The 101,943-nt window shown below is 38.5% G+C and overlaps 1 protein-coding gene across 4 annotated transcripts; it reads left to right on the forward strand.

Annotated features, from left to right (window-relative positions):
• The first annotated feature begins 7,976 nt into the window (after window positions 1-7,976).
• On the forward strand, window positions 7,977-96,760 carry SLC9A4 (solute carrier family 9 member A4). 4 transcript variants are annotated; one of them, XR_006657019.3, is made up of 13 exons: window positions 7,980-8,767; window positions 13,547-14,010; window positions 39,850-40,109; window positions 41,354-41,571; window positions 44,199-44,401; window positions 45,023-45,109; window positions 55,579-55,649; window positions 58,889-59,050; window positions 64,376-64,472; window positions 68,430-68,561; window positions 69,294-69,381; window positions 75,153-75,948; window positions 77,946-96,760. XR_006657019.3 is itself a non-coding variant. In XM_053924294.2 (12 exons), exons 1-12 carry the CDS (start codon window positions 8,425-8,427, stop codon window positions 75,234-75,236), a joined length of 2,244 nt encoding a protein of 747 aa, XP_053780269.1. In that variant the 5' UTR covers window positions 7,977-8,424; the 3' UTR covers window positions 75,237-75,382. The 4 variants fall into 4 exon arrangements, 3 of the variants coding, with proteins under 3 accessions (XP_053780269.1, XP_045060696.1, XP_024427652.1); XM_053924294.2 differs by lacking the exon at window positions 77,946-96,760 and having other exon boundaries at window positions 7,977-8,767; window positions 68,430-68,596; window positions 75,153-75,382; XM_045204761.3 differs by lacking the exon at window positions 77,946-96,760 and having other exon boundaries at window positions 7,978-8,767; window positions 68,430-68,566; window positions 75,153-75,382.
• Window positions 96,761-101,943: the final 5,183 nt, after the last annotated feature.

The raw sequence follows: 101,943 nt of genomic DNA on the forward strand, positions 1-101,943 counted from the left end.
AATAGGAATTTTGTTGATGGAAGAAAGAAAAGAAGAATTTCAGAGAGAGGAAATGAATAACAAGCCTATTAAGCATTCCTAGAACAAGTGATGGTAGTGAAAGGGGGACAGGGATGTCAGTCCCTGGGAGGGACAGGAAAGAATATGGAAGTTACAGTTGCTAGCCCAATCACATAGGTCTGGACTTGACTAGCCTTATGACTCATTTTCAGAGTGTGGTGACTGGTGATAATGTGGGTAAGTAGGATAAGATTATATATTTCATTTTAATTAGGTAATTATCTTACTTCAGCCACCCAATTCATTAATGTAGGATGTATTATGGACAAGAATTTTCTTAGGCATTAGACTGACTACAAAGGGATTCTACGTATATAAAGTTTATAATATTTTTGAAATAAAATGAATCTAACACTCCTCTAGTGTCTGCTATGTACTAAGCATTTTCCCTTCTGTTATATATATGTGCCACTCAATCTTCTAAAATTTTTTTTATATAGACATCATCCTCATCATCATAATATTCATCATCTTGATAGATAAGACAGCTGAGGCTTGGAGGTGTTTAAGACATGCCCAAGATCACACAACTTGAAGTTTATCCCCTATACAAAACTCTTATTTCCCTATGGAAGTTATCACATTAGACTTGTAAGATCATAACAACCATGATCTGGTTTGGAGATTTGTCCCATTCCAAAGCTCACATTCATGTCCACCATACCATTGTGGTACCTATCTTCTCCTTCCTGTATTAGGCAGTCTCCCAGAGTTAATTACACTCTCCAGTAAGCTCCTGTTTCTCTCTGAGAAGCAGCAGACTTTGGGAGCAAGAATGGGATTCGGCTTTTCTGTCCTGAAAGACAGGGTCAAATCTCTTGATTTCACTCCAGCTTGGGATGCAGACTTTCAATTTAAGGGCATGATATGCCAGAACTCAATTCAAGGCCATCCAGCTTAATTGCTAGCTATGGGCTTGGAAAGCAAACCATGTTTCTGGACAGTACTGACCAATTTTCTCTCACTGTTTTCTTCTTTCTAAATAAAGAATAGGAATTTGAGTCTGTACAAATTAACAAGAGTTCAGGGGCAAGCAACAGATACTTGATTCCCAGAAGTGCTACGCGAATGCTGATAGTCAATTATTGCCACACACTGTGAGAAGGAGGGAAATTTGTGCTGATAATTTTGTTTAAAACTGTTCTGAGAGAGTTGATTTTCTAATTCATCATGTGCAGGCACAGAAGAGCCAGCTTTGCTCTTGTTTCTACTGGAGCTTTTCTAAGGCAAAAATTGCCTTTGGGAAACTGAAGATAAAAAGGGAAGAAAACCAAACCCCCAAACTCTTTCTTCCAGCTGTGCACAGCTAAAGCCCTGGATGATGGGAGATCCCCCTGCTGGGTGTACCCCCTTCAATTAGTCTCATGAGGGTGGACTGGGTACAGTCACTGGAATTATAAGGGACACACTCAGGAGAGAATGCCAGTCCTTCTTCCCATCACTGGACTCTATGAGTAGTTGGGTTTCCAAGAGCAGATGACAAGGATCACAGGATTTTGAGGATCTGGCACCAAAAAGGGTCAGAACAAACCAGGCTTCTAACGCCAATATAATTTTCTGGATAATTAGATCAAAAGCTTCAGGTTATTCAGTAGTTTACTACTGACCTAAAATTCCAGAGTAACTCCTTTAATTATCTGCTATGCAAGCAAAAATTGGGTTTTATTTTTCCTTAACATTGCAAATCTCTTTTTCTGTATACAACTATAGGCAGGTAAGTGTCCAGTATCTTTTGGTACCATGATGCCTCATCAATTGATCTTTCTCAAGGAATTAACTTAACTAATAACTATAATTTGGATTTTATTACAATGTAAGAACATCAGGAAGAATTTGTTTCAATTAAACTATGAGGATCTAACCCCTCATATCAACTCCTTCTTATCAATTGCTCTGTCTGCATCTTCTTGGTTCTAGTCAGGGAAACCTGCACAACCCAAAATACATTTTTGAAACATCATATTCTCTTTCTGGAACATCTTTTCTTTCCTATTATGCCCAGAACATATGACAGAAAAGTTTTCATGTTTGTTGAATGAATGAAGAAAAGCCCTCATGCTCATCATTCTAACTTCTCCCCCATTTCTTAAACAAATTCTTACTTAGGGTTTATGTGCCAGAAACTGTTCTAAGTGCTTTATACATATAAAGTCATTTAATGTTCAAAAATACTTTTGTGTTTATTTTCCTTACATTATAAGTAAATAAATCAAAGCATAGAAAGCTAAGTACCTTTCCCAAGGTCACAGAGCCAGTAAATAGTAGAGCTGGATTTGAACCCAGGCCTGCTGCCTCTAGAACCTGTGTTCTTAACCTCTTGATTGTATTGTCTCATCAAAAAGCTTTCTCAAGATACAGCTTTTCCAACAGGACTTATTAGCTTGTCTTCCTTATTTTTGACATTTAGGAGGAAAAGGGTTTCCTGTGAGACTTTGAAGAAGGAATTTAATGTACTTATTGAGGAAATCAGATTGTGTAAAAACTGAGGCTGGTGGTAAAACTTTTCATTTCAACACCTGTAAATCCAGGGCAGTCACTTTGCGCCAGGCACTGTGCTGTTCATGGCAAACTCGAAAATGGTCATGACAGCCCCTGCTTTGATATCTGCTGGGAGGAGAGAGTTTAACTTAAGTCCAAGGAGAAATCCTCTTCCAAGTGGAAGAAAATGAAATGTTTCTTTCCTGAGTTCCGAAGAACCAGGACACATTACTCAGACCAAGGGCAGTGGTAGATAGAATTGAGCTACTCCAATCAAAAGGAGCTGCATTTACAATTATTCAGGTTTGAAAAGAGGATGTAAGGATTCTCCCAGGAAATGTAAGTGGTTTTGAACAAGTGGAGCTGTAAATATAGTAAGTGGTTAGAACCTGCAGGCCACTTGAATTGTGCTGACGAATGGATCAAAAAGAGGGTCCATTTTTTGTTTTTTGCTTTTTTTCTAGAACTGGTTTGTGTGCCACCACATCTCTTGGCTCCAGGATTCACGGCTTCATCTGCATGGGCTTTGACCACATGCTCTGTCTGATATAACCTTGCTTCTCCCACATCAGATGGGTCTTCTTAGGTAGATGTCCAAGAGTCAGCTTATGAATATCTGTTGTTGGAACATGGCTTCTCCCCCAGGAGGTGGACAATGGTCCTAAGAAGCTAGAATGCTCAGGACTTCTCCATGTGCACTGAGGTCATTTTTCACGCAAGGCCTATAGCTCATTTTCCAATTCTGGGCCTGTGGGCTATAGTGTACTAGGGGGATTCCAATTTAAACCATCATTTCCCCCTACATCTCTAGCTCTGGCTTTCAAACAATTATTTAACGATGAATTGTAATTTCTCTATTGTCTTCTGCTGTAGCATTATCAATGGCTCTTGCAGGCTGCTGGACCTCAGAAGGCTGTGGCTGTTCTTTCTGCTTCCAGGCCAATATGAAGCTCTGCAGTGCAAGGTGTGAGATCTGGCTTCCCAGGAAGTATCTTGTTAATATATCTGAAAGTATAAGGGAGTCAGTATCCTATAAGGCAAAAGTGGGTGGACCAATAAGAGATTGGAGATGGGAAGAACCCTTTCTCTTTCTTCTCATCAACCTTCTAAAGCATGGTGATTCAACGTGGCTTTCTGGAAGATATCCTATGTGACCAAACAACCAATTATATTTTCTTGTGAAGATATGATTGAGTCATAACCAATTTGTTCCCTGTCTTGCCTCAGTTCTTAGTTTTTTTTTAATTAATTAATTTATTTTCAGACAGAAGGAAAGGGAGGGATAAAGAGAGGGAGAGAAACATCAATGTGTGGTTGCTTCTTGAGTGCCCCCTACTGGGGATCTAGCCCACAGCCCAGGCATGTGCTCTGACTGGAAATTGAATCAGCGACCTTTTCGTTCCAAGGCCAATGCTCAATCCACTGAGCCACACCAGCTGGGGCTCATGTCTTAGTTTTTAAACAGCTTTATTAAGATATGATACCATATGATTCGCCCATTTAAATACTATACAATTCACCCATTTAAAGTGCAAAATTCAGTGGTTTTTCCTATGCTCACAGAATCATGCAATCACAACCATGAATTTAGAATATTCATCAACCCAAAGAAAACCTCATAATCATAGTCATTCTCTACCTCCTCCCCTCACTTTCCTCATCCTCCAGATCTAGACAGCTTATCTACTTTCTCTTGCTACAGATTTGTTATTCTGAACATGTAATATAGAGTTTTATAATATGTGGTTTTTGTAATTTCTTTCACTGAGAATAACTCACCATGTTTTTTTCAAGTTCAACCACATTGTGGCACATGTCAACACTTCCTTTAATGTATGGATATTTCATGTTCTATTTGTTCAATGAAAAAGTGATGGGCATTTGGATTGTTTTTACTTTTGGGGCTGTTAGGAATGCTTCTGCTAAAAATATTCATGTACAAGTTTCCAAGTGAATATATGTTTTCGTTTCTGTTGGGTGTGTATATATCTAGGAGTGGAATTGCTGGTTTGTGTGTAATTCTTTGTTTAATATATGGAGGATCAGCCAAACTGTTCCATTTTAGATTTCCACTAACATTTTAGAATCCCACCATATTCTTGCTATTATTTTAAGTATATTTGATTATGCTATTGCAGTTGTCCCATTTTTTCTCCCCTTTATGCCTTCCACCCTTCACCCCCTCCCTCCAGCATGCTCCCCTTAGTTCACGTCCATGGGTCATTCATAGAAGTTCTTTGGCTTCTCCATTTCCTGTACTATTCTTAACCTTCCCCTGTCTATTTTGTGCCTACCAATTATGCTTCTTATTCCCTGTACCTTTTTTTCCCCGTTTGCCTCCCAACTCTTCCCACTGATAATCCTCCATGTGATTTCCACTTCTGTGATTCTGTTCCTGTTCTAGCTATTTGCTTAGTTTGTTTTTGTCTTTGTTTTTGTTTTAGGTTCAGTTGTTGCTAGTTGCAAGTTTGTTATCATTTCACTGTTCATAGTTTTGATATTTTTCTTTTTCTTAGATAAGTCCCTTTAACATTTCATATAATAAGGGCTTGGTGATGATGAACTGCTTTAACTTGACCTTATCTGGGAAGCACTTTATCTGCCCTTCCTTTCTAAATGATGGCTTTGCTGGATACAGTAATCTAAGTTGTAAATCCTTGTTTTTTCATGAATTTAAATACTTCTTTCCAACCCCTTCTTGCCTGTAAGTTTTCTTTTGAGAAATCAGCTGATAGTCTTATGGAAACTCCTTTGTAGGTAATTGTCTCCTTTTCTCTTGCTGCTTTTAGGATTCTGTCCTTATCTTTAATCTTAGGTAATTTAATTATGAAGTATCTGGGTGTGTTTCTCCTTGGATCTGACTTCTGTGGGACTCTCTGAGCTTGCTGGACTTGCATGTCTAGTTCCTTCACCAGACTGGAGAAGTTTTCCTTCATAATTTTTTCAAATAAGTATTCAATTTCTTGGTCTCCCTTTTCTCCTTCTGGCACCCCTATGATTTGGATATTGGAACATTTAAAGTTGTCCCAGAGGTTCCTGAGCCTCTCCTCATTTTTTAAAAATTCTTGTTTCTTCATTCTGTTCTGGTTGAATGTTTATTTCTTCCTTCTGCTCCAAACCATTGATTTTAGTCCTGGCTTCCTACCCATTGCTGTTGGTTTCCTGTATATTAGTCTTTATTTCACCTGTATAGCCATCACTTCTTCCTCTATTTTGTGACCATACTCAATCATTTCTACTAGCATCCTGATTACCAGTGTTTTGAACTCTGCATCTGAGATGTTGGTTATTTCCTCATCACTTAGTTCTTTTCCTGGAGTTTTGATCTGTTCTTTCATTTGGGCCATATTGCTTTGTCTCAGTAGACCTGTTACATTGTAAGGGGAAGAGCTTTAGGTATTCACCAGGGGTGGTGTAGGCAACCCACTTTGCTGGGTTGTGGCACTGTATGTGGGGGAGGTGTCAGAAAGAGAACATTGCTGCTTGGTGGGCTTTTGCCCCCCTTTTCAGTCACTTGCCCCTGCTCACCACAAAGTGGACTGTGCCTTTTCAGGGGCTGATTCCCAGATGGGTGGGTTTATGTATGTTCTAGGATCCCATGGGCCTCTCCAACAGATTCTCCTGTGAGACTGGGAGTTTCTCCCGCCGCTGCAACCCTACCAGTTTTTATAGACAGAAGTTTTGAGGTTTTAGTTTCTCTTACTGGAACACTGGGTTGCACAGTCTGCCTCGCTCCCCAGTTGTTCCTCCCAGCCTTTCCACATGAGAATGTGTGATATCCTGATCTTCCAGCCACTGTCTTGTTGCACATACTGGCTTCCCCATTTTCCTCTTTCTGCCCCTCCTCCAGTCTGAATGAATGTTTCTTTAACTCCTTGGTTATCAGACTTCCATACAGCTTGATTTTCTGGCACTTTTGGTTGTTTTTTGTTTTTAAATTAGTTGTTTTCCTTCTTTTGGTTGTGTGAGGATTCAAAGCATATATACCTGCACCTCCATCTTGACTGGAAGCCTTGAATTATATTCCACCATTATTGATAAGATTTCTTATTACCTATATTTTTTTCATTTGTTTTGTTTGCTGCTTTAGCATTCTTGTGAGTGTGATGTGATATCTCACTGCAGTTTTGATTTGCATCTCTCTAATGATGAATGATGGGCTTTTTGTGTATTTTTTTGAGAAATGTCTTTTTAGATGTTTTTGCCCATTTTTAATTGGGCTATTTATCTTTTGATTATTGAGTAGTAAGAGTTCTTTATATTCCAAGATATAAGTCCCTATCATATATGTGATTTACAAATATTTTTTTTCCGTTCTGTGGGTTTTTTCTTTTTTTTTTACTTCCTTTATAATATAGTTTGGATAAAAAAGTTTTTAATTTTAATAAAGTCCAACTCATTGATTTTTTCCTTTTATTGGTTGTGGTTTTGGTGCATATGAGAGGAGGCTTTGCCTAATCCATAGTGCTTTAATTTTATTATCTTGCTAAGAAATTGCAGCTAGATGCTAGCCCTCCTTAACTCTTCTTGCCTCAAATCTCTAATGGTCTTTGTCAAATCTGTTGAAGGGAAATTATTTACACTGACTAATATCAACTGAGAAAAATTTACAAATCATCCTCCAGTTTGACATAAAGTGATGCTGAGAGAGTGAATGTGAATAATAATTCTCATTTTCTGTTGGGCACTATTTGTCATTGCAATAGAGTTTTTATTTCTCATATAGAATAAGAAATGTGATTAAAATAATAAAAACTAATATTTATTAAGTGCCAAATAGTATATATATTTTATTGATACTCTTAGTCACTTGATGAGGTAGCTATTATCTTCCCCCTTTACATGTAAGGCCACTTTGAAAAGTAAGTAATTGGCCAAGGTCACCTGGCTAGATGTAGAACTAGGAGTAGAACCATAGAATCCATCTCAATATGCTTTCATAAACTCTCTTGTACTGCTTCTTTGGAACAAATAGTCCTTAATAACAAAATCCTTTAAACAGAAAATTTTGGATGTGCCATGGAGCTTTTGAAAACTGGGTTTTTACATGTATTTATGGAGCTTGTTCTGCTTATTATTATTTTTTAATACTGTGTAAAGTTTACAAATAACTGGAACTTCATTCTGTCTTTGAATTGTTGCTCAAGGAGTCCAGTAATGTGCTATAACTCCTCCTTCTCCTCTTCCTCCACCTTCCTCATTAATAGAGACTATGTGACACAGTGTACCAGGAAATTCCTGGTATACACCTGTGGTCTGCCATATATTGTTTGCTTTTCTTTACTCTCAAAAGTGCCCTGGTTTAGATGATGATACATAGTGGTTTGTTGTTGAACGTGCCAAGTTGTCCTATTGTGGCTGCCCACTAGGTGTCAGCAGTGTAACCCCTACCCCCGCAACACCAGAGAACCCTCCAGGAAAGTCAAATCAGAGCAAATAATTAAGTGTAGTTCAAGAGTTACACGCAGCCTTGGCCATTCAGAACCAGTGAGAGAGCAGGGGGAGGAGCGAAGGAGCAGGTGCAAAACAAGTAGCACTTTCCTGGGATCTGGTAGAGAGGGGAGGATTCTCTTCCTGGCTGAAAGGACTCCAGTGATACCTGAAATGAGCACCGTGGTGGTGTTGTAATTTTCACTCACAAGACCAAACCAGTGTGCAGCGAAGTGAGGAGACAGCTTTGAATGAAGAGATATTTTTCTCCTTCATAAATTGCTCTTCAAATCACGATCAGGTAAAGGCCCCACAGGTAGCTCCCTGGACTTTAACAAATCTACCGAACAACTGCATTTGAGCCAGAAGCCGAGTTGCCTGAACATGAATCTTTTAAAGAATATTTGAAAACATCTACACTCACAACTCAATGACAGACTCTTACTGGGATGACCCATGGACTGTATGTATATTACTTTTGAGCAAGTGGAGGTTGCTGCTCTTCTGAAACCTACTTACTTCAGAGGTATGGCACACAGGGCAGAAGCAGCCCACAGCATGGGTTTTCAGGTGTTTGTGCCTTTTTGCCATTGGAATTGGTTGCTGTTGCTAGTGGTCCTCAAGAGTTCTGAAGCAACTTCTGTTTTAAACAAATCCACAAATTCTACTGATATTCAGTTTGCTGCTGCCAGCACAGAGCTAGATGTGAAGATAAGTATTTTTACACTGGATTATGAATATGTGCAAATTCCTTATGAGGTCACCCTCTGGATACTTCTAGCATCCCTTGCAAAAATAGGTAAGTCTTCAAACACTGGCTTATGCAAGTTGTTTTCCATCTGAGATATTGTATGTAAAAATGCCTTGTACATTGGGGAGCTAAGTGGATTGTAACTGTTAACTGCTATTACATGAAAAATTATGTTCCCTTGACACAAAGGAAAAGTCTTACAGCTTTTTATACATTCATTTAATGCTTCAGAATTGTGTTTTGAAATTTAAAAGCACACTTTTGGGTCCTGTTTTTTTTTTATTTCTTCTTATTTCAGGATGACAACCATGTGCCATTATTTGACATGTAAAAATCTCAAGATTCTATGCTTTAAAAAATCCTGTAGAGTAAAGCATGTAGACCTCAGAATGATGGCCACTTGGAATTTCAGGAACCACATAATGATTCTTCTGGAAATATTCTTCCTTTATTCTTGGCCACACAGCCAGGGGCTTCATCAATGGCTCCCATTGTTAATTCTTTAAAAGTGGCATGTGCTTCTTGCAAATTGAGAGAAAGCAAGGAACAAGACAATCACAGGAGACTCTATATCCCTCAGTGATGGGATATGGGTCACAGGAGATGATATGTGTCAGTAAGATATTGATTTACAACTGAGCCAAGTGAATCCAGTGGGGCATCTATGCTTTTCTTTGTGAAATAAAGTAAAGTCAGGTTAATGGATTAAATTCTAATCAAGGTTCTTTGTGCCAAAAACCGATGTGATGGTTTACACTCTGTGACTATCTAATTCCTAAGTCCACCCCCTTGTCTCCTTAAAACCAGCTTATTTGAAAGTGAAAAATTGATATAATTATCTCAATTATCATGTATAACATATTATTTGCCTCAGTTATGAAATTTGATAGTTGAGTAAATAAATTGCATTAATACAATCCATGGTACTCATTTCTACTTTACCTCTAGTATGAGTGTGAAATGTGGACTGAGCCACAAGACCTGGCAGTTAATTCCTTGGCATCAGTACTGGGGGCTCTGCCTATTCATCTGACTCCCCATGGGTGTTGGGGTACTAACTCCTTCATAACTGCTATTCATTTTGACCTAGTAAGGTATAAAGATTAAATGGAAATTGTTAGCTTGAAGAACTCTTGTGTGATTTGTCAAATGATTAAATTATATGAAGGACCTCATATTATTTCTAACAAGTGATCAAGTAAAAATGGCTTTCTAAAGCGATAATATTCTGAGTTCAGAGCTAAGGGTCTAACCCTTTTCAGGCAACCACATGGACACTGAGAACATTGAAGGTGATTTTATGTGGATCTTTTGTTTTCCTTTGTAAACAACGCTAGAGATTCTCTCTGCCCTGACTGCCCTTTCCTCTTCACAGTAATTGATGCAGTTGTTCTGGGGGTCAGGGACTGGATCTACCACTCCCTAACTAGTCACTTTGTTTTTCTAAGTCTTAGTTTTTTCATCAGTGAAATTATCTTTAAGAGCTCTGTTTGGTGAAAATATGGATTTTCTAATTGAAAAGAGGCTTATGTTCTATGTCAAGAAACATCTCAATGCAGAAAAGATACATTTTATCTTGGTTTTGTATTAGCATAAAACATAGATTGTTCTTTAAAGGCATCATATGTGCCCAGACTCACTATGTCTAGAAGTTTAGCATGTTGTAGTGGTTTAAATGTTCTTGATTTTCATGTTGATCTAACTCAACATACTTTAGAAAAAGAAAATAAGTAGATTATCAGATGGATCATGTGCATTCAAGTACAATTTCATTTTTGGTAGTCTTTAGAAATTAAGATTATTTTTACATTGTACATGAAAATAAGGCCATGTTTATTGAATGCCAGGTGCTGGCATTCAATAAACATGGTGCCAGGTACTGTGCTTGTAGTTTTACATATGGTGGCTCATTCGCCTGGGGGTGGAGGGAAGACATAAAAACTTTAAGACAAGAAATGTATATAGATTTTTTTAGATTCTCTATTATGAAACTTGAGTCCAAATGTAATTAATAATCATTATTATTACTCATTCTTATATTTAGCCATTCTATCAAGCCACATTTACTGAGCACCCATACAATATGTGGAAATGACCATGGTCCCTGGCCTCAAGAGACTTAGTTTCATAGGAAAGACAGGTGAATGTAGCACTGCCTAGTAGGCTGTCTCACAGAAAAACATCACAACTCCCTCCAATAATTTTTAAAACACCCAATTATGCATGTTGCAAAAGAATAATATTTGGGAACAAAAATAATACAAAGTCACATCAGGCTTTTTTGTTTATCTTTTATTTTGGTTCCATTACTTGTACCTTTATAAAAAGATGTTCCTGAATCATTAGACAGAATGAAAAGGAAGGCTGTCTTTGACTTATAGGTAGGACTTGGCTATTTGTGGCCATTTAAGTTTCAGGCACTGGAACTATAATGTCTCAAAGTGACTGGACTCTATCGTCCATTATAAAAGGGGAGAATAGTTGTGAAACATGAAGCATAGGTATCATTGTCCTTTACTGTACTTTATTTGTAAGTAGGCATGAGGTCTCTATCTCTATTGCTGTGTTAAAGTTGCACTTTAAGCTAAGGTGCACCTTAGCTTAAGACATGTACATGTTGGATTCATTTCAGGAAACTAGATTCTGGGGAGCAGGACCAAAATGGGGAGACACAGGGCCTGATAAAATTACATTATATTATCTTCCACTTCTTTTACATTTTAAAAAGTTCAATGTGGTTAAAATAAGCAGTACAAGATGAATATGAAAAAGGGGGAGGAGGAAGGAAGAAGAGGAGAAAGTTCTTATTCAGATATAGAGAGTGCAGGACTCTAGAAGGAGGCTTAAACTGATTTTGAAGCCAGTGGGCTAGGTGTGTGGTCTGCAGTAATGTCTCTTGATACTAATAATATGCCATTGTATTAACCTGCCTTCTATAGTGCATGGAGAAATTCAAAGCTGTGGTAGGGAAACCCATATGTTCTATGGACGGCTGAACCTAGAAAATTCCTAAGGAGACATTCAATGGCTCTCCATGGTCTATGGGAGAAAACCTACACTTCTTGCATTTGAATCCACGGCCCTTATTGTTTGGCTTAAAAATCATCTTGTAACACCCCTCCCAATACTCTTCCAATTCAAAATTCGCTCCAGCCAGGTGGATCTCCTCAATGAATATCAAACATATCCACATGGACCATTCCTGTCTCTATTTTTCTCTGGAGTTCTCCCCACCTAAAATGTCTCTCATTCTGTCGTCCAACCACATAACTTGTAATAATTCTCCAATAACCTGTTCCACTTCTACTTCCCATGTAAAATCTCCTGTGATGAATATTTAACCTGTTTATTCATTCATTTATACACATAAATTCTTTCAGCAAATAGACTGGCTGTTATGCTTTGGGAGATATAAAGATATCTATCATTCTGCTTGAGCTGGAGAAATTTAAGACTTAGGGGACAAATTCACACACAAAAAATGGTAGAGAAAGATCATTATCTGTACACAGGTACAGATAAAATGTTATAATAATTCAGAGGAAGACATATTATGTCTTTTTGGGAAAGATCAGGAAAATCTTAACTTCAAAGATTGAGCAGGACCAAAAGAGTTTGAACAAAAGAACAGTTCAGACATCAGTAATAGCATATGAAGATAAGAAAAGGGGTCTTCAGGGTGGAAAAGTGTGTGGTTGGCTGTAATGTAGGATTCATAAAGATAGGGCAGGAGGGGAATATTGACTTAGAGAGAGCTCCAGGGAGACCTGTTGTATTCTGACTGCTTTTCATATCTGCTGGTATATTCAATATGCATCTTATTGTATACTTATACATTGTATTATTTTTGTTTTCTTATTTGTTAATATCATGTTTCTAAAATTTGATCAACAGTTGGAATTGTAGAAAACATGTTTAGTCCTCCACCTCATAGTACTTCCCAGCAGGTTGATTAGCAGGGATGCTTAAGAAATACTCTAGGTTTAAAATCCATGAGAAGCACTGTGTACTTTCACAGTCAAAGGCGGGAAATTAGACCATCAGATATATGTGGTATAAGAAAGTCATCTGGCAGCAAGATGTGGTGTGAACTGGGGAGGGGGGATTGAGGGTGAGATTGAAGATCAAGAAGACAATATAGTAATTAGGTGAAGAAATGGGGGACCTAAGTAAAGGCAGTACCTGTAGAATTGGTGAGACGGGGATGGACTTTAGGGGCAGCTAGTGAGAGACATTCTTGATGAAATGGGGAGCTGATTGTCTAAAGGGACAAAGGTGATAAAAGGGGGATCATGAGAATGTGACTTGATTTCTCTCTTAAGTGATTGTCTGGATAGCAATGTGATTGATTAACTAAAGGAAACAAAATAAAAGACTTTTTATTTTTGTTTATTTGTTTGGTGGAGATGGAAGTAAGGTAAGATAACTTTGGAACAAGCTGAGGTTTAGACAATGATGAAAGACTCTGTATGAGCTTTAAATGTGAGTTTTGCATGAAAGCAGACAGTCCCACCCTCTTCTCTCAAGTGCCTCAAATCTTGTAAAATGGGGACAGCAGGAAGGAGGAAGGGGGCAAGGACTGCTGGCTGGGACCACTGATTCTGGGGCCTGTGCTGACATGTTAAGTACTTGTTCTTGGGTAAGGCCCCTACAACACTTCCAGTTCTTGCTACACATGGGAGCTGAGGCTCAGAGAGGACAGCCAGCTTGCCCAAGGTTCCATCTGCTTGACTTTAAAAGAACACTTGTGCACCCCTCTCCTGGTATCTTAGTGGCCAGAAGGGTATTATTAGCAGACAGCTAAATGTGGTTTTCTTCCCTATTCAGGCTTCCACCTTTACCACAGACTGCCAGGCCTCATGCCAGAAAGCTGCCTCCTTATCATTGTTGGGGCTCTGGTGGGCGTCATCATTTTTGGCACCAACCACAAATCACCTCCAGTCATGGATTCGAGCATCTACTTCTTGTATCTCCTTCCACCCATCGTCCTGGAAGGTGGTTACTTCCTGCCCACCCGGCCCTTCTTTGAGAACATCGGCTCCATCCTCTGGTGGGCAGGCCTGGGCGCCCTGATCAATGCCTTTGGCATTGGCCTCTCCCTCTACCTCATCTGCCAGATCAAGGCTTTCGACCTCAGTGACATCAACCTGCTTCAGAACCTGCTGTTTGGCAGCCTTATCTCTGCCGTGGACCCGGTGGCTGTGCTGGCTGTGTTTGAGGAGGCGCGAGTGAATGAGGCACTATACATGATGATCTTCGGGGAGGCCCTTCTAAATGACGGCATTAGTGTGGTGAGATGTCAATGATACATCCCCAGGGAGCTTTGGGGCCTGATTAAGCTGGAGACAGTAGTCTGTTTTCAGGGTTAATGGAGAAGGCTCAGCAAGACTGAGCCACAGCAGGACAGAGATTGGCTTCAGTCAATGCAGTATGGCCCAAGTGCAGGTGATTTTCCTTAAGATGATTGCTCACCAACACAGCTTGTAATTCAATACCCAACTAGCTTCTTTAAAGTGTGAAAAAGGAGAGAGAGCAAATCATTCCATAGTTATATTCAGTTTTTCACTTAGCAAACAGAAACTGTCTCTAAAAGCTCTTGTGGGTTTGCACACTGAGACAAGCAATGGCTTATGTGTTTATTATCTCTCCTTCTTCACAGGACCTCATTCCCTTTGTATACTTATTAATTTAAAAAAATATTTTGTTTATTTATTTTTAGAGAAAGGGGGAGGAAAGGAGAAAGACAGGGAGAGACACATCAATGGGTGGTTGCCTCTTGCATGCCCCCTACTGGGGACCTGGCCCACATGTGACCCAGGCATGTGCCCTGACTGGGAATCGAACCTGAGACCCTTTGCTTTTCAGGCCCATGCTCAATCCACTCAGCTACACCAGCGAGGGCTTATTAATTTTTTAACATGATGCATTAGATGATGACGTTTAATAAAAGAGAGGGTTAGGGAGAGAGATGACAGAGGATTTGTAAAAATGTGTTAGCTATGTATCGGTTTTGATTGCATGACTCATACAGAAAATGTGAAAGAGGACTTTTTGCTTAGAAGTACTCCTGGAGAGAAGCTGAAAAGCGCTTAAAGGCTAACTCACATAGCATTAGGGCCCAGAAGATGTCTGTGGATGGGGGTGCTAGAACATTCTAGACTAGCTATCCCATTGCTCAGGTTCATTACATTACTACAAACCTTCACCAGTTAGTTTGAATTTTTCTATATATATTTTGATATACTTTTCTTATTTTAAAATTTATATCACATTACGTAAGTAAAACTAGAATGCATTTTCAGTGTAAAAGACTTAAATTGTGCAAAATTACACAACAAAAGACCACAAAAGCCTCCACCTGTCCCCTCTATTCTCACCCTCTATGAAAGAGATAACATAATATATATGTAGATATGTTATCATACATAAATTGGGTGAGATTATATTACATATATTACTTAGAAGTAACGAGTCTTGGAATTCTCTCTAAGCCTTTTCAACTGTTGCATAGTATTCTATAGTTTGTTTAACTATAATTTATTTAACCATTTCCCTGTAGATAAATATTCAGGCAGTTGCCAACTTTTTCCTTTTCCTTTTTTTTTAATTTTTATTGTTATTCAATTACAGTTGTATGCCTTTTCTCCCCAACTTTTTCCTTTTAAAAACAATGTCACAATGTATATTCTTGTTTCTACAGTTTCTAGGAAATGAAATTTCTTGGTTTAAAATTAGGCACATTTAAAATTGGAAAGATGCTGATGTTTTAATCGCTACTTTTTCATCCAATTCATGAGGGAGGAATCTCTACTCTAGGATTAGGGAATGACATGTGATACTGGACAGTTGAGATTAATAACAATTTGTCAGTCAAAGCCTGGGGGAAGAGGATACCACACACCACATGGGGGTGCACTCAGGAACAGATTGAATAATTAGGGGTGTGAAAAGCAGGCTGCCTAGTATTGAGAGGATGGGGTACCTCCTGGTTCGAACCGGATGATGAGATTGGTTTGTTTGAATAAGCCCACAGGCTAGCAGCAGGCTGAAACCCACTACACAGGGATGACCAAGAACTGTGCCTGGTCCCCTTGATAAGGAGGTTGTTTGGCTAAGGGACCTTATCCATGGGGTTAGATTGGGGAGAGGACTTGCAGTTAGCCCACTCAAGACCCTCCTCATTTTACCAAATATCAAGTCAGAACATAATATTGAACCTTAATTTAAGGTTTTACACCATGGCTGCAAATATTTTCTAGGAAGTCTCTGTGGGCTTACATTTCCACAGGTAGTATATTGAGTGCATATTTCTTGGTATTGCTTCAATAAAGGATGTTGTTTTCCAATTTAATGAGCAAAAAAGGATTACTCATGTTTGTTTTAATTTGCATGGTGATATCAAACATCTTTTCAATGATCATGAATCATTGTTTCTCATGCTGTAAATTGAAACTTTGTATCCTTTTAGGATTACCAGGCTTAAAAATATACAGGACACCCAGTTAAATTTGAATTTCATCTAAACTACATATACTTTTTTATAAGTATGTCCCAGTTATTTCAGGCAAATACTGAGTCTTGTAAATTTTTCTTATGATTGACTTATTTTTATTTTTAATTGGTTTGTAGGAACTCATTCAATTATCCACATTTTAAACTTCTAAATATTGGATAAAAATCAAGTATTTTCTCCCATTATGTCATTTATATATTTTTAGATTATGGTATCTGTTATTCTATACAAGTTTGAAATTTTTATAAAGTCAAACCTCACTAAAGAACTCTTTTATTGCCTCTAGTTTTCTTACTTTGCTTTTGGAGAGTGTTCCTAACCAAAAGATATGCAACCATTATGTTTTATATTTTTCTCCTTTTACAATTAATAATATAACTCACTGGGCACATAATATTCTTCTGTGAGGACTTTATGCAAAAATAAATAGTGTAGAGGGAATAAAAGCTCTTGAAAAATAATCCAATATTCCTGGGGTATATTCACCAAGTGAAGGAAGCTGGTATGTGCACTGAGAAGTCAATTTATTTTTGCATTAGAAGAATCTTTAGCTCACGGACAAGGTGCTAGAATCATCAGGCCTGCACATACTTTCCCTCCTGGTGAAGGTCATCAAAAGCCAAGTTGTCAGAAAGTTGCCAGGGGAGCATGGACTCCAGATTACCAGAGGATTCATATATTTAATTTTTCAGAGTGTGTCCGTTGAGCCCTGTGCCTCAACAGGGCCCCAGTGGGCTTGAGGACTCCTCAGATGTTCAAACCCATATGAGACCTACTGACCCAGACTCTCTAGGAGGTAAATTTGAAGATCTGTTTCTAACAAGCACCTCAGATGATAGCTGGTCTTTGAGAACTACTGTTTTTGTTTTGTTTTGCATTTAGGCTTAGAGAAGTTAATGCATCTTGATCTAAAATGAAGATACATCTACAACACGGGCTGTACATCTCTCCTCAGACTGCACTAGATTAATCTCTGAGGTCCCTTTCCCCCTGCTCATTGTTTCCTTAGATATTTTCAAATTTTTGACCTTGTTACAATGGAGTAACTGTTCTTGGCTAGGAATCTATTTTGTCTCATACAATGGGTTCTCTGAGCTATGATGTATTCAATTCATAGTTAATCTCCTAGATATAATCTTATTTCACTTATATTTGAGTTCTCTGGGAGGACCTGTTTACTGAAATCCCCACAACTGGCAATGCCACCGAGAGTGATCATCTGTGATAATAAGCCATGTCTTGGCTGCTCATTCTTTCTTTCATAAATTATTAGAGAAGTCTAGAAATGACTTTCCTAATACTAACTCTTTACTTTTCACAGGACACACTATTTCTTTTTATTTTAATTAAATCTGCACCTGAGGATACGTTTACTGATTTGAGAGAGAGAGAGAGAGATTGATTGTTTGCCTCCCATATGTGCCCCAACTGGGGATCGAATCTGCAACCTATGTTTGTGCCCTGACGAGGGATTAAACCTGCAGCCTCTTGGTGTACAGGATGATACTCCGACCAATTGAGTGCCCTGGCCAGGGTGACACACTATTTCTTCATTGAGAACCCTATGATATGAAAATCTTTGCAGAGAAATAGTCTTTATTAATTACCAATGAAAATATTTGACTCTGCTGCCTCTTTGGTGCTGCCCTGAACTTGAGAATCTAACCTCACCCTGGGTTTTTACCTAGGTGGTTTTACATGTAAAACCAATTGCAGCTTGGCTGTTTTGTTTGTTTGCTTGTTTTGTTTTGTTTTGTTTTTTGCTAGCAACATTTGTCTGACTTTCCCAAAGTTTAATTGCTTCCACTTGGACAATTTTTTAAATGATAATTTCAAAATAAAATTATAATTATCAAGTGACCAAAGTATCTGCTGAGGGCACTGCTCTGACCTCCAGTGGGAGGAGCTCCTGTTGTGTTGGCTCCAGCAGGGTTGCTCACACGTCACTCTTGAGTCACTCTGTGGTTACCCGTAGCACAGTGAGCATTAAGTGTGCTGGGGGACTTCTGCATTCCTACGTGAAACCAGAGAAGCTCCAGGGCCAGATTTAGAAAGTAGTTTGAAAGCCACTGGTATTTAATGCAGTCCAGTTGTATTTTGAGCTAAAGGTCTTGAACTCACCCTTTCATTGAAGAAGGAACCTTCTCAAGGGCAGCAGTCATAAGCATGCTCTTTCAGCAGAAAGTCTGAGTCATCTAAAAAGTGACATGTGATTCGTGGGTTACATGTGATGACTCCACAGATGGTTATCAACTAAACAGTTGCCTTCTTACTGAGGAGAAGGAACTCCTCCAGTACTGTCACAGTATTAATATATCTGATTCTCCAGGTTTCTTGTCCTATTTCCTTCTCTTTCTTGCTTAATAATTTAAGTCATGACTCTTATCACCAGAACATACTCTTAATGGTGGGCAAAAGGAGTAGAGAAAAAACCCAAATAGCTTTAAAATGATTACTAGTATCTCTAGGTGAATCTCATGACCAAAATCACAGTAGGAAGAAAGGTGCCACTACTATTTCCTGGCCTTCTGTAGGGTCATCTTTACATTTATTTTATGAAATCCTTACATTTCACTACAAGGAATGTAAACTGAAATGAGGACATACTTCCTAGCTGATGACAGACTGAACATGGGTACTCTGGTCTGTCTTGTTCCAATCTCTTTCCTTTTTGAATTTCAACTTATGGAGCTGGCAAGGCTGGCAAAGAACCCACGTTGCTGGTAGGGAGACTGGGCTTATTTCCAGTTAGTAGTGAAGTCAGTGTTCTTTCTATAAATCAAAACTGACTGGCTGAGAAAAATTCTGATTGTCTCTGTGCCTCACTTCTGTAAAATCAAAATAATGATATTGTCACAGGAGGGCACAGGTAACCCAGGTTCTTGGTGATAGTGGACAAAGAATTGAACTGAACACCCAGAGAGTTTATAGCAGAAAGAGAGAGAGCAGATTTATTAAGTGATAGTACACTCCACAGAACATGGGAGTGGGCCAACTCTGAGCAGAGATTGACCTCAGGGGCTGGAGGGATTCTATTCTTATAGGGCATATCCCTCCTGGCTAGTTTTGGTGGGCTTTTATTGTGCATGTACAAGTAGTAGTATTGTTACAGAGCAGAAGGCGGGGGTGGTTCACGATAAATTATTACAGAAAGGATTCCCCCTTTCTGTCTCTGGACGTTCCTTCCCCCACGCCCACCTGCTAGGTTCGCAATGCCCGCCGCCAGAGGAAAGACGTCTCTCAATGCCAGAGACTGGTGAAAAGGAAAGGAATTGTTTATTTAAAAGTTACACAAACTTAGAATAATGACCTAATGTCTTCAATAAGATACTAAAGTCCTCTAGAATACCCACAGATGCACAGTCCTTCCCTCTCCCTGTGCCCAGTCCGGGGTACCATGTCTCAGGAAAAGAAGTAGAAGTCCGTGATTCAGGCTCCCGGCATCATCAGCTGTGTGGCTGTTGCAATCTCCAGTTAATCCAAAGCCATGTGGCACCTTCTCATTGCCCAGCAGCAAGAGTCCTTCCTCCCCTTTCTCTATGGCTGCAAAGTCTCTCCTGCTGCCTAAGCCGCGTGGCAAGAAGAAGCACTCCAAAACCTCGTGGTCCTCTTTACTCTCCTTCAGAACCGCGTGGTCCTTTTCCCCATTTACTTTGGAGCCGCGTGGTCTCCTCCTTCTCCCCCAAAACCTTGTGGCCCTCCTCTACTACTATGGAGCCGCGTGGTCTCTTCTCTACTTCAGAGCCGCATGGTCTCTTCTCACTCTATGGCTGCCGGGCCTAGGTTTAAATCCCAGCGCCCAGCTTCCTTTGCAGCCCCATTTCCAACTCCTCCTACAGTCAGCTACACCTGCCAGCATCCCTGTATTCTTCCAGCTTTACTGGGCTGCCATAGTAAGTCTGGGCAGGTGTGGCCCCATGGCGTGGAGCCAATCATCTCCAAGCTCTCACGCAGGCCCTGTAACCAGGAGGAGTTGCTTCCCAGTCCCACCTTGGGTGGAAGTCACTCCCATCTCCCTGGCTCAAGGCAGGGCCACAGCTATTCAACATATCCATGAAACCAGTTAAAGGTTATAGATATGTTAAATGACCGTGCCTGGGGTTAGCTGCAAAGCTCTTGCTACCCAAAACAGCCTCTGAATGGCCCTGTTCCATGTGTCCCATCCCCCCTGGCTCAGGCCTGTAGGGGTGAGGACATCCTATATACATTTTTCTAATATTTCCTGGACACCCCGAGTCCTGCACCCCATTACAAATCCCTTCTTGGGGCCCTCCTCTTGGCTGCACCCTGCTTCAGTATTACTTTAAAGCTACTGTGCATGTGGTCTCCCATGATTTTCCTTGATTTGTCACCAGGGAAGGGAGCCCCACAATTTATTATAGTGCTATTATAATGAAGCAGGGGTCATGTAACATCTTCTGTGCAGGTGCATTCATGATTCACCATGATTCTGCACTTTTCCCAGAAAGCAAGAACAGCCAGTGTTAGAACAGGTTCTCTGTTGTGTATCCATGACCTTTATCTTATCCCTGGGGCACCTCTGGAGTGTCCTCCTTCCTAACTATCTCCTGCTTCAATATTACTTAGCCTATAGTGTCCCTGGAAAATTCATATTAAGCTCTTAGTATAGTGATACAGTGGGTGCCCAGAATGTAATGAATATTCCATGTAAGCTGGCTATTACCTTTATATCACATCAGCTCATGGATATGGCATGGTGGTTGGCTTTCTCTTAATAGACATTTGCTATTAAATATGGAACTATGTCTTTTATTGTGGACAAGTTGTTTTAATATCCCTTCTTGGTTTTCCTGGATCACTTTCCTGACTAAACAACAAGGCAATGCCAGCAAGCTTTCTATGACTCTCATCCCTCCTCACTCCCTCTCCTCCCACTCATCTGAGAGGTCCAGGAGACCAGGATGGGCCATGGCTGAGATTTGAACCCTGGCATCCTGGCTCCAGGGACTCTGCTTCTAGCTGCTACCCCATGTTGTCACCTCTCCCTCTCCCCTCCCCAACTTCTTTTTCTCTGGTTTTCTCCCCTCCCAGATATTCTAATTTGGCATCTTGCTGCTGCAGCAGCCTATTCTTTAGGAATGGAGTGAATGAGAGAGTTATGGAGGGGTGCAAACTAAAATTTTGGAGTATAGACCTTGGGCCAATCAGATGGGTGTTTTTTATGTACTTTTCCTATTTGAGCCTCCTAATGACCTAATGTGCTTGGGATTTTTGTCCTAATTTTGTGAAGAGATAGTAAGTGTTGGGGGTCTTTAATGCAGCCCCCCCCCCGCCCCGGTTCTGCCACGGATGAAGAAAAAGACTACCAAGACATGATCTGCTTGGGGAGGAAAGGTGGCCAATCTCTCAAGGGAGAAGGGCCTTGATCCTTTCTCTCTATGGGCTTTTATTAGGTTCATTGGGATAGGAATGCAGATAAAGCTCATCAATCATTGTCAGCCAGTAAGGGTTAAACAATACAGGATTTACAGAGAACTTCCAGGGCTTAGTCTGAGCTACAGCCAATCAGCTAGAGGGCCATAAAACTTTAGGCACCAGGCTCATCTCAAGTCTGGACCCTTATCTTTTAAGCTGAGGGTACAGATTAAGTAGGTTTCACAGGAATGTAAGTATTTTCTTTAGGCCTGATTCCCCAGGGAATCCGCCCTTTCCCAGCACAGGACTGCACCGCCCTCTATTATTGCTTCAGGCTCAAGTCAAACAGGGAAGTAAAGCAGCCAAGAGATTAGGAGACTTGTTGCAGACAGAATGAGGACTCAGGCTATTTCAAAGCCCAGGGGCGAGGGTCCATCACCCCCTTTTGCCACAGCCCCCCGAGTCCTTCCCTGACAGCTTATCCCTGGTGACCAGAGACTGTCTTAGGTTGATCCTCCCTTGAGGATTCTTACCCGTCATTGGCTAACTGGCCAAGCTCAGGGCCAAGCAGGGTGAAGTGGGCAGAGGTGGCACTTCTGCCAGGGAGACAAGCTTTGTCTCCTTAGTGGCTTATGGTCCCAACTCTGACTCAGCCTTAACCATGGGGGATTACAGCCTCTGAAACCAGGCAGGGCGGTTCCCAACAAGTAAGTAATGGTTAAGAGCAGAGACCCTCTGGACCCAGGCATCAGAGTTCATATTTCTGTACTGACCCATTTTGGTCCTTGGGACCCTCAGGTGCATTATCAACTCTCCACAAGTTTAAGTTTCCTCACTCTTGTTTTTATTAAAAAGACACAGACTGTTAGAAAAGATACTTATTTATAGAATATAATTTTTTCCATGCAGCTCAATATCCTAAGATATACACAAGAGCTGTCTTCCCACTGCTTTTCCCAGCCAGCAATTGATAGCAACAGTTTCCTAGCAGACTTCACCTTTCATGTGATTCACCTTTCTATGATGTATTCTTCTTGCTGGCATTAGATCCTAAGTTTCCCAATCCCTTATGCTATAATTTTTTTTGCCCTCTTCTCATCTTTCCATCCCTTTATCAGCCTAATTTTGCTACCTAGTTGCCTGTTAAGCCTCATGATTTCTCTCTTAGCAGCTCCTGCCATCACCATAGGGCCTAGTGTATAGCACTGGGCATTGCAAGAGGTGCTAAGTAATCACTATAGTGTGGCAAAGAATGCTACATAAAGAGTGAACAGGAGAACCAAGATGGTGGCATAGGTAGACACACTGAGCCTCCTCCCACAACCAGAACTGACAGAAAATCAAACGGCAAGGAAGTCCGACATCAAGGAGATAAAAAATAAACATTCATCCATACCGGTGGGAGGGGCGGAGATGGGCAGCTGGGGTGGAGAGGACTCATGTTGTCGGGTCGGGTGAGAGTGGTGGAGTGTGGGACAAACGGGACAGGCAGTCTGACCACTAGCAGACCCTGTGGCCCTACATTCGCACACAGATAAACCGAGAGAGCCGGACTCAGAGTGGTGGAGAATGGGGCAGGCAGAAAGGCGGGTAGCACCCTGTGGCCCCACATTCATGTATGGATAAACCGGGACGAACGGCAGGGAAGCAGACCCCGTAACCCAGGGCTCCAGGGTGGCGAAATAAAGCCTCAAACCTCTGAGTGAAAACACCGGTGGGGGTTGGGGCGGCAGCAGGAGAGACTCCCAGCCTCACAGGAGAGGTCGTTGGAGAGACCCACAGGGGCCTAGAGCGTGCACAGGCCCACCCACTCGGGAACCAGCACCAGAGGGGCCCAATTTGATTGTGGGTAGCAGAGGGAGTGACTGAAATCCAACAGAGAGTGGAGCTGGCGCCATTACTCCCTCTCGGCCCCTCCCCCACTTACAGCATCACAGCCCAGTGACCAGCATTACCCTGTCCCGGGGAACACCTAAAGCCCCACCCCTTTATGTAACAGGTGCACCAAGACAAAAAAAAAATGGCCCAAATGATAGAATACTTCAAAGCGACAGAAAAAATACAACTAAGTGAGGAAGAGATAGCCAACCTATTGGATGCACAGTTCAAAACAATGGTAATCAAGAAGCTCACAGAATTGGTTGAATTTGGTCAAAAACTAGATGAAAAAATGAAGGCTATGCTAAGAGAGACAAAGGAAAATGTACAGGGAACCAGTAGTGATGCGAAGGAAACTGGGACTCAAATCAATGGTGTGGACCAGAAGGAAGAAAGAAACATCCAACCAGAAAAGAATGAAGCAACAAGAATTCAAAAAAACGAGGAGAGGCTTAGGAACCTCCAGGACATCTTGAAACGTTCCAACATCTGAATTATAGGGGTGCCAGAAGGAGAAGAGGAAGAACAAAAAATTGAAAACTTATTTGAACAAATAATGAAGGAGAACTTCCCTAATCTGGCAAAGGAAATAGACTTCCAGGAAGTCCAGGAAGCTCAGAGAGTCCCAAAGAAGCTGGACCCAAGAAGGAACACACCAAGGCACATCATAATTCCATTACCTAAGATTACACAGAAGGAGAGAATCTTAGAAGCAGCAAGAGAAAAGGACACAGTTACCCACAAAGGACTTCCCATAAGCCTGACAGCTGATTTCTCAAAAGGATCCTTGCAAGAGGGACTTCTATGGCATAGCATCTGAGGAAGGATTAGCCTCATGTGGTTCCATTATTTTCAACATAAGATCTCCCATTCAAGAACAAAAGTAGACAGACCCTGAAAAAGCCTGTTTATAGACTGGGGACTATGTAGGTCCTTGCCTTTCATGACTTGGAATACTTCTTTCCAGCCCCTTCTTGCCTGTAAGGTCTCTTTGGAGAAATCAGCTGACAGTCTTATGGGAACCCCTTTGTAGGTAACTGTGTCCTTTTCTCTTGCTGCTTCTAAGATTCTCTCCTTCCGTGTAATCTTAGGTAATGGAATTATGATGTGCCTTGGTGTGTTCCTCCTTGGGTCCAGCTTCTTTGGGACTCTCTGAGCTTCCTGGACTTCCTGGAAGTCTATTTCTTTTGCCAGATTGGGGAAGTTCTCCTTCATTATTTGTTGAAATAAGTTTTCAATTTTTGGTTCTTCTTCTTCTCCTTCTGGCACCCCTATAATTCAGATGTTGGAATGTTTCAAGATGTCCTGGAGGTTCCTAAGCCTCTCCTCGTTTTTTTAAATTCTTGTTTCTTCATTCTTTTCTGGTTGGATGTTTCTTTCTTCCTTCTGGTCCACACCATTGATTTGAGTCCCAGTTTCCTTCCCATCACTACTGGTTCCCTGTACATTTTCCTTTGTATCTCTTAGCATAGCCTTCATTTTTTCATCTAATTTGTAACCAAATTCAACCAATTCTGTGAGCTTCCTGATTACCAGTATTTTGAACTGTACATTTGATAGGTTGGCTATCTCTTCGTTGCTTAGGTGTATTTTTTCTGGAGCTTTGATCTGTTCTTTCATTTGGGCCTTTTTTTTTTTTTTTTTTTTTTGTCTTAGCATGCCTGTTACATAAAGGGGTGGAGCCTTAGGTGTTCACCAGGGTGGGGTAATGCTGGTTGCTGCGCTGTGATGCTGTATGTGGGGGAGGGGCCAAGAGGGAGCAATGGCACCTGCTCCACTCTCTGCCAGATTTCAGTCACTCCCTCTGCTACCCACAATCAAATTGGACCCCTCTGGTGCTGATTTCCAAGTGCATGGGCTTTTGCACACTCTAGGCCCTTGTGGGTCTCCCCAAGAAACTCTCCTGTGAGTTTGGGAATTTCTCCTGCTGCCGCCTCAACCCCCATGGGTGTTTTCAATCATAGGTTTCAATCATAGGTTCCAGCATAGGTATTTCCCTGTGCTGGAGCCCTGGATTGCGAGGTCTGCTTCGCTCCCCCACTGTTCCTCCCAATTTATCTATACACGAATGTAGGGCCTGCTAGCTGAAGCTTGGCCTGCCCCACTCCACAACCCACCACCTCGCTCGGTCCACCAGCTGCTGCCTTGCCATGAGTCCTCTCTGACCTGGGTGCCTTTCTCTGCCCCTCCTACTGGTCTGGATGGATGTTTCTTCTTTATCTCCTTAGTTGTTGGACTTCCACACAGTTCGATTTTCTGTCAGTTCTGGTTGTTTTTTGTTGTTAAATTGTTGTCCTTCTTTTGGTTGTGTGAGGAGACACAGTGTGTCTACCTATGCCTCCATATTGGCCAGAAGCCCAGCTACTGTATGTCTTTTGATTGGAGCATTTAATCCATTTACATTTAAGGTTATTATTGATCAGTACCTATTCATTGCCATTTTTCCCCTTTGTACCTGTGTTCCTCTCTCTCTCTTCATCCTGTTAAACAGTCCCCTTAGCATCTTTTGCAATGCTGGTTTGGTGGAGCTGTATTCTTTTAGCTTTTTTTTTTTTTTCTAATCTGGGAAACTCCTAATTTTGCCTTCCATTTTAAATGAGAGACTTGCTGGGTAAGGTAGTTTTGGTTGTAGGCATTTGCTTTTCATTACTTGGAATACATTTTTCCATTGTCTTCTGACTGTAGTGTTTCTTTTGAAAGATAAGCCGATAGCTTCTCAGAGGTCTCTTATAAGTTACCATCTGTTTTTCCATTGATGCCTTTAATATTCTCTCTTTGTCTTTAAATCTTGCCATTTTAATTATAATTTGTCTTAAAGTGGGCCTCTTTGGGTTCATCTTGATTGGGACCCGCTGTGCTTCTGGGACTCATGTGACTTTTTCCCTTATCAAATTATGGAAATTTTATGTTATTACTTTTTCAAACAGGTTTTCTACTCTTTCTCCTCTGCTATCCCTACGATATGAATATTATTGTGTTTCATGTTGTTCTGCAGTTCCCTTATACCCTTTTCATTCTTTATTAGTCTTTTTTCATTTTATTGCTCTGTCTGGGATTTTCTTTTTTCTTGTCCTCCAGCTCACTGATTCAATCCTCTGCTTCATCTAGCTGCTTTTAATTCCTTCTAGTGTGTTCTTCATTTCAGATATTGTATTCATTTCCTCCTGGCTCTTATTGATAGTTTCTATGTCCTTTTCATGTGATGTAGTTCCCAGTAAATACCTTGTAGCTTCCATAGAGTTTCTTCAGCATCCTTGAGCATCCTTACAACCATTATTTTGAACTCAATGTCTGATAGATTGCTTACCTCAAATTCATTTAGCCCTTTTTCAGGGGATTCCTCCTTTCTTTTAGATTGGGTGTTGTTTCTGTGTCTCCCCATTTTAGGTGACTCTTCTTGTTTGTTTCTCTATATTAGATTGATCTGCTTGGACTCCCTGTCTTCATGGTGTGACCTTCTGTGGTAGGAGACCTGTGGACTCAGTGGTGCAGTCTCCTTGATCTTCTGAGCTGGATGCTTTTGGAATGCCCATTATGATGTTTATGTGGTCTCTCTTGTTGTAACAGGATTTTGGTTGTTGTTAGGCCATTCTTTGGTTTCTTCCCTCCAGCTGACTGTCTGAGAGTCACACCACCTACCATATCTTTTATGCTGTTGTACAGGTGTTGCCAGAACAAAACAAAACAACCCAGGAGACAAAACCCACACTTGCAGTAATAACCCCCACCCACAACCATACTGTCAACAGTGAATGAGGAAATATTAATAAATGTATAAGGAGATTAAGACTATTATAACAAAGGAAAAAGAAATATGAAATGATTAAAAGAAAAATGATTTTGAGAATGTAGAGGGAGGAGAAATAATAAGAGCAGAGAATAGAAACAAGGTAAAGAAGGGAAGAAAATAAAATTTACATAATTTTTAAGAAGGGGAATAAGGTAATATGGAGTAAGAAATGTGAAGAGTATAATATGAGTTTAAAAATATTTTTTAAATATTTATTCATTTTTAGAGAGGTGAAGGGAGGGAGAGAAACATCAATGCATGGTTGCCTCATGAGCACCTCCAAATGGGGACCTGGCTCACAACCCAGGCATGTGCCCTGCCTGGGAATTGAACTGGCTACACTTTTGTTCACAGTCCTGCACTCAGTCCACTAAGCCACACCAGGCAATGCTAAAATTTTTTTTTTGAACAATAGTGAAACAATTAAGGACCAAATTGGAGAAAAAGATCCACCATGGCAATATCAACAACAAATGAACAAAGATTGATACTGGAGGAATAGGGATAAGAAGGAAAAAATAAAGGGAAAAAGAGCTTACGAGATGTCTAGAGGAAATAAAAGTGGTTTTGAGAGATAGAAGGAAAAGGAATGCTAAGAGTCAGGAATGAAAACCAGGAAAAGACAAGGAAAAAAGAAAATTTAAATCACAAAATAAAAAAGGAAAAGGGCAGGAGGAAGGCAAAATGGAGTAGGAGAAGGAAATGATAAAATTTGAGATTTGAAATACAAAAATATTGAAGATCTAGGAATAACATAGAGGAAATGCAACAACCACCACCATATCAACAACCAACGAGTGAAGATTGATAAAGGTGAAGAGAGAAGAAGGGTTTTTTAAGAATGGGTAAAAGAATGTGAGATGACTAATGACAAGAAAAATGGCTTTAAGAAAGTGGAGGAGGGAGAAATAGTAAGAGTGCAGAATAGAAACAATAGCCAGAGAAAAAAAATAAAATTTAAAACAAAAGTATGAAGAGGAAGGAAGAAGGTAAAATGAAGTAAGAGAAGGGAGAAGAAAATATGAGATTTGAAATAAACTAAAGTAAAAAAGCTAGTGAAATAATAGGCACAAACTTGATGAAAAGAAATGAACAATAAAAAGCTATGCAGGAGAGAAAACACGAATAATGAAGAAGGCCGTGTGGAATTCATCTCTGTAGAATCCAGTGTTTACCACTGTATTCTTTTTCTGAATTCACCCCTGGTAATGTCAGATGGTGTCCGAGTCTGGCCCTAGGCAGCCTTTTTGAGACTACAGGTGATCCACAGTCTGTGGTTGTCTGTTTCTGACAAACACAAAAACACAAGTGTGTTTCTGACAAACACATTTGGCTGGTCCCCACTGTTCTTACCTGCTATCTTTCCATCAGCCCAGGGCCCAGAAATGCTTCATTTAATGATCGGAGTAGATTGCAAGTACCTTCTCCATTTTTCTCCAGAGGCGGCCTCTGGTGAGATTGAGAGGGTGGGGACCCTGGGTCAGACCCCAGGGGGGTGCTGTTTAGTTGTCAGGGAAGATGGTGGGAGTGTTTCCCTGTCCCCTCACCACACCACTTGGTCTGTCCCAAAGTTTTTCCTATAATCTACGGTTTCTGCTCTTTTGCAGGAGACTCCAGCCTGAACTCTCCACTCTGCACTGTCCTTGCTTGCCAACCATGATGGGTCAGGTCCTACATTCCCTTCAGTCTGACTCTATTCCTCTGAGTTCTTTGTTGGCGGGGACCATAGGCTTGAGTCTTGCCTCAGCTCCTCTTTTAAAAGAGTTTCTGTGTGGCCCCCTCACTACATCTGGGGGCCTGTTCTCTGAAAGTTCCCTCTCAGCAAAAGGAACAAAGTCTGTCTTGGTCAGGGAACCTGCCAGAACCTCTGACAGTTTTACATGAAGTTTCTCTCTGGATCTCTCCCAGATGGCCCTGGGGAGAGTCCTGCAGTGGTACTATATAACACAGGGCACTGGCGAGGTGCTCTTGCGGCTCCCTGCAGTAATTCTCAGCCTTGGGCAGGCTTGCTCCCGCCACACTATTTCTACAGCCAGCACCTCTCTGGCCATCTCTCTCTGCCTCTGGAGCTCCCAGCTGCTGAGCCCAACCACAGCCTCTTCAGCCAGATTCTGTCCCGCTGGCGGTTCCCATGGAGCCCAGAGTCACGGAGGTGACAGCCTCTTTCCCAGTCAAGTACTGCAGTCCCTGGATCTTGGCTCTTGGTGGCAGCAGCGTGCGCATCCCTGCAGGGGTGGAGGGCACAGACAGGTTTAGGTGCCGAAGTGTGGGCACTCTTGCCCAGGAGGATATTTTAAATTCCTCAGAATGGCTCCTGCCCAAAATCTATGCAGTCATAAATACTGGGTTGGGCAGTGGCAGCAACAGCTGCTTCACTAGAAGAGTCTGGGCCGCCTGCTTATGAGTGCCCAGCAAGTAGACGGGCTCTTACCCACTCACATGCCCTGCATACTCGTCCGCATGCACACTCACTCACACTTGCTCTCACTCACTCTCAGCTGTTTTTTTTTTTTTTTTTTTTAATTGATTACCCTGTGGTTTAGCTGCAAGACCAGTCCAGGTCTGGGAGGAAGTGTACAGAGCTTCCAGCTCCTCTGCAGCCATCTTGGATCCAGTAGAAAATATTTTCAACAAATGATAATGAAAATACAGCATATCAAAATTTGTAGAATGTTGTTAAAGATTTACTTGGAGGAAACTTTATAGTTTTAAATGCTTATTAAAAAGTTGAAAGGTTTAGAATAAATAACATAAGGTATTACCTGAAAAAATAAGAAAAAGTACAACAAAGTCATTCCTAAATACTAGGAAGACAATTGTAAAAAGAATAGTAAATGATACTAATATAATAAGTTATAAGTTATAAAAGTAAGATACAGTATCTGTATCTTAAGAAAGAATTAGTTATTTTCTGTAAAACCTTTAAAAAATAGAAGAGGAACAAGGGCTCTGGTCATAAATTCATTTGAAGTGACCAGGTGGGGGATTGGGGACTATGCAGTGCCCAGGCACCAGCTGGGTGTTCTACAATTCAACTCAGTTCTGACACTATTTACCAGGAAATAGCATCAGATTCCACAATTTAAAGGCTCAGTCCCACAAGAATGCCACTTACCCACTTTAGATGCCAATTGCATGTCTAGGTTGTCACCTGTGCTTTTGATCCACCTGCTATAGACAAGAGGTTCTAATAGCCTTCTGCTTGGGTATCATTGATATGCTAGAGAAGCTCACATAACTTGGAGAAACATTTTATTTACTAGATCACCAGTTTATTATAAAGGATATAACTCAGGAACAGACAGATGGAAGAGATGTATAGGAAAGGCATGGGGAAAGGTCACAAAGCATCCATGTCCTCTCTGAACATGCCACTTTCCCCCAATCTCCACATGTTCACCAACGTGGAACCTCTTAGAACTTGGAGATTCTGAGGTTTTATGAAGGCTTCATTAAATAGGCTGTATTGATTAAACCATTGGCCACTGGTGATTGAATCAAACTCTAGCCCTTATTCTCTCACAGGAAATTAGGAGGTGGGGCTGAAATTTCCAATCTTCTATTCCTGGTTGATTCCCCTGGAAACCAGTTCCTATTCTTAGATACTTTCCAAAAGTTATGTTATTAACATAAACCTAGTTGTGGTGGAAAGAGGCTTGTTATAAATAATAAGACATACATTTTGCCTTTCTGGCTTTGAAGAGATTTCAGGAACTGAGGACAATAGACCAACTGTTCTTTTAAAAAAATGTTCCCATTGCTCTTATAGCTCAGGAATATCAAAGGGCCTTGGGAGTTGTGAACCAGGAACCCTGTGCAAAGGCCAAACATATGAGGAATACATTTTGGCCATCTGAATAACCAAGTGTATATGTGTGTGTGGAATACATTTTGGCCACCAGAATAACCAAGTGTGTATACACACACACACACACTGTAATATATAATATATATACACAATAGAGTATATATACAATATATAATATATATATATATATATTATATTAGAGTATATATACAATATATAAGGTATTATATATTGTATATATTTTGGTCACATGAATGACCACACACACACACATATATATATACATACTGTAATATATATTATTGTGTATATATAATATATAATATATTATGTATATAATATATACAATATAGTATATACATACAGTATATAATACAGTAATATGTATGTTACAGTATCACAAGGAGTGATAACTTTTCAATGCATATTATGAGGCCAGCTTTACCCTGATAAGAAAATCAGACAAAGATAATGCAAAGAAAGAAAACTATAGACCAATGTCCATCATAAATATAGACCAAAAGTACTTAAACAATATATTATCAAGTCAAAATCAACAATATATAACAAAGATAATAAATCATTACCACACAGGATACATCTTAGGAACACAAGTTTCTTTAACATTGAAAAAAATATATCGATGTAATCCACAATGTAAATATAATAATTGATTTTATCCATAGATGCAGAAAACCATTTGACACAATTTAACACCCATTTATGATAACAACTTCCAGCAACATAGGAAGAGTAAATAACTTCTTCAATCTGATAAAAGATATTTATGAAAAATTTATAGCAAACCTTGGAGAAGGCAAAAGACAGGAAAAGCACAAACATTGAAAGATAAAAGGTAATACACTGGATTTTAAAAATAGAAAAAGTTTTGCTCTTCAACATACACTATTTTAAAAAATATTTTGTTTATTATTAGAAAGAGGGGAAGGGAAAGAGAAAGAGAGGGGAGAAACATAGATGTTCAAGAGAAACATCTATCAGTTGCCTCTTGCATGCCCTCAATCAGGGACCTGGCCCACAATCCAGGCATGTGTCCTGACTGGGAATTGAACTGGCAACCTTTTGGTCTGTGGGACAATGCCCAACTCACTGAGCTACACCAGCCAGGACCAAAATACACTATTAAGTAAGTAAACTAACAACAAACAAAGCCAGCCAAAATGGGAGAACGTACTCACAGTGTGTATATCTTACAAAATATGTACATCCAAGATATAAAAAAATTATAACTCAATAATAAAAACATAAACAACTCAAAAATGGATAAAAGATTTGAACATAAAAGATGGTATACAAGTGATCAATAATCAAATGAAAATATGCTCAACATCTTTAGTAATCAGGGAAATTTAATCTTAGCAGATTAAAATTACAATGAAATATCCCTACACACTCTTTAGAGTGGCTAGAATGAAAAAGAATGACAACATAAAGTGTTGCTAAGGGTAAGGTACAATGGAAAGTCTTATGCATTTCTGGTGGGAATGGAAAATGATCCAACAACTTCGGAAAAAAATCTGGCAGTTAGTATGGACTGACTGTTTGTGTCCCCCAAAATTTATGTATTGATACCTAATCCCCAACCTGATAGTATTTGGAAGTGGGGCCTTTGGAAGGTGATTAGATCACGTGAGTGGAGCCATCATAGATGGATTAGTGCTCTTATAAGAGAGACCACAGAGATCTCCCTTGCTCATTCTGCCATGTGAGGACACAGTGAGGAGACAGCTGTCTAAGAAGCAGGAAATGGGCTTTTAACAGTACACTGAATCTATGGGTGACTTGATCATGGACTCATCAACTTTTAAAACTGTGAGAATAAATTTCTGTTGTTTATAGCCCACCTAGTTAATGACATTCTGCTATAGTCATCTGAATGTACTAAGAGAGCCGTTTCTTAAAATTTTAGCTTGTATCTGTCATATTACTTAGCAATTCTACTCAAAGGTATATATCAAAGAGAAATGAAAACATGAGTCAACATAAAAGACTTATGAATGTTTATAGCAGCAATATTTCAATAGCAGAAACTGGATGGTGGAGGGAAGCAGAGAACAAATGTCCTTCAACATGTAAATGGCTAGAACCAAGATGGTGGCATAGGTAGACACACTGCGCCTCCTCCCACAACCAGAACTGACAGAAAATCGAGTGGCAAGGAAGTCCGACACCAAGGAAATAAAAAATAAATATTCATCCAGACCGGTAGGAGGGGTGGAGACGGGCACTGGGGCAGAGAGGACTCCCGTGGCCATGGCAGGACCGAGACTGGCGGAGTGTGGGACAAATGGGGCAGGCAGTCCGACCACTAGAAGACCCTGAGGCCCCACATTCGAGCACAGATAAACTGAGAGGGCCGGACTCAGAGTGGCTGAGAATGGGGCAGGCAGAGCAACGGGGAACACCCTGCGGCCCCACATTCTTGCACAGATAAACTGGACAAACGGCGGGGAGCAAAGGAGACCATGCAACCCAGGGCTCCAGCTCGGGGAAATAAAGCCTCAAACCTCTGATTGAAAATGCCCGTGGGGGTTGGGGCGGCAGCAGGAGAGACTCCCAGCCTCACAGGAGAGGTCGTTGGAGAGAAGTCCTAGACACAGCAATCAGACAAGAAAAAGAAACAAAAGGCATCCAAATTGGAAAGGAGGAAATGAAACTGTCACTGTTTGCAGATGACATGATAATGTACATGAAAAATCCTATAGACTCCACCAAAAAACTACTCTACCTAATAAATGAATTTGGCAAAACAGGTGGATACAAAGCCAATATTCAGAAATCAAAAGCATTCCTGTACACCAACAACGAAACTGCAGAAACAGAAATCAGGAAAAAAATCCCATTTGATATAGCAACAACAAAAATAAAGTACCTAGGAATAAACCTAACCAAGGAGGTAAAAGACCTGTACTCAGAAAACTACACAACACTGAAGAAAGAAATTAAGGAAGACACAAACAAATGGAAGCATGTACCATGCTCATGGATTGGAAGAATTAACATCATCAAAATGGCCATACTACCCAAAGCGATTTATAGATTCAATGCAATCCCTATTAGAGTACCCATGACATATTTCACAGATATAGAACAAACATTTCAGAAATTTATATGGAACCATAAACGACCCCGAATAGCTGCAGCAATTTTGAGAAAGAAGAACAAAGCAGGAGGAGTCACAATACCTGGTATCAAACTGTATTACAAGGCCACTGTAATCAAAACAGCCTGGTACTGGTGTAAAAACAGGCACATAGACCAGTGGAACAGAACAGAGAGCCCAGAAATAAACTCAAGTCTTTACAGTCAATTAATATTTGACAAAGGAGGCAGGAGCATAAAATGGAGCAAAAACAGCCTCTTCAACAGATGGTGTTGGGAGATCTGGACAGCTACATGCAAAAAAATGAAACCCGATCACCAACTTACACCATACAGAAAAATAAACTCAAGATGGATAAAAGACTTAAATATAAGTCATAACACCATAAAAGTCCTAGAGGAAAACATTGGCAGGAAAATCTCAGACATTCCATGCAACAAAATCCTCACAGACATGTCCCCTAAAGCAAGGGACATAAAGGAAAGAATAAACAAATGGGACCTCATCAAAATAAAAAGCTTCTGCATGGCTAAAGAAAACAGCGCCAAATTACAAAGAGAACCAACAGTATGGGAAAACATATTTGCTAATGATACCTCAGACAAGGGTCTGATCTCCAAAATATATAAAGAACTCACACGCCTCCACTCCAGGAAGACAAACAACCCAATTAAAAAATGGGAAAAGGACTTGAACAGACACTTCTCCAAGGAAGACATACAGAGGGCCTAGAGAGACATATGAAAAGATGCTCAGCATCACTAGCCATCAGAGAGATGCAAATTAAAACCACAATGAGGTACCACCTCACAGTGGTCAGAGTGGCCAACATAAACAAATCAACAAACAAATGTTGGAGAGGATGCGAAGAAAAGGGAACCCTAGTACATTATTGGTGGGAATGCAGGCTGGTGAGGTCACTGTGGAAAACAGTATGGAATTTCCTCAGAAAACTAAAAATGGAACTGCCCTTTGACCCAGCAATTCTGCTGCTTGGATTATACCCTAAGAACCCTGAAACACCAATCCAAAAGAACCTGTGCACCCCAATGTTCATAGCAGCACAATTTACAATAGCCAAGTACTGGAAGCAACCTAAGTGCCCATCAGCAAACGAGTGGATCCCAAAACTCTGGTATATTTACACAATGGAATTCTATGCAGCAGAGAGAAAGAAGGAGCTTATACCCTTTACAACAGCATGGATGGAACTGGAGAGCATTATGCTAAGTGAAATAAGCCAGGAAGTGAGGGACAAATACCATATGATCTCACCTTTAACTGGAACATAAGCAATAGAAGAAAAAAGCAAACAAAATATAACCAGAGACATTGAAGTTAAGAACAATCTAACAATAGTCAGGGGGGAGTGGGGTGGGGACAGTGGGAAGAGGGGATTACAGGAACAAAGGACATGATAATAAAGGACACATGGACAAAATCAAGGGGGAGGGTGGAGGTGGGGCAGGGAGGTGCGTTCAGCTGGGGTGGGATGGAGTGATGGGGAGAAAGGGCATACAGCTGTAAGTGAATAACAATGAAAATTTAAAAAAAACATGTAAATGTATAAACAGTGTGCTATAGCTACATAATGGAATATTGCTCAATGATAAAAAGCATGAATCACTAATATCTGTCACAATATGGGTAAGTCCCCAAAACATTATACTCAGTTAAAGAAGCCAGACTCAAAAAAGCACATACTTTATTATTCAATTATATAAAATACAGATTAATCTCTAGTAACAATAATAAATCAGTGGTTTTCTGAGGTCAGGGTTTGAGAAAGGAATAGAACTTTTCAGGGTTCATAAAATTGTTCTAGATGTTGACTGTGATGGTGATTTTAAAGGTGGGTACAATGGTCAGTACTTCATTCATTTTAGATGCAGCTTATCATATGTAAATTATTCCTCAATAAAGTTGATCAAGAAAAAATATCATCACATTTAAATCAGCTCAGCTAAGTCCTGGTTGGTGGGCTGGTATCCTTAATCATTATACTTCTTGTTGAAAAGGCTTTGCAAACTTCTACAGTCCTATCTGTTAAAGCCATTATTATCACCTTGGGAGACTTGATGTACTTAAAGTTAACACAAAAGGACAGTTTCCTGAACGATGTCCCTTTGAACTGTGCTTTGTTTACAATACCATTTCTGACACCAAATGTATGGGTGTTTTCCCCTATAACGACCAACTCTCCAACTCTCCATAAACCAATTTGGTGTCCTCCAATTCAATTCAATTCTGATAATAACTACCTAAAAGTAGCACAGACATCACAAATTAAGATTTCAGTCACACAAGACTGCCTCCACTTCAGACACAAATCATACATCCTTGCCACCCATACTTCTAACTGACAGTCTATAAAATCAGGGGTTCCCACAGCACCCTCCTCTGGTCGATAATTTTCTAGAATAGCTAACAGAACTCAGAAATACAGTTCACTTCTTATTACTGGTTTTTATAAAGGATTCAACTCAGGAACAGCCTGAGATGCACAGGGCAAGGTAAGGCACAAGCTTCTGTGCCCTCTCCAGTCACACCATCCTCCCAGAGCTAACCTGGAAGTTTCCTGAAATCAGTCTTTTAGGGTTTTTATAGAAAATTTATTACATAGGCAAATTGATTAAATTATTGACCATTGGTTATTGAACACAATCTTCATTTCTTCTCCCTGGAAGTCAGGGGAGGAGCAGGGTGAAGATGGGATTAAAAGTTACAACTTTCTAATCACGTAATTGGTTCCTCTGGCAATCAGTCCCCATCCTGAAGCTGTCTTGGGCCAGCCAGTCACCTCATTAGCATAAACACAGGTATGGTTTAAAAGCATTCATTATGAATAACAAAAGATGCTCCTTTCATCCCATCACTAAAGAAATTACAAGGTTTTTAAGGTGCTGGAAGGGTGCTGGGAGGGTGACTGGAGAGGGCATGGAAGCTCTGTGCCCCTTCCCCCCACACCTTGCCCTGTGCTTCTCAGGCTGTTTCTGACTTGAATCCTTTATAAGAAGCCAGTAGTATGAAGTGAACTGTTCTTCTGTCTGTGTCAGAAAACAAAGACAAAAAATATAGACAGGGTGTGGCAAAAGTAGGTTTACAGTTGTACTTCCTTTACTCTACCCTGTATATATATTTACACACACACACACAGATATATTATATCATAATATCACACCTCCACGTTAAATGAAGATGGTAAATCTAAGTTGGTTTTATATTAGTGCTGTGGACTTGTTTGAGATGTAGGAAAATACACGCACATTATTGTGATTTAAAATAAGACAAAGAGAATCTTTTACAACTATAATGACATCCACAGCCTGGTAATTTGAAAGACAAGAATTGTTTTCTATGTAGTCAATACGAATTGTGCCTATAAATGTGGTCTTTTTAATTAGATATACTGCTTGAGCTTCTTAAACTGCTATGGCATCTTCCAGCCAGGGCACCTTGGCGCCTAGCATCAGTACTGTCCTGAATGACTCCCAGGCCCTTGGAACAGACTGGATAACTACTTATAATCTGGAGAGCTGTGCAAAGAGATTTTGTTTGTGAAAACAACATGAAAATCTCTGAGTCTCAATGGAATTCCCTGAGTTTTCTCTGAGTTTGGCAGTCCCACCTGAATGCATTCAGACCTGCCTTTTCACACTCTTGAAGAAGTATCTGGCTCCTCATCTTGGCTTACTCATTGGAATGTGAGCATGACTGCAAAGATGCAACCCCATGGCTTCTGAGACCCATGAATGGGTTGCCATGAATGATGTCAGGCCAAAGGTGAAATTGGACTTAAAAAGCTCATTGACTTGGGATACAACCACTAAATTTCTTTTGGATTCATTTTGAATCCAGAAATCACAATTTTCTATTATGCAGCCAAGATTTTTTTTAAAACATGGCTTCATTTTACTTAAATAAGAGACTAGTGTTATACCAGTTTTGTAAAAGATGGTTGATAAATAAACAGAAAAGTTATTGACCCAATTTCTTTGAGTTTTAGCTTCTGTTCATCTGATTTTTTTCATTTCTCTTAACATGGAAAACAATTATTCTCAAAGGTCTTCATTTTCTGCAGAGATCTCACTGCAGCTCTTTAATGTGTCTCATTACCTACTACTTTACAGAAGTTCAGTTTAAGTTCTGAGCTTGCCAAGTGACATGAATTAGTAATAAGCAGATCACTGCAACTTCATAGAAATGTTGAAATAAGTAGAGAAGTAGTAGGAACATTAGGAATGTGCATCACATGGGCTAGAGTTTTGTTTTTGGGGGAGGGGGTGGTCAATGAGATGATGTATATGGAAAGTACAGCAAGCAGGGTCCAATCAGGAAAGAGAAACCACAAGTAGATTAAACAGTGATTCCTTTTTCCTGATTGGACCCCACCAGCATATGTAGAATCTAATAAACAAAATAGAAACAGATTCACAGATACAGAGAACAGACTGACAGCTGTGAGAAGTGACAGGGGTTAGGAAGCTGGGTTAAAAAGGTGAAGGGATAAGAAAAGAAAAACCAACAACTCTCAAAGACACAGACAACAGTATGGTGATTACCAGAGGGAAAGGAAGAGGGTGGTGGTGGACAGAGGTAGAAGAGGGTAAAGAGGGGATAAATGGTGATAGAAAGAGACTTGACTTTGGGTGGTGAACACACAATATAATATACAAATGATGTATTATAGAACTGGTACACTTGAAAACTATATAATTTTATTAACCAATGTCACCCAATAAATTCAATGAAAATTTTAAAACATATTAACTATAATAAAGACATAGCTATAAGATATAAAGAGCTCTCTATGGTAACCTAGGGCTGAGGGATGGCCTGCAAAAAGGACAAACAGAATGGGTTTAGATCTTACTGGGGAAGGTGTGGATGACCACTCTACAGGAGCTGGTTTGGAGTTACTGGACAAACAACAGACCACCCTCCATCCGGCAAGCAGGGAGCAGTCAGTGGGGCACCAGAGAGGCAGTGGGATCCTGGTCTCAGGAGTGGGCAAAGGGGGGCAGTTTGCAAAGTGGGGACTTACAGAGGGAGGGCTGTTCAGGTAGACCCCTGGACTATAGGCATGTTGCACATGGGCCATGCTGGGTTTCCCTTCCCCCACCCCCCCCATGTATCACCAGGCTAAAGAGGGACAGTTGCAGAGAGACAACGTTAGGGCCTATGGCCCTGGCAAGATTCACAGGAAGTCCTCACTCCCACATGACTGACTCCTCCCAGGCCATGCCGAAGTTTTAGGGAGCCTCTTTCTCCTACAATGTCTTTCTGCTGAGAGAGCTTAGCATGGAGCTCACATTAAAGGAGATATACTTATAGGAATTTCTTTATTATAGAGTCCATATTGAACAGTGAATTTGGGGCTGAGAGGAAATAAGTTGATAATGACAGAGTTTAGCAAGAGATGAGCACACAGTAGGTGTTCAGTGATTGAAAGCTGTGAATAGGATACTTATTTGGAAAAACAATAAATTTAAATTAGTTGGAAAATTAGGCAGCTGTGTTAATATTAATTATAATGTAATTTATTGTATATTATCTAAGTAGATACAAAGTTAAGAATCTGTGTATAAAATATTTCTCATTTCTAATTTATGTTTCTGTTTTTTTGTTTTTTTTTGTCCAGGTCTTATACAATATATTAATTGCCTTCACAAAGATGCATAAGTTTGAAAACATAGAGACTGTTGACATTTTGGCTGGATGTGCCCGATTCATTATTGTGGGGATAGGGGGAGTATTTTTCGGCATTATTTTTGGATTCATTTCTGCATTTATCACACGTTTCACTCAGAATATCTCTGCAATTGAACCGCTCATCGTCTTCATGTTCAGCTATTTGTCTTATTTAGCTGCTGAGACCCTCTACCTCTCCGGCATTCTGGCGTGAGTACAAACCAAGGACCAACTCCAGTAGCAATAAAAGAGAATTTAGGATCACATCTTATGGACCGGCATCTGGAAAAATCTTGACTACTGATGCTAATTCTCAAAAGTTTTGCAGGATTCAGGTTTCTTTAAACATTTGTAAAATCTGATTCAGGTCCTTTGCCTAACAAATGCTCTTTCCACCATTTGTGTTTGTTCTCTTTTCCTGATTTGCCTGTGGAGAGCATAGTAATTATAAGATCATTTTAGAATGACCAGAAAAGCTGTTGTGGAAAAAATCTAGGGGAAGTTCAAGGTTAAAGTCTCATGTCAATAATTTTTTCTTTCTTTGAAAAATTCATTATTCTGAAGTTTAGGAGAAGCATGCCATGAAGGCCTGCCTCTGCTGTTTCCTTCAGACCCCATTGCAGCCCAGCACCCTGCAGGTAGAATGAAACTAGATAGACGGGATAAGACTAGAAATCCAGGTTTCTTTTTTTCTTAATTAAAATAGTTTTAAGTGTTTATTCTTGTATAGATCTTGAAATGAGGTTTCTCACTTGGCTTATTATATCAGGTTATGTTATTTTCTCTGACATTATTCTCACACTCAGCTACTCAGGTAGAAATAGTTAATTTTATTGTACAGTGGTAACTATTTTAATTAATTATAATAGTGTAAAATCTAGACACATTATTTTTTCCACCTTAAAAATGATCAAAGCTACTAAGAAAAGGCAAAGTTCTTTCTCTACCCACCTACTTCCTAAGTGGGTCTAGATCAGAAATATTTTAAATGAAAAATTGCTTACTAAATTATTGTAAGAAATATTGCTCAGGCAAGGAAAATGAGGGACCTTGCTGAATTACTCCCAGGTACTACAATGGATTTATTTTTGTTTAAAAGGCAGAGTGATGTAGAGAGTAAGAGGAAGATCAACAAAACTCTTGATGAGGGAGGGCAAGATAGAAACAGCTGAGCTACCAATTTGTGCATGAACTGCCTGTTGTTTTGCTGTGGGAAAGCTTTAGTACCCTCCTTCCCCATCATACTCAACTTCCCCACCACACTCACTCACCTTGCACAAACCCCTTGGGGAGGGAGAAGAGGAAGAAAGAAAATCTGTAGGAAAGCTGCAGCCAGAGAGTGGGTGGAAATGTTCTCTCTGGATAAAAATGTACCTGTGGCATCACCAGTAGGGCGGCTTTTGTGGGAGTGGCAAAATCATACGCTTCTCTCTGAGACTCAGCTTCTTTTGCAGAATCACGGCCTGTGCAGTGACAATGAAAAAGTATGTAGAGGAAAACGTGTCCCAGAAATCCTACACGACTATCAAGTATTTCATGAAGATGCTGAGCAGTGTCAGTGAGACCCTGATCTTCATCTTCATGGGCGTATCCACTGTTGGGAAGAACCATGAGTGGAACTGGGCCTTTGTCTGCTTCACCCTGGCCTTTTGCCAGATCTGGAGAGCCATCAGTAAGGACAGCAGGGCCCCCAAGAGTTCCTGCCTGTGGCTTTTTAAATTTTGTCTTACTCCCTCCTGCTGTGTACAAGCATAAGCAGTGAGGTTATAATAGCTGGTTTTACTGGTTAGGGGAGTATGGGCACCTTCTAGTGAAGAGGAATGTTCTCTTGAATCTTTCAGTCAGTTCAAAATCATTAGTGGCCAGTCAGGTTCTAATCCTGAGAAAGTGTTATTTTTTAATTGAAGAGAGAACTTTCACATCTACACATTTAAAGATGACTGATTTTCTCCCTTGCTCTTCACTTCTGGTGCTAGCTTGTACCCTTTTGCACCTGAAATCAGATATAGGTTATAAACTTTGGGCATTACACTTTTGTTACAGGAAAAGTGAGATATCACAAACTGTACTCTATATAAGGCAAGTACTTTAGAAAACATTTTCTTGAATAATATAGGTGGTTTCAGTTGAAGGTTGAATGTTATGTATAGAAATCAAGGACCAGCAAGTGAGTCTTTATTTTTAAGAAGTGCTTAGCATTAATTAGTAAAGCCGACTTTGTAATGTAACTGGTATCACCCCTATAAAATATGCCTAATTTAAAAACTGAGATGTCTTGACTAAGGCATTATGATTTATCTTATTTTATGTTTCTAGAGCTAGAAGAAAACATTAAGTACTGAACTACAATATATGTTGCCTTTTTACTAGAAACAGTTAATTTTTAATTGATTTGACTAATATTTGAGGCATTTTAAATTACTTTGATCAATATTGGCAAGGCAGTTACTGAAGGAGAACTTAGGAAAAATGGCAGAGAACTTACTGAGAATATCAATTTCAAATTAATTTAGGATGGGTTTTAGGATCTAGGAAAGAATAAGAAGAAATATTAAAATATTCATAAAACTTACTCTGAATATGACTGTTGGGTCTCCAGGGGGGAAAAAGATTTCAGAAACTGTGATAGAAATTTATAATCTCACATCAAATCCTGGCACTATTACTAACTAGCTAATCAACCTTGGATAGATATTTAACTACTCAAAATATTTGTTCTCAACCACAAAATGGTGGGTGTGGACAAATTTCTAAGATCCTTTTCAGTTCTAACACTGTAGGAATCCAGAGTTAGTAAAGTTAATGTCAGAGCTTCAGCCCAGCCAACAAGAATAGATACCATCTAGGAAAGGATTAATATTGTGGCTCCTTCCACATCGTTGAGCTTTGGTGACCCTCAGCCTACCTTCATCATCTTCTAGCTGAGGGACCTAAGGGAACAGTTACCAAAAGCATGGCTGACTGGACCACATCACAGTGAGAGATAGAGCCCAGTGTCAGAATCCAGTTCTCCCAGTTCCAGCCTGTTATCATTCTAGCCTGACTCATTATAGCTAATAGTGATTCACACTCATAAAGGCATGTAACATATAAGGGCCTGCTTTATAATTATTTGTAGTTATGAAATTAATGCCAACCTTATGTCGACCTTCTGATGGAAATACTATCATTACCTCTATTAAACAGATGAGGACTTAAGGTACATGACAAAATTTTTTTAAAGGATTTTATTTATTTATTTTTAGAAAGAGGGAAAGGGAGGGAAAAAGAGAAGGAGAGAAACATCAACCTGTGGTTGTCTCTCACATGTCCCATGCTGGGGACCTGGCCAGCAATCTAGGCCTGTGACCTGACTCGGAATCGAACCAGTGACCCTTTGGTTCACAGGCCGTCACTCAATCCACTGAGCCACACCAACCAGGCATGACAAAATTTAAAGCCTTTCCCAAGGTCAGGTCACATGACTAGTAAGTATATAGAGGACCCAGGACAAACAACACAAAATGAAAAAATTTAAATGTAACTGTGTTTTGTGCTGTCAATATGCCTATAATCGAAGGCTGCTTTCTGTGAAGTCTGTGTGATTAGAAGTCATATGGTGCTGCTGAAAGATTTGTTATTCTGCAGTGAAAACTTTTGTTTGGCCAGTGTTTTAGTGAAGGGACATTTCCCACTAGGAATCATTGCAGTATGGTAGTAGGTCATGTGTGCCAGTTGGGGATGGAAAAGTAGTGTAGTAGAGTGTATCTTTGTCTTTTAAAGAAGCTCTCTCACCCTTTACCCTCCACTTACTGACAGCAAGCAGGACTCCTCTTGAATTCTTGCCAACATCCTTTGTTGTTTGCATTGCTCTCAAGAAGAACCAGATCAACCACACCATATTTGTTCATGCTGCAGAGACCACAGTCCCCAAGGGGGCCCCTTTTATGTTGAAAATTACACACCTTCTTTGGTCACTGAATGAGAACATGAGTGATAAAAATGTTTTTACTCTTCAGGCAATATTGTTGTTTTACCATGTTTTAAAAGGCAGAACAAAAATTATGAGTTAGATTAGAAAATATATGCCATTTCTCATATCAAAAAGTATCAAGATTTTATTACTTTAAATACACACACACACAGGGAACTCTAGAAAGCTACCAATCTGAAGCACTACTGTCTGGGATGGGAGATCATGGGTGTGATGGAATTCGAGTGCCAACTTTTCAAGGCACATGTGCACAACCTGAGTTCACTAGCATTGTATCTCTACTCATTCATGACCCTGTCCTCTAATACATATCTCCCCTTTTCTAGGCGTGTTTGCTCTCTTCTATGTCAGTAACCAGTTTCGGACTTTCCCCTTCTCCATCAAGGACCAGTGTGTAGTTTTCTACAGTGGTGTTCGAGGAGCTGGAAGTTTTTCACTTGCATTTTTGCTTCCTCTGTCTCTTTTTCCTAGGAAGAAAATGTTTATCACAGCTACTCTAGTAGTTATATATTTTACTGTATTTATTCAGGTTGGTAGATTTCTTTCATATTTGGAAGAAGTAGATTAGTTAAAAATTATGTATTAAATTACTATAATAACAAAAAGTCCACTTTATTTGATTTCCAGATATGATTTTCTATTTTTGTATCCTCTATTTATTATTTTGAAGAATTAGATAATATACTCAAACTAAATTCTCAAATATTTCTAAATCATGTTTGTGGTCATCCTTTAAACTCTAAAATATGTTGGCTTTTAGTCAGTAAAGTATATTAATCAAAATATTCCTGGGTAACAGGTGAATTAAAGCTACTCTACTGTGTATTGATAAAAATGAGATTCCAATTAGTACTGAGTAGCACAAATTTTTATTTTAGCTTGAGCTACCTTTTAGCAAGCTGATGAGGGGTTATTTTAAGGGATGAAATGAAACTCTGGTTTAAAATTTAGACAAAATGCCTATTTTTATTGCAGAATTTAAAAGAATTAAAAAGAACTAAAGTAAACATTGAAGCATTTATCTAGTAAAAGCTAGTACAAAACAAAGACATAAAAATTGGAAGTTCTAATAATTTTGTTAATAGACTTGTTCTCTATAATGACAATCTTAACTACAACAAAGTCCTTTATTTTGTTATTTATAATCTAGGGAATCACAATTGGCCCTCTGGTCAGGTACCTGGATGTTAAAAAGACCAATAAAAAAGAATCCATAAATGAAGAGCTTCACATTCGTGTAAGTTATCTGTTTTTCATAATTAATAAATTAATAAAAAGTTTCCCATTTACCACCTATGTGACTCCTTTATGAGGCTATATCCCTAGACATAGCCTCTTTCCAGCTCCACCAAGAATGACTGTACTAGTTCCCTATTGCTGCTGTAGGAAGTTACTACAAACTTGGTGGTTTAAAAAAATGTCAAGTTATTACCTTAGATTTCTGGAAGTCGGAACTTCAAAATGTCTCTCTGGACTAAAATCAAGATGTTGTGGGGCTGGCTGTATTACTTTCTGGAGGTTTTAAGAAGGAATCTATTTCTTTGCCTCTTCCAGCTTCTGGAAACTTCTGGCATTCCTTGGCTTCCTGACACCTTCCATCCACATAGCTAACAGTGGCCAGACAGTTCTTTCTTGTGCTGCATCACTTTGATACTGATTCTCTTCTGCCTTCCTCTTCCATTTTAAAGACCTGTATGATTATATTGGGCCCATGTGGATAATTTAAGATAAGTATCTGAAAGTCAGCTGATTGGCAACCCTAAGTCCATTGGCTATTTTAATTCATCTTTGCAAATAAATTAACATGTTTACAGGTTCTGGAGTTTAGGGCATGAACATCTTTGTAGACCATTATTCTACCTCTACCACAGTCTGCCCTCTGCCCCTCAAAGATACATGTCTGTTCCACATTCAAAATACATTAACTCTATCCCAACATCCCAAAAGTGTCAACTCATTATAGTATCAACTCAAAGACAAAAAATCTCATCTAAATCATGTCTGTTCACAAGGCCCAAATATTACCATCTCAGTGATCTAAGTCAGGCATGGATGAGGCCCTGAGATAATCCATTCTGAGGCAAAACTCCTCTCCAGTTCTGAACATGTGACACTCAAGAAACAAGTTATCAGTTCCCCAAATGTACTGGTAGGCAGTCATGAGATAACCCATTTTTAAGAGGGAGGGGGAAATGGAAGGAAAAAAGAAGTCATCTATCCCAAGCAAATTTCTCAGTTCACCTGGGAGAACTATTTGGTTTCAAGGCCTAAGAACAATCTTCTGTGGTTCTTTGCACTACCTTCTTTGTAATAAACTCCCCGCGCTGAGTCATACTTCCTTTTTCACAAAAGGTGGCATGTTTGAAGTTCATTAGTGTGATCAGCTTTTTTCTTGCTTGTACAATTTTGGGGATCTAAAAGCCTTATGTTATATGCCTTCTCTCTCTTCCTTTTGGTCTAAGCTGGCAGTATTTATCAGAAGGAAAGCAGAGTCAGTAGGAGATATATATTAAGAGCTTTGTTGCGAGAAATTGGCTTACCTGTTGAGGGACCTGGCTAGGCAAGTCCACAATCTAGAGACTAAGTCATTAAAAAGGTGGACTGAGAGTCTTAGGCATGAGCTACAGCCACTGTGCACAAGTGGAGACATCAGCTCCATTCTTTAAACCTTTCAACTGATCAAATCAGGCACACCCAAATTATCTAGAATAGTCTCCCTTACTTAAAGTAACTGATTATGAACTTTAATCATTTCTAAAAAATGCCTTCACTGCAATAGCTAGATTACTATGAATAATAACTGGAAACTAACCTAGATAATTTGATACATCAAGAAAGTATGACTGTAACTAACATTGAGAGTTTTTTTACTAGGCTCTAAAATCGGAGTTCAAATGTAACATGGGATCCTCTGCTCTTTCTGAACTTTTAATTAGAAAGGGGTAAAAGCTTCTGCTACTTCTACAGACGAGATCTAGCAGCAGTTTTCAGTGAAAATATGCAAGTCTGACAAAGATGAGAATGAAGTTGAGCATGGTTTCTACCTGTTTGTTTTATTTAAGTTCAATACATTCAATACAATACTGAGGGAAGTCATTCTCTATGGCTCCAGGGAATAGAATGAGAACTAATGTATAGAAGATATAGGGAGACAGACTTCAGCTTAGTTAATGAAGAACATTCTGACTTGTTTTTTCTATAGCACATCCAGAGCCGAAATGGATGTGGGCAAGTAATGATTGGGAACACTTGGCATAAGTATAGAAGATTGAAGATTTGAGGGGATGTTTGACTCATAATTTTTAGGTTTCTTCATCCCTGGGAATTCATGATTCTAAAGCTGGAGAAACTGCTGAAAGTCATTCAAAGTCAGCACTGAATTTCATGGCCAAAGTTACTTGAGAAAATTGATGCAGATCCCCACTGGCTTTTCCAAGTTGGGGCTGGGCTACAATTCCCACGCTTGGAATGGTTCCCCATAGAAAATAAAGTAATTACCATATTTTTTTGGACTATAAGATGCACCCCCCAAATTTGGGAGGAAAATTGGGGTGCGTCTTATAGTCTGAATGTAGCTTACCTGGTGGTGGGGGTGGGGGGTGGCAGTGGAGCTGAGTCACAGGAGGCATGAGCAGGACTACACTTTTTGCTTAAAATTTTTTTTTCCTATTTTCCTCCTCTAAAACCTAGGTGTGTCTTATGGTTTAGTGCCTCATATAGTCTGAAAAATATGGTAAACTCCAGGACACCCAAAACAAAATTTTTCTTTTTCTTTTATCTCACTTTTTTCATCTTTTTTTTTCATTTTTTTATTGTTGTTCGAATAGAGTTGTCTCCATTTTCCCACTACCACTTTACCCTGCCAAATCAACCCTCAATCTTCCCCTCTTTGGCTTTGTCCATGGGTCCTTTATACATGTTCCTTGATGACCCTTTCCCTTCTTTCCCCTTTATCTCACTCCTCTCTCACCTCTAGTTACTGTCAATTTGTTCTTTATTTCAATGTTTCTGGTTACTTTTTGCTTGCTTGGTTGTTTTGTTGATTAGGTTCCACTTATAGGTCAGATCATATGGTATTTGTCTTTCACTGCCTGACTTACTTCACTTAGCATAATGCTCTCCAGTTCCATCCATGCTGTTGTGAAGGATAGGAGCTCCTTCTTTCTCTCTGCTGTGTAGTATTCCATTGTGTAAATGTACCACAGCTTTTTGATACACTCATTTACTGATGGGTATCTAGATTGTTTCCAGCACCTGGGTATTGTAAATTGTGCTGCTATGAACATTGGGGTGTGTGGGTTCTTTTGAATTAGTGTTTCAGGATTCTTAGGGTAGAATCCCAGCAGTGGAATTGCTGGGTCAAAAGGTACTTCCATTTTTAGTACTTTGAGGAAATTCCATACTGTTCTCCCCAGTGGCTGTACCACACTGCATTCCCACCAACAATGTAATAGGGTTCCCTTTCCTCCACAACCTCTCCAGGATTTATTGTTTGTTGATCCATTTACAATGGCCATTCTGACCACTGTGAAGTGGTATCTCACTGTGGTTTTACTTTGCATGTCTCTAACGGCTAGTGATGTTACAAATAGTTTCATATGTCTATGGGTCCTCTGTATGTTCTTCTTGGAGAAGTGTCTGTTCAGGTCCTTTGCCCATTTTTAATTGGTTTGTTTGTCTTCCTGGAGTGGAATTGTGTGATTTCTTTATATATTTTGGAAATCAAATCCTTGTCTGAGGTATTGGCAAATATATTTTCCTCTATGGTTGGCTCCCTATTCATTTTGCTGATGTTTTCTTTAGCCATGAAGAAGCTTTGTATTTTGATGAGGTTCCATTTATTTATTCTTTCCTTTACGTCCCTTACTCTAGGGGACATATCGGTGAAAAAATTGCTGTATGGAATATCTAAGATTTTCCTGCCTATGTTCTCCTCTAGGGTTTTTATGGTATCATGAGTTGTGTTTAAGTCTTTACTCCATCTTAAGTTTATTTTTGTGTATGGTGTAAGTTGGTGGTTGAGATTCATTGTTTGCATGTAGCTGTCCATATCTTCTGACACCATTTGTTGAAGAGGCTATTATTACTCCATTTTATGCTTCTGCCCACTTTGTCATATATTAATTGGCCATAGAGACGTGAGTTTATTTCTGGGCTCTGTATTCTGTTCCATTGATCTATGTGTCTGTTCTTATGCCAGTACCAGACTGTTTTGATTACCATGGCCTTGTAATGTAGTTTGAAGTCAGGTATGGTGATCCTTCCTACTTTGTTCTTCTTTCTCAAAATTGCAGCAGCTATTCAGGGTCATTTATGGTTTGATGTAAATTTTCAAAATGTTTTTTTCTACCTGTGAAATATATCATTGGTATTTTGATAGGGATTGCATTGAACCTATAAATTGCTTTGGGTAGTATGGACATTTGATGATATTAAGTTTTCTCATCCATGAACATGGTATATGCTTCCATTTATTTGCATCTTCCCTAATTTCTTTCTTCAGAGTTGTGTAGTATTCTGAGTACAGGTCTTTTACCTCCTTGGTTAGGTTTATTCTAGGTACCTTTTGTGTTGCTATAGCATATGGGATTTTTTTCCTGATTTCTTTTTCTGATATTTCGTTGTTGGTGTACAAAAATGCCTTCGATTTCTCAATACCGAGTTTCTATCTGACTGCTTTGCCAAATTCACTTATTAGGTCAAGTAGTTTTTGGGTGGAGTCTTTAGGGTTTTCTATGTACACTATCATGTCATCTGCCAACAATGACAGTTTTACTTCCTCCTTTCCAATTTAGATGCCTTTTATTTCTTTTTCTTTTCTGATTGCTGTGGCTAGGACTTCCAATACTATGTTGAATAGAAGTGGAGAGAGAGGACATCCTTGTCTTGTTCCTGATCTTAAGGGGAAAGCTTTTAGTTTTTACCCATTGAGTATGATGTTGGTTGTAGGTTTCTGAATTATGGCCATTATTATGTTGAGGTATGCTCCTTCAACTCCACTTTGCTGAGTGTTTTTATCATAAATGAGTGCTATACCTTATGAAATGCTTTTTCTTCATCTATTGATATGATCATGTGATTTTTGCCTGTTCTTTTGTTTATGTGATGTATTACATTTATTGATTTGCAAATATTATACATCTTTGCATCCCTGGGATGAATTTCATATGATCTTGGTGTATGATCTTTTTGATGTATTGCTGGATGCAGTTTGCCAATATTTTTTTGAGGATTTTAGCATCTACATTCAGCAGCGATACTGAACTGTAGTTCTCTCTTTTTTGTGTGTCCTTCTCTGGTTTGGGGATTAGAATGATACTGGACACATAAAAAGAGTGTGGTAGTTTTCCTTCTTAGAGTTTTTGGAATAGTCTGAGAAGGATGGGGTTAGCTCCACCTTAAATATTCTGTATATCTTTCTGTGAAATTGTTCAGTTCAGGGCTTTTGTGTGATGGGAATTTTTTCATTACTTCTTCAATTTCACCAACTGTTATTAGTCTATTTAGGCTTTTTCTATATTTCTAGAAATTTGTCCATTTCACCTAGGATTTCAAATTTCTTGGCATATAGTTGTTCATAGTAATTTGTTACAATCCTTTTTATTTCTGTTGTTTAGTTCTAATTTCTCCTCTTTCATTTCTGATTTTATTTATTTGGGTCATCTTTTTTTCTTGATTAGTCTGTTTGAAGATCTATAATTTTTGTTTATCTTTACAAAAACCAGCTCCTGGATTTATTAATCCTTTGAATTGTTCTTTTAGTCTCTATGTCATTTAATTCCATACTGATCTTGATTATTTCCTTCCTTCTACTCACTCTGGGTTTTGTTGTTGTTCCTCCAGTTCTTGTAGATGTAGGGTTACGCTGTTTATTTGAAATGTTTCTATCTTTTTTAAGTGTGCGTGTATTGCTATGAACTTCCCTCTCCAGACTGCCTTCACTGTGTCCCATAAGTTTTGGATTGTTGTGTGTTCATTTTCATTTATTTTCAGAAACATTTTAATTTCTTCTTTGATCTCATTTTTAACCCATTCATTGTTAAACGGCATGTTATTCAATCTCATGAATTTGAGTGTTTTTTTTAGTTTTTTTTTCCTTGAGGTTGGTTTCTAGTTCCAATCTTTTGTGGTTGGAGAAAATGCTTGATATGATTTCAATTTTCTTGAACTTGTTAAAGCTTGTTTTGTGTCCTCTCATGTAGTCTATCTTTGAATACATTCCATGTGCATTTGAAAAGAATGTATATTTTGCTTCTTTGGGATGAAAGGTTCTTTCTCTATATATCCATTAATTCCATTTGATTTAATGTGTCATTCAGTTCCACAATATCCTTGCTGATATTTTCTTTGGAAAATGTATCCATTGTTGACAGTGGTGTGTTAAAGTCCCTAAATATAAGTGTGTTGCTGTCTATACCTTTCATAAAGTGCTACAAGATTTTCCTAATATTTTTGGTTGCATTTATGTTTACAATATTTATGTCTTCTTGATGGGTTCTTCCCTTGAGTATTATAAAGTGTCCTTCTATTTTGTTGCATATAAGTATTGCTACTGGACTTCAGGCCAAGGTGGAGGCATAGGTAGACACACTGTGCCTCCTCTCAACCAAAAGAAGGACAACAAATTTAAAACAACCAGAACTGACAGAAAATTGAACAGTATGGAAGTCCAACAACCAAGGAGGTAAAGAATAATTATTCATCTAGACTGGTAGGAGGGGTAGAGACTGGCAGCTGGGTGGAGTGGACTCACATTAAGGTGGCAGCTTGTGGACTGGGCAGTCCCACATTTGCATACAGATAAATTGGGAGGAACAACTGAGGAGTGAGATATACCAAGCAACCCAGGGTTCCAGTGTGGAGAAATAAAGCCTCAAAACCTTTGACCGAAAAAATCTGTGGGTGTTGTGGCAGCAAGAGAAACTCCCAGCCTCACAGGAGAGCCCATTGGAGAGGCCCACAGGTACTAGAACATACACAAATCCACCCACACAGATATCAGCACCAGAAGGGCCCAATTTGATTGTGGGTAGCAGGAGAAGTGACTGAAAACTGGCAGAGAACAGAGCAAGCCACATTGTTCCCTTGTGGATCCTTCCCCAACATATAGCATCTCAACACAGAGGTGTGGGTTGCCCCGCCCTGGTGAACAACTAAGCCTCTGCCCCTTACTATGTAACAGGCACTCTGAGACAAAAAAAATGGCCCAAATGAAAAAACAGATCAAAGATCCAGAAAAAATACAACTAAGCAATGAAGAGATAGCCAACCTATCAGATGCACAGTTCAAAACACTGATAATCAGGATGCTCACAGAATTGGTTGAATATTGTCACAAATTAGAGGATAAAATGAAGGCTATGCTAAGTGAAATAAAGGAAAATGTACAGGGAATCAACAGTGACAGGAAGGAAACTGGGACTCAAAACAATGGTGTGGACCAGAAGGAAGAAAGATACATTCAACTAGAATAGAATGAAGAAACAAGAATTCGGAAAAATGAGGAGAGGGTTAGGAACCTCTAGGATATCTTTAAATGTTCCAACATCTGAATCATGAGGGTGCCAGAAGGAGAAGAGGAAGAGCGAGAAATTAAAATTTTATTTGAACAAATAATGAAGGAGAACTCCCCCAATCTGGCAACGGAAATATACTTCCAGAAAGTCCAGGAAGCTCAAAGAATCCCAAAGAAGTTGGACCCAAGGAGGAACACACCAAGGCACATCATAATTACATTAGCTAAGATTAAAGATAAGGAGAGAATCTTAAAAGCAGCAAGAGAAAAGGAGACAGTTACCTACAAAGGAGTACCCATAAGGCTGTCAGCTGATTTCTCAAAAGAAACCTTGCAGGCAAGAAGGGGCTAGAAAGAAGTATTCCAAGTCATGAAAGGCAAGGACCTACATCCAAGGTTGCTCTGTCCAGCAAAGCTATCATTTAGAAAGGAAGGGCAGATAAAGTGCTTCCCAGATAAGTTCAAGTTAAAGGAGTTCATCATCATCCAGCCCTTATTATATGAAATGTTAAAGGGACTTATCTAAGAAAAAGAAGATTATCAAAAATATGAACAGTAAAATGATAACAAACTCCCAGCTATTAACAACTGAACCTAAAAACAAAAACAAAAATGAAAGCAAACTAAGCAAACAACTAGAACACTAACAGAATCAGATAAATGGAGATCACATGGAGGGTTATCATTGGGTGAGTGAGAGGGGAAGACAGGGGGGAAAGATACAGAGAATAAGTAGTATAAATGGTAGGTAGAAAATAGACAGAGAGTGGTTAAGAATAGTATAAGAAATGTAGAAGTCAAAGAACTTATATGAATGACCCATGGACATGAAGTAAAGTCGGGGAATGCAGGTGGGAGGTGGTGTGCAGGTTGAAAGGGAATAAAGGGGTGGAAATGGGACAACTATAATAACATAATCAAAATATGTTTAAAAATGTATTGTTACCCAAGCTTTTTTTTCCCCTGTCTGTTTGCTTGGCATATTTTTCTTCCAACCCTTCACTTTTAGTCTGTAGATGTCTTTTGTTCTGAGGTGGGTCTCTTGTATGTAGCGTATGTTGGGTCATGTTTTCATATCCATTCAACTACACTATGTCTTTTCATTGGAGCATTTAATCCATTTATATTAAGAGCGTTATTGATATATACTTATTTACTGCCATTTTACTCACTTTGTACCTGTGTTCCTCTCTCTCACTGTTTTTCTTCCTCTTAAAGTAGTCCCTTTAGCATATCTTGCAATGCTGGTTTGGTGGAGTTGTATTCTTTTAGCCTTCTTTTGTCTGGGAATCTCCTTATTTCACCTTCCATTTTAATTGAGAGCCTTACTGGGTAGAGTAGTCTTGTTTGCAGGCCTTTGTTTTTCATTACTTATAATATTTCTTGCCATTCCCTTCTGGCTTGTAATGTTTCTGTTGAGAGGTCAGCTGTTAGCCTTATTGGGGCTCCCTTGTATGTAACTTCCTGTTTCTCCCTTGCTGCCTTTAAGATCCTCTCTTTGTCTTTGAATTTTGCCATTTTAATTATGATATGTCTTGGAGTGGGCCTTTTTGGGTCACTTGTAATTGGGACCCACTGTGCTTCCTTGTCTTGTGCAGCTTTTTCTCTCATCAAATTCGGGCAGTTTTCCGTCATTAATTTTTCAAAGAGGTTTTCTCTTCCTTGCTCCTCTTCTTCTTCTGGTATCCCTGTTATATGGATATTATTCTGTTTCACATTGTCCTGCATTTCCCTGAACCTCTCCTCATTCTTTTTGATTATTTTTTCCTTTTCTTGCTCTTTTTGGAAATTTTTTTCTACCTTGTCCTCCAGCTCACTGATTGAATCTTCTGCTACATCTAGCCTTCTTTTGATTCCTTCTACTGTGTTGTTCAATTCAGAAATTGTATTCTTCATTTCTTCTTGGCTCATGTTGATTGTTTCTATGTCCTTTTTTATACTGTTATAGTTTTCAGTAAGTTACTCCCAGTTTCCCTGTTGTTTTTGGTAATTTTCAGGGAGCTTATTGAGCTTCCTTATAACCATTTTTTTTGAACTCAGTATCTGATAGTTGACTTGCCTGTATTTCATTTAGCATTATTTCTGAGGATTCCTCCTTTCCTTTCAATTGAGAGTTGTTTCTTTGTCTTCCCAGTATTTGTGAGACTCTTCTTGTTTTGTTTCTGCTTCTTAAATTGATCTGTTTTGACTTTCTGACTTTGTGGTGTGAAATTCTATGGTGGGAAGCCTGTCAGAGTCAGTGGTGCAGTCCCCTTGATCACCGGAACTAGATACTCTTGGGATGCTTTTTATGCCACCATACCAAAATTGTTCAAAGTCATTTGTAAATATTCAATATATGAGGACAGGGAGTAAGTGCTTTAAAAAAAGTAATGTTTAACCTAACTAAAAAAATTTGTCTCTATAACCTCTGCTCATTATTTTCAGAAATAAAAAATTATATATCTAAGACAATAAAAATTGGTTATTTACTTCTTTCTTATTTTTTAAAAAAAGTTATAATTATTGGTAAAATGCATACCAGTTACTTCAGAAATTTAGTATTTTATATATTTTTCAAAAAATTGAGGAGCTAGTATAAACTTTAGTATCATAAATTTAAATTGTATGAATACTAATTCATAAATTTTGATGGGATTGTGCCTTTTTCTAAGCTCTTATAAAAAATTTGGATAAGTCAAATATACTACATTTGGCCTGGATCATGAAAAAATGTCAAAAAAATTAGGCATATAGCTAAATTTTGTTGTTATATGTTATTATAATAGAACATCTATAGATTATATTTTTAGAAACTGTATGAATTGGATACTGGCATTTTCTCTTTTTTTGCAATGAAATTAATAGTAAGTTAGTTAATAGGCTTTATATCCACGTGATTTCAGTAATGAGATATTTCCTAGATAGTTCTAGAAATATAATATTCAAAGGAAATGGCAGGTACCCTGTATTCATTGAAAGTTATGAGCCTTATTAAGGAACTTTTTTATACAGTCATTGAATCATGAAATGAAGTGAAATTACTATGAAAATAATTATAACTTTTTAGTTATATGAACAGAGTGTTAGAAAAGGGGATATGCTCCAGGGAATAATGGACTCCTTTGTTTTCCAAAGTGTATCAGATTTCCTTGTATGTCTTTTATCATTAATGTTTCACCAGCAATCATTTTCTTGTGTTTGCTTGCTAGCTGCTGGATCACCTGAAGGCTGGAATTGAAGATGTGTGTGGGCAATGGAGCCACTACCAAGTGAGAGACAAGTAAGGAAACTGAGGGTTCCACTATTCAGGAAGGATATTTATGGCATGGGGAACCTCAAAATGTTACATTGGAAGCTGCACATAAAACTAGAAAAAATCTAGAGAAAGATGACTGGGAAGATAAAGGGTCTGGGAGCCATTCCATACAAGAAGCAAGTGGAAAACTTCTGGCCAGGATGGAGGCATAGGTGGATACACTTTGCCTCTTCACACAGCCTAAAAAGGACAAGAAATTTAAAAATAAAAAATAACCAGAACTGCCAGAAAATCGAACTGTATGGAAGTCCAACAACAAAGAGTTAAACAAGAAACATTCACCCATACTGGTAGAAATGGGCAGCTGGGGTTGAGAGGACCTGTAGCAAGGTAGCAGCTAGAGGACTAGGAGAGGCAGCAGCTGGTGGAGCAGGTGTTCAAACACTTGCATGTGGATAAACCATTAGGAACTACTGGGAAGTGAAACAGACCTTGACCAGGGTTTCAGTATGGGGAAATAAAGTCTCAAAACCTCTGACTGAAAAAACCTGTGGGGGTTGTGGCAGTGAGAGCCACTCCCAGCTTCACAGGAGAGATCATTGGAGAGACCCATAGGGTCTTAGACTAATACAAAAAGCCACCCACCTTGTGGATAGCAGAGGAAGTGACTGAAAGCCTACCAAGAGCAGAGCAAGTGGCATTGTTCCCTCTTGGACCCCTCCCCCACATATAGTGCCACAACGCAGCTACATGGGTTGCCCTGCCCTGGTGAATACCTAAGGCTTCACCCCTTATTACATAGTAGATGCACCAAGACAAAAAAAAATGTGGCCAAAATGAAAGAACACATCAAAGCTCCAGAAAAAAAAATACAACTAAATGACAAAGAGATAGCCAACCTATCAGGTGCACAGTTCAAAACACTGGTAATCAGGATGCTCACAGAATTGGTTGAGTATGGTTACAAAATAGAGGAAGAAGTGAAGGCCATGCAAAGTGAAATAAAGGAAAATGCACAGGGAACCAACAGCGATGAGAAGGAAACTAGGACTCAACTCAATGGTTTGGACCAAAAGGAAGAAATAAGTATTCAGTTGGAACAGAATGAAGAAACAGAATTCAAAAAAATGAGGAGAGGCTTAGGAACCTCTGGGACAACTTTAAACGTTCCAACATCCAAATCATAAGGGTGCCAGAAAGAGAAGAGAAAGAGCAAGAAATTGAAAATTTATCTGAAAAAATAATGAAAGAAAACTTCCCTAATCTGGCAAAATAAATAGGCTTCCAGGAAGTCCAGGGCACTTAGAGAGTCCCCAAAACTTTGGACCCAGGGAAGTACACACCAAGGCACATTATAATTACATTATCCAAGATCAAAGATAAGGTGAGAATCTTAAAAGCAGCAAGAGAAAATGAGGCAGTTACCTACAACAGAGTTCCCATAAGACTATCAGCAGATTTCTCAAAAGAAACCTTGCAGGCAAGAAGGGGCTGGAAAGAAGTATTTGAAGTCATGAAAGGCAAGGACCTGTATCCAAGACTACTCTATCCAGGAAAGATTATTCTATTCTTTCATTTGGAATAGAAGCACAGATAAAGTGCTTCCCAGATAAGGTCAAGTTAAAGGAGTTTATCATCACCAATCCCTTATTATATGAAATGTTAAAGGGACTTATCTAAGAAGAGAATAAGATCAAAAGTATGAACAATAAAATGACAACAAACTCACAACTATCAAGAATTGAACCTAAAAAAATACAGAAACAAAAATGAACTAAGCAAACAATTAGAACAGGAACAGATTTGCAGAGATGGAGATCAGTGGAGGGTTATCAAGATGGAGAAGGAAGAAGGAGAATGGGGGAAATGGTACAGGAAATAAGAAGCATAAATGGTAGGTACAAAACAGACAGGGGGAGGTTAAGAAAAGTATGGGAAATGGAAAAGCCAAAAAACTTATATGCATGACCCATGGGCATGAAGTAAGGTGGGGGAATGCTGGTGGGAGGGGAGGTACAGGGCAATGGGTAATAAAAGGGGAAAAATGGAACAACTGTAATAGAATAATCAATAAAATATATATTTAAAAAATTACTGAATCATGCACTTTAATAAAGCTTTAAACATAAAAATAATAGAAGGCAGTGGAAAATAAGAATGACTCTCAGATTTCCAGGTAAGGAGTCTAGGGAGATTATAATATCGTGGTTATATTTCTACACAGTAGACAAATGTTTAGAGTTAAACAATAGATTATGTTTCATAATCTAATATAAGATTGAGGTGGAGATTAAGGTTGTGGTTTTCAGGGAGCGTTTGGTAACCAAAGCCATGGGAATGGGTGAAGTCACTGGCTGAGGAGAAGATTCTGAGAAGCCTCCATTTCTATTGAGCATGTAAGGAAGAGGAAGGGTGGAGGAGACTCAGAGGAAGTCCTTAGGAAAGCTAAAGGGGGAAGCCTGTATCCATCAGAACATGGTGAGCATGGAGAAAATAACCCAATGGTATATCAGGGGAAGCCGCATGGCAAGAAGGGCAAGGGGAATGGCAACAAGTAAATTAGGCAAACAAATTACTTCTTGAATATAAAATGATTGGAAGTGTTGAAAATTTCTACCCAAACAAATGGCCAACTTCTAAGGCATCAACATATCCACACAGCTCAGTCTAATGGGTCAGTGAGAGGTTCACTACAATAATCAGAGGCCATCTGCATCTAGCCTATTCAGATTCTCCATCATTTAGACTCTTGCAAGGATTCTTGCAACCACCCCTTAATTGGCAAAACAGAAAATTATCTGCAGCATAGAGAGGGGAAATACTGTAACCACAGGGCCATTTAAACTTCCTGGTTTTGTTTTGATAAGCCAGTATCACTGTAAGTGTATCTGCCACTGTTAGGAGCTATTAGAATGAAACCCCTGTTCAAAAGCCTCAACCCCCTCATTTCTTCTCTTACAATTGGAAATGATCTAGGCTGGGCCTTCCCTGCTCCCTACTTATGACATTTTTTGTCCTGATTGCAGCTTGTCTTTTCCTTTTGTGTAATTGATTTTCATTATATTCAGGCCAATAAGCCATTCTTTCTTTATTTAAAAAATATTAATTCCATGATTTAAAAAAATGTTCAACAGCTATGAATTCCAGACACTGTCCTGGTGTTTCTCAGACTAAAGTTAAGTAGTAATTTGTTTTAAGAAAAGGACATAGTTACATATCACATAGAGATTAAACATTTCCCAAATATTGGTTTTCATTTTTAGGTTTAAGAAGTTTGATCATAGATATTTACGGAAAATCCTAATCCGAAAGAACCTGCCAAAATCAAGCATTGTTTCTTTGTACAAGAAGCTGGAAATAAAACAAGCTCTTGAGATGGTAGAGACTGGTATCCTAAGTTCTGCAGCCTTTTCCATACCCCAACAGTAAGTTATATCTGCTCTTTGATCTAGATGATTTTTCATTAAAACATTTTTTGATTATAGTTTACTTTTGTCACTATTCTGTATTACAGCATAGTGGTTAGACAATCACATAATTTACATAGTGATCCCCCAATATTTCAAGTACCCACCTAGATCCATGCATAGATATTACAATATTATTGACTATATTCCCTTTGCTGTACTCTACATCCCTGTAACTATTCTATAATTTGTGCTTCTTAATCCCTTCACTTTTTTCACCCAGCACTCCAACATCCCTACATCCCTCCCCTCTGGCAACCATTGATTTAGATGTTCAACATCAGGACTCCAAAGGGCACTAACTCATTAATTCTTACTTAAAGATAATACTGGGTGTGAAGAAACACAAGTATGAGCTAGAAATATTGAAAAAAAGGGATGATCTTGCACTGGCTGGTGTGGCTCAGTGGATTGAGTGTTGGTCTGTGAACCAAAGGGTCACAGGTTTGATTCCCAGTTGGGGCACATGCCTGGGTTGCAGACCAGGTCCTCTGTGGGGGACTCATGGGAGGCAACAACACATTGATGTTGCTCTTCTGGTCTTTCTCCCTCCCTTCCCCCTCTCTCTAAAAATAAATAAATAAAGTCTGTCATTACAAGATGATTCCCTTTGAAGCATGGCACTTCTATTGGAGCACTGGAAACCAATTATCTTAAGATGCGGGTAGATATTTTCTAAGCTGCTTTAACTTTCTGACATTTAACAAGAGTACTCTCAATATCACATGAATTAATTTACACCTGCCCCCACCCACGGATGCCCAGTTCTCTCCCAAGAAATGATTTATGAATTGAGAAAATTAATCAGAGCATATATTTAGGATAAGGAACTCCAGACCTTCCATCCTGTTCTGTTCAGCTGGTAAGAACACTTGATCATGAGCTTTAATAATGTCCTCATGTTTGAAAACCTAGTTGAGAGAAGAGCTAAAAATACATAGCAATAAAATTGTCACTAATGCTCGAGTATGTGTTTCTTCTCATCCCTTACTTACTAATAAATCAGAAACACCATTGCCTCTCTTCCACAGCCTAGAAAAAATCTAAGGTAGTGGTGTCCCTGAGTGCATCCCAGTGTTAATAAAAAGCAGTCTGCCTTATTTTTTAGTGAAACTGTTTTGGTGTTTGATTTGTTTACTTTGGTGCTGCCCATGAAATGACTATAAGGAAACTTGTTAACAAATTTTTATTGGCAGTGCCATGCTAAGCCATATTAGAGCCTGAAGCAGAAGGAAAAATCAGTAATATTGAACTTGTCTTAATTTAAAATGTTAATATTTTATTCATCATGGATTTTTTGCATTGACCTTTATTTTCTAAAATATTGCATTCAAATCCTACTTAACTTTGGTGTAGGGGCAGGGTTCAGGGAGGGGTAAGAACCATATACAGTTTTTTTTTGATGTCCTCTTACCAGAGGCAAGTACTACACTAGCCTCACCATAGGCCCAATATTTTTCCTTGGGCACCTACTGTGTGAAAGGACACACAGTCCCTGTCTTCATGGAGCTGGGTCATGACATTAATACAAAAGGTTATATTAATTAAAAAAGGTCATAAACATATAATTCTAAAGTTGAGGTAGCTGTGAGAGTATAAGAGGTGAAACTCACCTGTTCCCCAGACATTTGACCTGCTCACTGAAGGTTGAATGGGAGTTAACTCAATGCAGGGCAGGAGGGCTGGACAGTTAGACTATTTGAAATTTCCTCAATTGGTTTGCTTACTAGTTATGTGAACACTTGGACTAGGAATGTGTGATCACTTACCTCTAGTAAGAATCAGTCTATTCTGTGCTAAAACCTAATTTGAATTCTGTTGAGTCAATTATACTTTTAGACAGTTTTAAGACATTGATTCAAGATTAGTAAGAGAGCCTTATAGGTGAGAGACAAGTATTTTCCTACCTATAGTCCAAACTGGGGTGGAGAGGAGAATTTTTAAACACATTAATTCAAATTTAGTAGTTAAATTGTATTTATTTGATCTCATCAGAAACATGTAGAACATTAAGCAAAAAGGAATTCCTCTCCTAAGACCAAAGCAGCTAATTTCTTAATAAACAAACCTTCATACAATAATAGGAAAAAGAAGTGAGTATTCAGCTCCCTTTTTATTATTCTGTATGAAATGAAAATAAAAAAATGCACATATTTTTTTTTTTCTTTAGAAGTTTAGCAATAGTTCTACAAGAGATTTAGGTTTGCAAACTCTGTGACCTTTAGGAGAACCTTTCCACCAAAAGTTGTCTATAGTACAACTTAGATGGTGCTGACTCCATGGAATTTTATTACTTTTGCATGCATCGTTTCATTTGAACCTCAAAACAACTCTATGGAATAGGTAGAATATGCATTTGAATTATTATTTTAAATATGAGGCATCTCATTTTACCAGCGAGTAGTAAGCTTTTAGAAAATAAGAGGATAGAGGCTTAGATTGATTAAAACTGTGGAAGCTTTAAAAATTTTTTGGTTAACATTAAAAAGATATTGAAATATTTATAAATTTATAGGCATAGCAAACTAAAACATACAGCTTTAAAATATTATATTTAAAAACTCCCAAATAATGTCAACCTGTCATTTATAAAAAGCATACATTTATTGTACTTTAAGAAATTTTTATTTGATCACATATTGACAGGTGTAAGTTTACCTTCATGCATTTTTATACTAAAGACTCTGGAATGAAGACTGATGTCATTTTCATTCCATAATGGAATATGGTGTTATGGGAAGTCAGACCTTCTTCTCTGCCTCTGTTCACTCATTCTAAATTTTGGTCATCTTTGTGACTTTCCTAAAAAGTCATCCTGATAAACTTAATAGGAGAAAAAAGACACTAGGCCACCACAGTCACAGAAGAGTGGTTGGGCACTATTGTTTACTCAGTGGGCAGGTCCTTCAGTCATCTTATGTATTTCCTATGGATTTCATGAATAAAGCTATTCAAAGAGGATGGATTTTTCTAAATGAATCAGGGTATAGTATTTGATGTTTTGTAAATTAATATTATGGCATGAACATAACATCTACCAGATTTTATACCTATATTATTTGGAATTGAAGCTTCTTTTTACACTATCATAGCATCTCTTTCTAAAAAAAAAAAAGTTAAGAGAAATGTGAACCTTTTATTCAAATACACTTAGGTTCAGATTTTCCTGTTTGATTTTAAGAGCCATGAAATTACCATAGGACTTTTATTTATAGTGACAGACATTTCTTTTATGGATAATGAATGAAGATTCAAGTGGCAAAGATATTTCAGTTTATAATTTTACTTTTTTAAATAACAAATTATTAATATTCCATTTTTCTAAGGATTGTATCCTTCTTGTGCTCATGATATAATTATTTCCAGGATAGTTCTGCTAATCAAGTGGTAGGTAGAAAGCTCCAGGTGTCATGTTGTCACATTAATAATTCAATTTATGATTTTATAGCTGTAGCTTCTCAGTGTGGCTAGTGAAAGATGATGCCTTTGGGATACCGGTATTACACACCCAGCCAGCAGCCTGAATGGACTTCCCAAAGTGGTCAATTATAAATCAAAGAGTGTGCCAAATTAGGTCTACTGCTATCTGAAGTTTAACTTTAACATTGCCTTTACCAATGGGTTTTCCTACTTTTGTTAGGCATACAGAAAATGAAACTGTTTCATTAGCTATTGTTTCTACTTAGCAATAGATTACTTCCACCATCGTAAGGGAATGTGTTAAAATTGTTGGAATGTGTGGGTGCATCTAAATCAGAAGAATACATTTTATTTGAAAAACATTTAAACAGTTAAGTTGAAAAGCCCTTATAATAATGTTCAGTTCACCAAGGGTGGGAATAATGTCAATAGTGTTGACATTCGTAGCTCAAAGATATGGAAACTCTGGTTTCAAAGATTATGTAGAAAGAGTATTAGTGCACAGATAGAATTGTTAAATAAATCTGGCATACTGTGATATCTAACACTCAGGTCCTTAAAAATCCTTTACCAGTTGTACATACAAAATGTCCTTGCTATTTATGATTACATTGCTATTAATGCTTAGGGGAAATATTTTAAAAGTGACCTGTACGGAAACTAATAAGGACTTATCTCTTTGATCAATTTTCCTAAACCCTTTGCAAGCAGATACAAGCACAGCAGTGCCCTTATGCACTCAGAAGATCTACAGCTAGAGAAGAAAAAAAAAAATCAAAACTCTGTAAGGGTTTATATCGAAATGTTAAGGGAGATAGTATTAAAATGGTTTAATTTTCTTTAGTTCTCTTTTTTTAGTTCTTATATTCTACAGTGAATATATATTACTCACAAAATAGTAATAGAAATTACCTCCACTAAATTGAAATGAATGAAATCAAATATATTTGTCAATGTAAATTCTGCACATAGCAATGTCATGGCTTTGAAATCCTCAGAAGACAATTGTATATTGACTGATAATCTGGGCATGACTTGGTTTTTGAACCCTTTTGTGGGGGTTGTGGGGGGGCTCATGGTGAAGGACAATGTGGGGAGCTGGTCCATGCGGAGGCAGTGAGCAGTCAACTGTTTCTAGAATCTCCCAGAGCTCTCAGTGTCTCAGAACTGAGCTGGGTATTTCATGATAAAACTGTTGTAATTCTCCTTGTAAAATATGATACTAGTTTCTTAGAATGGTCTTTAACTTTCTAGAAGATAAAACCCCTAAAGGAACAATCCCAAGGTAGATGTACTCATAAAGGTACTCGTAAAGTTTTAATACACTTAGCTTAATGCCACTCAAAATGTGGTTTGTGGATATATCATTGTCCATGAGCTGTTTGTCACTTGTCTACCATAATTACAAAGCTAATTAGGAATCAGCCTTAAAAAAAAAAAAGAATCACTTTTGACTAAGCAATCTTATTTCCGTTGAATCTAATAGTAAAACATTTGGTTTGCATTTTATGGTAGTTTTTAAAATTTTATTTTCTAATAATTGACTTTTATTATATTTTACAAACATGTAAGTTTATAGCAAATATGGAGGGGAAAGAAACTGATTTGTTACCATCTTAAGCCCCTTTCTAAAAATGAGTTATAATATTTCCATACAAAAGCTAAAGGCAAAGAAACTATATTTTAAAAATATAAGTCAAGACTCATGTGCTGCTATTTCACAGGAGCTTACCAAAACAATAGGAAAGATTATGTAAAAACAGGGGCCTGGAACTTAGAACTCCCACAATTACTCTGATATTTTTTAGGCACTTTTGCCAAGATGGAAAATTAATGCTTGCCTTCCTCCAATGATGTTTGTAGGACCCGAAGGATACAAGGAGTCAAAAAGCTTTCCCAGGAAGATGTGGAGGCCATGAGGGACATTCTGACACGCAACATGTACCAAGTTCGACAGAGGGTGTGTATAAGTGATCTTACTTGTCCCTGTGGCCTGTCCTGGGAACCAACCCCTCAAGAATCAGGTCTTGGTCACATTGTCCTCTCTAAAGCAGATTTTGTGCTGAACCATTTCTCTCTGCTTAGTTTGGAGAACAGAAAGTTCATTGTTATGTTTCTGGTCCAAATTGGCACCTGTCGTATAAAAAGAAATACAAATCTAGTTGCTGTCCCCAGGGGTCAGGCTGGTCCTTGCCCTGCAAAAAAAAAGGATGGCTTCTAGTCACAGATAGTTGTTTCAACCTGTTGACTGTAATAGAGCTCAGAAAATTGAGATGGTTTCTACTAGAACACTGAAACTGCAATGGTGAAAGCCTTTTTAAAAAAGGAGATGTATTAGGTATATTATTTCTCAGTTTTGGAGAATGATATGGAGTCTATACTAGCATTTGGGAACTGGTCCAAAGTGCAGAGTAGGAACGTTTCTTGAATCAGTGGGTGAGTGCTTCTGAAACTTTGATTTAGTCTGATGATATATAAACTTGTGAACTCTTATTAGGAGTTGTTTTTTCTTTTAAGTTTGAGGAGTCGATCAAACTTCTCAGTTCTTCAGTATGATTATAAATGAATTCTTTATGAGGGCTTTAGTTTTTGTGACTATGTCATAAATTAAAGTCTTGATGGGACCAAAAAAATCATCTAATTGAAGCTCCTCATTTTCAAGTAGAAAATGCTGAGGCTAGGGGAGTTGGTTATCTGATTTGTTCAAGGTCACAGAAAAGAAGAACCCAGGTCTTCCAGCTGCCTACCTAGTGCTCTTTTTATGACTCCATATTTACAGGATGCAGTGAAAATAAATATTTCAGCTTCCTGTTTTGGAAAGGTCAATGATTAAGGGGAATGTGTCATGGAAAGTCTCTGCACCTGCTGAAGGAATATAGGTCAGCAACAATCATAGCATGCTTTCAGTAAATGCAACAGCTTTCAAATCATTCCAAGTGAAACTGTTTCAGTAAGACTATCATGTTCTGCCTTAGCTAAATAGTTAGGAACTTCCTGGTTTAAACAATGAGGGCTAGCTGAATGAGGGCCAGAGCCCAAAAGGTGCCTGGTCCTTAGCCTTTTCCCTATGTTGATGAAAGTTGAATTTAAGGAAAGGTCCAGAAATGGAGATAGAGATCCTGGGTCTCCAATCCAGTCTAAAATGAGGTTAACTGCTCATTCTCTCTTTTTTGTCTTTTATGCAGTTTCCCAGATAGCCACCTGTCTTCTTCTACACATGAGCCTATTCAGTCTGTCCTCTAGGCTACTCCCTTGTAAGCTATGTGGTAGACCCTTGCCTATGGTCCCCAAATGAGCAAATAGGTTACGGAAAGTCACATGGGGAGAACATAAATAATAAACAGAGGATAGTTCCAAGCCTCTGGGATGGCTTTTGCCTATACTTTTGTTACTTTGAGAGAGTGAAAATTACCAGTTCTCTCCCTTCCTGTCTTTTCTTTCTCTATCTTCTGCATAGGTCATGTGGCTCCTTATCTCCACCACGGTCTTCTTGCTCTATTGAAGGAAAAACAGCTCTCAAAATGCCACCCAAGACAGTTATTTGACTGCTTTGTCTCTAGTGGACCATCTACAATTTTGAGGATTGTCACAAAAGGTGACATCTATAGTCAACTAGACTGGGTCACTAGGTCTTAACTGCAGTCGGGACATTGCTCACAGTCCACATCTTGGAAGAGGCCATCTTGGGAGCGAGGAGTCACTTCAAAGCAAGGTTACAATGAGTGCAGTGTTTGACTCTGGAGAATCTTAACGCGTAATTGGTCTGAAACTGAGCTGGTTCTGCTGGGTATGTTCTACCTGAGAGGGTTCTGGCACCACCCCTTAGCACATCTAGTACAAGATCTTCACTGGTGGGGAAGTTGAAGAACTCACCTCTGAAGATTCTCAATAGGACAACCACATCAGAAGTGCTTTGGAATGCAATAGGGATGGAGATTGAGAAAAACCCTAAATTTACAAGGGAAGAAACTGGCCTCAGTCTTGATCCTAAGGATAAGTCAAGAGACTGATGGGCAATCCCTGGGGTTACCCTAATGATCAGGTCACCTTCAGAATTTTATATGTTCAAAGGAGAAAAGCAATTTGTTTAACTTTAGTTCCATTTAGCAAAGATTTAATCACATCTAGAATGTACATCTTTATCCCAAAGAGCTCAAGTTTTAGTAGGAAATATAGGTTTTAAACAGTCACGAACTCCTTCATTAAAAGGCAGAAAGGGAGGAAGGACAGGGAAAAAACTTAAATATACATTATATGCATAGGACCTACTATGCTCCATGAATATAGGCAAATTAGACAAGCACATGGGTGAAGTGATATAAGGCAAAATAGAAAAAAATATGTCCAATTTTTTTCTTAAAGTAAAACCTTCCCTCAAATCAGGATGTAGGGAATTTCTACTAGCAACATATGTATACATGCACATATATATACACATATGTATATGTGCATAAACACACACACTGCTTCAGTTTTGCATGAATTTAACATTGGTGAAAAATTATAAAAGTTTTTCTCAGTATTCTAGATGTTTATTTTAAAAATATTTTAAGGAAAGTATTATATGTATCCTTTAATATATCAATGTACAAAGTACTTAGGTTGAGGTCCATCATTACTGATGGTAGATAAAAATCCATATTTCAAAATGTCTTCAAAATTAAATTTTTCTGGACAAGTTCTTGTCAGATTGGTTAATTTGGCAAGAGTGTCCGGTAAAGATCTCTCAACAGCTGAAGGATAAGTTTTGTTTTGCTAATTCACCTTTGTTTCCTTGACCCCCAACCTATGCCTTCTTTATGGAACTACTTTTAGACAGTTGCCCTTTTACGAGGATTAGTTAACTGTTATTGAGCTAATAGATAACAAAGGCCACAAATGTACTTAATTCGATGTGTATACACTACAACACACAAAAATAACTGACTGATTGAGTGCCTTTTGCCTATACTCCGTAACTCCTGCAAACCCCAATATCTTATCACTTACCTGAGCACATAATAGCATGTGCTTTTTTGTATAACTGCCCCAGTAGAGTATGAGCCTTTTGAAGACCATACTTTTAACTCATCCATTTTTAAAAATTTCATGTTTCCCATGGCATCTGGCACATAAAGTGTTTGCTTTTTTGCTGTTGAATTGAATATCCTTGTTAAAGCCTCCATTAACTGAGAATGATAGTGCCTGCAGTCCTGATTCTATTACCCAAGAGATCTACTGGCCCATGGGAAACAGGATATTCACTGGTAAACCCTGGGTAAAAAGAAGAGAGAGAAGTTCCAATTAAGCACTTTGTAAATATCTGAGAACTAATGCTGGTCTGTTGTTGAGCACAGGTTTTCACTGGTCTTGGTAAAAACAAGGAAGAAATTTTTCATTAAGCTAAGTTGACTCAATTTGGAGGACTATTCTTTATCTGAGATGATGTATTTGGTTGACTTTTTAAATGTGTCTTTAGTAGGCAAAACTTAAAAATAGCAACCTTGTGGGAATGCCCAAGGTAGTTCTGACATTGTCCTGATTCACTGAATTCAGTAACCACTGACTTAGTATAAAAACACAACCCAGGGAAAAACGTGTTTATATTGGGCAGCCCAAATCTGTGGGTATTTGCGTGGGGGGGGTGCTACAAGGACAATAGAGGGAGAGTAAGATGTATAATAGAGGGAGAGTACTACTGTGTGAGCATAGAGGCACCAGCTCCAACCACAGACATGTCCTGATAGTGGTGGCCTCAGTCACAGTCCCTTCTCTTTGGGGCCACAGCTTGCGCCCCTTTAATTAAGGAAAATGCTCAGATGACTTCCATGAGGTCTTCTTGCTTTAGTGGTCATAACTCATGATATTTTGATGGCCTCTGAAGTTGGCAGCTATCCTGGAGATGTCCTTTCATATTTGACGTTTCGTCTTTCAACAGACACTGTCCTATAACAAATACAACCTCAGACCTGAAACAATCAAGAACCAGGCTAAAGAGATCCTGTTCCGCCACCAGAACACCTTCCAGGAGAGCAGGAGGAAAGGCCACAGCCTGCCATGGGGAAAGCCGGTGAGGTGGGGACTGTGGACACACCTGAGAACCGGGTCAGTCTCTGTATAGGGCCTCCTCAGGTGACTACCACTGACATTAAACACGCAAAAAAGCAAAAACAAAAATCACTGCCTGTTGACAGAGAAATACAAAAGGAATGGAGTGCAGGACACCATATCTGGGTATCTCTCTTGACATCCAGGGCCTTAGGAAATCCATGGGATCTGTCCTCCAGCATGGGTCAGTGACTATATTGGACTCTCTGGACTGTGAGTCTAGACCAGACACCAAGGTGGCTAGGTACTGAACATGCAAGGGGACCTCCTTGGACCAGGGCCCTTGGCTCTAGAAAGCTTATATTTCTCCCAGGGAGGAAGTTGTTTTTGCCAAAATGCTTGGGCCATATTTCCCTATCACTTGTATAGCTCATGCATCGGAGCTATTCTTAGACCACAGCAAACTAATCTTACTGGTTAGAGGTTAGATGTGGAGTAGTTCCTCTTCTCTATCCTAATCTCAGTAAGATGGTGGGGGTAACTCAGGTTTATAATGGTCTATTTTATTTGAGAAGGAAAGAAAATACATATTAAAGGCTGAGGCATTTTGGTTTTCTTTTTAAACAAAAGTAACTGAAAGTCAGTCATCCAAATAAGATGACACAGTATAGATCTGAGTCCTTTACTTTTCTTGCCACGTGAAACTCCAAATTGCAGTAGCTAACTGTGTTTTATTTTTACTTGTTCCTTACAGGCTTGTGCCAAAAACATCCGCTACCTGTCTTTTCCCTATAGCAATCATCAGCCCGAAAGAACAGAAAGGAGGGCTGCTGATTTCAGAGGTAACTGGCTTGGTTGATCTTTTTTTTGTCTGTAAAGGGCCACACGATATATATTCTAGGGCTTGGGGGCCAAAATATAAAAACAAGAATGTTATATAGGTACTTCTATGACTAAAAGAAAAAACTTTTTTATTGATTTAATTTACATATTTATTGATGGAAACTGAAATTTAAATTTCATTATCATTTCACTTATGAAATATTCTTCTTTCATTTTTTTCAGCCATTCAAAAATATAACAACAATTCTGTTTACAGGCCATACAGAGGCAGCAGGCCAAATATGGCCCAAGGGTCATACTTTGTTGAGCACTGTCTTAGAGAAACAAAAAAAATGGGCACTTTTGTCACACAACTCACCCATGTTTAAAAATTACCAGAGTTCTTCCAAGTTGTTTAAATTGTACTAAAATAATTTCATCATATTTACTGATGAAATGTTTTCCTTTTATTATCTCTTTCTGTGTAGATATATGTATATATGTTATCAACTTAAATTTTCCTAAAATTTCAAGACTTTCAATTGGAAATTCAAATAAACACATTGGATTTTAGAATTAAATCTTTGAAAAGTGAATATTATTATTTCTTAAAATTAACTTTTATTTAAAAATATGCTTGATATAAAGCAAAATCAACCAGTATAGACAAGCATAAAAGGAAAACTAGAAGTATTTGACACCCTAAAATCTATATATAATCACTATAGAATACTTTGGTAGGAATTCTTCTATAATTTTCTCTATAGCATCCTAATCCCTACTCTACCCATACTAGATACAAAAAAGAATTATAAACACACCAGCATCATATTATACATTAAATCATAGTATAATCATTATTTTGTAACTTTTAAAAATTGTTTAGTTTGCTGAACCATATGTTGTGGACATATTTCCATGTCAATAGATATGAAACTTTTGATCATTTTAATGACTTAAGAATCAATTCTATAAATGCCCTATTGCTTATTTAGCTAAATCCTTATTGACAAATATTTCAGGTATTTCCAATTTTCAATGATATATAATAAGTGACTTGGATCACTTGTGATTGATTTGTGCACAAATAAGCAATTATTTCCTTAGCACATTTTCCTGGAAATAAAATTTTTAGGTAAAAAGAATCACATATATTTAAACTTACCCTTAAACCACAATCTGTGAGAAAGGTCATTTCTGAACACTTTTACTATAACTGGGCTATTTTCAAACTTCTGAGTAATCTATAGGATAAAATTTAAATTTCACATAAGTATTTTTAGTCCGGTTGAACATCTTTTCATAATTTTAGAGACAACTGTATTTCTTTTGGAGAAGTTTCTGTTTTTGCCTTGGCCATTTTTTTGATTTGGTTTTTTGTTTTCTTAAATTGAATTTGAAAAACATTATATAATAAGGACATCATCTATTGTCTTATATATGTTGCTAATGATATTTCCTCAAGTTTCACATTTATCTTTTAGCTTTTAGACATACTTGCCATTCAGATTCTGATTAATGAAATCTGCTTGATCTTCCACAGAAAAATTAGAAAATGGTTTGGCTAATATTTTTCATCTGGAACTTTAGTGATTTGACTTTCTCATATGAATCTCAAATCATCTGAGATTTATCTTTGTGTAGATTAATATAGAGATTGTCTTTAAATGGGATTGTTTTTAAATCTCTTTAATATAGAGATTATTTTTCCTGTCTCAACACTATTCTTTCCTCTTAGATGACATGCCATGTTTGTTGTACTAAAGTCATTTACTCTGAGAGAGTTTTGGACTCAATTCTGTCTCATTGGTCTAGTTGTCTATTCTCAGCTCAGTCTTGTGACTAGTATTATGTTATGTTTTAAATGAGCTATTTCACAAACAAAAGCAAACTAACAAAAGAACACCAGTTACAGAGTGGACAGCAGATTAATTTTAAAAAATCTTCCTGGTATGAATCATCTGGAACTGTGTATTGTTAGAGTGAATAGAAAACATGAAAGTCTCACAATCATTTCTTGTGAAATGAACATCAGTATCACATTCTATGATAACAGAAAATAACTCTCCTGAGCATTAAAGTATAAATCTTAAATAGAACATTATAGAAAATGCAGCAGAACATTAGAGGAATACTATGCCTTACAAAGTGGAACTTATTCCAGAGGTGAGGTTGTTTAACATTTGGAAATGTGCTTACATTATTCACCAGATTATCAGTTCAAAAGATCCTATCCTTTCAATAGATTCCCTAAAAGGCTTCTCACTCATACATTCAGTAAAAATCATAAAATCCCAGGAAAAAATATCTAAAAGTTACATGAAGAAAACATAAAACTCTGCTTTTCTATGTTGTCATTTCCTCTCTGTAAAAGAGAGAATACTGGTATGTTCCACACACAAAAGTGTTGACCTGGCATGAAGCCAATCATTGCACAAAAAGCTCTTAGAACAATGCCTGGAACCAAGTAAATGTGCAATAAATATTAGCCATTATCACTACTACTGAAGGATATCAAAGAAAACTTGACATAGGTAGATAGAGATGTTTCTGGAAAGGAAGACAACACATCAGAAATGTTAGTTCTACATATATTGATCTAGAAGTGCAATGAAATCTTCATCCCAATGATTTTTTTTTTTATTTCAAATGTACTCAACTGGTTTTAAATTTAATTAAGGGAGTAAAAGTAGTGGTAAACCTAGAACTCTGAAAAGGAAAGTAATGAAGTATTGTTTTAAAGAATTATCATAATCATGAGGAAAATCAGTTAGACCTCAAAGTATATCTGGGCACAATTACTTAAATCCTTGAAGCCCATCTGTACCAGAACAAGTTCAGGGAATGGCCAGAGGAGCTCTAGGGAGAACAAAGAGGGAGATGTCCAGCCAACAGGCAATCCCTTGTTAACCAGCTTATGACTTGGAAAGCACTTTCCTTCCTCTCTCTCTCTTTGCCCTCCAGTGGTAGAACATCCTTTACTCTACATGCCTGGGAGCTCCCTACTGGTTTGGGGGTCTCCACACACTCTTCCAATTCTTCTTTGCCCTTGGGGTTCACTTGATGTTACAAGTACAGAGGTCCTGCCTAGATACCCCTCCTATGCCCTGAAACTGCTTAAAACCCATGTGAGTTGGGGAAGATGAAGAGTTCTGTAGCTGGAGAGTGGTGATGTTGCAGAACAATGTGAAGTACTTAGTGCTGCAGAACTGTACACTTAAATATGGTTAAAATAAAAAAACATGGTTAAGATGGTAAATTTTATGTTATGTGTACTTTACCACAACTGAAACAAAATGAAATCTTGAGGAGGGTGTTGGGGGTGGGGTGGCATCGGAGGTCTGGGTCTGTATTAGGTAGTCCACTTTCATCCTGTGTATTAGTCCCTGCCTTGTCCCGAGCAGATGCACTTTCCCTGTTTCTCCTTCACTCTGCCCTAGGGTGCATGTCCAGGAGTTAAGGATCTTAGTTAGGTGGCAGATACAAGAACTGATCTCTCTCTGGAACTGTGCTGCCTGGGTGCTGACCTGGATTTTGCCAGCAAGACAAAGAACAGTCCTCACTCTTCCTCTTTCCTACTTCTGCTTTCCAGCCAGCCACTTTCTTCAACTGTGGACAGATCTAAAGACTTCAGTTTCAAGTACTGGCCCAAATCTCTTTCTAGTGCATGGAACCCACTTTCAACAACCAGGAAGTGGTCAGGACTCTGTCTGCTGATGGAAGCATATGCTCAGAAGGAGTGGTTGGAAACTAGGAGGGGGAAAGGCGGAGTGGGAGGAAGGATCCGCTCCTGAGGGAAGGCACATCCAGGCCATTGTTTTCTCAGATAATGCTTAGGTACTGTACCAAAATATCAAGAGGAATGCAGGCTCCAGGCCAGACTGTAGGGCACAAATTAAAAGGAAATCATGAAAAATAGACAAATAATACACTAATGTTTCCTTTATTCAAAGCATTGATTCATACCTTCTACCCACTTTAACTTACAGGCTACCTTCTCAGGATTATTTGGTCACATTTTGGAAAAACCTTAAGGGTATTTTAAGATTTTCTGATGCCCCACATCCTAAACACATTCTGTCAAGTATAAACTTGTGTGCATATTAGTTCTAGCTCTGGGGATTTTGTTTTGTGTTTTTTGTTTTGCTTTTTTAGGAAGGGGAAGAAAATGGGCGAAAGACCCTGCTTTCAGATTTAAATGAAAGGTCTTAAAATACCTAAATTCTCAGGAGAATATTTAAAGGGAAAATAAATTTATAAGTTTAAAATTTTGAGGAAATGAGAATTAAAGAGGTTGTGAAAAATATTCCTTTGAGGATATATGCACAGTGAAGGAAAAGGCAAAGTCCTGAGAATGGCTTAGGTATTTGGAAGATCACCCAAGAGGGACAATGGCTTTTCTGCTCTCATGATTCAGCTCTCCTGACCCACACATGACATATGTAAAGGAGACTGTGACAGCCTGGCTGAGAGTGAATGAGCTGCTGGACAGGCTCTGCTCAAACTTCAGCCCTATCTTCATTGTACAAAACTGAAAGTCACTTACATCTTGAAACCTTCACCTATGAAATGAGCACCATAACTTTTCTCATCATAAAGGGTTATAATGAGGACTAAATGGCATAATAGATGTGAAATGATTAGCACAGCAACAGACCCATAGTGAGTTTCCAATAAATTGACTTTATCCTCATCATCATTGCCATTGTGTACCAGCCACACTCTGTTCATCTAATCTCTTTTGAAATGACAACATCTAGTCATAGTTGTGCCACATATAGCTCTGTATTGCAGGGGCCCCCAACCCCTTGGTCATGAACCTGTATCAGTCCCTGGCTTGTTAAGAACTAGGCTGCACAGCAGGAGGTGAGCAGTGGGCTAGCAAGCAGTGTTGCCTGAGCTCCACCTCTTTCTTGTTCCCCTAACCCTCAGTCGAAGGAAAAATTGTTTTCCACTAAACCAAGCCCTGGTGCCAAAAATGTTGGGGACCACAGCTCTACTGTGCCCACAGTTTATCCCTGTTTCTCTAAAATTGGCTAGTTCAAGGTTAAAAGGGGAGAAACTCAGATTTAATGCTTTCTGGTAACCATTGATTTAAAAACAAACCTACATAAAAATAGCCATTTTCATATAGAGTAGCATATAAACTTCATTTTAGCATTGGTCTTTGACAACACAAAGCATCTTTGTGCCTTAGCACCAATTGTTCTGACTTTGTAAAAAACATTCCCTATTTACCTGGAGGAGACAAGCTTGATATATGCATTTTCATACATTACTATTTATTTGGAACACTGTGCATATAGCTTCTACAGTTGATCCTTGAACAATGCAGGTTTGTACTGCATGGGTCCAGTTATATGTGGATTTTTAATAAATTCTAGTACAGTGCTATAGACATATTTTCCTTATGTTCTTCATGACATTTTCTTTTCTGTAGCTTAATTTATTATGAGACTATAGTTCTAGAAATACATCTAAAATACAAATATGTGTTAATCAACTGTTTACGTTATCTCTAAAGCTTCCAGTCAACAAAGTTATATACATGGATTTTCAAACACACAAGAGAATTAGTTCTCCTAACCCCATGTTGTTCAAGGGCCAACTGCATTCCACTCCCTTTCTGGGGTAGCAAACTTGAAGAGACAATTGTACTGATAAGAAAATTGAGTTTTTGAGCTGGGCCTTCAGAAGGGATTCTGTTTTACTCTGGGCTCTGACCATCTGGTTGTTGTCTTCTCTCAAATATTAGGTCTTGTTCTGACCTCTTCTTGTCATAATTTCCTAGATAATAAAAGCAGTGATTCAGAACTCTCTTTCAACATGTTCACTGCACACTCTCAAGCAAGGTTGCTTCAAGAGAGACAACTAACAAAAGAAGTACTCCCAACAAAAAGTTCAAACGGAGGAGAGAAGTCATCCAACTTTCGTTATCAAAGAAGTAGAGGCCCAGAAGAGCATGTTGGCAGAAGCAGAAGGGCGGCTTTAAGACCCAAACCACTGTTTCACGCAGTAGATGAGGAGTATGAATCTGGAGAGGAGAGTGGAGAAGAGGCCTCAGCAACTGGGTCCAGATGGTCATCGGAGCACAGACACAGAAGGGAACACCACAGATCCCACAGTCCTTTGCTCCGAAGAAAATAGTATTGTGCACAAGATGGTTTCAGTGCTTTTTAAGAGTCCATCTTCCTATTGTTGTGAAAGAAGGATTTTTAGAATTCTGAAGAAAACTATTGAGTTTAGCTTTTTTTTTTTTTTTGAAGCTATTAGACATGCATCTATAAGAAGCAAAGGGAGTTTTTGAAAGACTAGGAGCACTAACTTTCAGGTTGTGCCATATTCGTAGCTGGTGCACTTTGTAGATAATTCCCTATGAATGACAGATATTCATCACCCCAGAAATTATTCACTATTTCTATGTGTGTGTGATTCATTTACTTTATTGAGGTACAATGTGATTGGTAATTTATCTTAACAATATGCATGCACAACTTATAATCAAGGTAGTCCTAAGAGGAGTCTAGAAATATCCCAATCCCACCCCATGAGGTTACAGACGAGGACATCTTGACCAAGGTCAAGTGGTGAGTTCACAAGCTGATTAACCTCCCTCCCAAGAGAATGCATTTGATTTTGATTTTGATATGCACTATTCAATAACTATATGTTTGGGAAGAGGTAAAATTTGTTATAACATTGCTACATTTAATCAGTAGCAACAATAGATGTATGTGATACAGACTAAAGAATTAATCTGCAAACAATGGGCTTGTCTATTTTGTAATTGGAATATTTATTTTAAAAACAAATATTAGAAACAAAATAGCCATAAAAAGGCTTTAAATAACAATGACATAAATACGAAGTATTTATGGGCATTTATAGGCTGTGATATTTTTCTCCTAAGGATTGAAACTATTTTTGAATTTAATTTTCCATCTTCATTGTCCCCAAGCTTGACCTTGAACCTCACACTCCAGCTCATCATCTTTGTTAGATGACTTTATCTTTCCCTTCTCTTCCTCTTCTCTTTCTTCTGACCACCTATAGATTTAACATTTATTAAATACTGTTTATTGTGCTAAATGGCTGATCTATAATAATCAACTAACCATAATGTCCTTTATTGTTGCTATTTTTGAAATCTTTAATCATCCCCAACTGATTGAATAGTATACATCTTCAAAGGTCATGATCCAATACAACCAGCTCCTAGACCTGCCTTGATCTTCTTAATTAAAAGTGATCAAGTGATCCTCCTCCTTCTTGTGCCCCCACACCACTTTGGATGTATTATGGGACTCATCTGGGAATTGCACTTACATGTGTGTGTGTGTCCACTTCTATGGTCCAAGAATGGGAAGGATAGTTTATTCATTTTTAATTTTATCCATTTATCAGTTGTGACTTTTATCTCCCACATTTACTTCCTATTTGCTTCAGCTTTTGTTATTGTTATAGTGCCTTGTACATGGTAGATTGTCTATAAATGCAGTGATGATGACATTTTAGAGCTGAAAATACATTAGAGAAGATGTCAGGCATTCCCATTTTCTAGGTGATGAAAATGAAGTCTTGAGAAACTACCTGATGCCAGTTCAGGGTCTGATTCCCCTTGAAGGACATGGACTTGTCCTCTAGTATAACCCATGGGTGCCAGTGACTGCTGAAAAATGTATGACTTTCCATAGATTTATAATTTTAGTGACATTCACTCAGGTTCCTGCTGCAGTGGTAGAAATGTAAGAAATGTAAATGCAGTGGTTGAAATATAAGACTGCTTCTAAGTTGTCTAAATATTTGGATTTTAATAAAACTGTATACTACCAAGTAATAGTAATCAGTGCAAAGGGATGGAAGCACATATAAAACCTAGGGATCTTTGGTTATTTTATTTATTTTTTTCATTTAAACAAACTGGCAATCAAAGACGCAGAACAAGCCTATATACCCTGAAAGAGTCAGTGAGTCATTATCCTAAAGCTATGAATGAAGACACAGAGACAGAGAGACGTCATGAGAAATCACCTTTCCAAATCTATATGCAAAGCTGATTCTTGAGAGGTGTAGAATTCCTGTGTCACTTACTGGACTTTCCCCATAATACCAGAAACGCAAATTGTAAAGGCCCCTTCCTGGAGTAGCTATCAAGGTCTAAGGATTAATGGGAGTCATCTAACTCTACTATTTTTCTTTGAGATGTTGGTTTCATTTTGGAGAAGGGCAGTAGGATTTAGTGAGTAGATTGGAACCTTCTCTTTTAACTAATAGAAGTCATAATGGAGTTGTTCTACTTGAGGACTTTGCTCACCTAGACACTGTCTGGCCAGACTGCCCAAGTCTGGGAAGTAGCCCTGGAGCTCTTGCCTAAAAGGTAAGGCGAGTTGAGGGTAGCTCTGACAGACTTAGAGAGCTCATAGTGGAAATGGTCACTTAGTTTACCATCTAAGATTGTTTCAAAATGCAGTGTTATATGATCTTCATTTCATTAGTTACTCTGGGGATTGGTTGAGGGTGTAATAGGTGCTGGAGAAATGCTCTAGGGTATCAGTTTTCCATGATGATTTTTTTTTTTTTCCAGCAGGCAACGCACAGTTCAGCAGAGAAAGTTTCCTCTTGAGTGTTGAGGAAGATCTGGTTCTTCTTCCTAACTCTTCTCAGGAAGGAGATGGAATTGCACAAAAAGTGTGCTCCTAGACCTGGTTCCAGTCCACCTTCTCTACCCTTTCTGCCAGTGGCAGAATTTTCCCTTTTATCTCAAACCTCAAAATATCAGACACAAACCCCGCAAAATCTTAATTTTCCTCTGTAAGTTTTTTTGCTTGTTTTGCTTCTTTTTTTCTTTCTCAAGCTTATTTATATTGCTAAACTGATTGGTTTTGGGTGTCTGTGAATTCTGAAGTTGGGTAAAGTAGCATTTCCTTGTATTTATCCTGTACAGAGACTTTCCACCTTAAGGGTTTCCACATGTTTTCTGGCATTTGGGATGTGGTAAATTTTCTTATTCATCTTCACTGGCCTTGATATGGTGCCATGGGCACCTCCTTGTCTTTACTCAATCTGCTTAAAGAGAAACCTTGGCCATTGGTTGTAGAAAGGGATCTGCTGTGACAAAGTGGAGATGAGATTCTGGACACTTTATTATGGTTCTTTCATGATTTTCTCTTGCTCATGGAGGCCTTATATTTCTGCGTTTCTCTTGGGAAAGTTAAAGGGTCATGGGAGGTAGGGCTGAATTCAGTGATACATTGCTATATTACAGATGCCTACTATGGCAGGTGAGTGGCAGAACTCAGGTCTTAAGCTTAAAGTGTTGGTTTCAGCCTTCAGGGAAAACCCCCACAAGTCTTCCTTACTTGTTTAGATGTCTACCACTCAGATCATTTAGATTTTTAAATCAGTATAATTAATTCAGAGCTCAAGGTCTATAGTCAGATCACTCGTAGCTGTAGGACCTTAGGCAACTTAATTATCAACCCTAAGCTGAAATTTGCCAATTAATATTCTAAGGTATTAATTTTATCTACATCATAAAGTGATAATAAAGATTAAATAAGATAATATATGTAAAATTCTTACATATAGCTTAGGGCTTATTTTGTGGTTGGAGAAGGATCATTAACAGTTATAATTATTTAGGCTAAAAATATGTATACACAAGAAAAGATATACATTGATTGAATAATATGAAGAGGCATAAATAATAGAAATATGAGACTTGTCTGAGAGGCTATTTGATTGTTATAAGAGGATACTGGGGCCCTGGTGAGAGGATGTGACAGCAATAGAAAGCACTGAAAACCATGATCACATCTTTACCAGGCTACGTATCTGTTCAGCAGCCTTCAGTCAATAGCAAAACCAAAGGTAAAATCTGAATATGGATTCATGTTTTTCAATCACTGCTTGCTTTTTTTTGTGCCATTCTCTCAAAATTATTATATTCTCCTACTTTGGGGACAATTACTCTGGTGTCCAATTCTAATCGTAGTATACTTTCAAAGAGACAACAAATTTAGAATCCCTGCCTCTGCATATCTTGACAGGTGCCTAGTGAAGAATGAAGACACTTTTTGTTGAGGAAACTTTCAGTAGGGTTTAATTTATCAGCTTCAAATCTTTTCTATAGAAGACCTTCCCTCCAAAACTGTAATTCTTTTAACATGAATATTTACTAGAGAGATAAGTATTCAAGAATTTCCATCATGGAATAAATAGTTTCTAGTTATGTTTCATAACTTTATAACATTAGGAAAAGAAATTTTTTATAAAGTCAATATAAAGTCATTTATAAATATGTGTTGGTATTATATCTAAGGTTTTTGCACACATATTGCGTACATAAATAATATGGGTGGTTTTTGCAGATTTAATTTTTTCCTGACTAAACTGTCGAGTATCTTATTTCTAACTCCTCCTGAGAAATCCCAGGGGGGAAGACAGAAAGCTTCTGTTTAGGACATCAGTCATTGTTAATTGTTAATGGAGTCATAAACCAAGGGGAATGAAAGAGATGCTTGCATCGGTGCTAGTCTCTCCTTTAATTAGCAAGAGATGTGTTGTTTCATCTGTGTACAATATTTGATTAATAAATTATTTTTCTTTCTGAGACTCTAATGAGCTTCCAAGCCAGGGGTACTCAGTGTGACAGGTTAGAAATAAAAATTTCCATTCCCTGGCCTTCTTCAAGTTACAGTTTGTTCAACAAAGGAGCTGGAACCATGTTGTAAACAGAACCAAGGTGATCATTATTTGGTTTCCAGGCACAGTAATGCAGATCTCCAATTGAACTGAGGAGTCCTGAAATCAAGGTACATACTCTGTGTTCTAGGAAATCAGTCTTGAGTACAACAGTAATAACAGGTAACACTTATATAGTGCTTACTATATGCCAGGCACTATTTAAAATGCTTTACATACATAATGCCATTCTCATCCCATCTTAAATGAAAAAAGTCAGGTTTAGAGAGATTAGGTAACAGGACCAAGGTCACCTTGCTTCCAAGGAAGACCTTAGAAATCAGGTTTGTCTGGTTCATAACCACTGACATAAACTTTCTTCCTGAGAAGAATTTGGAATTTTGTAAGTGACTCAAATCCACACAGTTATCTTTCTCACTTGAAAAAACCAGTGGGGAGAAACAGAGGAGCTCTATCCTACTGATAAACATCTTTGCTTTAGAATTGACAAAGAAATACAGTGCAAAAGGATGTGATTTTAAAAATATGTTTTACAAACACAATGGATGACCTAAATGTAGATGGTGATTAGGATTGATCATTTCTATCATTAATACTATTTTTGAAGACAAATAAAATGTTTTGTGTCTGATTTCATTTATTTATTTTATTAAATTTATTGGGGTAACATTGATTAATAAAATTATATAGGATTTAAGTGTAGAGTTCTTTAATACATCATCTCTATATTTAATTGTGTCAATTATATGTTGTTTCCAAAGAACTTTGTTCTTGGTTTCCAAATGGGGTTTCCAAGTAGACAATCTCAACACTCCTGGGCAGTGCTGGAACACTGCCCTGTGCAATTTACTTATAAAGAAAATATAAACCACAACCCACTAATGGGGTGGAATAGGGTAAACAAATGACTTTGACTATTGAAGCATCTGTATAAGGATGAATTTAAATTCTTGGTAAGCGCTGTACTATTAATTGAAAACATACTATGTGCATGACTTTTACTTAGAACTTTACATATATGTTTTTTTAAATTGTAATTCTTACAACAATCTTATGAAGTGATTATTACAGATGAAGAAACTAAGCCTCAGAAAAGCTTTCACCAAGGACACACAGCCATCCAAGTTTTCATCAAGGGCACACAAATGGCAGTACGTTTATTTATATTTAGAGCTGCCTGACTCCAAAGCCACTAACTCTGTCCACTAAGCTATAGTAACACCCTCATAGCTGCTGGAAAGAATACACTGAGTATTCTAACAACATGAATATGCTTTGTGTCACCATCATTTGAATTTTTAAAAACCCTTCACTACATCAACTGCTAGTTTTAGTCTTGCTTAGGCACTACTTCCACAGTTTTCTTTCTGTTTTACTTGATGTTCCAGTGCTATTTAAGGGTAACAGTGACTGACTCAGGTGTCTGCATCTTGGAATACATATGATGAAGTGAGGACATTCATTACAGTTGACTTGTTTAAATGTCAATATTTTTATTGATATTGGATCTTATCTTTAATCATGGAAATACTCTCAAGTCAGAAACTTTCAAAATAAGGGGTCACCTAGCATCATGACCCTGGAGCAGTTTAAAAAGAAGGAAGGCCCAAAGGTGTTTGATTAATTTTGTTTCCTTACAGGAGTTTTTCTGGGTGCCGAGAGCAAGTGAAACTCAGACTCTAGGTTTCGCTGGTGTACTGTTTCACCAGTGGAATTTGCCCTTGTTTGGAGTTTGCGCTTGTCCTGGACCTGGTTCAGGAAGCAGCCCTGTTATCTAACTGCTCCATCTTTAAAAGGAGTTGTGCGCATAGGGAGAAGGGAATGCCCCAAAAGTTATAAATGCACAAGTTAGAAAAACAACTATTCAGAAAGCGGAAAAGAGAATCAACATATTGTCTTCCTACAAGGGGATATTCTTAAAACAACAGGACAAAAGGACAGGTCATCACCCAGAAAAATGCCCACAGGAAAGTCATGGAGAGCAGAGAAGTATAAACCTGCAGATTTAAGAGCATGTGCTTCAGCAGACAATGGTTGCTGTATTCCACCCACACCTCTGGAGCTGAATTCCAAGTTTTGAATTGAGACAATAGAGTTGAAATTTCTGTAGTTTTACTCCGCAACACAGGGAACATCAGGCAGCTCTCTGTGAAAATATCTGGACAAATACTGAAAGAATGAAAATGAATATTTGAAAAAATAAGATGCATCCATGGTGAGTTCTTCAATGTTGAATGAGAGAAAATAAGTTACTTGGAGAGTACCTCACAAGCAGATTTGTGGTTTTGTTGTGATTTGAGGAGGTAGGATGAATTCCTTGCAGGAGAAAGGGTATGCTTGTGATTATATCACACCATTAGGTCTTGCCTGGTTTTGGACAGACTCAGGAAAATTAATACACGGTTACATTTGATAAATTATTTGCAAGGCTTGGGGTACGACCCAGTGTTTCCTTGTAGGCTATAAATTCTTTAAATGCCAGACAGAAAAAGCCCTGAGGAAATGCTGCTGCACTGGATTGTCCTAGTAAGTTCTAAGATTTGAATGTTTTGGAGCAGTGTTCAAATCTTGGTTGAGCATGCCAGGGTCAATTCTTCAAGGGCTTCTGACCTCTCTTCAGGATGCAGTGAATGTGGTCATTTGGCAGTAGAATCCTTCCCACTGGGCATTGCCACCTGTCTGGGGATGATCCAACAGCCTCCTCCTCCAACAAAGCAACAAAGAGGAATTCAGAATCAGAAGGTTTTGGCTGGAGTACCAGCTCCATTACTTAGTGCTTGTGGTATTGACCAAGGCCTTTGACCTCTTAAGTTAGTTCCATATCACTAAGTTGAGGGAAATGACATCTATTCTACCTACCTCATGAAGTGGTTGTGATTCTGGAATGAGGTCAAGAGTTGAGCAAATTCTGAAGTAGAGAGCACTACTTTAGTCTTGAGCAAGCAGAAAATTTTTGTGGCTGTGAAAGAACTTAAGGAGGAAATATAACACAAGGGTTAAGAGCTTGTTTAACCTCTTCAAGCTGTTAGAACAGCAATTTTCTATCTTTTTTTATCTCATGGCACACATAAACTAATTAGTAAAGGTCTGTGGCACACCAAAAATTAAATTTTTTTGCTAATCTGATAAAAATAGGTATAATTTTTGGTTCATTCACACTGGACATTATTGGCTATTGTCATTTTTTAAATTTTATTTGACAGGCTAAGAGGAAAAAGTTCAGTTCCCCCAACTAAATAGTGAAGTATTGCATATTTTAAAAATTCTTTTGGCACACTTGTTTAAAATTACTGTGTTAGAATATTTGTGATATAGTTAGCACAAAATAAACTTTACCTATTGCCATAATAAAGGTAAAGGTACCATAGTAAAGGTGTTAGTACAGTTTGTCATGAAGATGTGGACTCTGGAGTCAGAATGATTATATCTTGTGAAAGCATATATTTTAGCTTCTGGGATCAGGCAAAATAGGGCTGGTTTAGGTTGGTATGGCCATAGATTGAAAGCATATTTTTAAAAGATTTTATTTATCTATTTTTAGAGAGAGGGGAAGGGAGGGAGAAAGAAGGGGAGAGAAATATCAATGTGTGGTTGCCTCTCACATACCCTCTACTGGGGACCTGGCCCACAACCCAGGCATGTGTCCTGACTGGGAATCAAACTGGCAACACTTGCTCAATCCACTGAGCTATACCAGCCAGGTGAAAGCATATTTTTAAATAAAAGTAAAATCATAATTGTTAAAAATAAAATACTTATTAAAGATTGTATTTAACCCATTAATTAATGAGGAAACCAATAGAATGTTTCAAAGGAGAATTTTATAGGCAGCCAGAAATGTTAAAATGAAATTATACTGATAGATGCAAGCAAGCTTTTAACATAGTGGGAAGAGAAATCAATTGTCTTCCCCTCCTGATGGAATCCACTTGCTTATCTAGGGACAAGAATTATTTGCAATACTATGTTTTCTCAATTTGCTTTCTCAATGTTTTCTCAATTTCTCAATGTTTTCTCAATAATTCAATTTCTGAATTATTTTGAAACAAAATAATTCAAAGACATTTCCATTTATTCCCCTTAAACCCTTCTCCACCACCACCCACCACCACTCCACCCCCAGAAGCATCACACTACTGTCAATGTCCATGAGTCCTTTTTCTGTTTTGTTCCATCCCTCCACCCCCTAACCACACCCCCCAGTGTTGTCAGCCTGCTCTTTGTCTATGAGTCTGTGTCTATTTTGTGTGAGTTCAATTTGTTCATTAGATTCCATGTGAAGGTGAAATTATATGGTATTTATCTTTCCCTGACTGGCTTATTTCATTTAGCATAATTTTCTCTAGGTCCATCCATGATATTGCAAAGGATAAATTTTTCTTTTTATGGCTGTATAGTACTGCATGGTGTAAATGTATCACAGCTGTTTTATCCAGTCATTTACTGATGGGTACTTAGACCACTTCCAAATCATGACTATTGTAAATAACACTGCTATGAACATAGAGTTGCTCATATTCTTTCAATTAGTATTTCAGGGTTCTTCACATAAATTCCCAAAAATGGAATCACTGGGTCATAAGACAGTTCCATTTTTAATTTTTTGAGGTAACTCCATACTGTTTTCCACAGTAGCTTCTCCAATCTGCATTCCCACCAACAGTGCACTAAGGTTTGCTTTTCTCTATATCCTCCTCAACACTTGTTTGTTGATTTATTGATGATAGTCATTCTGACAGTGTGAGGTGATATCTCATTGTGGGTTTTTGTTTGTTTGTTTGTTTTCTTTGGAAAGGAAAAGTAACAGTCTTTTTTAACAGGTAACATGATCATGCATGTACTACCTAAAGAAATTACTAAAAAGCTACTAGAACTGTTAAATAAATTTATCAAGGCCATAGGCTACAGGATAATATACAATAATCAATGGTATTTCTATAAATAAATAATGAACACATGGAAAATGAAAATTTTAAAATACCATTACAATACCAACCAAAAACATAAAGTATTAAGGGATAAGTTTAATTATTATTATTTTTTTAATTTTTAATTTTTATTGTTATTCAATTACAGTTGTCTGCATTTTCTCCCCATCCCTCCACCCCACCCTAGCTGAACCCACTTCCTCCCCCACCTCCACTCTACCCCTTGATTTTGTCCATGTGTCCTTTATAGTAGGTCCTGTAATCCCCTCTCCCCACTTGTTTCCTCCCCAATCCCCTCTGGTTACTGTTGGACTGTTCTTAACTTCAATGTCTCTGGTTATGTTCTGTTTGCTTTTTTCTTTTGTTGATTATGTTCCAGTTAAAGATGAGATCATATGGTATTTGTCCCTCACTGCCTGGCTTACTTCACTTAGCATAATGCTCTCCAATTCCAAACATGCTGTTGCAAAGGGCATAAGCTCCTTCTTTCTCTCTGCTGCATAGCATTCCATTATGTAAATGTACCATAGTTTTTTGATCCACTTATTTGCTGATGGGCACTTAGGTGGCTTCCAGTACTTGGCTATTGTCAATTGTGCTCCTATGAACATTGAGGTGCATAGATTCTTTTGGATTGGTGTTTCAGGGTTCTTAGGTTATAATCCCAGCAATGAAATTGCTGGGTCAGAAGGCAGTTCCATTTTTAGTTTTCTGAGGAAATTCCATACTGCTTTCCACAGTGGCCTCACCAGTCTGCATTCCCACCAAAAATGTACTAGGATTCCCTTTTCTCCACCTCCTCTCCAACATTTGTTTGTTGATTTGTATGTTGGCCATTCTGACTGGTGTGAGATGATACCTCATTGTGGTTTTAATTTGCATCTCTCTGATGGTTAGTGGTGCTGAGCATCTTTTCATATGTCTCTGGGCCCTCTGTATGTCCTCCTTGGAGAAGTGTCTGTTCAAGTCCTTTGCCCATTTTTTAATTGGGTTGTTTGTCTTCCTGGAGTGGAGGCGTGTGAGTTCTTCATATATTTTGGAGATGAGGCCCTTGTCTGAGGTATCATTAGCAAATATGTTTTCCCATACTGTTGGTTCTCTTTGTAATTTGGTGCTGTTTTCTTTGGCCATGCAGAAGCTTTTTGTTTTGTTGAGGTCCCATTTGTTTATTCTTTCCTTTATGTCCCTTGCTTTAGGGGATGTGTCTGTGAGGATGTTGCTGCGTGGAATGTCTGAGATTTTCCTGCCAATGTTTTCCTCTAGGACTTTTATGGTATTACGATTTATATTTAAGTCTTTCATCCACCTTGAATTTATTTTTATGTATGGCATAAATTGTTGATCGAGTTTCAATTTTTTGCACATAGCTGTCCAGATCTACCAACACCATTTGATGAAGAGGCTATTTTTGCTCCATTTTATCATCCTTCTTCCTTTGTCAAATGTTAATTGACCGTAGAGACTTGGGTTTATTTCTGGGCTCTCTGTTCTGTTCCATTGGTCTATGCTGTTTTATTGTTGGTATACAGGAATGCCTTTGATTTCTGAGTGTTGACTTTGTATCCAGCTGTTTTGCCAAATTCATTTATTAGGTCAAGTAGTTTTGGGTGGAGTCTGTAGGATTTTCCACGTACACTATTGTGTCATCTGCAAACATTGAGAGTTTCATTTCCTCGTTTCCATTTGGATGCCTTTTATTTCGTTTCCTTGTCTAATTGCTGTGGTTAAGACTTCCAATACTATGTTGAATAGGAGTGGTGAGAGAGGGCATCCTTGTCTTGTTCCTGATTTTAGTGAGATCAAAAAGCTCTAAGTTTTTGTCCATTGAGCATGATGTTGTCTGCAGGTCTCTCATATATGGCCTTTATTATGTTGAAGAAAGCTCCCTCTATTGCCACTTTGCTGAGTGTTTTTATCATAAATGGGTGCTGTACCTTATCAAATGCTTTTTCCGCATCTATTGATATGATCATGTGATTTTTTCTTTGCTATTGTTAATGTGATGTATTATGTTTATTGATTTCCGAATATTGTACCATCCTTACATCCCTGGGATGAATCCCACTTGGTCATGGTGTATGATCTTTTTAATGTATTGCTGGATGCGGTTTGCCAATATTTTGTTGAGAATTTTAGCGTCTGTGTTCATCAGTGATATTGGCCTGAATTTTTCTTTCCTTGTTGTGTCTTTATCTGGTTTTGGGATTAGGATGATGCTGGCTTCATAAAAAGAGTTTGGGAGTCTTCCATCATTTTGGGTTTTTTTCGAATAGCCTGTGAAGGATAGGGGTTAGCTCTTCCTTAAATGCTCTGTGGAGTTCTCCTGTGAAACCATCTGGTCCAGGGCTTTTGGGGGGTTGTTGATTACTGGTTCAATTTTGCCTATTGTTATTGGTCTGTTCAGGTTTTCTGCTTCTTCTTCATTCAGTTTGGAAGATTATATTTTTCTAGAAATGTGTCCATTTCACCTAGGTTTTCAAATTTCTTGGCATACAGTTCTTCATAGTAATTTCTTACAATCCTTTGTATTTCTGTGGTATCAGTTGTAATCTCTTCCCTTTCATTTCTAATTGTGTTTATTTGGGTCCTCTGTATTTTTTTCTTGATGAGCTTACTTAAAGCCTTGTCGATTTTGTTTATCTTTTCAAAGAACCAGCTCCTCGATTCATTGATCGTTAGAATTGTGCTTTGAGTCTCTATGTCATTTAACTCTGCTCTGATGTTGGTTATTTCCTTCCTTCTACTTGCTCTGGGCTCTTTGTTGTTCCTCTAGTTCTTGTAGGTGTAGGGTTATGTTGTTTGTTTAAAATGTTTCTATCTTTTTAAGGTAGGCCTGTATTGCTATGAACTTCCCTCTCAGGACTGCCTTTGCTGTGTCACATAGGTTTTGTGTTCTTGTGAGTTCGTTTTCATTTGTTTCCAGAAAGTTTTTGATTTCTTCCCTAATCTCGTTCTTGACCCATTCATTGTTTAATAGCATGCTATTCAGTCTCCATGATTTTGAATGTTTGGGGTTTTTTCCTTTGCGGTTGGTTTCTAGTTTCAGTCCCTTGTGGTCAGAGACAATGCTTGATATGATTTCAATTTTCTGGAATTTGTTGAGGCTTGCTTTGTGTCCTATCATGTGGTCTATCTTTGAAAATGATCCATGTACACTTGAAAAGAATGTGTATTTTACTTCTTTGGGATGGAAAGCTCTCTATATATCAGTGAAGTCCATTTCATCTAGGGCATTGTTAATTGACACAATATCCTTGTTGATATTTTGTTTGGAAGATCTGTCCATTTTTGATAATGGGGTGTTAAAGTCCCCTACTATAATTGTGTTGCTGTCAATATCTTTCTTGAAGTCCTCCAAGATTTTTTGTTTGTATTTGGGTGCTCCTATGTTGTGTGCATATATATTTACAATTTTTGTGTCTTCTTGGTGGATTCTTCCATTGAGTATTATGAAGTGACCTTCTGGGTCTCTCTTCATGGCCCTTCTTTTGCAATCTATTTTGTCTGATATGAGTATTTCAACCCCTGCTTTTTTTCTCATGTCCATTTGCTTGGAAAATTTGTTTCCAGCCATTCACTTTCAGTCTGTGTAGGTCTTTTGTCCAGAGGTGGGTCTCTTGTAGGCAGCATATGTATGGGTCATGCTTTCTTATCCATTCATCTATTCTTTGTCTTTTGGTTGGAGCATTTAATCCATTTATATTTAAGGTTATTATTGATAGGTAGTTATTCATTGCCATTTTTTTCCTACCTGTGTTCCTCTCTCTTTCTCTTTTCCTTCCTTTCCTTAAAGCAGTCCCTTTAGCATCTCTTCCAGTGCTGGTTTGGTGGAGGTGTATTCTTTTAGACTTGTTTTTTTCTGGGAAGCTCTTTATTTGGCCTTCTATCTTGATTGAGAGCCTTGCTGGGTAAAGTAGTCTTGGTTGCAGGCCTCTGGTTCTCATTACTTGGAATATTTTTTGCCATTCTCTTCTGGCTTGGAGCGTTTCCATTGAGAAGTCAGTTGCTAACCTTATTGGGGCTCCCTTGTATGCTACTTCTCCCTTGCTGCCTTTAAGATCCTCTCTTTGTCTTGGAATTTTGCCATTTTAATTATGATGTGTCTTGCAGTGGGCCTCTTGCGGTTCCTCTTGCTTGGGACTCTCTGAGTTTCCTGGATTTGTGTCACTTTTCCTCTCATCAGATTAGGGAAATTTTCCATCATTACTTTTTCAAACAGGTTTTCTATCCCCTGCTCTTCTTCTCCTTCTGGTATTCCTATTTTACGGATATTGTTACATTTCTTGTTGTCCCGTATTTCCCTTAATCCCTCTTCATTCTTTCTAAGCTTCTTTTCCTCTTCTTGCTCTTTCTGGGTGTTTTTTTCTACTTTGTCCTCCAGCTCGCTGATCTGATCCTCTGCTTCATTGCTCCTGCTTTTGATTCCTTCTACTGTGTTCTTCGGTTCAGAAATTGTATTCTTCATTTCCTCTTGGCCCTTGTTGATAGTTTCTATTTACTTTTTCATGTTGATATTGTTTGCAGTGAGTTCATTGTAGTTTCCCTGTTGTTTCTGGTAGTTCTCTGTGAGCTCAGTGAGCTTCCTGATAATAATTGCTTTGAACTCAGTATCTGATAGTTGACTTGCCTCTATTTCATTTAGCATTCTTTCTGAGGCTCCCTCCTTTTGCTTCATTTGGGGATTGTTTCTTCATCTTTCCATTGTTTGTGACACTCTTCTTGTTAGCCTCTGTTTTTTAAATTGATCTGTTCTGACCCCCTGGTCAGAAGAGGTCTATGGTATGAAGTTCTATGGTAGAATGCCAGTGGGATTCAGTGGTGCCATCTCCTTAATCTTCTGAGCTTACTGGTTTTGAGGTGATGTTTATGGTTCTAACAGGGTCTAATTCTGGTGTTTTCAGAGTTCTAGGTTTTATTGTCTCACCTGTGGGAAAAAGAGAAAGAAGGAGAAAAAAGGAGAAGGGAAGGAAGGAAAAAGGAATAGGAAAGGAAAGGAAGGAAGGTGGCAGAAGGAATAAAAAAAATCAGAGGAAAGATAAAAAGAAGGAATTTTAACAAAAATTAAAATAAATAAATAAATAAATGAAAAAAAGGCAGGAAGAAGATTAAAAAAGTAAAGGAAGGAAGGAAGAAAGAATAAAAATGGAAAGAAGGACAGAAAGGAACAAGGAATTTAGGCGTGGGGAGCCTTCTGTTGGCTTTAAACCGGTCAGGTCAGTTCTTCTGGTCTTCCGGTCTGTGAAAATGTATGGGGTGTGTAGAGGGATTGGTTTCACTTTTCTCCCTTCCTGAGCCACACTCTTCGCTGTTGTTCAGCCTTCCGTCCAGTTCCTCAGGGTCCTTCTGCTCCCCCCTAGGCCTTTAGTTCACCAGTTGTGCTGTCATTGAGGTGCACCAATTAGGGGCAACTCACACTCCCCCTTCTTGCTCTTTGCTGTCCTAGATGCTAAGGGCTCTGGGTGCTCCTTCAGGGTAGTTCATCTCCCTACTGGGTCTTTCTGGCGACTGCAGTCTCCCCTATCCCTGCAGCTCCCCTCTGCTGGGCATTCTGCCTTCCTTCTAGAGAGCGAGTAGGCCCTGCAGGGTTCTGTGCACAGGGGCTAGGTGGGAGATGTTCAGTCCCTGGTGCTTCAAGCGTGGTTGCCTGTGGGCAACCAGGCCATTGATCGGGTTGTGCACCAATCTTGGTCTTTGGGCACTGTGCGCTCTGGCAGCTGGGCTACTGATCACAGTGTGCACCCACCCTGGGGTTTCAGGTTTAGGTGCCCAGGCCTCTGATACAGGTGTGCACCAACCAGACTTCAGGTGTGTGCTGGGGCTGCTTATCTGGTGTTCACAGTTCAGGGGCTGAGGGGGTCGGGGCGCAAGAGGCCAAGCTTCTGTGGAGAATTCCCTAAACAACCACTGAGTGCCTCTGTTTTCTCTTTTTCTTTTTGAGATATTCCTCCTATTCAAGTTCCCCTGGTCCAAACAAGCACCTAGCCTCTCACACAGTCCAGCCTGGCTCTCTCCCAAGAATCCTGCAGCAGACCCTGTGCCCCGGCTGGGGGCTTCAGCTGCCCTGGTCCCCAGTCTGGTTCCAGGGACCTTATTGTCCTTAAACACTCTTCTTTTATTTATTTAGTTATTTTTAATATATTTATTGATTATGCTATTACAGTTGTCCCATTCCCCCCCCAGTCCACTCCATCCTGCCTACCCCCTCCCTCCCATATTCATGTCCCCCTATAGTTCATGTCCATGAGTCATACTTATAAGTTCTTTGGCTTCTACATTTCCTACACTATTCTTGCCCTCCCCCTATCTATTTTCCACCTATCATTTATACTACTTATTCTCTGTAACTTCCCCCCACTGTCCCCCTCCTGTTTCCCTATTGATAACCCTCCATGTGATCTCCATTTCTGTGGTTCTGTTCCTGTTCTAGTTGTTTGCTTAGTTTGCTTTTGTTTTTGTTTTAGGTGTGGTTGTTAATAACTGTGAGTTTGCTGTCATTCTTACTGTTCATATTTTTTATCTTCTTTTTCTTAGGTAACTCCCTTTAACATTTCATATAATAAGGGCTTGGTGAACTCCTTTAACTTGACCTTATTTGAGAAGCACTTTATCTTCCCTTCCATTCTAAATGAAAGCTTTGCTGGATAGAGCAATCTTGGATGTAGGTTCTTGCCTTTCATGAGTTGGAATACTTCTTTCCAGCCCCTTCTTGCCTGTAAGGTCTGGAGAAATCAGCTGACAGTCTTATGGGAACTCCTTTGTAGGTAACTGTGTTCTTTTCTCTTGCTGCTTGTAAGATTCTCTCCTTCTGTTTAATCTTGGGTAATGTAATGATGATGTGCCTTGGTGTGTTCCTCCTTGACACCTGTGGGTGTTGGGGTGACAGCAGGAGAAACTATCAGCCTCACAGGAGAGTTCGTTGGAGAGACCCACAGGGGCCTAGAGCATGCACAAGCCCACCCACTTGGGAACCAGCACCAGAGGGGCCCAATTTGATTGTGGGTAGCAGAGGGAGTGACTGAAATCCGGTGGAGAGTGGAGTAAGCCCATTGCTCCCTCTTGGTCCCTCCCCCAGCATTACCCACCCTGGGGAACACCTAAGGCTCCACCCCTTTAAGTAACAGACACGCCAAGACAAGAAAAAAAAAAGGCCCAAATGACAGAACACTTCAAAGCTCCAGAAATAATTCAACTAAGCAGCAAACAGATAGCCAACCTATCAGATGCACAGTTTAAAACACTGGTAATAAGAACGCTCATAGAATTGGTTGAATTTGGTCAAAAACTAGATGAAAAAATGAAAGCTGTGCTAAGAGAGTCAAAGGAAAAGGTACAGGGAACCAATAGTGATGTGAAGGAAACTGGGACTCAAATCAATGGTGTGGACCAGAAGGAAGAAAGAAAGACCCAACCAGAAAAGAATGAAGAAACAAGAATTCGGAAAAATGAGGAGAGGCTTAGGAACCTCCAGGACATCTTGAAACATTCCAACATCCGAATTATAGGGGTGCCAGAAGGAGAAGAGGAAGAACAAAAAAATTGAAAACTTATTTGAACAAATAATGAAGGAGAACTTCCCTAATCTGGCAAAGGAAATAGACTTCCAGGAAGTCCAGGAAGGTCAGAGAGTCTCAAAGGATTTAAACACTCTTCTTACTGTCTGATCTTTCAATGTCTTCTATCTTTGGTCTCTTATCTTCATATATGCTGGAATACTGTTGGCTGTTCGCTCTGTTCCTCAGATCAGCTAGGCGTTTCACTGGTGCCTAGGGAAGTGGACTTTGCTCCCACCTATCTCGCTGCCATCTTCAAAACTTTCATTGTGGTTTTACTTTGAATTTCTCTGATGATTAGTGACATTGAGAATATTTTCATATGTCTATTGGCCATCCATATGTCCTCTTTGGAGAAGTGTCTATTCAGGTCCTTTGCCCATTTTTTAATTGGACTGTTTGTTTTTCTGATGTTCAGTTTTACAAGTTCTTTATAAGTTTTGGATATTAACCACTCATCAGATGTATTGGTGAATATGTTCTCCCATTCTGTGGGGTGTCGTATGAAAGCCTAAAACAAAGTGCTTAGAAAAGATTACAATTAATATAGAAATGAGAGAAAATGACATTGTTTTGACCCTAATGCTGTGAGCCAAAATTTCCATTTTGTAAAAACTGGTGGGAAGTACTACATGCAGAAACCTCCTGTTTCTCTGGCAAAGGGAATTAGCCTGATCCAGATTATAGCCTACTGCTCAAGTTTGCATCTAATTCACATTTGACCCTTTGTCCTGTGCTTTCAATAGATTTGCCACTTTAAGAAGCCACGTACTATACTAATCCAATCGGTTGTCATGAGTGAAATCTGTAATGACCTTCATTTCATTATCATGACTTTTTTTTGGCAAATGTCTTAATATACAGGTCATTTTAGCTATACGTTTAAAACTCTTTCTAACCCTGTGGATTGTCTTTCTGTTTGCTTTTAAGCTACTTCCAATTTTTGCAAAACTGTTCTAAAATTACAAGGACTTCTATTCCATTATTCAGATTATTTCATTTAATGTGTTAGGTATAGTATTGACTTAGGGGTGCAATTGATGTGGCATCAAATTACATCTGTGTAACAGTTGAACTATGAGAATTTAGACAAGTTACCAATAACTCTTTAGACCTTGTTTATTAATATATAAAATGAGAACAATAATATAAGCACTGATATGACAAATAACTAAATAATACATGTAAAATCCCAGGCAATGCTGCATGTAAAATCTATCAGGCTCAGTGAAAAACATGGCTACCCTTATCTTTTATTTATCCAGGAATGTGGTGTGTGTGTGTGTGTTTGAGAGACAATAAGAGAGAGAAGGAGAGAAACTAAGTTACTAACAATATTTTCTTTGTGTAATTGGTTCAGTGAGCTCTGAGCTACTCTTTGAATGGGATTTCTGTGCAGGCCCTTCTGCCTTGTAGGGTTGGGTGTGAGATAGGAAAGGTGGCAAATATGGATAATTTTCCTCATACTTCCTAAAGAGAAGAAGCTCTTTAATTTTTGACAGCATTGCTAAAACTGAACCAGTAATTTCTATTAGTTTTTTTCTATTTTTCAAGATTAAAAACAAATAAAATAAAATAAACAATAAGATCTTTGGTGTAAGACAACACATGATGACACTTAACTGGAACCATTGTCACTAGCCTGTTGATCTTTCTGCCTAGGTAGGCTTTTCCTCTCCTGGTCACATAAGTTCCAAGTTCTGCATCATTTGCTTCAGTTGATCTAAATTTTTCATCATTGCTTAATTTTTTGTGGGTTCTGGGATTGAGAGGAAAACTTTCTAATATCAGAAATTGTAACATATTCAAAGTAGTAAGAGTAAAACTAATGCTTTTGCACCCATTACCAGTTTCAATAAATAATAGCTTAGAGCCAACTATATTTGAGCTGTACTCACAGCACCTTGGCATTACACCCACCAGATTATTGTATGAAAATTCTCATGTTTATGAGATCATATCAATTTATCTGTAAATATTTCAATATTTATCACTAAAAATAGTAATAGTGATATTTTGAGAACCAAATTTTAAAGAAATCTGCTAGTACTTTACATAGAGATTGAGTAGGATTTGGTCAGATTTATGAAAAGTTTAAAGATTAAATTAATAATAATTTTTATTTTTTCTGTATAATAGTTATACATAAAATAATATATGTAACCAAATACAATAAACTCAATTTATTAAATAAGAAAGTAAAATAAACAAAGATGAATCTACAACCTCTTTTAAAAACTAGAACAATTTTGATATCATTGAATGTGCTCTTTCTTTATCCCAGTCCCTGCTTCTCCACTGTGATGACTAATGTTCTAAATTTTACACTTATTTTTCAATGTTTATGGTTTTACTTCAAATGTGTGCATTCTTATATGCTATATCGTTCCATTTTGTTCATTTTAAAACTTTATAAATGTGGAATTATGCTATATATAATATTTTAAAACTGACATTTATTTACTAAGTATTGTTTCTAAGGTTCCTCTATATTATTATATTTATATATAGGTCATTAATTTTTACTGCTGCATAATATTTGATTGTAAAAATACACTACAATTTGTTTACCATACATGAAAACTTTCTGTAGGAAATATAATTGCTAAATTATAGAGTATGTGAGTAGTAAAATTTAATACCAAATAGTACATCAATTTCCATCAGCACTAGAAGTATATTAGTGTTCTTGCTATTTCATATTTATACCATTACTTGGTATTATTGGACATTTTTCCCTCTAAAAAGTAGTGTACTAAATCATTTTGAAGAAAATTATAAAAATTGTTGTGACAAAATTAATAAGGACTCAAAGTTAGAGGACAGATAGGAAGACTCAACATAATAAATATAATGATTCTCCCTGAACTTATCTACACATTTAATAAAATTTAAATAGGAATCTGAAAATATTAAATGTGGAATTTATCAAGATTTAAAACTTTTACATTTAGAAGAATATTTAGAAATTTATAAAAGTGCAAAAGCTCAAGAATAGACAAGCCACTAAAGAGGGAGAAGAGGAGGAGAGGAAGGAAGGCCTTGCTCAGTGAGTAAATCTCTATCCACAGCTTGTTTGTCAAAAACAATCAGCAGCAATTGATTAATATCATACCCGCCCAAGGCTATGAAATACCAGTTGTCACAGACAAGCATTAGCCAAAAATTTAAAAGGAAAATCTGGGAAATAAGGTATTAAAAGGGGTTTTAAAGAGCTATAATGTTTTGGGGGAGTTAGAAGTCCTCTTACACGTGCACAATAGACCTGAAAGGGACCCAGTTGTTTCTGGCCATCTTAAAATTCTTTCAGAAGCTGGAAATAAAGGCTAAGACAGACTTTTAAACTTCTTGAGCATTGAAGGCATGAGTCAACAAACATACAAAGTGTGTTTGAAAGGAATAAACTCTCAACCAAGAATCTTATATCCATCAAAGCTTTTAAAAATGAAAAGAAGATGTTCTCAGATAAACAAAATTGGCAGAATTCACCATTACTAGACCTGCCCAACAAATAATACTAAAGGGAGTCCTTCAAGCTGAAATGAAAGGACACTAGGCAAAAACTCAAAACCCACATGAAGAAATATACAATAAAATTCCATCCAGTGAGAGCAAATCACTGCACCTTTCACAATAAAAGAGATTCAATTTATAAATTGGGTGATCCTCTGAGATTGAGTACTATGGGTTAGTCACAACCCATTCTGAACAACTTAAGCCCCCAGGCCCAGGATAAGTCAGTTTTGGTGAAGAAAATTTCCTGTTGTTAAGCTTATACGCAGTTTCTGTTTTCATGAACATTTTCTCATAAAATCACAAAATAAGAATAAAGGAAATAAAGATTGCTGATATCCTGAATTCTTCTTTATCCAGTTACTGAGAGCTTCTGTAGCAGATTTTTGCTGATCATTAACATGAAATTTGAATTTTCTTTCAGCCTGAATGTTTTATACATATTCCTTTTCTTAACACTTTCTTGTCCTTTGTCACCAGTCTTCTAGTCTTCAAAGTCCCTGTGTCTTTTAAGACCCTAACCATCTGACCAAAATATAGGAAATTGTCCATGTTTGCAGACCAAGGGACAAGATATGCAGGTCGAAGTTCTAGCCACTAGGACAATTTCCATCCTCTATTGTAAAAACGGCCCTCTCCATTTGCAGTTGTAGTACTAAAGCAGTCCATTCCCTACACATGCCAGCATATGGGGCAGAGCTACCTGTAAAGCAGGATCAACTGGCCACAGGGAACTCCCATGGTATTCATATACATATATAATAATTCATATTCTTATATATATGAATGATGAGATTTATTATAAGGAATTGGTACATGATTATGGAGGTTAAGAAGCCCTATAATTTTCTGTTGCAAACTGGAGACTCAGGGAAGGCAGTGGTGTAGTTCTAGTCTGAGTACAAAAGCCTGAAACTCAAGAGTGCTGATGGTATAAGGTCTGGTGTAGGGTCAGAAAAGATTGATATCTCATATCAAGCTGACAGAGAGAATTCAACCTTTTCATTCTTACCAAACCATCAATGGATTGGATGATACCCACCCATTTAGGGGAAGGAAATCCATCCTTACGTGGTCCACCAATTTAAATGCTAATGTCTTTCAGAAACACCCTCACAGATACACCCAGAAATATTATTTAAGCATATATCTGAGCATCCCATTGTTCAGTCAAGATCACACATAAAATTAATCCTCATACTTCTGACCTCAGAAACTATGAGATAATACATTTCTGTTTTAAACTACTATATTTGTGGTAATTTGTTATTCAACAATTAAAAACCAACACACTATATAAGCCACTTGTGTTTGAAGGTTGGGTGCCACTTAGCCTGGTGGCTCAGGTCAAACCCAGTTTATGTTGGCAAAACACAGACAGCATAGGCACCTGGTGTCCCAAATCAGGCACTCTCAAAAGAAGGGCGGTTACTTACATAATGTTATTTGCATACTCTTGGGGGTTTCTTCTGTAATTTTGGCACTGGGACTTGCTACAGACTTTAAAGAGCTTCTGATCTTTCACAACATTTTAAACAGTGTTGTATCTCTGATAACATAATTGTCAGAACAGCTGCTTGTCTTATAGCCTTAATTATCTGTTTCATTATAACCTTAATTATTCCTTTTCATTGCACCTCTCTCAAATTTGGCAATCTTGTGAATTACCAGATAAATCTATCAAAGAAGCACTTCCAAATGCAGCATATGTGGCCTCCAACATCCAGGGCAAATACTGTGATCAAGTGTTTGCCCTGATTGTAATAGTTGTAGAGTTGCTTCTCTGATTTAATGCTCAACTCTATACCAGGTCACTTATGCTAAGCACAGGGCAAGTGTAGAAACCTGAGATTTGAGAAGGCAATACCTGAGAAGAAAAATGACTGTGATAACTTGGAAGCTACAAAGCATCCTAGGCATCCTTCAGTAGGAGAAGCAGACCCTGTCTTCTTATTAGCATGAACCAAATTTCCCCTTTATGAAAATATTTCAGTGACATTACCTGTGAGAGTTGTTTCTCCAGGGGATAATAATTCTTGTCCAGACCTACAACATCTCCTCCCCTCAATACCTCTAGGATCATAATTACACTTAGATACCAGTGCATCCCAGAATGAAAAGTAAAAGCCTTAATTCTAGGAAAAATATCCTATAATGAAAGAGTGTCAGGGCTTTGCTAATTTGTTTCAACAGCAATCTAGAGACCACAATAGGAGTGAATTCTAAAAGTATTTCATCAAGAAAGAAAAATAAAACTAAATCTTGACAGATTATTATAAGAAAACATTCACATGGGGCTGATGCAAGACCTAATGCAGTAGTTAGGGGGGCACAATTTATTCCACTAAACTTTCTTTCCAAAGATGCCCTGAGAATCCTGGAAAAAATGTTTCCAGATAGGGTCACATTATTATATAAGTTAAGTGATTCAAGTGATGCAAAGATGAACTATATCAGATCCTGTAGTAAAGCACCTAGATTTTCCTTCAAAATTTTGGTATTCATTCTTCCAGCTTTTAAGAGTGTTGTCTCTTGAGGGCTGAATTTCCCCCCGGAAATTGCTCTTAGGTGAAGAGAGCTGCCTTGGCAAAGTTTTATCGCCTTCCTTGGAGACTGACTGGGTCCAGTGACTCATCCATGTGGAGACAAAAAGGCCCACCCCTCCTGCTTACTTCGAAACATATGTGAATTGTTCTGCCTCTGAACACCCTGTGAAATTGACTGAGGCTTTTTTGCAACTACATTGCAATTCAACTCTCTGTGCCCAAAATTGCTTACAGGTGTTGCTTCTGATATCACTCTCTAATAAATTTTCTGTATATAAATATCTGTCTTAGAAATTGTTTCCTAGTAAACTGACCCAAAAAATAGACCTGGAAAAGTAACAGTACATTATAAGGAGCCATTATATCATTTCTTAAATTGCATCTACTGTTCCAGATTTAGTAAATTTACTGAAACGGTTTAAAATATTCCTTTGTATTTAGTATGCAGCCATGTAATTAGAACACGTTTCCCCTCTATTCCAATATGCAGGGAATAGCAACAGCAGTTTTCTTTTACTTGAAAAGGATAGTACTATAATTTCATCATTTTGTTTTAAACCGTGACAACTTCAGTTTTATTCCATAAATTAGAGGACAAAGACTTTGGCTATTTTATTATCCCACAGGGCATGCTGGTCCACTGCATTGATGGCGTGCTGATAAGGCTAACTGGCCAAGAAATAGCAAGGACCATTGATGTCTTGTGAAGACATAGATGTGTAAGAGAATGGGTGATCCATCTCATGAAAATTTAAGGGTTATTTTCTAAGTCAGTGAGGTTTCTAGAGGTCAATCTGAGACAGGTTATTTTTCTTTGAATTTATCATGGTTCTGTCAAGAAACCATGAAACCCTCAAATATTGGTAATTAAGGATTGTTTAATGAAGGATCTATTTAGAGAGGTGATGGAGTTAGAAATATCAATAAGGGCTGGGGACATACCCTTGGGCTAGCAGGGTTGGGAAGTCATTTCCACCCCTAGACAGAAAGAGCCTAGAGGTGCAGGGTGCATGCCATGCGTGCTTGTGCAGTTTGCTTGTGTCCTTAGGCCTTGTCATGCACGATTCCAGATAGACCAATTTAATATTTTTGATTGTTTGCTTGGCATCCCTAAACTTCAGGTTCAGTGGAGGTCTGACAAACTCAGCTCACCATAGACGTGTTGGTCATTTGATGTCCTGCTCAAATTTGGCCCCTTTCTGTATGGCTTGAAAATTAGATCAGAGAAATATTCCTCACTTGAATATGCTAGCTCTAAAACCCAGAGAGGCCTGTCTACCAGACCTTGTGCTTGCTTCTTAGTAATGAGAGGTACAAAACATATTTCGTCCTTTGTGTTGGAATGGCTCATCTCAGGATGTCCCAGATTTAGGGACATAAAAATTTCACTAATGTGGCAGGTCCCTGAATCTTTGTACTGTTTATCTCCCAACTTCTGCTCTCCATCCATCTTATCAAGGCCTCCAAAATATTTGCCACTTTTTGCTCACCACACCTATTAGCATGATTTCATTATGATGTTATATATGAAGTTCATAAAGCCTAGATATCTTCAGATTATGACAGAGGGATGGAGAATTAACCCAGCCCTGGGGCAAGGCCATGTATGTATAGTGCTCTTCTCTCCATGAGAATGCAAAACTTTTTTGCTTCTCCTTTTAGATAAGAATAAAAAATAGTGCATTCAGGCTTCCGGTCAGGATGGAGACATAGGTAGACATAACTTGCCTCATTGCACAACCATAATAAGAAGGGACACACTAACTTAAAAATGAAAAACACCTGGAACTGCCAGAAAAACACCCAGAACTGTACCAAAGTCTGACAACCAAGGATTTAAAAAAGCTATATTCATCCAGATGGGTAGGAAAGGTGGAGATGGGGAGTCAGGGAAGAGAGGACTTGGTGTGGCAGTAGTGAGCCAGGGGCAGAGAGGCAGAGAGGCAGAGAGGTAGCCGTGGCTGGCAGAATAGGCTAGCATTCACATGTGGTGGATAAAAATCAGAAAGACACCTTGTGAGTAAGAAAGCCCAGCTGCAGGCAAGAACACACAGCCAAGGGCTCCAGCTCTGGGAAAAAGAAAGCCTCGTAACTTCTGGCTGTAAACCCAGTGGTGGCTGGGGCACAGAAGAAATTGCCAGTTTCTCAGGAGAGCCTGGAAGGTATGAAAAATATCATACCTTTTTGAAAAGAAATTCATATGATTGTTAAAAACAAAAGGCCCAAAATGAAGTCACTTATGCTAAAATCCCCATTAACAAAGTAGACTTAGCTTAATTACACCTTAGTTTCACCTTTCCCAGAAATGAAATTTTGAGCCACTTGATTAGGAATCATTTGATTATTACTATGAGGTAATCTGCCTGATAGACCCCTGCCATTCCTAAAGGAAAGTGATATTGCAATAACCAGTCTGCATTTTTTGCCCAGTGTAACTCTCTTGTTCCTGCTTCCTTCTACCTATAGAAGTTTTTGTTTTGTATACCTTCTTGGAGCTCCTTTCTATCTGCTTGATTAGATGCTGTCTGATTTTTGAATCACTGAATAATGCCAATAAGATCTTTAAAATTTTCTCGGCTGAATTTTGTTTTATAACACAGTTGTGTTATAACAAGTTCATGTGATTTTCAGCTATGTTAGCTCTGTAGATCCAAAATACTCTCTTAAGACAATCATAGAAACTTCTCTGGTTCTCTCACTGTGCTGTGTTCAGAGAATTAAAAAATATTAAGCCTAACCTTGTCTTTCTTCAGCAGAGTTAGAAGGAGCAGTTCACCACAGTACAGCACTCTGCATGCCTTCCCTGCTGTCCTAAGACAACATCCAACATACTGTCTTCCAAGACCTTGTCTGCAATGAATGAAAATGATAAAGAAATTCTTCCAGCATTGCATTAAATGAACTATCAGAATCCCACCTTTCCATTCTAATAATACTTTTTTTCTGTTTTAACCAGGACAAAGAAGCAATATTAGCTTCTCCTTTCAAAAAAGGCTTGTTCCCTATAGACACTCCTGTTAACAGTTAGTGAGCAGGTTAGAGACCTCAGTTCCAAGCCTCAGAATCCACTGTCTAGTTTGATGTTTAATAGCTGCTAGCATCATTGGGAGAGGAAAAATGGGCATAGGGACAATTGTGCACAAAGAATGCCTAAACCCCTGACCCCGACCCTAGACTGGGCTCATGACAAACTGCTGCTCTTGCTGCAGTAGCTTTCCTCTGCCGCCACCATAAATGGTAGTCACTGGGTGCCAGAACTCAGATGCAATTAGCATTGATGCCACTTTTGTATCAGTGGCTGGACTTCGCCAGCCCTAAAAGACAGCTATCTTGCCACCACC

Source organism: Desmodus rotundus, chromosome 5 (assembly GCF_022682495.2).
Source record: "Desmodus rotundus isolate HL8 chromosome 5, HLdesRot8A.1, whole genome shotgun sequence".
Taxonomy (NCBI): Eukaryota; Metazoa; Chordata; class Mammalia; order Chiroptera; family Phyllostomidae; genus Desmodus; species Desmodus rotundus.

Bases quoted from the DNA above. Each gene is read 5' to 3' on its own strand.
- SLC9A4 (XM_024571884.4), top strand. From the start codon at position 8,425: ATGGACTGTATGTATATTACTTTTGAGCAAGTGGAGGTTGCTGCTCTT. The intron at 14,011-39,849 runs GTGAGATGTCAA...TTTTTTGTCCAG, and splicing joins TAAATGACGGCATTAGTGTG to GTCTTATACAATATATTAAT. The intron at 41,572-44,198 runs GTAAGGACAGCA...CCCCTTTTCTAG, and splicing joins CCAGATCTGGAGAGCCATCA to GCGTGTTTGCTCTCTTCTAT.